General features: G+C 38.9%; 12 protein-coding genes and 1 long non-coding RNA gene across 36 annotated transcripts; 8 read left to right on the top strand and 5 right to left on the bottom strand.

The window, feature by feature from the left end:
- Nucleotides 1–340: 340 nt before the first annotated feature.
- Nucleotides 341–9360, bottom strand: LOC124404432 (serine/threonine-protein kinase Warts-like). Of its 2 annotated transcripts, none has more exons than XM_046878552.1 (6): nt 8712–9360; nt 8107–8542; nt 5156–5493; nt 2772–5055; nt 2003–2280; nt 341–1899 (listed from the first exon to the last, which is right to left on the bottom strand). In XM_046878552.1, the coding sequence occupies exons 3-6, from the start codon at nt 5432–5434 to the stop codon at nt 1468–1470; spliced, it is 3273 nt and encodes a 1090-aa protein (XP_046734508.1). In that variant the 5' UTR covers nt 5435–5493; nt 8107–8542; nt 8712–9360; the 3' UTR covers nt 341–1467. The 2 variants fall into 2 exon arrangements, with proteins under 2 accessions (XP_046734508.1, XP_046734516.1); XM_046878560.1 differs by having other exon boundaries at nt 8107–8312.
- Nucleotides 9361–10567: 1207 nt separating this feature from the next.
- LOC124405188 (nucleolar complex protein 2 homolog) lies at nt 10568–14362 on the top strand. The gene is made up of 11 exons (XM_046879883.1): nt 10568–10745; nt 10827–11080; nt 11262–11383; nt 11515–11627; nt 11722–11879; nt 12154–12378; nt 12464–12652; nt 12726–12845; nt 13187–13318; nt 13422–13637; nt 13738–14362. Exons 1-11 carry the CDS (start codon nt 10580–10582, stop codon nt 14269–14271), a joined length of 2229 nt encoding a protein of 742 aa, XP_046735839.1. The 5' UTR covers nt 10568–10579; the 3' UTR covers nt 14272–14362.
- A 536-nt stretch (nt 14363–14898) lies between these two features.
- LOC124404093 lies at nt 14899–26214 on the top strand. 7 transcript variants are annotated; one of them, XM_046878000.1, is made up of 10 exons: nt 14899–15036; nt 19889–20126; nt 20841–20925; nt 21446–21625; nt 21853–21899; nt 22088–22247; nt 22452–22555; nt 22718–22898; nt 23403–24608; nt 25440–26214. In XM_046878000.1, exons 2-10 carry the CDS (start codon nt 20124–20126, stop codon nt 25604–25606), a joined length of 2133 nt encoding a protein of 710 aa, XP_046733956.1. In that variant the 5' UTR covers nt 14899–15036; nt 19889–20123; the 3' UTR covers nt 25607–26214. The 7 variants fall into 7 exon arrangements, with proteins under 7 accessions (XP_046733956.1, XP_046733915.1, XP_046733965.1 ...); XM_046877959.1 differs by having other exon boundaries at nt 14910–15036; nt 19787–20126; XM_046877968.1 differs by having other exon boundaries at nt 14920–15007; nt 19787–20126.
- A 1252-nt stretch (nt 26215–27466) lies between these two features.
- Nucleotides 27467–36958, top strand: LOC124404600 (lysosomal alpha-mannosidase). 4 transcript variants are annotated; one of them, XM_046878898.1, is made up of 17 exons: nt 27467–27687; nt 28080–28182; nt 29432–29513; nt 29935–30120; nt 30781–30986; nt 31090–31226; nt 31999–32132; nt 32396–32609; nt 33078–33274; nt 33712–33923; nt 34320–34525; nt 34615–34837; nt 34961–35078; nt 35501–35777; nt 35892–36137; nt 36209–36358; nt 36661–36958. In XM_046878898.1, exons 1-17 carry the CDS (start codon nt 27532–27534, stop codon nt 36886–36888), a joined length of 3075 nt encoding a protein of 1024 aa, XP_046734854.1. In that variant the 5' UTR covers nt 27467–27531; the 3' UTR covers nt 36889–36958. The 4 variants fall into 4 exon arrangements, with proteins under 4 accessions (XP_046734854.1, XP_046734845.1, XP_046734873.1 ...); XM_046878889.1 differs by lacking the exon at nt 31999–32132 and adding an exon at nt 31627–31760 and having other exon boundaries at nt 36661–36957; XM_046878909.1 differs by lacking the exons at nt 28080–28182; nt 31999–32132 and adding an exon at nt 31627–31760 and having other exon boundaries at nt 27560–27687; nt 36661–36955.
- A 573-nt stretch (nt 36959–37531) lies between these two features.
- LOC124406743 lies at nt 37532–37924 on the top strand. Its single transcript, XM_046882316.1, has one exon. It carries the CDS (start codon nt 37532–37534, stop codon nt 37922–37924), a length of 393 nt encoding a protein of 130 aa, XP_046738272.1.
- A 99-nt stretch (nt 37925–38023) lies between these two features.
- Nucleotides 38024–41627, top strand: LOC124404671. Its single transcript, XM_046879007.1, has 4 exons — nt 38024–38813; nt 39191–39718; nt 39796–39870; nt 40815–41627. The coding sequence occupies exons 1-4, from the start codon at nt 38024–38026 to the stop codon at nt 41300–41302; spliced, it is 1881 nt and encodes a 626-aa protein (XP_046734963.1). The 3' UTR covers nt 41303–41627.
- On the bottom strand, nt 41493–57002 carry LOC124404683 (sialin-like). Its single transcript, XM_046879016.1, has 11 exons — nt 56848–57002; nt 56777–56807; nt 48529–48671; nt 47730–47860; nt 47282–47387; nt 46851–46935; nt 45075–45295; nt 44819–44965; nt 44577–44709; nt 43606–43847; nt 41493–43491 (listed from the first exon to the last, which is right to left on the bottom strand). Exons 1-11 carry the CDS (start codon nt 56986–56988, stop codon nt 43252–43254), a joined length of 1620 nt encoding a protein of 539 aa, XP_046734972.1. The 5' UTR covers nt 56989–57002; the 3' UTR covers nt 41493–43251.
- Nucleotides 57003–61932: 4930 nt separating this feature from the next.
- Nucleotides 61933–76561, top strand: LOC124404560. Of its 10 annotated transcripts, XM_046878831.1 has the most exons (14): nt 61933–62151; nt 63222–63267; nt 69453–69600; nt 69728–69935; nt 70076–70171; nt 70896–71133; nt 71256–71551; nt 71657–73304; nt 73405–73688; nt 74015–74132; nt 74295–74637; nt 74893–75133; nt 75268–76154; nt 76279–76561. In XM_046878831.1, exons 1-14 carry the CDS (start codon nt 62146–62148, stop codon nt 76448–76450), a joined length of 4731 nt encoding a protein of 1576 aa, XP_046734787.1. In that variant the 5' UTR covers nt 61933–62145; the 3' UTR covers nt 76451–76561. The 10 variants fall into 10 exon arrangements, with proteins under 10 accessions (XP_046734787.1, XP_046734795.1, XP_046734760.1 ...); XM_046878839.1 differs by lacking the exons at nt 61933–62151; nt 63222–63267 and adding an exon at nt 65079–65646 and having other exon boundaries at nt 75268–76158; nt 76279–76446; XM_046878804.1 differs by lacking the exons at nt 61933–62151; nt 63222–63267 and adding an exon at nt 65081–65646 and having other exon boundaries at nt 73441–73688.
- Nucleotides 76562–78684: 2123 nt separating this feature from the next.
- LOC124404612 (serine/arginine repetitive matrix protein 1-like) lies at nt 78685–86166 on the bottom strand. 2 transcript variants are annotated; one of them, XM_046878940.1, is made up of 8 exons: nt 85658–86160; nt 84579–84830; nt 84316–84448; nt 82184–84236; nt 81903–81961; nt 81624–81692; nt 81281–81399; nt 78685–79750 (listed from the first exon to the last, which is right to left on the bottom strand). In XM_046878940.1, exons 1-8 carry the CDS (start codon nt 85742–85744, stop codon nt 79745–79747), a joined length of 2778 nt encoding a protein of 925 aa, XP_046734896.1. In that variant the 5' UTR covers nt 85745–86160; the 3' UTR covers nt 78685–79744. The 2 variants fall into 2 exon arrangements, with proteins under 2 accessions (XP_046734896.1, XP_046734887.1); XM_046878931.1 differs by lacking the exon at nt 78685–79750 and having other exon boundaries at nt 81132–81399; nt 85658–86166.
- On the top strand, nt 80265–97688 carry LOC124404691. The gene is made up of 3 exons (XR_006929025.1): nt 80265–80400; nt 86060–86063; nt 97678–97688. It is a non-coding gene; the product is annotated as an uncharacterized LOC124404691 (long non-coding RNA).
- On the top strand, nt 88113–93181 carry LOC124404624 (E3 SUMO-protein ligase ZBED1). 3 transcript variants are annotated; one of them, XM_046878953.1, is made up of 5 exons: nt 88113–89788; nt 91630–92045; nt 92176–92327; nt 92414–92730; nt 92843–93181. In XM_046878953.1, the coding sequence occupies exons 1-5, from the start codon at nt 88505–88507 to the stop codon at nt 92879–92881; spliced, it is 2208 nt and encodes a 735-aa protein (XP_046734909.1). In that variant the 5' UTR covers nt 88113–88504; the 3' UTR covers nt 92882–93181. The 3 variants fall into 3 exon arrangements, with proteins under 3 accessions (XP_046734909.1, XP_046734926.1, XP_046734918.1); XM_046878970.1 differs by having other exon boundaries at nt 88114–89788; nt 92414–92746; XM_046878962.1 differs by having other exon boundaries at nt 88114–89788; nt 92414–92751.
- On the bottom strand, nt 93374–94993 carry LOC124404661 (transmembrane protein 138). The gene is given in 5 exon segments (XM_046878996.1): nt 93374–94098; nt 94316–94490; nt 94582–94654; nt 94752–94912; nt 94914–94993. Coding segments are annotated over 5 exon segments (543 nt in total). The 5' UTR covers nt 94941–94993; the 3' UTR covers nt 93374–93991.
- Nucleotides 95682–97272, bottom strand: LOC124404643 (protein NDUFAF4 homolog). 2 transcript variants are annotated; one of them, XM_046878988.1, is made up of 4 exons: nt 96982–97272; nt 96781–96869; nt 96477–96699; nt 95682–95899 (listed from the first exon to the last, which is right to left on the bottom strand). In XM_046878988.1, the coding sequence occupies exons 1-4, from the start codon at nt 97124–97126 to the stop codon at nt 95772–95774; spliced, it is 585 nt and encodes a 194-aa protein (XP_046734944.1). In that variant the 5' UTR covers nt 97127–97272; the 3' UTR covers nt 95682–95771. The 2 variants fall into 2 exon arrangements, with proteins under 2 accessions (XP_046734944.1, XP_046734937.1); XM_046878981.1 differs by having other exon boundaries at nt 96781–96872; nt 96982–97271.
- Nucleotides 97689–121896: the final 24208 nt, after the last annotated feature.

Below are 121896 nucleotides of genomic sequence, written 5' to 3'. Positions count from 1 at the left end.
GCAATTCAAAATTTATTAGAAATATTTAACATTTTAAAATTGTAAAACGGTTTTGGAATATTTAATCACTCTGTTGTTAATCATTCCAGACGAAAATTTTAGTACTTCATTTAATATTTTAAAAATATTAATTCAGATGGATAGAAATTTTCAATCATTTATTATATTTTACAATTCATTTTTCAATCGTAACACTTCCATTGTCAATGGGAGTAGAAAAATGAAAAACGAAGATAGAAAAATTATTCTGAGGTAAAAGTTTGAAAAGTTTACTGTTTCGTAGAATTTGGGTTTGATATAAATCTGACATCTCATGCACCAAAAATAAAAAAATAAAAATCTGTGGAAAAATGTTGATCCAACAATTGGAGCAGCACAGATAACAATAGGCAGGTTGCAGGACACTCAACAAATGTCTTCATGAATTTCGGATGCTACTAAAAATCTTTTAGGACAAGTATACAGGGTCACTTATCAGTTGCTGAATGCTGAAATCTTGAGCGAAAGAGGGCCGTTAATGTAGGCTTCCTATAAAATTTACAGTGTTAATATTAATACAGTATCTGAGAGGCGACTGATCCACTTCACATGGAATGACCTGATGCAAATAACATGGTTCAAGCACTGCACAGTGTTCCTACATTCAATAATTCCAGCAAAATGAATAAACATTTTGAACAATTTCGATTATTACCGATATTGATGTGGCCAAAGTCAGGTGAATGTGACGCCATTGTTTGCATTAAACTTTGGGTTGTATCAGTTTTAATAAGGCTTTACTCGTGAGTACACTTCTGCATATACCGGAAGGATTCGAGAAAATGATATACGTAATAATGTGTTGAAAGGTGTATAAAGAATATCGAATTCAGTTTCAATGTAAAACTGCATAATACGCAATAAACACGTTATATCGGTTTTCACAATCTATACAAAGAGAATATTAGATTAGCAGTAGGTACTGTCTACTTGATAAAAAAAAAGTAAATGTTAAATAAGACCATTATAGTTAGATATATGTATATGTATAAGCCATATTACACTAATAATCTGCAATATCACAGTACTTGCTGAAACGTACTAAACTTGTACTTTCCAATATGAAAGTCGATTCCAATGAAAGAAAATGGCAAGCAAAATATCTGCAAAACATATTTTATAGTAACATATTGCCCAACCATGAGACACTGTTATGTCTTCTTAACCATTCCCTAAACTTGACTTTTAGAAAGAAACACAAGTTCATTTATAAGTTAAATTTGCGTTCGAATTCGAAAAGCAATTTTCTTTCGCATTATTCTTCAGTCCGATTAACACTACGGAGGTAAAAATATAAGCTAAGGTACATACAAAATGACGCGCTGAGTGACTTATAAGTGAACAGATATCATTTTTTTTCGATAAAATTTGGACAATTTATCAGCGTAGAGGTAAGGGTTGCAGTCTCACCTTACACAAAGCCTAATGTCATACATATACAGGACCTTGATTGTCATTGTCGTCCAAACTAATTCGACTGGGATATGCAGGCCCCCCACCGTCATCAAAAAATCGTCTGAATGTGAATTCGAAAAATCCGTGAAACTGTTTCCCATTGTCCAACATTTCATCAGACTTGTTGGAGTCAGATGACTCGGAATTTCGCAATTTTTCAGGATCCACAGGATCAAAGTTACTTGTATCGGTAGGGTACTGAATGCGAGGTATGTGAGGTGCCACTTGACGGCGTAAGCCTTTGTCAAAATCAATGTTTGAAAAGAAAGGATGATTTTTCACCTCGTCAGCATTTTTTCCGAGGCGACGGTCGGCTCCCACGCAGAGTTTTAAAATTAAATCCATTCCCTCTGATGATAGATTTGCTTCTTTTGGGATATCCAGAGTAGTTTCCCAATTTATAACCTGAACAAAGTAGAATTTAGAGTAAATTTCATTTTCATACTTACAATAAGTGATCAATTTCGCACCAGCTTTCTCTATAGGTAAAAAAAATTATCTTACAAACCTTGTGTTGCGTTTCTGCTGGGCTATTTGCCAGAAATGGTGGATGGCCTACCAACATCTCATAAAGAATAACGCCCACACTCCACCAGTCGCACAGTTGCGTATATCCCGTACGTTGCAGCACTTCAGGGGCAATGTAATTTGGTGTACCAACCAGAGAATGTGCCAGGCATCGTTGATGTTCCCTTCGTCGCCGTCGTTCCAGTGGTTTTAGTTGATTACACCTGCACTCATTATTCCAATCGTCTGTTGGGTCCATTGAGTCCTGCTTGCCATGACCTGAAGGAATGCAAATTGATCTTCATATGACATATGTCCTCCTATAGACAAGCGGCAAATATTTCGTTTCGATAATTGCAAGTATTAAGCAGTATTGAAAATATAACAAATAATTTCAACAAGGTTGTGAAAATCAATAACTTGGTTAGGGATATCAAAATTTGAAGCAGTTTATAAATTACTTAAAACAACAGTGTGACCAATCGATACGTTGACTGAAAATACATAACAATAGTAACCCCTGAGTAAATTTTTGTGACGATCTGGTGATCTGGATGATCCTGGAGATAATTTTATTTTTCTACGCACACAGAAGATTCTTTGAGATATGATTGTGAATAAATTGGCCAATATAGAAAAATGTATTTGAACTGTGCGCCCCCCCCCCCTCCCCCCCCAATCTAATTGGGTTATACCGGTAACTGCCCTCAATCTTCCTCCATCAACAACTCAAAGAAAAAGTATCTGAGTCCAGAAGACAACTGTCGTACCATTTTGTTGATAATACTTGGAGTTGTGAGTCCAGCGGAAGCCTGTGCAGAGTCCAAAATCTGTAAGTTTTATATGGCCGTCCCGATCTATCAGAATATTGTCTGGTTTGATATCTCTATGAATAAATCCCATTTTATGTACACTTTCTACAGCACACGTTAACTCTGCTATATAGAATCTTGCCAGAGGCTCTTCGAATATCCCAAGCTTAATCAACAATGACATCAAATCCCCACCAGGTATGTAATCCATAACAAAATACAGATTATCCTTGTCTTGAAACGAATAGTACAACTTGACAACCCATTCATTATCAGCCTCGGCCAATATGTCACGTTCAGCTTTCACATGAGCTACTTGATTGCGATTCAGTACATCGGATTTTCGCAACGTTTTCATAGCATAGAACTGATTGGTATCAAGTTTTCTGACAAGCGTCACTTCTCCAAAGGCACCAACACCAATAGGCTTGATCTTCGTAAACATAGACTTATCCATTTTAGCTCTCTTAAGTCTGATGTAGTTTGATTCTTTTTGAGACAACATTTTTCGCATTTGACACTGTGCTTCAGCGCTCAGACCTATCTTGGCCATTTCCGTTTCTAATTGAAGACGCCGATACAGTCTTTGCTTGTGAGATTTTAGTACGTTCTCCACGTGTTGTTCCATAAAGAATTTAAATGCTTGCGGTGAATAGTTGCGTACTTTACAATCTCTTCGCTCCTCCTCTTTTTCTTTGCTCATATGCTTTCGCTCTGGTATAGGAGATTGGTGTTTAATTTTGTACGAGGGCAATGAAGGCCCGCTTTTGGCCCCGCTCCCATTGGGAAGAGAAGGATGATTATTGTTGTTGCGAGAAGAGACGGATGATGAGGCAGTCGGTGGAAGCGGCGGTGACTCTGTTGGATGTTGACAATTTTCTGCCGGAGAAAACTTTCGTTGAAGCGGAGGATGATGAGCAATGGGGGAAGATCGTGGTGCAGTCCCGCTTTCTACTGTTGAAATAGCAATTGAATCTTCGGTCACTGTACCATAGGGGGGTGGGGGCAGCGGATGATGCATTCCACGCTGGGCTGCCAGAGCCTGCATGGTTGTGGCGTAGCTTGGGGGCTCTGTTGTTGGCACGCCGATTGGAACTCCCACACTCATAGAACTAGCTGGTGTTGAACAAACGTTGTTAACAACAGGTGGATAGGCCGGAGGTGGCTGTTGGAGTTGTTTCTGCTGAATCGATGAAGCGTAGGAAGGAGGTGGAGGGGGCGTGTTCCCACTTGTCGTAGAAATTGGTTGCGGGGAAGTTGGCGCTATGGCTGTCTGCAGGACGGGTTTTTGTACTTGTGTACTTTTGACTGACTGCATAATGATGGGAGGCTGGGTTTTCGCCTGTCGGGCACCCCAAGCCTGCAGCGGGGTTGGTCTAGCCATAGAAGTTTGAGTGCTCGGTGGGATTGTCGACACTGTGATAGGGCTGGGTGATCCAGCTGATGTAGGCCCTGAATATATCCCTGAAGATGGGCTCTTGCGATAGTCTTGCTGAGATTGTGTCGGACTTTGACGATTTTGTATGGAAGCACTGTAAGACGGTGGTTGAACAGGTCCAGCTGAGGACGATGAAACTATGGGATATGGTGGAGGGGGTTCAACTTGAGAGCTGGTCGCGCTGTTCCCTGATTGGTAAATGCTGAGGGCTTGGATTTGCTGTGATAGTTGCTGTTGTACTTGAGGTCCGTTTTGAACTATCATTGGCTGACGACCACTCGAGCTGTTGTTTGTAGCTGCAACAGGGCTTGTGCCCCTCTGCGGCGTGTTTACAGATCCGGAAATAGAGGCAGAGTTTCCTGGCACAGCCGGAGGTGGACGAGACGGTACGACAGGTGCTGGGGACATTCGTTTTAGCATTTGTTGCATGTTGGTGGGTACATTGGACTGGTTGTAAGAAGCATGTGGGGGTGGGGGTGGTGGGGGTGTGGAGCTGCATCTCGGTGGGGGTGGCGGGGGTGGTTCTCTTTCGGTGAAATTGCTCGGCGAGTATTGTCTGCTTAGCTGAGGATGTGGACTAAGCTCCGTTAGCCGTGGACTGTCTGATCGAGAACTTCCTGCACCACTATCTAAAGCAGGACTGCAACGTTGTAGGCTGAGCTCACGTTCCAAGCTCGGTTTTCTTATAAGCTTGGTGTTCAGTTTGGCAAGTCCGTTAAGAGACTCTCCCTGAGCTTGCTTTAAAAACTCAATAGCTGCATCCAGCCGCCAGCCTGCTAACTTGAGTGCACGCAACCCTGTTTCCTACAGAGGAAAACGCACGGTTCAATGTCAATTTGCAGTGATCACAGATAATTAGTTATAGTAGTATAAGAGAGATGACAAATCTCGTAATTCTTGATACCTCTGAATAGCCCATAGCTAGCAGTTGGGCTAATGATTGCCGCTGATCAGGCTTGTCTGCTGTAGATCCCGAAGCAGCTGATAATCCACTGAGACCAGATGCCGAACTAACGCCACTTGTTGTTGAAAGTGTAGATATTGTGCTAGCGGCACTGGAACCCACCTCACCAGTGCCTCCAATATTAGCAAAAGGAAGCAAGGAATTGCGGATTTCAGCCAGTGCCTTCTGATGGTAACCAGAGCCTCGAGTGCTCGATTTGCTGACCGCAGGTGGATTCATAGTGGCCCATGCTAGGCCCACCAGGACCTAGCTTCGTTCCAACCCTGGCATGTGGAAACCTGAGTCATCAACCAAGTATGAAGTTTTTGTCCTGTTAGACAAGAAGTTGATAGATCTCAATGAAAATGATTGCAAGTTTATTTTATCAATTCGGTGAATAAGTATTGGAACGTTTTTAAAAAGCTTACACTGAATTTAACTAACAATGCATTTATTTATCAGATCGTCATATAGATAGGTGGGCTAATCTACTTAGAAACGGTGGTAGAACATATCCTGCGCAACCAAGAGCAAATCAAGCTTTGATAGCCCTTTTTGAGACACTTATAACTTCTAAACTAGGCACTTGTAATGTAAGGTAGGTATAAAATGCTATGACGGTAATGATAAGCGTCAAATAGTAATTATTATAGAGATGGTGATGTTTTTGAGATAAAAAGGTTGTTGGATAGATTTCATACACCAATTTTATTTGTGAGACTTTACCCATATGATAACAGCCTTCGTTAGATGCTAATGATTTATTTATTATTATGGTTTTTTTTATAATCAAAATTTAAGAAAGCTCCGAAAGGAAATTACACTACTATATGTTAGATATCTTGAAAACCAAGGACACCATTAATAGAGTGGACTTGGATCTTCACACCTGTGACGGATTAAAAAACAAACAGTTTGTTAAGGTTACTCGAAACGTTATTTCACTACTTCTGCAAGTCACTTACAAACCCATGCATTTAGGCAGAATGAGTAGGGAGATGATAAATGTTGAGTTAATTGAAATTTTTTTACCACTCCAGTTTCAGGGATTCGATGGTTCATGTCCATTCTATAACTCAAATAATGTAGGTGTGTTCCTCCTAACCACAGGAAACAAATCATTTATCAGAGCAATGCTCGAATGTTTAATATGGCCAAATTTCAGCTCTGTATTGAAATTTCATGCTTGAGGAACCGACTCAGCGTTTTAAGGTATAATAGTTATTTTGCTCAAGCACGTCTTTCTATTATTAAGAGTAGGACAAAAAAAAAACCATTTTGTCTCAAAGGACAGAGTTTTGTACTGTACACAATTCTGGTTGTACTTCGTGAGTTCCCAAGAATTCCCAATTTGTCGGAAAAAGCTTTTAGAAATTGATTCTCAGCCAAAAAGTTTTTAGGCTATTAAAATTGCAAACTCTTCTGGTTTTTGACAAAATTTAAATCGATTTTAACAAAGGTTAGAATTGTTTGTTTCATATGCTATATCGATGTCACTTTGCGAGGGAAAATGGTCGCAAATGTTCTTGTATCACTGCAATTAATGATTCGAAAATGTCAGGATTGTGTAAGACTTCGTTTTAGAAGATTACGACAATTTGAATCCTGTTTCAGTTGCCTTTTTTCTATGGCAAATAAAGTAGTCCATTTCAAGATAAAACCACATTATCTTTGTATATATACAGATGGTATAGTCCAAATGTGAATTGCTTTTGTGGTGTTCTCAAGACTGGAAAATAGTGAAAAGCTTTCAAATCGACATTGACTCTTTACCTCGCAACCACTTTTGCTCGATGGTATATTATGATAAGGTGGTTTGAATTACAATATGATTGACACAAAAGAATCATATAACATTAGGGATTTTCTCTCAAGTGTGTATTTTATGGAAGAAATGGAATAAAATTTCTAACCAATCATCCAATTGCACAGTAGAGTTAATGATTCTTGAACCTGTCACAAGTAATGACCAACATATGTAATACTCATGATATCCTTGAGTGTTATACACAATTGTTGCATACTTTCATATGCAACTTGCATTTGTAATTTCAGTCTAGTACAATTTTTAATCGTAAAAGCGATGAACATGGTAAATAAATCATAGCATCTGACAAGATGCCTGCTCTGAGGTGCTAAAATGTATGATCTAATTTCATAGTTTAAACCTGTTCAACAACCCAACAAAACAACACCTGCACGCATCTATGTGGAATCAAATAAAGTAATTACTATATGAGATCAAAGCTAAGAGGGTAATAGGACTTTCAACTGGTTATAGACATAACGCTATGGATATTCACATAGAGAGTGACTAAATACGAATCATGCTGAGGTTACACAAGAGTATGGTAAGATAAGGATATGCTTTACCTCTGTTATAGGACCGCTCGAATTTATATGAATTATTGTATTATGTTGTTATTCGAAACCAGAACACACACGTGAGGTATGAATCATGCCGCCGGTGCCTATCGCCCTCAGAGGTTTAGAATACGAGTGAAACGCTACTCTGTCAAAATTTAGGAAGTTTTAGTAGGAATGGTATATGACTCTTGTGTGACTCCAGCATGACTTGCATGCTCTCATTTTGTCATATGAACATTAACAGCTAAATATAAATAATACTTGTCAAACTTCCATTAGATTTACACTGGTGATACATCATGAATTAAATATCGAGTGATGAGCATTATACTCGTCGCAGGGATACAATCTGTAAACTTGATCATAAATTCTTACATACACACAAAATCCATAATGAAAATATATATTCCTTCCTGCGATGCTTTGGTCTTTGAACAAAGATTAGTACAATTCCTAACAGAAGTAATGACAATGATAATGATGCTGACGATGATGATGATGCTAATAAGAATAATGATAGTAGAGTTACTAATTATAATACTTACCAAACAAATAAGGCTAGCTAGTATTGTAATTCCTCAATGAAATCCTTCGCTGACATGGCAGTATTCAACACCAACAGTTTATCTTTCAGCACTGTTAATAGGCACAATGGTAAGAAAATCTTGTGTACCAGTTTCTTGATAATCACAGTACGTAGAATTTGGTACTTGAATTCACTTCACTGAACCAACTGTCAATGCCGTGCACTCTCGAAAACTTGAAAGGTTTAGGGTAAGAATCATTCGGAAGGTTGTAATTATTTGCAAAACTGGGTGCACCGAATAAAATCAATCTCCAATAGGAGTGGCAAGTTGCAGAGTGCACATCGTGCATACTATTCAAGCTATATGTATTGTTTAATTTTCCAGTTGAATTTAGTTTGAAAACTTTGAGGGGACATTATTTCACTGACGAGTACGAAGTGCTAATATTTTATTACTGAAACCGAACAAATTCAATGAATTGTATATAAAGACATACATACACCATACTACTGAATTTAAAGACTCAGTAATTCGCGAATTGATCGCCGGTAATCACTAATTGTTTATGCCGCTTGTTAGTAGCCGTTTGTGGATTGTTTTGTAAAATATATAAAACCTCTTACTCAAGAATATCTTGATATAAATTCCTTTAAATCGTGAGTGATGCCAGCTGAGGATGGAGAGCATATTCCGTAGTCACATTATAGTGGGGTTTATAGGCCATACCAGAAATTATTATAGAACGTTGGAGCAAGCACTTTACAACGAAGAAAATAATTGAAACTGGAAAAACTTGGTCGAAATCATAAGAGCGATAACAAAGAAAGATACAGCCGTAAATTACTAAAGTAGCTGGCAGCCATTTTGAAGTGCCACATTCCTTCACTGACTTGACAATCTTTTTCACAATTTCTAGTACGTATATACATACACAAATTGTATATCAGCATTCCGTATTACGAATATTCATTACAGCCGAAGTTGAGGTTATTTTTAACTATTTATAAGAATGATTGTTCAAAGGGCTTAACTCTATATTCAACAAATATGAAAGATTCATTGAACTGGCATCGATATCGGCGCTACTTTCGAATCATTCGAGACTGGTAAACTATTCCATTTAAATTCAACGGTTTTAATGGGTATCGGTTGTAAATCATAGATTTACACCTGCTCTGGATGAAATTATATTGTACGCATTGACAGACGAATCATGTTTACGAAAAATTGGTATCCAATTAACACCACGAAAGATAGAGCTGTATGGAGCCTAGTGGAGCCGAACTCCACAGGCGTTGACTTTACTATACGCTGATGGTAGAGATTACCAACTGGGTTACATCGCGTGACAGCTTTTGGCGCGCCTTCTTCGAGTCTGCTCGGGGGTAATTTCAGGTTTCTGCATTACCATCGCTCCTATCATGACTACCCGCTGCACTGAACCACACATCGTTGAGTGTGCGGTATTAGCTACACTTCCTAAACTTTTTGCTCCTTCGCTGAGGATACTATACTAGCACAAACAACCGAATTGACTGACGACAGCCAGCTGCAGGGGTAACACTATGCGAGTGACAGCCAGTGACAGCCCAGGGACTATTGGTACAAAAATTCCCTGCCATTACCAACTCAACTATCATTGTAAACCTCACGAGTAAAGCGGTAAATGTAGTGCACTGTCATTATCGCCGGACCCTTTTTCTCGATTCCAAAAGAATTTGGTTGAGCCGGTTGAGCCTATGTGTTGTCCGAGCAAGTTTTAGAGAACTTGCCCCGCCAGTCACCTGTTAGCCATTCGTTGCAAGTTCAGGGAAATTGAAAAAGAACGTTTGTTGCTGCCTAATAAAGGTAAAATACAAAACATTTCTTCCATAATTTCGATATTTCGTGATACCGGTTTACATGTACAGGAACGTATGCCTAGCATGAAGATGTTGAAGCACCAAATCTCATGCATTCGTTTGACAAGGTTATGTTGGCTTGTGCCTCGCTGATATCAAGTCCTCAGTTCTTGATCCTGTTAACGCAGTAAAAATAAAAGAACAAATCTGATCTTGAATATAATGTGTGATTTTCTCATATTTATTGTGAATAATATCCATTCCACGCACAAGAGTCTCTTAAAAAATACCCCGAGCATAGTAACGTGTCATGATTTCAATCTGATCGTGAGGTGAACAGACACCGGCACTAGTGTGAGCACGTGTTCGTGCGTGGTACTTAGGCAACAACAACATGAGAAAATTCCTGATCTCTTACAGTATTATGAAATATATCTAAAATCTCAACTTCCGATATTAATGGATACCTTTCGTGGAATGCCCAATCAGTTGCCCTCAAAGAGTATTTCCCAACCTCAATTTTGTTTGAGTGCATCTCAATTTTGGTCACATAACGTCACCAATAGTAATTGAACCAATATTTGAGCTTAAATATGATTTCAAGAAATAAGCTAGTATCAATTTACATTTATCTCTAGGTGAAAAGGTTCATGTTAGCAATGAAACTGAAACCAGCTGGTCCTCCAAATAAAAACAAAAGTCAGAAGAATCAGAGATCGAGAGTCAAAAGAGATTTTAGCAAAGTGAGCACCAATGACTTTTTTGGATTGAACTTTGATGATGAAAATAACGAGGAAAACGAGGATACGCCCAAAGGTACATTTTGTGAGAATTGATGTTTTTTGTTTAAATTTTGAAAGACAAGAACCACAGCCAAACATTTTCATGACTTTTTAGATCAGCTAGGTGTCGGTCAACGTAGCAACAGAAAAGCTAAAGACAACTATGAGAGCGACAGTGACAGCAGTGAAATTGACCCGATGGAACACAAAAAATCATTAATGAAGCTGAAAGATACTGATCCAGAGTTTTATAAATTTTTGGAACAGAATGACACAAACTTATTGGACTTTGAATTATCAGATGAGAATGAAGAGGACGATGAAGATGACGAGAACAGCTGTAGGCATGTTCCAAATGAAAATCTGGACGTACGGTATTTTCACTTATACATGATGTCTCAGTGGACATTGAACTTCCAAAGAAAGTTTCATCCACTGAAGGCACCTGAATCTTCCAGGAATTTTATATACTAATTGTATCAAATGCCTTGTTCTATTTTTAAGTATCTGTTAAGTGGTCTTTTGCGATATTGCAAGATTAAATTTCTAGATTGCCAGTGACGAAAGTGACTTCGAGGCTGAAGATGCTACGACAACCCAAGCTGTAGGACAAACCAAGAAAGTCACCTGGCAGTTGCTGAAAACTTGGCAAACTAACATCAAAACTGATCGGTATGCTAAAGAATCACCAACGGATATAGAAATATAGTTCCAACCAATTCGTGTTATACAGATATTCTCGATGAACATTTAACAACATCCAACTCAAGTTTACAATGTTTTCCAATCGTATGTGTCTCTAGTACATCGGCAACTATCAAGTGTCTTACAGAGGCGTTGCATGCTGCACTCCTCAGTATTACTAGCAGTCCAGAAGACTCTGTAAATCTGCCCTACAAAGTCGAGGGAAGTGCAAGTGGGTACAATTGAGAATTTCTCCAAAGCATATCTACTTATAAAAATTGCGATTTTTTTTAAAATTAATATATTGATAATGTTTTCTGCCACAGTATTCAATGGAATCGTACAATTATGCGTAATGGAACTTCCATTTGCTTTGAAGCAATTCCTAAACTTGACCGAAGATGCAAGATTTGAACCTCATAGAGCCAAGAAATTCGTCAAAGTGAAAAATGTGTTAAAACATTATTTGAGAGACTTGATCAGTGTAAGTACCAGGTACCTTATCTTTAAAGTAGTATTTCCATGAATGGATGTCTTAAAAAACCAGCCTATGTATCTTCAAATAGTGAAAAGTTGAAGTATGCAACTCGCATAATTTGCTTTCTTAGTTGAAAGTTTATAAATACACATACTGATAGCAGCACTGCCGAAAAAATAACGAAATCGATCCTGAATGCAAGAACCTTTTCGGTATCTTATGAAAGTTACCTGTAATCATGTCACCAAAGCTAATGACTTTTTATTTACTATCCCTTCAGATCTTGGAAAACGTCACATCGTCAGATATTTTAACGATTTTACTTAAACACGTTCATCAGATGTTACCCTACTTCCAATCATTTTCGATATTAATTAAGCATTTACTCAAGATCTTGTTAAAATTTTGGTCAACGAGTGAGGAAAGTGTTCGGGTCGTATCGTTCTTAAGTATATTACGTCTAGCCACCACACAAAAGAACATGCAGCTTGAAACACTCTATAAGGTAAAAGAATCAGTTATCTCCTTGCAAAATCTAGGTTTAGTAATACCTAGTAAATAAATACTTCATAAAACTTGGCATATTCCAGACAATGTATGTTAAATATGTGGAGAATGCAAAATTTGTATCCCCCTCTACATTGCCAGGCATAAATTTTACAAGGCGCTCCCTGGCTGAGATATACCTGTTGAACACAGATCTTTCGTACAAGCATGCGTTTCTTTATATTCGTCAACTAGCGATTCACTTGAGAAATGCTACAACTTTAAAACGGAAGGTAAAAGTAATGTTGTCAAGCATACCTGTAACACTTTTTTTTTATGTTGTTTCAATGTCAATTGGGTTTGCAGGAAAATTTTCAAACACTGTACAACTGGCAATTTACAAATTCCCTGCAATTATGGGCAGAATTGATTTCGATGTCTAAACCTCGATCTGGTTTGCGGGATTTATTATATCCTGTAGTGCAGGTAAGTTCTAATTATTTCATTTACGACTATTGCCCTACTTGCACTAGTCACCTGTTTACATATTCCTTTTATCATAACTATGAAGCTCTCACAATTTCTTTATTCAATCCAGGCACAGCCTTCCGCGTGTAGTTAATATCATATTGTTCTATTCTTGATTACAACTAGAAACTAAAGTAAACATACAATATCAAACTAAAAATATTGTTATCCCTACTAATATACTTATCTCCTAATTTACTACTGATTTTGCATCACCTTCCTGGATATCGTAGTACTAATCTGTAGTCGGATACACAAGCCGTACCAACAATTAATCACATAGTTCTCATTATTTGTAGATCATTATTGGGACTATGAAAGCGATACCAACTGCGCAGTATTACCCATTGAGATTTCACTGCATATCAATGCTGATAAAGTTATCGAAGAGCACTGGCACTTTTATTCCAGTACTGCCATACCTGTTAGAGGTACGACCACGAGGCTTATGCTAACAACGTAACAAATTATAGAAACCCTATTGTCTAGTCTGAACTGGGTTGTATTGACAGTAATTAATTCAAACCATTTCAGATACTAAACTCACATGACTTCAACAAAAGGCATAAACAAGTTTCAATGAAACCTGTATCCCTCACCTGTATTCTTAGGTCCTCAAAGTCTCAAATGCAAGAAAACGGGTATACTGACGTTGTGATGGATACTATCTGTGAATTGATTCTTGAGAACGCCACAAAGGACAGTCACTCCATAGCCTTTCCCGATATCTATGTGCCATGCATTGCCCAGGTATGGATTTTTAATTTTCATCTACATTCTCTGATGCAGCTTGTTATACTTAAGTAAGTCATTACTTAAACCGAAATATATGACTGTTGATTTATTTCAGTTGAAAAAATTCTTGAGTGTGTGCCGTGTAGCCAACTATTGCCGAAAAATTAAACAGCTCGTCGAGAAAATCCAAGAGAACGCTGCACACATTGAAAAATCAAGGGCTAGAATCATTGTAGACTTGAGTGATACAGCACAAATTCAAAATTGGGAAAATACCATAAAAACAGCGAGCACCCCTCTGTCACAATTCTATGAGTCATGGATTAAAGTTCATGAGTCTCGTAAACTAAAAACTCTAACACAGAATGACCAAATCGCAGAGTACAATTTGCCTACGCTGAAAAGATCTAAGAAGCAAAAAATTTCCGTTCCACAGGAACACGAGGAATCTGAGGAAGATATTCTCAGTAACAACGATCAATACTCAACGAACGGTGATTCTGCGAAAAAAATGAAAATGATTGCCACGAGTAAAAGTAAAAAACTAAAGGGACATCTAAGGAATGACAAAACCGAAGCTATTGATACGGTAATTTCCAATGAGGATACGGACATCGTTCGCAACATGACAATAAGTGACTGGGACTGAATAAATCTTTTCAGTGCTTCAGAATGCTTTTATATTCTTTGAATTGAAAAACTTATCAATAATAAATCCGTTGTAACTATTGTTATTCCGAGCCTATTGCATCATTATCGTTCATTTTAATTTTACAGCTTTTAGATCATGCGTGTATGTACAGATGAATAGTGTATATCATACTGCGGGATCATCTACAAACTTGAGCGAAAGCATAGAATGCATTTTTTTTCGGGAATTTTCAATATTATTATTGAATATCGTAAAGTAAATGATAGAGAAAGAAACAGAGAGAGAGAGAGAGTGAGATTGAGAGATTGAGAGATTGAGAAATAGAAACACCGATAGTAGTAAGAAGGAAGAGAAAGAGAAAGGTAGTATAAGTGTGCAGATCCAGGTACATAGTATAACATACGACCGTTTACATTATATTCGGTATAAATACACGCCACATACGCGCGCGTGCGTTCGCCATCGTAGGTGTGTGTGCGTGTGTGTATGTGTGAGAGGGAGAGCGTGCGCCGTGTCTACCTCTGTGTCCATACACACAATGATTATATACAATGAGGTATGTGTACATCTTCACATACACATTTGCATAGGTATCGAAATGACTCGAAGGTGTCGCTCTGCATCGTTCTGTGATGTTCTATTTCTGTAAAACGCGGCGTCCTGAGCAGCCGGGAAGTTGGAACGTACGCTCTACGCTATTATAAAGCAGTTCGTCGTGTAATATAGCCGATCGGTATAGTAATTGTGATAGTAATCGACATAGTAAGTGCGACGTTATCAAATTCAAAGTTATCTCTGTGCAAACTTCCAATCGCAGAATAAATTAATATTATAATAAACCGAATTTCAAATCAGCCGTTGGTTTTCGGAAATATTGCTTGTAGATGTATGATGTTACAAGAGTATCGCAACAACATCGTCAGACATCGAAATAGAGTGGCCCAGCTTTTCCGCCGTAGCAACCCAATTTTTGCATACAGTTTTTACATGCAACTTTGATATTATTAGCATATCCCAGCTACCACTGCCTAGCATAAGTATTGTTTTCTAAATGCGCTTCGTTCCTCTTTCTCAAACTGAAGTATCCAAACTTTGATAAGCCTCCGCATTTGTAAATTCAGGCTCGGTTCTGTGCGATAGTGCTTGAACCATTTCTATCGGTTACTTGTTTATAGAAATACATTCTCGAATTCGTGCAAAAATCTATGCTTGAATTCCCAGTAAATTAAGAAGGATTAAAACGCATTAAACCTATTCATTTCCAGGATTCGCCCATCCGAATTTTTCAAAAAAACTGATTACGTTATACGAAAATCAATCTGAATTTAACGTTTAATTGGTTTGAATATGTGTCCACGTATTTGATATCTTTCAGATTTTTTATATTTGAATGGTAATGGATTCGCCTGGAATTATCCAGGAAAAATTTAATTTTTACAGAAGGATCGAATAGGAATGAATAGAAATGAAATTGGGTAATAACGAGTGGATGCAATTGAGATTGGTGGTAATTCAAACCTAAAAATTAGAAAGAAAAAAAATCAAATGCGAAGACATATTGAAAATAACGAAAATGATTCGTTTCGATTGCTTTTCGCATCAGGTAATCAGTTTTCTTGTGAAATTTGGATTGGACGACATTAAAACGAATCTCGTTTACTTCGCATGTTTTAGAATCGAGTCGGTCTCGGCTAGGTACGAACAAACACTCCGTAGTGGTCGCATAAAACAGGAATAAAATTTATACGCAGAGACATGAAAGATAGGAGTCAAACGAGATGTATATAAGGCGGGTGCATACTATATGTATACATATGTACGTGCACGACATGAATTAATTGTACACATCTACTTAAGTACCTACAACCAACTGATTTTGCCGTTAGTTAAAATTCCAATGCGATGGGAATGTTCACCGGCATCATTATGCGTATGTTTTTAAATTTACGTAGGATTAGTTGCATTTCACATATCGGTTTCTTACCACCAAGTATCATATCAATAGCACAAACCGTAACGTCAGGGCAATTATTTCGTATATCCGCGAATATATGTTGTAATATATCTGCAGCGTGATTAAATTAGGGTTATAGAGCACGAAGGTAAAATTGCACGCAAAGTTTCAACCAATTCATTCCCATTACATTATCCGGTCCATCTGATAGCGTAAAGTTACATCACGTAGAGAACAAGTTGCGGACAGATTAAACGGAAACTTGTTAAAATTTCTGTAATAACAGATTTATTCTACTCGATCTTTTTACAGTACTTCTTTTAAATTCTAGAGGAAAAATGGGAGTATGTGATACAAAAAGAAATTGCCTAAAAAAAGCAACATCAAAAGTAATAATAATATCGGAATCTATGCACTGAAAGAAATCGAAGGACTGAAATACTATGACAATAACTTCTCAACAATAGAAAAAACTGAACTCATAGTATCACGTTATAGTTTTTTTGGGATGAATAAATCATTGCGCTCGCATCACGCGTATACATAGCAATGTGACAAGTATATTTTTCTCTGAATGTAATTTTATGCTGTTCAAATTGCACCTGAGATAAATAGAGATAGCTGACTGAGTTCGAATGAAATAATTAATGTTATCCGTTATCAGTTTGGTGTTGCCATTAAGGAAAGAATGTAAAAGCGCTTTCAACGCTCCCTCAGAGGATAACAAGACATTATAACTATCGGGATATTCGTTTAGTTATCGAATGTCCCTGCATATTTGATATACGTACACTAGAGGGAAAGATTCTTCGGGGTGCATAAAAAAAAAATTGTCAGAACAACGAAACAGGAACATTTTTTTGATCTAAAAATTTTGTTTTTGCTAATGCTTGTATATGTATTTGTAATTTGGGACAGATTTTTGGTACGATTATTACGATAAATGATCCATAGGCCTATTGCCGGAGTTTTGATCATACCAGTAATATTATTTTTTGAATGGACAGCTAGAGTAACCGTTGTAAACAATAAATTAAGTGCTGAAATACTTCATCCAACATGCATAACTTCGTTAATGTTGTCTTTGTTTACTCGTTATTTTTTCTTACATCTTTATTTGTTTGGTCATAAATTTTTTTGGGCGGTGGTCGTTCGCAAATTGAGTTTCGAATACAAATCGTAACACTCGGAACTCGTGAGCGGAACATACCCGATTTGATCAAGACTCTCATGTACTTGATAAGCACCCAGTTACCTCAGTTCTTGATCGGGGGTTGCAGTATCTGTACGGGCATATATTATTATGGCGGAAGATGGGTTTGAGCGACCCCGATTCCATCAACATCAAGTCTCTCTTCGTGTGGATGAAATCGGGGCTCCAGTGTTTGGGTTAGTGTGCGTCGACTTGGAAAAACACAGTCGTGGCGGCCGTCGAACTGTTTTATTAGCTGTCATATATTTTTGATGATCATATATATATACATATATATACCTACGTAGTTCGTTCGATCTTTCATTCGCTAGTTGATTGGTTCGTTGGTTTGTTGGTTCGTTGGTTCGTTGGTTCGTTCGTTCGTTCGTTCTTTCGTTCTATCGATGGTCCGGTATTACGTTACGGGTATATATTTAGCTTAGCTTTTACTAAGCGTCCCTCGCGACAGCTAGCCTCATACCCGTGCCAATTGGCAATGACAGGGTGCACGATACTACATGACGTGTGTGTGCCATAGCTATAATAGAGCGCGATTCACTGCCACATGCTCGCAGTTTTATGATTTGCGAACAACTGTCGCAAGAATGTATCCTTTTAGTGATCCAATACTGTCATCAGAGGTGCGCCATAGATGCGCCTGCAATATTATGCGATGTAGTAGTACGTGATAATGATGTGCTCATGTAGATAGTAAAGAACTTTGCAAAGTTCTTTCCACGCGATATACCTATACCACGCAATAACGTGGCAATAAATTCAATTATTCACGAGCCTTTTAACTCTAGAACGGTACACTGGGTGTGGCACACCCAGTACTTTTTCGCCACCAGGCGCAAAAAAGAAAAAACCATTCAATTGTTACGAATTCCTACAAAATGCAACATTATTCTACTTTTGTGCATTCCTAATCGTTCGACAGAAAATATTGCGTTGGACTTGTGAAGAAATCTTGATTGCAGCCGAAACCACTGTTTCTTGAAATCGACCCGGTGGCTTACACCCAAGTACTGCACTGTTGGTGATCGGCTGCGAAAGTGTACCTTTCTAGGTTTGAGATTCTGCACGGAACTAATATGTTTTTCAAATTGTAAATCCATGGATAAAGTGTCGTGGCCAAGTTCAGCTTCTCCCTAAATTATACCTAGTTACGTACTGCATTAGGCTTAAATTTTTAAATATTATTTTATAGAAAGTTACGTTCTGCGTGGTCGTATTGTAGGCCGTATAGAAATCGCATTGTAATTACCATCTAGTAGATTCGCGAAGCAGTCTAATTGGAGATGCCGCCATGCCGTGACCCTAGACAGGCTCGAACTCCGATTTCATCTCTAAATTTATGTAGTACACGACGGTACCCGATGTTGACAAAAGTGGGGTCGCCGAGGCTACGCTTTTCACGTGCACACCTGCACGCTTGTGCTAATTCCGTAACTGATCCACCGCCATGAGTTATATGTAATTATCAGGTTTTGGATTTGGAAACTTAACTTATACATAAAACCAGAGATTAGTTGATACTTTTCAAGCCCCCAAGTTTACCCTATTTCGAAAACATTGATGTAATCCTGGAGCGATACGTCAAGATAGGCCTAATTCTTTCATGTCAATGTCGGTTATAAAAAAAGTTATACAAAAAGTTCAATCAATAAATTGACCGTATGGGTCCTCCGTTTTTAGGCAACCGTGAAAGCCAGGAAAAAGCCGCGTTTCCCATTTCAAAACATACGTTTGCGTATTTCCAAATCCTACGTAGTTAAAATGATTGTTTCAATCCTATAACGAGTATAAAAATGACTTGTAGGTATAAAAAAAAAATCATTTAAACGACCAAGTAAAAATTTTTAAAGGATTTATATCTAAGTAACAGGGCATTTAATTATAATAAATTGAAAACGAATGGTCGTGTACTAGATCGTAGGGAAAATCGTTAACAATTCTGAAAATTATAAATTTTTTCCAAGTTTCAGCTATCACCGTTTAGTAACCGGAAGTCGAGAAATATTTTTAAAAATTGTGCGGAATCTCTGTTGAATAGCTAATTTTCTTTCCAAATTTCAAAGTATAAAATATACAGATACGGGCCCTTTCTACGGCAATTACACTACACTATCGCTTGAATATTATAGGCTGATCTTTTAATCAGGGTAGACTTCTCCCTACGTGAAATATCCGTCCTCGCGGTATAATAATACAACTCTGCCTGGCTCTGAATCGAAATTGGCCGGCAGGTGCCTGCACTCAGAAATTGCTAGGAAGATTACCAGTTTGCTTACAGGATTTTATTGTATGAAATCTAGAAGAACAGCTATGGACGAATATAAATGAAATTTTTTTACTTAATTTAGAATTTCCAGAATGTGCCCCTGAATTATTAATAACGATCGATAGACCACAATTCGTCTCTGATTTGCAATAGTTTGAAAAATGAACAGTTTGCATTTCTACAGAAACAATAATAAGAACAGAAATATTCTGAGCAAAGCCGCATATTTCACGGCAAACGTCAAAGATCCGGAATACAAGTGTATCAACTACACCTTGCGTGAGAATAATTGTTTGCAACGAAGCGTTTCAGCTGATAATGTTGTAATTCGTTCACGTGGTTTCAAACCATCAGACATACACGATCCAGCAAAAAGGCATTTTCTTGAGAATTTGACAACCAAAATACTCCACGTCGACATGGTAAGTAAGTCTCCTCTGATAGACCGATTAATATATCGCTCAAGAATACCGATTACTCTAGACCCATGAAGCGCACTGCGGAACCATTGGACATTGCCTTATTCCACTGTGTGTTTTGAATCGATTAAAATTTTTTGTCTCCAGCAATCGTAATAGATATTACTATGTTAGTAGCAACTATATAAATCAGTGCAGCAACGTCGTGTAAAATTCACTATTTATTGACCCATTTGCCAAGTTTATGCGGCGATAATTGGATGCTGTAACTTCATGTCCCTCATTTTGGCCTTCGCTTTCATATTTTGATCGCATTTGCTCACTTTATGCAATGTTTCGACACTAAGGCTTCATCTTTTGTATTTATTGTGTCGACCAAATTGACAAGTGGCCGTGTCTTTCTACTAACCCGCACTGCACATGGCACGTAAAAATTCTCTTTGCTGTCGATATCTGTGCCATATTCAGAAAAACGAATGACATCTTGACGAGCGTAATACTTCGATGTTTGTCAATGAACGCACATACATGTATTTTATAAACCTGGATACTACACAACTGATACTGTACTATGAACTATTTTTTCTTTCTCGTCCGTGTTCTATTCTTTTCTTCGTGTCGCTATATAGAGTGATCGATAATATAATGACGTTGATCCTGTAAATATTATACAATATACAATGTAAGACGGTTGATAGAAACCTGTATATTTTTCAGGACGGAGGTGAAACTAAAAGAATTGATTTACAAAAATTACTTACGCCTGCCAATGATTCGGACGAGTTATTTCACGCAAAGAACAGTAAGCTACAATTGATATGCATATTCTACTGCGTATACAATTAAGTATGTGGCATAATTACGAACTCTGCCGATCGATTCTCCTTGGATCATTGTTTTTTCTACCGCATGCGATCGTGTAGCACAATTGTATATTACAATGATAGGTACATACACACACACACACACACACAGACGTGTCAATTGAGGATGTCAATGAAACGAAACTTTGTTACGCAGGGCCCGATTTGAGGTTGAAGGCTAAAACTAAGCTTAGCCCAGCTACGCGGAAGTTCACAACGTCAAATCTACTGTCTAACTAAATGTAAAATGAAAAAAATAAAAAATGCAGGGTTATTATACAATTGCAGAATACCTGTACAGTATACATATACAGTATACATGTATACCACTATAAATTTGTAGTTTCTCATCTAACACGAATATAAGAATTGTGCGGGCATTTTATCATATGAATTGAAATGAGATTAAGCTATAGACCTATACGTATGTGCATAATAGCAGTCGATTATTCTTTCAAGAAAAAATGTATGCATCTTCATATTTCTACGCACCATCGCATCCAACGGTCGAGGATCAGGTGGAGCTGGCTAGGCGCATTTCTCATTCGCTAAGTGATGCAAAGAATATGAAGAGCAAAGGACAATCTATGTACGTTAACCGAAAGAAGCGATCCGTCAAATGGATTCACGATGGGAACGGTAAGCGATACGAGATGACAAAGCCTTTTATCTCTCAACTTACATCATCACTGATTACAGAGTACCATGTAAAAAGCAATATAATCCGATATATTCAGCACAAAAATTTGATCAAGATTAAGAGAAAATCTGAATCAGTTTTAATTTATGTTTGCTTTTATTTTTCAAGAGGGACACAGTTCAGCCACGAATACGTCGAAAGTATTTCAATAAATATTTCGTTGCAGGGGTTGAAAGTGGAGACGAGCCAGAATCGATCTCGATGATTTGCAAGGTAAGTACCAGATAATAATCCGACAGTTGTAACAATAATGATTTATTGATAAGAAGTCCAGGAACACCCGGGGCTAGGCTGCAAGATGGTACCGAAGCGTGCTGCTTACCACCTTCCCCCTGCAAGTTCTAAACTGAATACAAAACTCAAGTTCGTCGATTTAAGATTTATTGTTACCTATTGCATAGGACAAGATTCCACTCAAGTGCGTGATGAATCCGAACGGAAAGGTGCTGGATATCCACGGTATCCAGGCTCTCGGGGAAGAAGTAAATATCGAAGAAACCCCTTCACATCCGGAAAAGCTATTCGACATTGTTCGCGATCTTAACAATCAGAAGGGTCGCGGTGAGTATCTTCAGTTCGTTTGCGACATCTGCCGTACCCGACAATACCTACTGTTTGGATTAACAAAATTATTCACGCAACCATTATTATTATAATTATTATTGCTGTTGCTGTTGTTGTAGTTATTACTACTAATACTACTAATACTATTATTACCATTACTATTAATATTACTATAATAATAATTATTATTCACTGCTGCAGGTGCAGAAATCTTTGCGAAACGGAGGAAAAGGTCCGAGAAATGGGTGGTGGAGAAAGATCAATCTCAGACAATCACAGCACCTTTTACCCCAAAATTTAAACAGGTTCGTAGGTATCCTCCTCGCCATTTAAAAAACCCGCAATATGAAGATTCAAAAACATAAGAAGGCTCGCCCTATATCAATGACTCTACGCGCTCCTGAATTTCTAGTTAGATCTGCATTGAACAGAATGTACAATAACTGGTGATCAATGGTTGTTTGCAGGAAGCAGACGTTAAAGAGAACTCGGCTTTACCAATGTTGGACCCGTTGTTGATTCCCGGATCATTGGACAACACAGTTAAAGCGACCACAAACACGACGTGCCAACCGTTCTACAACCCTTTTACCCTGGATCTTTCGCTTTCTCCTGAAACTACGCTGGCCCCCGCGCGCGGTAAGTACGATAGGTGCAGTATAAATATAGAATGAGTGACGGTAGTGCCTGTAGCAGGCATGTGAAAACTTGAAATTCAGATATGATAACACCGTAAAATTTTTCAAAATTGACGCATTAACCTTAGCAACACACGCAATAACACTTACATCGCAGCTCAAACCAGCCGTTGTTAGGAATATTTTCACGCATTCGGTGTTTGTTATGTGGATGACCTGCTCGGGGCTTGTATTACATTGCATTGCATTGCAGTCAAGGCGTACTAGCCCAGTCAATGATAGAACTGAAAAAAACAATGCCTGAACACTCAATGTCCCATATTGTACCCATACCATAAGGTATACCCTTTATTCACAACTGTGGAGGACAATTTAATTGTTTTACAACTATTATTCCGATTCTTAAGAACAATATACATAGGTATGGGAGTGTACCGTCTCACCTTGGCATGTAGGTATACACTGGTATACCTACAATAATACGTGAATGCCATCACAATTTGAAACTTTTCAGGAAACCGTTACGTTCAATTCCAACGAGACGTAGGTAGTTACAACGGGACGAGACTCGAGGAAACTAAAAACATTCAGGTACACGCTATGGATAGCACTGAACTTAACACCGTAAATCGCCGAGAGAAGAAAGATACCGCAAAACCTAAAAAAAACTTTGCTATCAAACGGAAGACCGTCGAGCATCCTGCAGGGTTTAAAAATTCTCGTAGTCCTGCTAATCGGACCAAATATTTCTACGCATCCCGCGGTACCCCGTACCACGACTCATATAACGGTGAAATGATTTTCACCCCCGGGTTGAAGACCAATCCCCGCCAACACGTTGGTTACAAGGAATGTGGCATCAACAACATGAACAGTAAAAATAATACCGCTGATGGGCAATCTGGGAGGAACGAGTATGACCAATGCGAGAATGGTGCTAATAACGAGTACACACCGATACCGGTCAAACAATTGATCAAGGAATTTGAAAAGACCTGCCGACCTGTTATGCATTACAAACAGAACTGCCCGAACAAGATTGCTACGCAGATGGGTAACTTTGATAACGAAATGATATCCCGTTATTTCGAAGGTCGCACTTACGTTTCGACAATCAAGCGCAACGAAGATATTGAACGGCTCAGTCATTGGAATGAGACATGTCGACAAGATGGAAGTGTCAACGGGTGCATTCCGGTGATGAAGGAAGAAGAGTGGACATCAGATCAGAATTACGGCGACGACGCAGCCCCAGGTTCATATATTAACGTTAGTCCCGGGATTTCACTGAATGACAGTGTCTCCGAGAATTCTCGCCAACGGGGCTGGAGATTGAAATACATCGACGACGATGATACATCGACTACCGACGACAGTAGTAGTACCGATGCAAGTGAATCCACGACTCAATCGATCTGCACCTTCGAGGAGAACGAGGCGTACGAAAGACAGGGGGAACTTATTGTCTCAGAGTTTTGCGACAGCGGAAGCTGTTGCGTACGGGCAAACGGCCGGCCACAGAAGCCTTCGGACACAACGCCCGCGAGTCTGGTTCCAGCCGACACCAACGACAACCCTCTTGTTTTGGCAATGGTTGCCTCGGAGGAGGACATTTTGCAGACAATAAAACAACTTCGCCGCACGCCGGTACTGCAAAATCTAATACCCACCGGTGCATCCCCGGAACTATGCCCCTTTAGTGACATTTCACCGGATGTAGGCAAGTTGATGCACTATACGTTCTCGCGAATTCGCGGTAAATCACCCGATGTAAAAAATGTGTACCGAACCCTAAAGAAGGACTGGCCAATCACAGGGAATATTTGGAGACTCGCCAATTATAATGGAGGGGCAGTGGGCTGCTTTTCTTTTTCCACCGCAGAAGTTGTTATGCCAATTGAGTTCTTACGAAGATGCCAGTACAATCGGAATCCGGTAGCGAAGGGTATTGGCCAGTCCTTCGTTCAAGGATTCCTACCGAGCACCGACGTGTCGTTACATGTACCTAAATTGCGGAAAATAATGAGCTGGCTACCGCTTCTTGCTTTCTGCTTTGTGTCTCCTGCTTCACCTTTGCTGATTCCTGCTTTGATGTTTCACCCCATTTTATACGTTTACGTATGTACGAGCTGATGATTTTCTTAACAAATGCCTCTACTCTAACGTGCCTATGTATGTACCTACGACTTCGGACTATCATCCATTACCTGGTATGATTCATGATGTTATCTGAAAAATGTGAGTGTTATATTTGATTGGCTTGATCGTTAATGACTACTCGTCTAATGGAGAACACTTAGTTAGATTTGTCGGAAATCAGCATGATATTGATTATACAATTTTTACCGACGAATTTCTCTTTTCTATTTGTTTTCAAACCTTCGGTTTCCAGTCACTGTTTTCCAAACTCCTTCCTATTACTGTAAATGCAGTATTATCATACGTAGGGATACTATGTATATGCATACTTTACGATATGGATAGACATACGCTGCAAGTGTTGAATATTTACATGATAATGGTAAATTGGAAGATGTCTGAATTGTTACAGGAGATAATGCCCACGAAAATACTGAATATCGAGGACCGAAATTGAACAGTTACCAGCGATTGTCAAACTACAACACCGCCCCACGAGGCTGGGATCAAGCGCACACGTATTACAGACCAATAACTTTTGGTAGGCCTCAAGAATCGATTGTATATTCAGATTTTTAGCAATGCGAATATTATCCGTCGATCTCGACATAACCGGTTTGGTACATTAAGCCCACGATATAGTACAGAAATACGTTTCTCCTTCCTTCTGTAAGCATTATACTACAACGGCATGCCAATCACTCCGTTTTCTTTGGGCTTAACCAAACCGGCTGTGTTTGCACAACCGACTCATCGACAACTTCCACCTCATCAGCAAGACTGCGACTTTACTCGCAGAAAAATCACTTATAAAAAATATTTATCAATTATGTATACATATGCGAGACCTGAGTTTCAAATGCATAATTTTAATTGGATTATTTTCCCTAACAACGTTAATCGTCTATTCTGCCACTGACACAGTTACGTACATGAGAAATATACTACGTGCAAGGTCGTACAAAATTGCATAACGTTAAAAAAACTCTACATTTACAGATATAGACTTACGATTTCTATTTGCTTTGTTCACTAATCACCTATTGTACACTATATACATTTTATGCATAATTATAAGTGAAGATGTTTATCGTTATGCCTTTGCCAGTGTTATCCCAATGCATTTTCATCTGTTATACACACATCCATATTATATGTATAATGTGATCTAAAAGCAAATAATTTGGATATTTCATTCTTTCCTTTCACACTTCCTGAAACACTTTATAGTTTTTAAGTTCTTTGGCTTCTTTTGGATTTTTGTTTCGTCGTTTTTGAGAAACGCTAGGATTAAGTTTGGCAGTACATGTGCCGCCGGTTTTCTGAAAAAAGAAACTGTTGCGACTAATCTGAGGACCTTGAAATCGACAGTTAAAAAATTGCAGCAAAATTATTGTATTTACGACTGAGTCAATCCGATCATCTTTTAATGGTGTTTGCTGAATGCCTGAAATCATAATCTAGGGTCATGTCTATACGCGATAATTGAAGAAAATATAAGTATGTATTTGAATATTTTCAATTCCACGTTTAGCGGTAAGTATAAAAACCTTACAGACTTTACCGTCAGTAAACAAGGTTAAATAGGTTGTATTCACTGATAGAGAATAAAAATTTTATACGTCCATCCACCGGATGCCCGACGTCAGAAAGATCAGGTCACCGCCGGTTATCTATAAAATGATGATTGATATCAGAAGTAACAACATTCAGTTTGTATGATTGATAATATATGTGTCTGCAGTAAGGATATCGGCAGGGGAAAACTGCCTCAGCCCTGTATTCGCATCTCAAGTGACGCCTCTTCGCCAAAATTGTAATTTTACGCAGTCCTATTAATGAAAATTATTCATCTGACTTCATTTTACACTTACTCAACATTGTAACTACTATATGTACAGGTGGACCTATTGATCTTGGAAATTCTACAGTGTAAGTATTCCGTTCTGAGGTTGTTTATTTATTACATGAAACTGAACCGGGTGAGAAATGAATATAAGGCCAGACTAACGAAACGCGTGGTAACTTGAAAATCTGGTTGTTTCCAATATAGGAGAACCGGGGTAGGTTGATAACGTGTATAAATCTGTGTGCGTAAGTCCGTTTCCAGGCCATCCCGTACGATAACCTTTCAAGAGATAAGGACTTGTCGTTGTCATGCGAAATCGACGTAAGGTGCTTGTATTGGCCGTATAGAAAAGACATTGTCGTTATACATAATATGACGAGTGACTTTACCTTGTACGTACAATACGCGTTTGTCATAACAGAGGGGGAAAAGTCACGCAGCGCTAGCCGCGGGATATGGTATGTTTGTGTACACCACGGTTCATATACTTTATACACGAATCCGTGTATGATGTGTGCGTGCTTATGTGTTTGACACGTAGTTGTGGACTTGGCGCGGGTGTATTGGAGAAACGCCGAGAGCTTAAGTATCGGTGGGCCAGACGCCGGACTCGGTCATCTTGCTTAGTCCCTTCCTGTCGAGCAGGGATCGCTGCATGGCAGCCACGTCGAGGATGTCAAAGATGCCGCTTTACGTTCCACAATTCTTATTGTTATTCGCTTTCCTGTTTTATTGGGTTGGAAAAGAATGTGGCGCAACACCGTTAAATAATTTTGAATCACGAGAAAGTTCGAAGACCTGTGGCTATCAAGTGAGTAACTGCGTCTTTCGATCGTGTTGTATATTATTTGCTATCTTTAGTATATCGTATAATTTCAACATAGACCGGACATAGATATATATATATATTTATAACGGACGTAGACTGGCCGTTGAAAAATTTCAAATGACGACAAACTTTGAAGACTTGTGGTTATCAAGTGACTAACTTCGAGTTTTGATTTTGTAGTATTTTATTTGCTATCATTCATATATCATGTAATTTGAACACTGACTGGATGTAGGTACATATACGAAAGGAATTCGTGGACTTGATCAACGTTACAGCAAATCATAAAACAATAGTAGCACGGTTTAGGATTTATCTAGTGAATTATGTATTATGTTACCGCCAATCATATGCATAATGACATCGAATTACAGGCTTGTCCAAAACTCAGCCAACACAAATTAAATATTCATTTGATTCCGCACACCCATGACGATGTTGGCTGGTTAAAAACAGTCGATCAGTATTACTGGGGTGGTGAGTATTTCATTTGCTGTCACCTATACTACAAATACATTGTATAACGTACATACATCATCCAATCGTTTATTGCCTAGTTTTAAATTTTCTCAAGCCTGAAAAATCAAAACGTTTTCGATTGACAATAAGTCTGACACGTTGCACTGATTGTCACACAATTATAATTACATTGTATACTCTAAGAATAGGCTGATTACTGCAATTGTGCGAACCATATTTACACGTACGATGTATGTTAATTTATGCAATATCACAGACAGACTTTGGACTCGCGTTAGGGAATCATGCACGACATCTTAGGGCGGGCCTTAATTTGGGTTCGAAGAAGTTTTTCTCGATACGAGTGCTCAAAACATTATTGCCTGAAATTTTAACCCCCTTTGTCACTGGGCATCCGGTCCACCACCAAGCGCATATTTTCTCCATCAGTCATTGATTCTCAGTTATACGAACAAACATTTTTTGTGAGAGACGAAATTTTCATCCTCGCGAAATCCTAGTCGTTTATTGAAAAGTACAATTTGCGACTAGAAAGTTTATTCTTCTCGTGGTTTAAGTACAATTTTTCTATGGGATACATATCGTAAGCCGAAAACAATGTTGCGTTGCGTTTGTATTTTCAATCGAAAAAATTTGAGGTTCGTAATAAGAAAAATTTAGTTTCTTGAAAGAATTTTTTTTCCGGTATTTGAGAATGAGTCCTTAATGGGACGGATCCAAGCTGGATGATGTGTAAGTTTCCATCGATGCAGGGCGTTGAAATTTTAGACAGTTTTTAGTAGGTGTCACGACGAAAACTTTCCCTAACCCAGATCAAGGACCACCCTAACGATGCATGCATAGTTGCGTATAATTAAGTGCGATCATCTACGGAATGTTTAAAAATTTATATTTGTATAATATTAAATACAATTAGAACCAATTTGATTACGTATGATATACAGACTAAAATACGTATTTGATATTAAATGCCCGAGGGTGACTATCGCAGGATAATTTGATAGTCAAGTTGACGACTCTTCGTTTCGCAATATCGAAGATATGCAGTCGACTTTGCATAAAACAAATGAAACTTTTAAACACCACATAGAGGAAAAGCAGCTAATATGTAAATTGGGTCCAAAGTTTCGACAAGAGTGTCTCACAGGGATTTTTACACAAAAGCAATGTTCTACGAGTTACATATTAACCGTACGGAATATTAGACTGATCAAGGCATTTCTAATAATACACATTAATTTTTGAGGTCGTCCCTTGATTGCAAAAGCTGGAGTCCAATACATTCTAGACAGCGTGATCCACGAACTACTTGAAGATCCAAACAGAAGGTAATCTGCATAAAGTTAATCAATTAATATTGTAGGTACTGCACGTACGTAGTATGTACGTACGATATTTGGAGTTTATCGTCTGTGCTAAATTTAGAGAAGTGTAGAATCCTGCGGGAGTTGAATGCGTGTAATTGGCCGCACGCGGCAAGTAGACTTTAATTCTGGAGCAATGTAGCGGTACATCTAAGAAATAATGACTTGTCACTTATTGCATATGTCAACGCCACTGTAGATATATGGTATTCCCAACTGATTTATATCCTACCTATACAACACTCTCAATTGTGGAAACATCGCGAGACTTGGTGGTTAAAGAATTTCAAGGTGGCGGTGAAACCTACTGCAAAAATTATTGACACATCGCTATTTCAATAATCTTAATTTTATAGTTTTGATCTAAAAGTAAAGAAATGTCAAGGTTTATTTACGTGGAGACCGCCTATCTGTGGAAGTGGTGGTCGTATCAAAATGACCGAGTTAAGACCGATGTTCGGAGGCTCATTGACGAAGGTCGGCTGGAAATAATAAGCGGGGCATGGAGCATGAATGACGAGGCGGTCACTCATTATCAATCAATCATCGATCAGTTCACCTGGGGGTTCAGGTATGTCATATTCATCTGAGCTGCACGTTATGAATGTACGCGCATGGATTTTTATTCGTTGCTAAACGCGAAACCCGAGTTAGAGCCAGCCGTTTATTATGCAGGCACCGAATAAAACGGCTGCACCAGTTGCAATCGTGTTCAGAAACAAATAAATATCCCCGTATAGTTACCAACGACACATACATTCGGCAGATTCTCAGCGACGATAAACGAGTATTGCTCTAGAATTAACAATGGAAGAATTTGCACTTATAAAGGTGCAAAGTTTAGATATTCACGTGTTAATTCTAGAGGTAAAATGCTTTCAAGCGTTTCCAAGCACGTGGTAAAGAAATATTTTTTTCTAGAAAAGACCGCAAAGCCGATATATTTCAACCTATTATCACTGATGAGATTTCAGTCGAGATTATTCTCATCATCAATGCGCATCCGTGATTTAGATTCTCCTTCAAGTGACTTCATATTGTGTGGCTATACATATAATATACATCATACTAACCCAAAACAGTTGTTACGGATACAGAAACTGGTATTCAATAATTACTTATTAAGCACAATATATATATATATTTCGCCTCAACGCCAGGTCAGAACTAACAGCACCGTTTTTTCGCAACCGCTCAATACAATTACCTGTTCTTCCCGTTCTCGCCATAGGCGTCTTAATGACACATTCGGATCGTGTGCACGCCCCCACGTTGGATGGCAAATAGATCCCTTTGGTCACTCGAGGGAGCAGGCCTCATTATTCGCTCAGATGGGCTTCGACGGTCTCTTCTTCGGTAGACTGGATTATCAGGATAAGAGAAATCGCATGGATAAGAAAACAGCCGAAATGATTTGGAAAGGGAGTGACAGTTTGGGTATGCGGATGCAATTCAGATAACTTATTTTTAAACAATTTCCTTTCACCCTTATCGTTAGCCATGCCAATTAACAATCACAGCGGACAATATTTTCTTGTAGGAAAGAAGGCTGATCTGTTCACGAGCGTCCTATTCAACACTTACAGTCCTCCGCCTGGGTTTTGTTTCGACATACTCTGTGCAGACGAGCCAATCGTTGATGATCCTGAAAGTCCCGACTACAATGTTGACCGTAGGGTAACAATCACGATTATCTATACTTAAATTATACAAACGCCAGTGGTAATCTCTTCATGTATTTCACTCTAATGATCATTCATCGGCGTTTGTTGGCCTACTCGTGCCACCTATATATACATACTCTTTCCTCCCTTTCTGCCCCTCTTAGAAAATTGTCGAAACAATGGAACAACAAGTCCATGTTAAGTTTGAATGCCAACTATAGATTTGCACCCGGTAAAATTAGTCTTATTATTCGATTTTGTTGACTATTTTTATGATCTGACAAATATTTGTATACATCGCATAGTAACCCAATGTAAAGACTTGAAAAGTTATCAACAGTTTCGCCACCTGTTTTCACTTCATACACTCCGTAATCGCGTTCGATCAACTAAATTCTAACGTTCGTTGCCAGATTTCGTCGCTTGTCGAGTACGCCACGATGCAGTCTAAATATTACCGAACGAATAATGTCATATTGACGATGGGAGGAGATTTCACGTATCAAGTTGCGGAAACGTGGTACAAAAACTTGGACAAACTGCTGAGGTACTCTACTTACTGATTGAATCTAATTTTAGCTCCTAGAATTTTTCCGGAAACTGAATCTAGGCAGCCTAGTACGTCATTACTAAAATGTTAGTTGAAATCATTCTTTGGAGGGATTTCTATGAAGGATCGTGATAGATACCACAGAGGGGGTAGGCAGGAGTGGATGGGAAGGGGGGAAAGCGATGTGTAATACAAACGATATGGTGAGCAATGTATAATATAGACAACTTGGCAGGTGGCGCAGTTACTGGTTTTTGCAGAAACGCAACAAAGTTTTTATCGAACAAATAACATTATCATGACTATGGGGGATGATTTCAATTATCAAAGTGCAGAACTGTGGTTCAAAAATTTGGATAAATTAATCAGGTAAAATATAGATATAAATGTAGCCACGTATGTACAGTATACACTGATTGAATTACATTTCTACTTATTTCTTGGTGAGATGACATTTTACGAACCGTATTGTTCCAAATCCATTTCGCTATTTATGCCTATACCGTCAAATCAGTTGATGGAGATTTGTTTCTTTTCCTTTTGCTTGGGAAATAAAGTCTATTGAAATGATTAGACGACGATTAATTAAAGCTTATAATATAATCATAAATCAAGTGAACCATTATTATCAGATACACAAACGACCGCCACGGAAGTACAGTAAATGTGTTTTACTCGACACCATCCTGTTACTTGAAAGCCGTCAACGAGCTGGCCCTTTCTTGGCCAACCAAGTCTGATGACTTCTTTCCTTACGCCAGCGACCCCCACACCTACTGGTCAGGATATTACAGTTCGAGGCCAACAATAAAATTTTACGAGAGAATGGGAAACAATTACCTCCAGGTACGTCAACCTATCCATATCAGCTGGTATTCAAGGCTGGTCGAATGTTTCAGTGAGTGCTTAATTCATAACAGAAAATGGAGAATTTTATCAAATCTAGATTGAAAATAGAAAAATTTACAATCTGAACTAGAAATTGATCATTAAATGAAAAATTAGTTTACTTTCAAATAGTACAATGAACTAGACATAGTTAACAGCTCTTATAGAGTATGAGCAACTTGGCGCGGAACTATCTTGATGGTAAGTTATCTTGAAACCTTCGGCTTCCGGAACGTATGTATTTTTTATAGCGTTGTCTTGCTTTTGTAAAATTTTACACAGCGCAACATACAAATGTAACGTATAAACTGAAATACACTGTCCAAATGTCGTTCAACTTGAGTTGTGTGGCTTCTTCGTTATGATCCTCGGCGATTCAGATCTAGCTGATACAAATTCATAGCTATGCAATTTAAAAATTTGCAGATATCGAAGCAGCTTTCAGCATTGACTAATATATCGTCGTCGGAAACTTACCTGAATCCGTTTCGTGAAGCGATGGGTGTACTTCAACACCATGATGCGATTACTGGAACCGAAAAGCAGCAGGTTGCTGAGGATTACGCGAGAATTTTATCCAAAGCTATGAAGGGCGGAGAACGGATTTTATCAGATGCACTTGGGTAAGTACACCGATGACACACCCGAGTCACAGGCAGACTTTGTGGGAAACTAATTAGTATATTATCCAACATGGGCGTAAACGGAGGTTGCGTCCTCGGGCCTCCCCCGTCTGCAGCTAAAACCTATACCATACATAACGTATACGTATGGATACATTTCTTTGGCACAAGGTGAACACGGAACGCCTGTAAGTCGAGATAAAAACGGCGTCTGGGTCTATCTACATGCCGCAGAAGAGTTGGTCAGCACTCGTACCGTGTATAAGTGTATCCTGCGCGATAGAAATTAGCTTGTGCAGTATCGGAAGATCTCAAATTAATCGATATACTTGCGTTCAGCGATTTGCAACGTTACACCTGATAATTACAGTTACCTATGGGTATGGTATCACGTATGACTGAGATTGAATGAAGTACAGTTGAGACCTCTTTTGCAGAAACTTGATTTCAAAAAGGAACCAAAGCAGATCTCGCGAGGGTGCAGAAGTTCATTTCTACACCTGTTACCAACTAAACATCAGCTCTTGCCCGTACACGGAAGAAAATGAAAACTTTGTCCTGACTCTGTACAATCCGCAAAGTAGAGTGGTTTCGAGCTTTGTTCGCATTCCCGTAACAGGCAATTCATACGTCGTTCGAGACTTCACTGGTAAATATGACGGATGACGATCGTTAAATCATCGGTTGCGTAGAAATGCCGAATACAAAAGTAGCTGCCAATGGTATGTTATCGAAGCACGTGAAAGAGCTGTTCATAAATGAGCACTATGCGTTACATAAAGATTGCCGCAAAGTTCCAACTCATCGGTCGGACAACAATATTTCTGGAGAATGTACGAAAAACGGGTAATCAGAACTCCGTTGTCGTCTGATGCTCTTAATACAATGCCTTGTACTATTTGTATGTGGTTCGCTAATATGCCTTTGGACGACTATTTTTTTAATCAATATTTGCCGGACATAAACAAATGTAACTATTTGCACGTTTACCAGAATGTATGTAAAAGAAGCCATAATTTATATGTCCGTTTTGCGTTTGAATTAGGTGCTAATCTTGCCACACAAATTATTCCAATACCACCTGAAGTCCTGGCAATTCCCGGCAGAGAGAGTTCAGCGGTCAACGAATTAGTTTTTCGTGCCAAAAATATCCAAGCTCTCGGTTATCAAGCTTACTACGTCACTAGAGGTAACAAGACTGTTGAACCCGTACGCAGCGAAAGCTTGTCCGAAGCGACGATACAAAATGAGGTTCGTTCCAGTGCTAATCGTTCACAAATTGTATGCGACACTGTTATTAGTTAAGAAATTTGTTATATGTTCTCTCTCTTGCTACTCAGTTCTTCAACGTCTCAATGACCGATGACGGAAGCACGTGTGCTCTGCGAAAAATCAAGTCGGGTGTTACAAACATGAGAATCACCCAATCCTTCCACTATTACGAAAGCAGCCAAGGCAATAATGAGGAATTCGTAACTCGCTCCTCCGGAGCATACATATTCAGGCCCAAAGACGCTACCCCCAAGAATCTAACAAATGTTGGCAGCAACCAGACTTATAAGGGTAAAACAGTATCCTAAATATAGAATTACATCAATGAAAACTAAAGATAAACAAATAAAACAAATGAATTGTCCTTTAGGATTGTGTTTTATAGCATGTATGAGCTGCTTCTTTTATTCGCAGGTCCACTCGTTCAGGAAATACATGTGAAGATTAACGAATGGGTCAGTCAGATTGTCAGGCTTTACACAGGTGAAGATTATATAGAGTATGATTGGCTAGTCGGTCCAATCCCCGTCGAGTGAGTACCAGCTTACAGTGTAGCTTGCGTGTCGCCACATTCTTTATAATTGTAGAACATAGCGATAATATATGTACTTTGGAAACATGCTATTACGCAATTTACAAGTACTTTCCAAGTACTATTTAATAGTTACGTCCATCGCGATCGTATTCACCAACCAATAAATGACGTTATTTTTTCCAAATTCCGTAACTTATTCGACTTGACCAGATTTCCAGGGTTTCTAGTCAATCTTTTGAGTTATCTCTAAATTTTACGCGTATATCTACTTGGTGTACAACTCTGCAGCTATATTGGCTTCAATCTCGATAAATAAAAATCAAATGCTTTATAACCCGTTCATACATAGTACGTGATTATCGACCATTTGGATTCCATATAATTATGGTACCATTAATGATATTTGCTTCCTTTTGTAGTGATAAAGTTGGCAAGGAAATCATAACAAGTTACACTAGCAACCTGGCCACGGAAAATGTGTTTTATACCGACAGCAACGGTCGCGAAATGTTAAGACGCGAGAAAAACTTCCGGCCTACTTGGACGTTGCAGCTCGCCGAACCTGTTGCGGGTAACTATTACCCCATCACCGCCAAAGTCACTATCAAGGACAGAATAAATAAGTTAAGAATGAGCGTCCTGAACGACCGAGCCCAGGGTGGCTCCAGTCTCAACGACGGCCAAGTGGAATTGATGGTAAATACTATGTGCACAGAATAAGTTTGGATGTCTTCAATATAGTTCCGTAGGTTGGGTATATTTAATGTACGTATAAGTATAATACCTGCTATACACGCGGTGATCCTACAGCTACATCGTAGGATATTGCATGATGATGCTTTCGGCGTTGGTGAAGCTTTGAACGAGATAGCCTACGGCAAGGGACTGGTCGTACGTGGCCGGCACCAAATCATAACGGGGACCAATTCGGTCCGTAGCTCAACTATCTTAATGGAAAAGCAGATGGCCTGGAATTTATTGAATCCTCCGTGCATCCTCATATCCCCGGCGGCCGGTCGAACTTTTGAGGAATGGCGTCATCATTATCGAATGCAGGCGAGTCTGTTTCTACGTTGACAATCTGCGAACATCGCATCGAAACTCCATATTATGTTATTATCTTTTAGGGATCTGGCCTTACAAAGCAGCTACCCCCGAATGTGCGTATTTTGAGCCTGGAGCCATGGAAAGATGGTGGACTACTCTTCAGGCTTGAGCACATGTTTGAAATTGGTGAAGACACAAGATACTCTCACCCAGTGGAAATCAATATCAAGGTCAGCTATAATACAACATAAACAGGGAACGCTCCTTGAAGGCGCCCAGTCCGAGCCACGCGTTGACCGCCGTTATAACTAACACATGCACAACTTTTACCTGAGTCAAGCCCAGCAGACAAATCCTGCGAACGAAAACTTGTGCATGTGTTCGCACTGGCGGTCACCTCATGTGTGGCTCGAACCGGGCGGTTTCAAGAGACGTTCCGTGTATTTCGGGCGACATCGCTGTCACACCTGGTTAGTATACTCCCAGAGCGCTAGCGTATGCCGATAATGTCAACTCTTTTCACGTTTCACAGGATCTTTTCCTTCCCTTCACGGTAAAGAATGCGCGGGAAACAACGTTGGGAGGTAATCAGTGGTTGAACGAGTCAGAGCGTCTAAGGTGGGTAAGTGATTCGAACGAAGTACACCGTGAACGGGAAAATGTGAGAGATGCCGATGCAGGATCGATACACGTCAGCGACGAAGCTATCAACATTCTTCTGCATCCGATGGAGATTCGTACTTTTGTCATTGAAATTTAGATCAATTAATTGATTTGATATTGGTTTGCGTATGCCCAGCACATCTGTGGTGTAAATCGTGTACATATATGTATATATGTATATATAACGAAGGAAAGTTAACGATATATGTACCCAATATCTATTAAATATTGTTTCTATAAATAAATAAATCGCAATTATACAATACATACATATTTGCATTTATTGCTGTTCCATATCGTCTATACATATATACACGTGTAAACTTGCGAATCGTTACACGGTCGCATGTCAATATTGTACCTACTTCAGAGAGGATGTTCAAATCATCCAGGTGACATTTTTTCACATCAAAGGAAGAATAATTTTGTAAATCAATTCCTAATGCAATTAACCACTTTGATCATTTTAAGACAGTGAACGGCCTAAGAAGGGCCGACTAGCCATTTATTGTAGGCAAAGGTAAATAAGCCTTCTTTCCCAATTTAACCCCACTGTGCTGCATCGGACTTACGAAGTGACTCTCTGAAGCTATTATTATGGTATACAACGCAAATGACAAAAAATGGTCGAATCGTAGTTAGGATTATGCTATGCCATGGCCAGTAAAATTTCCAGTTGCTAGATAATTATACCTATTGGCGGATAGCGAAAGTCTAAATCGAATTCACGTAAGATCCAGATGCAGGAAGGAACGGTGAAAGCAGATGAAGAGTCATGGACGCAAACGTTGATAACCATAACCCCCCAAGAAGATGCTGGGATTCGCACAATAACTGAAACAACATTGATATCGGGGGCGAGCGACACTCCCCTAGTCTTGGGCGTCGACAATGTGATGATCAGACGCAATGTGCAGCTCAAAACGATGAGACGGGACTTATTGATAACTATTGCAGAGTTAGAGAAACGGATAAGTTGCAGCGATGTGGAATGTCAAACTTACCTTCGGGGTGTACCCAAAGTCGAATTGCCGTCCCAGTATAAAGATGAAGCAACGCAGACAATGTATTTGGGAAGAATATGTCCACACGATCACAATTTCGAGGATATCGCAAGTAATCACATATTATAATAATCTCCAGCTGTGTTGTAATAAAACCAATAATGTACTACAAATGATCAAAACCTGCCAAAGATGGGAATTACTTGAAGGTTCAATGTTGCAGGAATAATGAACGACCGAATCATACCTGTAGCAGAGAAAATAACCGAAATTATACAGACTGTTATGAAATTCGATCCGAATACGTCGAATGTCCGCGTTATTGACCGCTTAACTAAGGGAGTCACGGCGCAAGATTTGCTGGAAGATCACAACGTAGTGGAAAGCGCGAAAGCGGACGCCTATGTCACGGACATTCTTTACCACATAATGAACAGAGTATTCTGGCTCTCTGATCCCGGCTGTAGTTTTCCCGGAGTTAAACTCAAGCACAAAGAGATACAAACTTATATCAAATACTATAACGATCTTGGAAAGATTGTTCTCGATGCAGACACGCAAACCATTCTGACCTGCGAGCCAAGGCAATCCAACACAAGTCTACTTACCGAGTGGACGGCAATAAAATCGTTTCTGCGCGATATCATTGAGGAATGCTTGGAAAACGGTATTCGTCCACTGGTCACGGCGGACTTGATACTGAACGAGGTGGTCGAAAGATGCGCTGGTCAAATCCGTTTACCGTACAGGGATGAAATGGTACAGACATTGGCATCGTGCCAAGTACTCGAGGGCACGAACGACGAGATACTTAGAAAGCTACGGCTCGATGTCATTGTCGATACCTTCGAATCGTCGGTAATAGTATTATCAGTCGTTGGGGTTCTCTTGTGTAACACTTACTTTGAAATACACCAAAAAGCCCCTACCGTTGCCGCTGATATCATAGGCCGTCTGCTAAAGAAGTCGGTGTTTGTAGCTGAAAAAGTTGCAGCGATCCGCCAAGAAGGGGCATCACGTTAGTTTCATGCCCACTATTACTCATTACTGTATTAATTCTTGGATAGGGACCATTGCTATGAAGATTTTCTACAATCTGCCAGTGTTACCACCGTGACAACGAGCTTGTAGATCTCAAAAACTAGGCTCCGATAAAACTAACTTGTCTTAAAAAAATCATTTCCAAATAAAATCCGGTGAACACGCCGTCTCTGGTGAAAACTTTAACATATTCAAGGGGGCCGAGGGGTGAGAGGGGGGGGGGGGGGGGGTTACCAGAAAACTTGACGTGTTCTGTTTACAGTCTTTCGCTGCCCCTTCGCACAGAAATTCCGCGGAGAAACCAGTTCAAAGTTGACTCGGTCTCATATCGTGCAACTAATTTTTATACCACAGGTAAACCAATGGATGATATACTTGGCGCGAGAACCCGACGACTGAGAGATTTATTGGAGAACAAAGCCGTGGCATCGTTCAGCACAAGTACACAAACCGGATTGGCTGGTGTGCCAGACCTAGTAGAATTGAATGAACCTAAAAAAACAATTTGCTCGACTTGCGTAAGGCGCTCAGAGTGTTCCGTTTGCGTGGCTAATGTTGATAAAGAATGGAATGGTCCACCTGGAGTCAGGAGGGAAGAAATTCATGGGAAGATACTCAGGACCCAAGATATTTTAATCGCGTACAACCCCTGTTACGTGATGGCAACACCATCCAAAACCAGCGAAAATCAGCCTTCCGTTACACTATCAAGTCAATTTCACACAGTGGCCATATCAGCTGCATCCAAAAGAACGCAACTCCTCTTAGAAGCCAACCTTCGAGCTTGCACTTCATCCTCGACGTCTAGCTCAATTCTGGACAAACCAGAAACCCAGAGACGAAAATCCAACTGCATTCAACCATCGAATACGAAACTGGCAGGTAGGTTGATCCCTCGATACTTAGAACAGAAAACCCGTGAATGATCAGTTTCATGGATGACAATAATCATTCGCCAGCTGCAGATTCGTTGGAAGAATGGGCAAGAATGGTGCACGGCTTTACATTTACTCCTGATGCGTGGTCGGTGTGCGGTAAGATATTTGAAGGGCAGTACACTTATACACCCGCCGAGTATTATGGTGTAGAATTTTTTGGCATTCTATGTAATCAGATACGTATTATGAGTATAATGCAATAGAAAGTGTTATTCAAGAACAAAGTAGGAAACACCGTGCTGAAATGCCTGTATAAAAAATGTGCAGTCCATGGTGTAAATGTAAAATTATACCCGAAATTTTGGGTGAATATTATAGTGTACATTAGGGTGTTCGTCATTTCCCAAGTTGGTTTTATTTTTGCTGCCGCCCCCTAAAGTTTTAGTTTTTGCCCTAAAAAAAAAATATCACACCAAAAAAAGCTTCTAATTTTTATTTTAAACCACAATCCCACAATCATGTTACATTTCCCATTTAAACAACATGAGATTTTTGCAGTTTTTGGAATTAATTTTTTTATCTTTGGAACAAATATCAGTACAGCAATGATTGATGGATATTCCTGTGGGAAATTATGACAAAACTTAAAAAACTATGAAATTTACCATGAACGATAATTCGACCTCGAATAACTTTTAAAGGAGTACATTTATCGCAAAATTATAACAGACCTCTTTTTTAGAGCGTTCAATTTCCTACAGGAATATGTATCGATCATTGCTGTACTGATATTTGTTCTAAAGATAAAAAATTAATTCTAAAAAGTACAAAAATCCCATGTTATTTAAATGAGGGATATAACATGATTGTGGCAGATTTAACTTGAAAATTAAGAGCTTTATATTATTTTTTAGGGCAAAAGCGAAAACTTCAGGGGGCGGCAGCAAGAAAACAACCAACTTGGGAAATAATGGACACCTTAATGTACATACTGCACCAATACTGTACATACATCGTAATAATGTACGTTCGAATTTTTAGGCGTTATTGTGGTTTTATTTCCTGTCTGAGAATTCCAACTTTCTGCCCTCACGTAGTAGGTTCAAACAGTTGTGGCAGCGGCACCGTCATAAACCCGTACCCAATTTCGGCGACGCAAATCTCTGGAATACAATATAAAGAGGACCGTACAAGGAGTGGATGCAACTTGCCCATACAATCTGTAAAGGCTTTGCGTATTCTAAAAAATATTTTCAACCGAAATCAAGAATCATGCAGCGACTGTACCTGCGAACGCCAGATGAATCGTGACAGACCCACTGTGAAGAGGGGGCAAGGGAGCAGAGGAATGACAAGTACCGCACTGGCAGCTGACGTAATCTGTAGCAAATCATCCGGGATAACCAAGGAGGAGAGCAAGGATGGAGCAAAGTGGAATGGGGGCATGAGTAATTCACTGCATAGGGTTCAAACTGTCAAGCTCAGCGAGCGTAAGTCGAGAGAATTGGACTCTGGTAAAAAGCTGTACAGTAAGAGCCTCGAGGTTGTTCCGATTATCCATTTGTCGAGTCGAAAAAATAAAAGCTAGTCAATAACTAAAACCTGGGTTGTATCACCCGTGTACCATTTTTACTATTCTTTGTTTTTTTCAAAAAGTAAATATCACTTATTCAATTAAAATATAGGTAGTTCGATGTCATACCATTTTTTGAGTCGTTGAAAGCAGCAACAAAAGCGTAATGCAATGAAATGGAAATTAGTTTTTCTCACGGTCCAAGTGTTCTTAAAAAATAATTATTATTGTAACAATGGTTTGATCGAAAATCACATTCAATTGCGTTCTCATACAGTTGAAGCGTCGACAACCGCTCTATAATAATAGATATTTGAAATGATACATAATAATTATAAAATAAAGTAAGACGCAAAACCTAATTGTTATTAGGAATAAATGCCTAGTATATTCCACAAAGGATATTCACAAAAGGATCCTTCTCCCCATCCAGCGGTTGTTTAAATATATTGCCTCACAATCGAAGCTCTAACGATTGAATGATCTACTGATTGACAGTTTCAATATATATGGAATGGCACGTACTGGTTGCATCTAGCATGCACGAAATTACGCATCGGTGTGCAAGGCTATACCAAAGAGCAGGAACCTCTGATCGGCCGAATCTCAAGTGAAGCAGGTTTTGAAAATTATTAAGCACCAAGTAGCTAGAGTAGGACACAAGCGTTTTCAAAATTCGGCAGCTTGTACCATGTATTCGTACATACAGCTGTTGCCTTGACACTTGCTCGAATTGCGGACCGACGGTCCAATGAGGTGGTAATACATTATATGGCATATTTTAAGCTACGTTTTGAAGTAGAATTAATACTCTTTAGAATCGACTCCGTGCTCGCTAGTATCAGTAATATTTCGTCTTCCTTTGATTCTTGATCATTTGGTCATTCTCTTTCTCTCCGATTAAGTAAAAAAATATAAGTAAGGAGCGCGACCAGCATTTTAGTTGTAGCTCGCGCTTCTGTCTGGCACGTATTTATCTATTAATCTATTATATGGTACATCTGACTAATTATCCATGTACTTGTATAGCAGCTTGGTCGGGAATATCATGTAACACCTACACGTATCCACGTATTAGAACGTACTTGCACAGCCGAAAACATATGCGTTTCTAGCTGCCATCAGTACACAGTACTGGAATATATCAACGACATAATCAATCTACGCCGGTCAGATTTGACAATTCGTCAGAGAAGGTGTGTACGGTACAGTTTCTCCATTCGGTTCAAGGAGGGCAGTTAGGTCAAAGAAAGTGACGCAATATCAAAAATAACTTTGGATATTAAGAATATAGAGTTATGAGAAGCAGCTCACTAACAAGCACGCTAAGAAAAAAAACAATAGTAGTTTTACCATTAAGAATTAAAGATCGTGCATGGTTTCTCGTAATTCAACAACATTTACTGTCTGCCGGAACCGAATTGACAAAGTGTAGTGTGTATCGAGACTCTGACGGCGAGAAATGTTAGAATGTACTGCGCGTGTGCAAATTTTATATCTTCAATTTCTCCTCAGTGCATTTTTACAGTATTGGAAAAAGCACTGCATCCCCTAGCATATTTAAGCTGGTTACATATATCGCCATACGTCATACGACGTACAGTGGTTCTGATTGTACTATAAAACCTTATCCAAAAACGTACGAGAATACAAAATTCACACGTACATGATACACCCTATAATTTCCCATCGTTACGAATTCACCATGTATACACGTAAATAAATATAAAAATCTAAGGAGAATAGGTGGTCGGTCCACCGACAATATAATTGAGAAAAAATATCCACGTAAGCGACACAAGTGTCGCGCAGACGCTTGCGAACTACTCCGGATAAGAACGTCAGCATGTGTATTCGCTTGCAAGTAGGCGAATGCTGAACTGACGTACAATTAGAACAATCCTTATTGAGAGACGAGGTGATTAGTGGGACCACTTATATTTTTTTTACGTCCTAATAAGGGACTAAAGACGGGAGTTCTCTTCCTCTTCCTCATCGGACATGACTTGAGCCTCTTTGTTGCCATTTGTCATTTTCTTCTCTTCATCGGGGATGGTAGAAATAGCTTCTTCAACTCCTCCTTTGTTATTCATGTCGTTCCACGGCTGAATATCCGCCGAGCCAAAGAGCCAAAACAAGACGGTTGCGGATGTAAATACGATTGCGGAAATCCAAAACATGGGACGCCACGCTTCCACGGTGTTCTGAATCGATTGAAATAAATACAATTATTGCTTATATGCTCGCGTACAAGCATGAAACTGGACGCCGTAATCGCTGCTAGTCGAAACTCGTATTAAATACACGTTTGTACGTACACGCTTATTGGTTAAAACGCCGACAACAGCGGGAATAATGAACCCGGTAAAGCTGCCGAACGTGTTCATTACACCATAAAGAGATCCCGCGTAGTTGGGTGCCAGATCTTGGTGATTTTGGAGACTTGTCTGGCAGGCGGCGCCGTTGAAAGCCAAGGCCAGTACCATCATTATAATTGCCCAGATTTTGTCATATCCCGCGTATGTCATACCAAGTAAACACAAAGCTGGGGCCATGTGAGCTGCATAGACAAGAGAAATAGACAACTTTTTCAAACCCAGCCATGCAATCAATAGCCGTAATTTAGTCTCTAGAGGAAGAACCGTGATAAACGGACCAATTAAATATCTCAGAAATGAGAAGAACTGCAGCTAAAGGATTCAAGTGATGGCTTCATGATTTTAAGACTAACAGACCTTGCGATTATTGATTTCATCATCACCTAGCAAAGGCTCGACAGAATTGGATGTGTCTGAACCGGGGGTTGTAATTCAATGAAAAATTTTATTCCCCTCAAAATCATGAAACTGCATTCTAAAAAAAATTTTCTGCAACTATTCTAGGTTCCCAGATATTCACTTGGTACGTTTGAAATGAGACACTATGTGTATACCAACGTTTTATACCTTACTACACGGGGATTAAAGTACATTTATTTCGTCACTTCTGATGAGGACGAGAAGAGCTAGGTACATTGAAGTGAAAAATTACTTGAAAATTTCCAAGTAAATACTGAAAAAATCGTTATAAAAAAATCATGAAAAAATATCGCAATCTCCCTCATGAATCTGTGAAATTCTTTCCACGTGAAAAATTTTCAACAAAGTGAACACGAAATTCTTGTGCGTGGACTGATATCGAGGCCAGGAGTGGCCAAATAAAATTCCAAATTCCGACGGCAAGCTACACGTGCGAAGTAAACGTAGGTATATACAAAATAAAGGACTGGTAGGTACGTTTAATAGATTACAGGAAATCATGAAAATCTTGCGCAACCACACGACCGTCAAGTACTTTTTTCTCCGTAAGTAGTCTCCGGCAGCGGCAAATAAGACACCAGCCCCGAGTCTGGCAATGTAAGGCAGTCCGGTCGTAATGCCACCCTTAAAATCAAATCCTCTTAAGTTACCAACATTCCATTCGAACAAATTTTCATGTGAACGTGACTGTTTGCGTGACCGCTTGACAAGTCATATTACATATTATACTCACGGATTTCATGTCAAAGTCAAGAACCCCGAGCGTATACATTGGCCCGTTTGTGGCTATGAAGTAGATTCCCCACATGTTAGCAAAGTGGGCCCAAAGTAAGACCAAGAATGGAAGCGACGTGATGATAGCGACAACAGGAGGCTTTACCTGCGAATTGGATTAATCGAGAATTACATAATTCGAGCTAAAGCTTTCATCAGTCTGTATACACTATACAGGTATATTAGGTATAATCTGTATCATTATTCCTGCATACTTTTTGCTTGTTGACGCTAGTTCCAATTTGTTTCTTAATAAATTCCTTTTCTCGTTCTGTGATATTCGGATGCCCGTCGGGTGTGTCATGTATCAGGTATACCCAGAGGGCAAAAAATACGAGAATGAGTCCGCTGGTCACGTAATACGCAGCTGCCCATCCATAAGCTTCAATCACTAGACCGCAAAGAGTAAACGTGACTACGGTACCGAAAGGTCCACCTGCGGAGAAGCGAATGATACCTACTTGTAACATGAAAGAGAAGACACGGCAGCGTCGATTACATTCAGAAATGTAACGCAAATTCCGCACCATTACGTAGAGATCTTTTACGTAACTGTTTCATCGGAGTATTAAATTGATGAGCATCAATATGCACTGTTGCGTAGGCGCACAGCCTGTACTCGTACGCAGTTTGCCTCTTCAGTTTCTTGTTAGTCATAGCCTAAATTACAAGACGGGACTTCATATCAAAAATAATTCCCTGCCTTCCTACCTATAAGATAAATTTTTTCTAAACTATTACATACTACCATGAGAGTTGTAAAAACAAATGTTAATATTCTCCGGGTATTAAAAAATATAACAAAGAATGTATTTTCCAACCGATGTTACAGACAAAATTGATACTATGCTTGTCCGTCAGCTCTGGGTCTGCTGTTTTTTTATTGTAGAATTTCTCACTCGTAATTGCGATTTTCTCAAAAAAATTCAACAACTACGTGAAGAAATTACTCAGCGGCGTAATAACACGAGAATCGTGAGTTATATTTCCAATATGACATCGATAATTCGACATCACCCATGATGCTTCGTTTCACCGTAAACAACAAAACCGAATAGATGAGCTTACATCATTCTTACCGAAAGAATCTCCGGACAGATCAGTTCGATGATTTGTAAAATCTATTTTCCCGTCCATCAACAGTAAAACACCCATCGAACATCGTTGCAGATAGTTCACGCACGATAAAGATAAACGTCACAGCTATGAAGCCCAACTTTGCTGGGCAAAAAAGGCAAAAAATAGCTATTTATGTGGCATATCCGTAAACCGCCTGTTTTTTTTTGGCAAGGATAAAGATTTCAGGACGAGCTGAAGGTAAGCCGGAAGCGAGTACTGAAATTATCCGAGCCAAAAAAATAGTTTACGGGCATGCCACATACAATATTGTTTACGGTATGGGCATTGAAAAGCAAAACGAAGAGTGAGGGTATGTCACGATCTGTTCGACGAAGCTACTTTATTCGGCAGTTTGGGATGCGCACTTCGAACTGCGCATCAAAACTGCGGGATAAAAACTTTATTCCGCGACTTTGTTCGCTACCGTATAAAGCGTCACTTTACGGAACGAAAACTGCCACAAAAAGTGGACTTTTCAATTCCCATGCCGTAAAGAAAATATTTTCAGGCGAAAATGACGCGAAAATGTCGTTGCGGGAAGGGCTATGACTGTTACGGTGTTGCTTCTCGTTAGTTCTTTTGTGGTTGCCCGACGGTCCGTTATTTGTAGGGATTCGCTCTACCGACTTTGTGTAACAACAAAAGTATAAGTACCTACTGTAGTTTTCAATTAGATTTAATACCCGTGTACTTTTCATCGCCGGATGGATATAGCTGTGAGGTTGATGGAATCATTTATACGCTCACTGAAATGTCAATAACTGCAGAATCCTACGACTGGATATTTTTTGCTCGAAAATTCCTCGACGTGTAGAATTGATTTGGGGGTAACCGAAACCTGTTACAAGTTTACAAAATGCGTACATAATTACCTTGCATAGCCCATACGAACATTCCCTTCTCACTGGGTGGCACCCATCTGGCAATCATGGCGTGTAGAGCCGGGTAAACAGCACTCTGTGGGCAAGGGGTAAGACTTTAGATCGCTGGCTGGACATGAAACGTAGACTGTGTAAGGCCTAGAGCTCGAAGTAGCGGCATATCTCTTTCTTAATACATATACATATGTTATACATACTGGGCTTAAACGTGAAAAAAAGCGACCTCTGCGCCTACAGATAGGCAACCGGAGTTACAATTTTCCATCTCACGCGCGAAATTGTAGCGCCCCGTTGTCGTTCTGTAGGCGCCGAGGTGGCTTTTTTCCATATTTAATCCCAGTATTATGTATGTATGCATGCAGATGTATTGGACATGTCTATTGAGATAAATCTACATATCTGGACATCTATCATAAACCAACCCCGAAGAATCCCATCAGGAACCGCAGGACGATAACGAACATGTAGTGAACACTAGATGCCCATGGCATGAGCAGGTTCAGTAGTGCAGGAATTAGAGTCGCCAATCTGCCGAACCAACAATATACGCTTACAATTTGTACATGTATAAAAGTAAAGTTTCATCAAATTTCTGGTCTTCAAATTTTTTATATATTACATTATATACACCCTGATTATGAATTCAAAGAGGGTAATTACCACCACTATCTTCGAATCGACTGACAGTTTTTTATACAACGTCAACTATACGAATAACTTTTTTTAATTCATTATACATTTCTTCTATGTTATATAATTTCCGTTGCACAGATAATTAATTTTAAATCTTCGGAATGATGAATAAATTTCACTCAATAACACATGTAATGTATGAATGCTTAACCAATAGGATGAACATTTCAGACTTACGCGACAACCTTGGTACCTCCAAATTTTTCTGCTAACATACCGGCTGGAATACTAGACAGTACTACGCCGCAGTGGTAAGCCATTAGTACAGCTCCCTGAACGTGTGCGTTCCAGTCATATCGCTCACCATGCTAAAGAGAGGATTCATTTATGACCACATATTCCATCATTTTCGTAATAAGTATCAGATGGCTGATTCGTAATATAAGTCTATTGAGTGTTAATGTAGTGTAGTGCGACCAGTGATGTTATTTTATATCCCGTATCCGAAAATGTTCGGGCCCCACGGGTCTTTCATTTTAATAGATGATATCATTATTAATGGATTATTAACTCTTCGTGGTCAGTGTTATTTTTTGTCCCATATGAAATATATTGATTTCTGGGGTCGTATCGACCCCAAGTGACCGCGGAGGGTTAATTACATAGTAGGAAATTTCTTCTGCGCAATACCAAAAGTTTGTTATAAAAATTCTTGATTTACTGCTAATGATACTAAAAAAATACTTGATACATACGTTAAAGTGAGCGAGCTCATCTTGTCGTTAGATATTTGAATAATGAAAGGTCCTGGGATTAAAATAGTTAGCAGCTGGTTTTGTACAGAATGAATGCATGCTGTGATCGCAATAATTAACAAATATTACATGGCTATGAATTTTTGTCGAAAATTAGTGTGAGACCCGGTATACATTGTTCGAAGTTGAACTTTCGATGAAGTACACAATTATAAAATTTCAGAGCGCGATATTCATCAATAACTATTCATCAATAACTATTATAAATAAAAAAGACTCACATCCTTTATGATTGTCCCGTTTTTTTTTTCTGTGGGAATGACCATGGCAACGATGGTAATGGAAATGTTTGTCCGTATAAAGTAAGAAAACATACAAGCAAGAAACATCATGGCTCCGAGGATGCCTCGGCGAGGGATCTTCTCTGTAAATAAATGATAATACAACGATTTCTTTAGATTCCTGGTCATGTTCAATTATTGCAGGGTACATAGCTATAAATAGTGTAATGGAATGAACGTACAAGTTGCTTGCAAAACCTAACGATCATACAGTATACCCCATCCAACGCGGGTTGAAAAAGAAAAATGATCACAGGGGTTTTTACGGGATTTCATGTTGATGTATGTACTAAGGTTTCGATCGATGAAGCTTCACCGAAAACTCAAGTTGTTACCTACACTGAGTTACGGTAAATCGAAAGATGACTGTAGGTCAGTTCAATATTTAGCCTCAAGTTGACTTACAAACGATTGAATATTTATACTATACCCCTCATCAAGAACGGTGGAATGAAGTTCACGACGTTGACTTAACTAACCGTAAGCATTGAAATAAAAATCACTATTTCGCAACTTCGTAATTATTTTAGAGATGAATTTGCGTAATCTGAGTGTTTTATAATATCTACTGTATTATGGTTTTACTGAATTTGTGGCAATTCTTAAGTTGCGAAATAACGAGTAATTCTACAAACGCAGCGTTATGATAACGTTATACGAACTTCAACCTTACTATCAAGAGAATGGTACAGTCAGCCTTACCGACCGCGTTGAAATGTTACTTATTTTTACTAGCATCAAACCTGACATGCAGTACTGATGCGAGAATACCGAAGCCAGTGCAATTCTACATTCAATGCCGAATACAAATGTCCGAAAAAAGTTTTGTTGTACCCGACGATAATGCCAAGATATTCCGATATAGTTCAATTGCCACTTATAACAGGTAGACATCTCCTAGACTTACTTTGGCATTGCATGTAGACGTCGCGCTGACTGCCGCATTCTCGCATCAGTGCTGCATGTAGATTTTGATAGTCAGAATAGGTAACATTTTACCCGGTATTCGTTAGAGACTGACTATAGCATCCTCTAGATGGACACATCAGTAAAACTGTACAACTTTTCAATCAGTTTCAAATTTGAACTCACAATCAAGCTTCGACCATTTATTTTTAATCAGCTTTAAACAATCATGTTCCATACTGGTCTGTTTGTGATATTATTTTCCAAAAAAATCAAAGTGACCTTTTTCGAAGAACTCTTTGCAAGAGAATTCTTATCTTAAATCTTTTTTAAATTCCATGGTTATCGAAGGAGTGTAGGAAAAGGAAGTTGCTATGCAAATTACAATACAAACCACTTTTTTTGTGAAGTTTTATTTTGACTTTCAACTTTAAGCAAATCGAGAAATTATAGTCGCATTGGTGTGTCCCGTGAAGAATGTGTTATCGGAACTTCACGATAGCGATGAATTGAGTTTTCGATCAAGATTGATTAATCGAGATTTCAAAACTTTGCGGTTTCCCTCGAAATTCCCGAACAAATACTATTTAAAACTTGTTGGATAAATAAGCAAGAATCGTGCGTGGGAAAGAAGCTCCAACGGCGAAAGTTCAATAGTTTTTACGACAGTTCATATCGCTACAGAAATCAGCAACTAATGTATAATTGAACAGTTTCAGCGAAAATAATATTGTACAAAACGACCAATAGTAAAAATTCATCTATACGTTTTTCAACGGGTATGGCAAATATAATGTATAACTGATTGTGAGATTAATACTGAAGTAAATCTTTTCCAATCATTGATTCTCGATTTACGATTTCAAATGACTTTATAGTTATCCTTTCATCATTAAATTTGTAGCGTAACTAACTAATTCACCCAAATTTTGGTCAAATATTCAGGTTATAAGATTGCACTTCCTTATAACGGTACTATTACTAAAATTTAACTGCAACCTGTATACAAAGGTATACCATTTACAGCCGAATTATTACCTTTTGAAGAAAAAAAAATGTATGCAGGGAGTAATATAACTGATCCTTCAATTCTCGTGGAGAGTACGTGTGCATGTGCAATTAAAAGTGCAGCGTATACTATGTACTTGATAACTTATGTACGAAACTTCGGGTCGAAACGCACGCCCCGCATCGAGAACATATTACATTATGTCAGTATATCTTCGTATCATGGTGGGTTACAACATGTAATTAAAGAAGTATCTTCTTCAGTATTCAAGCGCTGAAGTTATACAATCACTTGTTACGTCGCGCGTGTTGACATTGCCGCGAGAGTTGACCTTTTATTTAAAATAATGATGGCTGTTCAGATAATCTACACATACTTCTACATGATATATGTGCAGTTGAACTCTTCATGTGCTGCCCGTCTACATATATCTGTATAATGTATGATACAATTATACAGGGCGTTTCATTTTAATCGCCCCAGACCGATCACTCCGAGACTAAGCAAGTTACGGAAAAATGTTTCCTATAAAATATTTAGTTTTCGAAGGAGGAAAAAATATGAGAGTGTCAGATTTTTAATAAGTGGAGACGCAAAGGTCAAGTGAAGGTCGAATTGGTTTTTTTTTCTCAAATGAAACAGTATATTTTTTCCATCAGCATTTGAATAGGCATCAATTAAAAATGGCGCAATTTATTTTGTATTTTTTGGTAGCAAATAAATGAAATACGATACAAACATTCCTATTGCCCTTCATCCAACCTCATACACTCCATGTAGAGAACTATTCTGACAACATCCGGTATTAGAATACTTGAGTCCCCGAGTATTTCCATAGAACTGACGAGTTACCGGTATCTTGTTCCGTAGCAACTTGACAGGCTTGTTTCTCATCACCGGTCGAGATTAGGTGATGAGTATGTACTGTTTCGTACTTTTAGACCCAGAATTTAATGTCCTTTCGAATGCCGATGGTAACAATATAGGTACTGTTTTATTAAAAAAAACAATTTTTTAAAACGAAGTCGACCTTCACTTTATCTTGGCGCCTCCACTTGCAGAAAATATGATAGTCTCACCTTCTTTTTCGCCTCGAACCCTAAATATTTTGCGGCAAAAATTTTTTCTTATCTTCCTTAGCTTTGGTGTAATCGGCCTGAGGCGATTAAAATAATACAACCTGTACAGTCGAGTTTGACCATCTCTATGCTAGATGGTCATACACGGTTCATCCGCGTAGCAATTAATACTTGATGCCCTACATTAGTTTGCGTTGAGACAATTACATTGTACACCGTTGATACGTTGTTGCAGGATGATTATTCGTGCAGCTGCAACATGATACGATACAATTCGACAGATAAAATCTGACTTATATTATAGCCTTGGAAATGCTGGGATGGCAACATGCTATTTTCAAATACGTCAAAGGAACTCCAATTACAGGGAGCATCTGTATATAGGGAATGACGATTGACTATCTACATATCAATACATACAAGCGTTGTGCTGTGTTGGCGAAGTTCAGATGATTCGCTCGGGTTAGCACGTGCAGTCATCATAATGGTAAGTGTGAATTGAATTATATTGTATCACCCAGGTGTTTTATCACTGGCTCTATGACTTTCATTAGAATTTCATGGACCAGTAAACCAAACATCAATGCCGTTCAATTGAAACCCTTTTCCTTTGCCAGAAATACCTCCGCCATACAAACACACGACGCTTTGCTCGTACTGGTGAACAACGACGGCAACGAAGTGATAGATTATAATTATACATCCGTCGACCGATGTGTCATGTAGATATAAGCGTAACAGTCATATTTGCATACCCTATGGAAGATTGTTAGCACGGTTACAATTGTTCGTGAGCGATAGCTACAATCGGTATCATAGGAATGTTGAAACAACAGTTATGCTCGTTCAACTTGGAATTATTTCACATCATCTTAGTTTGTTATATTTTGTGTTTCATTCATGTCTTACGTTATTTTACGGCAGTTGTGTCCGCTACTTTAGACACATTTTTACGAGGAAAAACAGATTCTGTCCGGAACGGTTAGACAGCGAGAATTTCTATAGGTTCGATTCTACATGCCACAGTATGCCACTACCAGTGTATGCCTACGGTTTCGTTTTTACATTCGCCGCTTCTACATGAGTAGGTTATATTTTTTCTGTAAAAATTGAAAGTTTAAAAAAAAATGTCTTATTGTTAATTTTAATTCGTTCCTGAACGCGATATCCGCTATTGAGCGAGAGAGAGCACTCATTTAATTTCCCCAACATATATTTTTGCTCCCCCGTCACTCATCTGATGTTTCTCAATATTTCATCTTTATGTTTTAAAAATCCCTGCGCATTCAAATAGATTACTCTGCTCCTATCTCTGCTCAAACTTAATCCTAATTGTTAAACATTATTACATTCAATTCTATCTTTCTGTTGTTCTACTTTCTTAAGACTGCCAGGTAGGACGGCTGCGTTATTCGATCGCACTCGATGTTCTTCAATGAACGAATGACCCTTTATAGAACGCAGTTTACCTATAAGGCACAACCTTTAGGGATAATGTATGGAACCTTTGCCGCGAGCGGTGCAGGATCTTTTCCATAATCGTCAATCTGTAGAAATGAATCCGTACAGGAACGAACCTATCCTACTCGAATATTTGAGGCCGCCGAATGTGCAAAACAACTTGGATAGAACTGTTCACTTGTAAAACTGATACCTATACCCTCTTCGAGTTAAGGATTCAAGGTATGGTCAACTTCGTATTTCTCTTTGGTGGATACAAAACCTTGCAAACAAACTATCATAATCTAACAAGTTTTTACATATTTCATACCTGCATTTTATGTATGCGATAGCATATACCTTGCGAATTGTAATTACAACATTAGTATTTTTTCGGCTTGGTCGAAATCCGTTCAGTAAGTGTGATTATCTAACTCTGTGGGCTCAGATTAGGAATTACCGATACCATTTTGATATATCGACGATTTAAAAAACCATCAATCATTAGTCCATATCCCAGTGTAAACAGACATATTAGGTGTACGATCATTCGAGCACATTAATAATAGACAATATCATCAGGCTATATCCATATACATGAAGAAAAGTTATAGTTTTTCTTGAAAGAATTGCGAAAAGTGTTAGAAGAAACGTAATTGATGGTGCAAGTACGTACAAGGAACCTCCATACGAACTAGTAGTATACGGAAGAATAATATATTCAGTCAAGGCATTGTTTGGACAGTAACGTTACGCACAGCGGGGCTTAGTTGGCATTATATATAACGCCTAATCGTAAGTCTGACCAATTGCAGTGTCTTATGTAAGCACGTTTCGTTGAGACCTGCATCTGCGTTTGTAAGTAAGGCGCGATTGAGTTCCCAAAATAAACACGTATGGCGTTTATATACTGAATTACGTGTAATACAACGGCTATAGAAAATTTGATCACAAGGACCACGAGATGGAACCTTATGTTATCTCATAATACTCGTTGTTGCATCCTCGAAAAACGAATCTACTAGATAGTTGGAACGAAAATGGTCATTGATTATCGAAAATTTTTATTTTATTGATAAACGATCACTGAATAGTTCATGAGCGCAACTTTTCATATCATTATAATTTCAAATGTGAAAATATTATCATGAACATTCATTCTTCCAAGGGTTGCATTATATTTATAGCATAACTTGAGAAACCTATAAAGCTAGAAACAACATCTTCAAATGTAATACAGAAATTTTTCAGAATTTCTCTTGATACATTCTCAGTGTACATGCAATATTGTTTGAAACGTAAACGACACTGGTCTCTTTTTCTTCCTAGGACCGACATACCGGTATACAGATATTCAAGACTAATAGTTCATTTTGTAACAAGGGAATAATCGACTTTATTCATGTGTTATATATAGGACTTTATTCCTGACTCAACTCTGGCCACATCTATTGACTCAAAAAGTGGGAATCACTCATGCACAGAAGCTAAGCGTTCTATGTCGACCGCAGCACAAGCGGGTGGTGCCCTTTTTGAGCAGTTTGTATTTTTTGTTTACGTTTTCCTCATTGTGGTCACATTACCTAGATAAGTTAGGTAATCGGTGGGTAATGCACGTTGTATACCTATATGATACTATTACGATTCAAGTGTGACTACTCGCTACGTATTGACTTCTGATGAAAAGAAGAGAAGAGTAAATCTAAACACCGAATACAAGTAGTACATGGAAGTAGCCCGGCGGGAGTCAAAGCGCGGGAGCGGGTCCTGGCCCACAGGCCGTGGTTGGGGTGCAAGGGCGAAACCGCCACTGGAGGGTTGGGGGGAGCTCCCACACTCAAGAATATTCTTTTTTCATCATCATTATCACCGTCATCGTTATCATCATCAAATGTCACATACCAAGAGCTAAGACGTTACACATTAATTTGTAATATACTCTATCATACTTCCATTTTGCGGGAAAAACGAGATTATCAGATTAGAAGAAGTAGACTTTTTTCCCGTTAGATATGGAAAGAAAGTTAAGCGGGAAAAATATTCCACTTTCGTTCCGTTTTTCAGATCAAAAAAGTTAACTTTATGGTTGAGTCGGGAGTTAAATATTAGACATGGAATAACGCGTAAACTTACTTCGTGGCCCTATACTGTCTCGCCGCAACTCATACGATTGGTACATTTTTACATATAAAGAGATATATATAACTTCCTTACGCTTTCCAAACAGTCACTGGAATTGACTTATTTCTCAAATTCGATGAAAATGTGCACTTTTTAATTAGATATTTGCAATATAATCACGAGAGTAATCCAATAGAGGCAGACGTATATAAAACTTAATATAAACATCCCAAGGCACTTTTTTGAATACTAAAAATATTTATATACGATTCTTATCGTTTCTATTTGCGTAGAACTATCCGGGCTCGTTTGACGTAATATATTATCGGATTAAAATAATTGTTTAGCTTATGATTGTTATAAATTCGCTGGCACTAGTATAGGCGCGCATGAGCTTGAAGGATTTTAGACGTCATACTTGTTCGGATAATATCATTGAATTTCGATGTCGGTTTGACTAGGGACTTTGAAATTTAAATTAGGCCGGTATTCGTATTCATTACTGATTTTCAAGACGGTCTCAAGACAGCTCGCTAGACTTGTCTTGTAGGTGTAGGGCCTTTCTAAGGACAATCTCGGAATTAAAAGACGCAAAGGCCTTAATTGTTCCTGTGATATTTTATCGGCGATGAAGATACATAGCTAGTTTTGCATTAGAAGGTGCTTCCTCATTGGTTCATACTGATTTGTCTCTTTTTCCTTCTACGACCATTCTATCCCGATTCCCCACCCTTCATCTCACATTATCTCGCTTACAATCAGACCTGATAAGGCTCAGAGAATTCTATTCTAGGTTTCCACTGCACCAGCCTGCAGTGCTCGTGACGCTTGTTACTTTCCCTTGATTTTAACAGTTACACTATGTGTTTCGCCTAAGCCGTATACAAAATTATCCATATACCTACAAGTATGACAGATTCTAATTACTGTATGTATGTACCAGCATTGTGAGCACAGTGGGTTTCTTCAATAGTTTACAGGTATTGCTGTTGGATAAGGGCTAGGTAAACCATTGCCAGTGCAGTAAGACTATCACTATGGCAGTAAGTCGAATCATCACTATGTTGCTCTTTTTTTACCCGATTCTCAATCACACTTCCCAAGATCAAGGGCTTTGCATCGCCCTAAACTACCCCCTATATCACGGACGTGCAATTACGGTTTGGTTTCACTGGATATAGTGTGCGCCATAAAGTTGTGATCTGCCTTGCCATTACATGGCATTACGATGGTTACACTATACCCTGACCGTGCTTAGTGATGGCCAGAGAATGGAAATATAGGGAAAATCAGTGAAATGATGTATGAATCGGTAATTCGGTCGGCAATGACAATTAGTCATTGTGAAATAGGCGTACAGTAAAATTTCATGCGTGCAGTAGATGGGATGATGCAACGTGGATCTTGGCGCGCCGCATTAATTACATAGTGCGAGCATTGATGCTACAATCACACTGGAGGCTAAGGTCAACTGTTGCTACAGAGAGAACGATCGGGACACTTCCCGGCTGTGATCGCAAATATTGATAAACATATAATTGCAAACAAAGAAACTTGTATTCTTTCAAACAACCATACATTGTATGGCACATACTATACGTGATTTGTTAGAAAACAGCTTTATAGGACTCACCCCTTAATATTTGTGCAAGCGACATTTCTGGTCGACTCGTATAATCACTTGAACTTTATTCAAAAAACCAGCCTGCACAAACAGCTTCGACGTCGCTGAAGCCGGTATTTCCACGTTTGCAACAATTCCCGCCAACCACGACGTCCCGATACTTCCGTGTCACTGATTAAACTGAACTGAACTTGCGACGCGAAATAATGTTCATCGCGCATGGCGCATCCTCTACGCGGCAACAACGCTTGCCAGCCCCCTCTCTACATCTGGCATTCCCTCCCAGGTGACATTCTGTCGTAAGTTCGTGATGTGACCGTCATGTGCGCGCATGCATGACCCTGCCGCATAGACTTCCGGCAGCCCACTATCTGTGTCTGTTTTCGCAGTTGCAGGAAGCTTGCGAATGTTGATCAGTGATGTATTGCCTTCCGACAGGTGCCTGCCGCTGCGGCAGGGATGGAAATGGCGCGAAAAGAGTCGACTTTTGTTTGACTTTAGAATCGACTTGGAATTTTTTAATTTTCGAAGTCGATTAATCACTGCTAAAAGTCGACTTTTCGACTCTCAAGTCGACTTTTTAACAACTCATTATTTCTTTATTGTTAATAAGCAATTTATTTATCATTTATACATTTTATTTAAACAAATCACACACAAGTATTGTTCTTATTAATTTTATAAAATATATTTATTCTATATAAAAATTGCACGTAGTATGCCACCAAGAATAAGTTTGTAGTATTTACATTGAGCATAAGTGAGACATTAAAATAAATATTTAATATTAATAAAACATTAAAATATCAGCTTAGAATTTCAATAAATTATCCATGAGACATAAAAATATAAAAAATATGTAATTTAAATATTCCAAATATCTTCACTAACTGAGTATAGAAAAAAATATGAAAAAGTCGATTCATGAAAACGGTACAACCTATACTACCATCATATGGTGTCGTATAAAAAAAGTCGAAGTCAGCGGGTGAGAATCGATTTTAATCGACTTGAGACAGGTTCAACTCGATTCCAAAAAGTCGATTATTTTTATAAAAAGATCGATTCTTGACCGAAATCAGAGTCGACTTTCCTATCCCTACTGCCGCAGAACATGCATGATTCATGTATTGCTTCGCCAGGTTCGGCTTGGCGTTGTGTGAGGTCTGTAAAAGCCTTTCGTTTTAGTTTAATCATCGTAAAAGCTGTCAATAATGTGGAAGATTATATAAATTAATATGAAATAAAAAAAATATCAAATTTACACAGACGATATAAAGGAATTCGACAATATACGACTGTTGATAGCAACTATTAATAGACTATTGACAGTATAAGGTCAAAAATTTCCGTAAATCACAAATAAAAAAAAACGGTTGAGTGGTTGTATGAAACCACGATGAAAGTGAAACTTTTCTTCGGATCGTACCACGGTCTTATACACAGGTCTTGCAACTGTGAATCTCGACGTGGTCCTCTTGACGTGCCAAGCCGCTAGGGTCGCTGCGATCGAGGGATACCCGGTGCGACAAAGATAACGATAGTCACGCATGCGCTTTACACGAGCGTTGAATTCAAACCGTGGCGTAGAATAATAGAACGGTCACCGTGAATGATAAAGTTCAAGAATTGTAGAGGTTATGTTTATACATCCCTCGATCGCAACGCCACCTGGATATTGCTTCAATAGTGGAGTCACTGCCTCCTATTGAGCTTCTTGCCTAGTTGCAAGACCTGTGTAGAAGACCGTGGATCGTACGCATGCAACTGAAAATTTTCGTCAAGATTTACCACTCCGCGCTCCGACCACTTTACCCCCACTCTACGGCCGCCCGTCCGCTCCGACCACTTTACCCCCACTCTGCGGCCGCCCGTCCGCTCCGACCACTTTACCCCCACTCTACGGCCGCCCGTCCGCTCCGACCACTTTACCCCCACTCTACGGCCGCCCGTCCGCTCCGACCACTTTACCCCCACTCTGCGGCCGCCCGTCCGCTCCGACCACTTTACCCCCACTCTACGGCCGCCCGTCCGCTCCGACCACTTTACCTCCACTCTGCGGCCGCCCGTCACGCGTTACGTGACGCGATAGTCGGACGAAAAAATGTGTGGCGATCTTGTGGCGATGTAATAAAAGTTTCACTTTAATAAATACATACGTTCTCGTAAAGTACGTGGGAAGAATAATATCGTAAGAAAAATATAACTTATGAAAGCTTACCAAATATTGCAAAAATAAGGATATAACTACCCACATGGACATGAAAAAGCAGTCGAATCTCTATAAACGCATCTGATTTCACGAAAAATAACTTCAAAACTGTACTTACCGCATAAAATAATATCAGGTGATGTATGTAATATGTGGTGTATATGCATCCTCAGGGGGTAAGAACCACGGACATGCACTCAGTCACGAGTTTCCCGCCAAATTTGTCGCACCAAATATGGTTCGCATATATATATAGGGTGCGTTCTGAAATTAGCTCTCAGTGCTGTCAACAATCTTTTATCTCTTTTGTGCCGGCGGGTTTGTGGGTCGCTTTGCCTCTGTCCTAGGGAGTTTTTAGCGCTGTCAGCTGATTTCAGAATGCACCCATAACATATATGTGGAAGCCTGAAAACGTGCAAGTTTTCGGTTCGGGCTGCAGCACGACATCTTGCGTAGAATTACAGCAATCCTGTCGTCTATATACTGTAGCGAGTGACATCAGACAGACCCGTATAGTTTATCTGCAAGATCACCTCTTCTGCAGAAACATGCATCTTGCATGATCGGATGCTACATGAAACGCTACCCTGGGCTGGTATCTGCTATTCTGCTGGTAGCATTCTATCGGAAGTTCGTGATGTGACCGTCACATGCGCGCACGCATGACTCTGCTGGCAGCCCGCTATCTGTGTGTTTCTCACGGTCTTACATACAGGTCCTGCAACGAACGTGGTGGGGGGTGGTCAGTTCCCGTCCGAAACAAAAGCACAACTTGTGGCCACAAAAGCAGCGCTACGATTTATTCATAAGCTCAATATTATTATTATTTGGCGAATATAACCTTACTTTGTAATGTTACGCACATGAAGTAAGACGAGTAAGACCGTGCCTATGAATAACTGACAGCGCTGCGTAGTGGCCAGTAGTGGCACAAAAAATTTGGACAATAACGCGGCTACCCCCACCACTCAAATTTCAGTTCGTTGCAGGACCCTGTATGTAAGACCGTGCTTCAGACAGCTGTTCCACGCATGCGTAGAAACCAGTAGAAAGAGACAGCCTTTCACCCCCGAGCAGGCTCTCTCTGCTCTCTCTCCGGAACCTCCACCACCGCAGTGAGCGTTCTAGTATTATTATGTTTCAGTGGTTTTGACCTGAATATAACGTGATACCAAACCGTGAGTTAGATGTTAAAATATTGAGTCTCATCTCGCTGGGTTAGGCTAGGTTCACATGGATGCGGTGCCATGGAACGCGGTCGAGCGGTAACCAATCAAAATGCTTGAAATCTAGTGAACAATATATTTCATGCATTTTGTTTAGTTACCGCGTTACCGCCCATCCGAGCCGCAGCACCAGTGTGAACTTAGCCTTAGTCGTTACCGGAGTCAACATCATTTCTCATTTCCACGGAAATCATTTCTCACCGCTAAACCGCGGGAGGTCAGAATTCACTGTACTCCGGCATACCTGAAGCCCTCAAATGAACTATAAGGGCCAGTTAACGTGCAATGGACAAGCCAAGGCCGGCAACTTGACTTCACTGAGGGTGTAGAATTAGCAAGGATGGCGGGGGGGGGGGGGGGGGGGGTAAAGTCGTTGTAAAATCTGGTTTCTTTCTCGATTTTTCCGATTTTGCTTTAGTCACTCCAATATTCGGAAATTTGTATGACTATGCAATTTTTATTGCAACCAATTCATTTAAAATCTATTCTAGGGAATTCTAGTTGCGAGCAAACTACCGTAGCAGGTAATTTTTACATGAATAAAAGTCACGTTAAGGGTGTGGAATTTCCACATAATCGGCAATCCGAGTGTGGAGTTCCTTCACACAAGCCCCATGAAAGTTGCCGGCTATGGACCAGGCAATGATCGTCATCCTCGTAGAACCAACTCAAACTGTGAAATGTTTTTGTTGGCTAGTAAGAAAATGTGGGATTTTTGGTAAATCGCTATTTGGAGACATATTTAGAGCTTAGCAAGTATACGAAAACAGTTTCCGTTCGGAGTGAATTTGGAACTTGAAATATTTTCTTGAGTATTAATTAGAAAAATCCAAAACAGGAAACTCCTGATTTTTAAAAGACTACGGTTTTTTGTAAAAAATTTCGACTTTGTACTTTGTTTATTTCAAGTTCTCTGTACGCGCTGAAAAATTATCACTACTTTTTTCAAATTATTTCAGCAAAAAGTTCATGCCTTTTAGACTGAACTCGGTCCTGTAATGAAATTCGTACAAGATTCACTACACTGATAGCGGAGTGATCTCTGAAATTCGCAACAAAAAAAGCACAATCTTTAAAAAAATTTAAATCTAGTGTTTCTTATCCACTTTTAATTGCCACCAGATTGTTTTGCATGTCATTTTTAAACTTTTTTATTCATAATTTGTTTGTATTACCTACATTTTGTTGAGTTATCCTGGATTGAAACTCGGACGGTGTCGACTTTCCAACTATAATATCATTGACTGTTACCTTATAAGCGTCTTTGAATAAGAATCTATAAATGATTACTCAAAGTTTAAACCGGTTCTGAGAGAGTGAGGGTTTTGGCCATGACAATTACACGTGGAATGCTCCATAGGTATACATACACCCCTGGCTGTAGCCAAGCGAATGTTCGCAAAGCTATTTGGTCGAAGGTTGAAGGGTAGGTGTTCCAGGATGCAAAACAACGGTTTAGTCAAAACCAAGACTAAATTGAGAAAGAATTGCTTCAGATATAATTACGGTTTAAATTTATCACGGAATGTTTTTCAAAACGGCAAAACGATAACAAGAGCCAGTCTTCTACGAACTAAGATGAACAGAAGACGTGATTGCATTACGTTTTATCTAAAGGGTTGGTTCAACAAAAGGAAAAATGAGCCGCGCATCACAGTTGTAGAACAAGAACTGCGATGAGCATGCGCGCCCCGTACCTACATAGGGCTGTTGCAAGTTGGGAGGGGCTGTTTCCAGTGATTCAGAATGCATCCCCGAATCCACTTGTTCACAAGGTTCACGTAATCATGTACTTTCCAGATCCGTAATAAAACTGCAGTATATTTTTTTACACTGATACCTCCTTCCCGCATGAATCGATCAACGGTGTGAAATGTGATGACTCCGAGGAGCATATTGAAAGGAATATTGATGCCTAAGACCACCCACAATCCACAATTATGAGTGTAAGTACTTCATCGATACTGTTACTGCTGTAAATTTATAGTAGAGAAGTAATGGAATGAATTTGCGATAGACGTAAGTATACGTATTTACCCTTTCACCTCAAGGCTCATGTTTCTCAGTTACACACATGAGGTATTCCAAACCGTACGGAGTTTTATAGTGATACACTTGCATCAACCCTTTTCGGTTTCGTTTGCAAGACTATATCCCATATACCCTAACAGATATCAGCGATATTTCAGCACTCCTTCATGCCATCAAGTTACGCTTTCATGCTTCCCGACAAGTACCATTGCATTTTGTAGCCTCCTACCATTCAGATCAATTTCTCTCATATAGCACTTGCAAAAAACAATCCATTAGAAATGCCCTATGCAGATAATAAAAAATGCCATCATGTAAATTTTATTGTGTAATTTATATTATGATCTAGTGAAGGGCAACTTATTTGTTTTTGCAATTGTTTGTCCGCTCATGCACAGCTCTGCTGACTTGCCTCTTATATTTATAACATAGACTGCAAGTCTACGGTTTTAACTATTGCTTCGCCGAACAATGTCGCAACCATGAAAAAAGTAGTATCATGTTGAAGCACTACAATCGTTTGGTAATGGAATCTCAAAAATAGCTAAACCTTCGCACTATAATTAAACGTATATAAGCTATAGAAGAAATCTTGCATCCAATTTCAAATCATCTTACCTATGATCGATACGCATGGTACTATTTCGTTCTACAGCAATGAAGTGCCAGTGTACCGATACCAGTATAATTGTCGCATGTGAAAACCTGTATTCCAAATCAATCTTTTCTTCAGTGGAGATGCAAAATATATTCATAACATAATATAATATATATTGTTATTTCTCAAAATAATAATATATACGTATGTACATACTAAAGTCCTCCTTTCCAATCGGTTCATCGTTTATCAAACGATGAGAAATTTCTAAAATATGTTGCCAAATATACTTATACCATTCTAATAGTTGAAATTTATAGCGGTTGCCCATAATAATACATTATCACATTGACTTGTGATGAAATATATTTAATACTTTCGTTCCAGGTTCCCGTAACTGATGTGATTCGAGGATCAGGTGATAGGGTCGGGGGTAAGCTGTACTACGTTATTGGCCATATACTATAGTATAACTATCCGCGGTGATGAATTACCCAGTTGGCACCGTCAAGGAATATGGAGGTACCTAGAAAAATATTAATGTCCTGCGCCTGGTTCTAACAGTTTGCAGGGTGATCTAACATTCAACGGCTTATAATAAAATCAAACGAAAATATTTTTCCGAAAATTCGTATGCTGTAATAGTCCTACGCTGAAGCTATCGTGGTGAATAATAGTCAGAGCCAATGAATTCCATTGTTGTTGCTGTTATTATTATTATCACTATTTGTATATAATAAATTGTTCAATGTTGAATCACCCGAAACTCTTAGCATCAACCGTAAAAATACAAACTTTCTTTTCGTATCTCAATATTCTTTGGTGTCATTGTATATCTTGTTCAGACAGTGGCCTTGTTACGAGCGGCGATCAAATATGTTTGTAATTATGAAATTCTAACATACCTTACCACCCGTAGCTAGGCTACAGCTAGTATATTAAATTGGCAGCTAAACGTGCCTGTAATTTGTTGCAGCATTTTCTGAAATTCGGCAAATATTTATTCATGATGCTGCAAATTTTACTCGAAACTAGCTTCAATCTCATAACGTAATATCGAGTCTTGGGCTAATTAACAATCAGAACGCCTGTGACAGTTGTGACGCAACGCAATGAAAAAAATTCATTTACAATATTATGCATTCATGAAACTACAGAACAAGATGGCGCACTGTACCGCCAAATATGAAATTACGATATTACAATTTGAAAGACGTGTGTGAATTGTATGAGTAACAGGCGTACGCCAATCTCAGGTATAATATATTGTGATGCCAATAATGCAACATCGTATTTATATTTGAACTAAACTTAAAAAACTGATCGTCCATGTCGTTACCGGTAGACCATATCATATGCTCAGCATGTGTGCATATACTGCGGAGTAAACAATTTCCCACAATAGAGTCACGAAACACCCTGTGAATCAAACAATTAAGGTCCCTTCTAAATTCCGATAATCTCGTTCGAGCCGTACTTTGCGGGTATTAAGCCTTGAATGCGGATGAAACGCAAAAAAGGTATAAAACGTTAATCGTAATAAGTTTCCGAAAACTTGATAATCATCGAAAATCATGGGAATCTGAGTGTGTTGGCTCGTATATAACTACTTATTCCATGTGCCGCATACGACTTCGAAAATTTTATGATTTTCGTCGGCGAGCGCGGGCGGAAAAACACTACTACATATACAATCGCCACCACTGCCGCCGCACGAGCATAAGGACGCTGTAACGCGCAACGAGTATACAGGCTCTATTTCTTGCCCGAGAGTATTATTAATAGAGATTAAACCGTGCATCGTCGTGATGCCATGTCGTGCTGTCGGGTCGTGTGCAGACGAACTCCCGCGCCGCTGTGCCATCGCGATTCAGTCTGACTCAGAGAGTAGCCCGCAGTACCTACTAATATTGCGTTATCGCATTCATCGCCGTCGTACACAAGCGGACAGTATTACATACAGCCCGGCCGTATCCTATTGCCTTCACTATATATATATATATATATATCTATATACTCTGGTCTAATCTATGACTATATTTGCCGTACGCGAGTGCAAGTGTTAATTACCGATTTTCGCAACTAGAGCAGGGAACGGACCACACCCGTAGGAGTAAAACAATAATAGAATACGACATACTAAGTTAATGTAAAAAATTCACGGATCTCAAGATTGTGTTCTGAAACTTGATCAAGAGTTGGATTCTCATATTTTATAAAAATTCAACGTGTTGGTTAATACCTTTCGCAAATCTTGACAAAAAATTGTTTACCTACGCGTCCCCTGAAACGGGCAGTTGAGTCTCATTTCTGAGCTGTCTAACGTATGTACTATACATATAGGCGTACGTATAATGTGTGCAACAATTCGCGAGGTATAATAATAGCAAGAACAGCAATTAAATCATCCACTGTTATTAAAGTCAAAACATTAGCAATTATTATTACTGAGTAATACAATTATGCTGTCTGTGTTGTGTCGCCCAAATCACATATTATGTATCCGTAGGGTGGTGCGTACATTGTAGAAGTAGTACGTGTGAGCAAAATCGGAATTTCGTGGAAAGATAGATAAGTGACAATAATGCTGTAGCAATAAGACATTGCAAAGTGTGTAAACAAATGATGCTAGTGCTTCTTTTGTGCGTCATAATGAAGATAGCAGAGTTTTCAGTTGGGCGCAGCGAACTAGCGCTGTCCAAGCCCGTGCGCCCGGTTCGATCAGCTTCGCCGTCAGGCAATAAACGAAAGCGACGTCATCGCCCATATAACCGGAAGCTGAGCGAGAAATGTGACTGTATTTTACAGAAACGTAAGCTAATCTACATTTCCTTGAATATAACACACAATTTGATATCTATTATAGCTACACACGAGTAACACATGTAGTCGTATATAGTACCTTCAAAATGAAATGGTTAAGAATGATTCTTTTTCTGTATTTTGATAAGGAAAATCGACTATAGAGAATTTTCCAATTCAAGTTATCTCGAATGATAATCCGTGAAGTATGTCGTAGTAATTCTGTATCTAAGGACAATGAGCTCCGTTCAAAAAGGTGGTGTTTTGTGTAAAGATAAATATATATTTACATGGCTATAGTTTAGCGCAATATTTCCCACGAATCAGTTGGCGTAACTATACAGAATTTTACAGTAAATGCTTGTATCAGTTGCGCACCCATGGAGCAGTAGGAGTGGCAAATTATCAGAAATTGGTAGATAACAAATCCTTCCACCAAGTAAACCCACTCCAAAGTCAGGGGCGGTGAATACTTAAATGTACTTACATTAAAAACGCACGAATTGAATCCATAAATGCCTGAGTACAATTTACTCCTCGTTTCCGTCCCGGCGCTGTGGGGAGGATGTGACTTTTGTTAGTGTTGATATACACGTATGACAGGAAATCTGCCTGATCGACGGTAAGGTAGGAACCAGCTAAATATCGAGCTTCTATTGCCTATGGGCAGCATTATGCTCTGCATAGCATTGAATGTCGAAGGATAATGGAAGAAATTTAGTTTGTAATTTCAGAACGTATACGAAATATTCCAGATTTAGGCATTCCCTGTCTATGGTGAACATGAGAGGAACGTTTGAATGTTCGCAAATTTTATTAGATAATCACTTGAAAATATTATTTTCCATAAGGGCCGAAGAAATCAAATTTTCTGAGGTATGACAATAAATTCCAGTAAGATCTGGAAACGGGATCAAAGATCAGAGACACGCTTTTTTCTGTAGAATATACCAATATTCGTTTGCACATACCGTTCTCACACAGGATATTGTCGGTTATCTCTTCTAAATTCAATTTTTCAACATTAATTTTATACCCATAGACGAAGAAATTATAAGCTATACTAATGAGACGTTTTTGCAGATGGTAGAACGGAGGGAAACCTCAACCATCTTAATGCAGAAAAATTAGACCTTTCACACGTACTTAAATATCCAGACACAAGAAATATCAATTCTTATAAGTTTAACAGATTCGCATAGAAGCCCAGAAATACCTAGATTAACGAATATTTATTTTATTATTATTTGACGAAATAGACATCATTTGACGACTGAATTTGAATCTTTCAACCAGATAATACATGTGTAAAGAAACATATAGGTATGGCGCGATGTATTTTCAACACATAGTGTGGAGTCAATCGTCCTCATGATTCCAGATATATATACTTGTAGTAGTGCCGCAAAACCCAGATAAATGACACTGATCGTCGTATGCATATACGGGGACGCTAGCATACACCGATTGCACGCACGCTTATAGTGCATGTGCATGTAATCAGCTTTTTTGAGAAACATTTTATTGCATTTTGAGAAGGAACATTTAGTACCTTGACAATGAGAGTTGCATCTTTCACTTTCTCACAGATAATCTTTAGATTTATAAAAAATATGTTGTATGCTGAAGCTATTTTTTCGAACCGTTTCAAAATTTTTCATGACCGTTAAAGTTTGGCTTCTTCAACGCCAAGTTTGTCCGGAACATAATTATTAAAGTCTGAATAATCAGTAATTAAGTACGGATTGCCACAATTTGTATCAACTATTTCAGAGAGTGTGATTTCTGAGCTGCTACTGCCATAACTACTGACTTCTGACGTATGAAGTGTTCCTTTAAAATCAGTGGCGAGGGTGCGAAGGTAACGGCAGTGCTCTGTACTTACCAACTGGCTCATGAGACTACAGCAGAGTCGGTGGTGGTAGACATTTTTCGTACCCATACACCTTGTGCAGATTCTCGCCTGGCTACGATGAGCTTCAATTGATTTTCTTTGGTTGACTGCTTATATCCATTTATAATCAATGGCCATGGGCATAGCTATTAATGTGAGTCACGCTATTGCGTTCAAAAAAATCCAAAAAAGAACGGTGGTCACGTGACGTCAGGCAAGTTATCGAGTTGCTAGAAAGCAAGAGTAAAAAGAATATGACATGGATGGGATAGAACTCTGGCGTGAAGTGAAATGGCACATCACTGTGGATTTCACAATCAGTTGTTTTTATGTTTCGCTCAAGCGTAGCGACAGGGAGTAAACCTAATATTACTCCTGCATAGGGAACTTTCCGCTTCTTGTCATATTTGGTGCTTCTTATTCGCTGTCACACAGAGCGTAAATGCAGCGGACTCGGGCGACTCTAATCAAACAGTAGCAAGTTACGGCAAAGTCTCCATTGTACCCATACAAGGTCCAATAGAAAGTCAATTGCTGATTGGCTGTTACTTGTCACGCGTCGGGCTGTTCCTCTGGATTTACGATATCTTATGGTTGTGGAATATGGACAATGGATTTTTGTGTCAAGTTCAGAAGCCGTAAGGAGATTGCAGAAGTGTGCAGAAGCCGTAGCGTCGTCTCGTCATGGCTTCTGCATTCTACTTATGGCTTGTGGAATTCTGTATGTTCTGTGGCTCTGGAAGTCAACGGCGTCGCGAGTGGCCTCTCGTCGGAGTGGCGGAATCATCGACCAACTCTCGCCTTTCGTATCATTTGTAACGTTGTAAAAGGAGTAGGAAATTTTTCAAAATGTGATACAATGCGCGATACTGCCAAATACTCGCATTGTATGTGTCCCATGATAAACGCATGATTCTTATTCGTAAAATAGTGCGAATAGTCAAATCTGCGAATCAGGGGTAAGAAGTGACATCAATTTGTGTATGTAATATAGGTATACATACATATTTATATCTACAGACGTTGTCTTTGACACATTTTGTGCGTAAAATGAATCTTTACTAAGACATTTGATTTGGTTTTTATTTTCTGAAGAGGATATTGGTCCAAAGAGAAAAAAACAAGCGTAACATGTGCTCTGAGTTGATATCGACAGTCTTGCCGAAGATGGTGCCTCATCGCGTCCGCGTGCGCTTATAACACAATGATATATACGTGCGTAGTAAATCGATCTGCATTGTCACGTAGAGAGGTTAGTATATTCATCGCATACGCCTTTAGATTCCGTTACAGTTGTATCCAATTGACCAACCAGAAAACAGGTTTGTATGAAAGGAATTACAGGCTTCATGACCGGTGAATAAAGTTCGCAATAAGGGTTCAGTCCACGTTCCAGTAGAATGTGGGGCTCAGATAGCAAGGGGATAGGAGATTCCCTGCAAGTGTTTCGCAATAGTATAATGTAGAATGGGCTCATGCTAACCTTTTATGAGAAACCAATGTGATTCCATTGGGATCATTTTACCTTGCAAATAGACACTGTACATACATAATTGTGTAGCTTCTGAGGCGTTCAACTGAGACTAGTCATCTGTACGCAGCCACCAATACAATTATCATTTATAAACGAAACTGGCAATTCCACGTTTTCACTCACGTCGATAATGGCATGAATAGGACTATAAATACTTAATCCTGCGGTCACCTACTGTTTGTCAATTTTCAGTGACTACAACTAATTGCTTTCGTATTGAAGAAAATGCACAATACCGCAACATCTTACTATGACTAGCATGCCAGGTGCTTTACTTTACAAATTCCATGCAAATAGAATCATTCTAGCGTGCGAATAGGTACAGTAAAAAGTAATGGAACTTATTATTCTCATATCAGATATAGATGTATATTTAACTTTGTCAAAGGTGGGTCAGGGGATGCTGTCATGGATGAACCACATACACCTGGATCTGACTGCAATTCCAACCCATCCATGGATCCGTCGTCTCAAGATCTCATAACTTCAGAGTTCGTACACGACAACATGGATTATCAATGGTTCGCCGATTGTGGGTAAAGTATACATAGCATCTATATGTAATGTGTGTGTGCAATAGCATTACCATTCAGACTGTATGCAAGGTCAATTTTGTTGCATATTTCAAGATAAATTGAAAGATAAATTAGAATCATAATTTAGTTACAGGGACACAGGGCTGCATGTACACTCGAGTGTGTTGTCCTCGCTATCTGCTTCATATACTTGTGACGACCTGAGATATGATGCCGAGTGTCGATACCTTGATGCAAATTTTGCTGAAATTGATATGGAAAGTTTCCGGACTGCAGACATCCACTCTTTGCTCACTCTTCCCGTAATATGTACCGATCCTGTGCAGCACTCAGAGGTGAGACAATCAGTAGTATTCAATATTGTTCATTTTCGCAATTGCGATTTTGACTGTATGTGTCAAAATCAATTACTTGTATAAACAATGGTTTCTGCGTAGATATACAATGTGTTGTTTTATTTTTATTGCTGTACCAGTCAAACTATCAAAGGGAAAGATATGCCAGCATGTCTGGCTCTATGATGGAAAAACTTGACTTTGATTCTCCCATCAGCCCCCATACTAGCAGCCAGGTAGGATTTGAAGACCTGACCGCTTATAAGCATGTATGATACATGTGCATGCTAGTATTTTGAAGATGTGGCCTACTTAACTTATTGTTCGAACATGTGACATCTTGTGCCTTCTCCTTCTCCTCTACCCCACTCTTTGTTACTATGAATGAGTCTTTTATACGAAAAGTCTGAAGAAATATTGCCAATTTTTAAGTCAAAGCTGTTAACTGAAAGTGGAAGGAATTATGGTGGGTCTGCCATTCTCCGCCATTCCCTAACTCCCAAATAGCGTTACGCATGATTCACCATTGCTATTAAAGTTCAGACAACAAATGTCGTTCTTCTTACAGGGCATAGTTTTAGAAAATCGTTGAAACGATCTATTTATTCTTACATTGTGTCTAATTTAATGTGTATTATTATTACAACTTTATTCTTGGGAGATACCTCTGCACGACGATGTAAACTTACCTGAATCATCTTACTTAGCTAAGAAAGAGAAATCAGGTTATTTAATTGTTTCACATAGAATACATGTAAATTTATCTGCTTGTGCTGTGGCAATGCACAAATTCACAAGGTTATCAGTATTCAAACGTAGTATAAGTATTGCCTCTTCATTTATGTACTTCTTATTTGAGGAAATAGTAACAGAGAGCCCTGATGGTAGGTGCACAATATTTGTATACTCTGCATTTCTAACTGGAAGTTAAAGTTCATTGCACAAAATTTTATTCCCAAGGGAGAAGATTCTGCGTGTTCGACAACAGATACCATGTCCATATGCAAGTCGTCACTACTCTTCTCTCCTGTCAAGGAGACACCTGTTCTGCCACCAGGTGGCAGCTACAGCGTCGACTCCCTGGACTGTGAAGACGTTTTACTGACGTGCCAAGCACACAACAAAATTAACTACACAATTGCTTTTGAGGGGAGTATGACTATGTATTCCGATGGTTCGCAAGACTTTGAAAATCAAGGTGATGTTCAATTGAATATTAATTATCCGACTTGATGATTTTTAGGTGAAAATGGAATTTATAGTGTAAAGTAACTGAAGTGGCTAATCTGCTCATCACATATGATGTTTCTTGTCTTACAGAAAAACAAAATATTCGTCAAATCCCAGATTTCTATTATGACAAAAAGTTGAACTTGAAAAATATGTTGGGCTTGTCAATGGCAAAATCAGACTCTAAAGTCTACACCACTTGGAGTAACTTAAAACATGGATCAGCAAATAATGTTATGACTCGTCATCCATCTGGCAACAATAATACAATGCCCAATTTTCTTCAAGAAAACGGACACCTGAATTTAAATTTGAATAAAAAAAGTCTGAGTCTACCAGACCTAACGCAAACTAGAGAGCTGAGCCGGTATCCTCTTAACTTTTCCGTACGTACTCTGAACCTTTATAATTTGAATGGAGCCCATAAAACCTATTGCAATAACCTACTCGCTCCAATTTTTGATGTATGGTGGATTTCTACATATTTCTAGGTTGATTCTGCCGAATCAAATCATCACGTGGGCAATTTGCAAAGTTCAGGGTCAATCAATCGTTCGATCAATGAAGATAGTTCTGAGAGCATAGACCACATTTCGACAAAAAAGAAGCTTCAAAATTTGAGCCTTGTGAAACGTTTCATGAAGCAAAAAAGTATGAGTGCGGAGGGCATGAGTATGACACTCGATCAATCGGGCTCAGCTAGCGACAGTGGTTGGCCAACAAGTAACAGTGAAAGTGGCAGTGGTAGCGGAACTCGTACTCAAATACATCAGCGTAATATCAATAATACCTGTAATAATTTGACTTTGGAAAATGATTTTTCTATAAATTGGGTAAAGTCTGACTATTACAATAATAAAGGAACAGAGCATACTTTTGCTGGTGAAGATTCTGACAATATTGTAAGGAAGCAATCCCCGTTGTTGGAGGAATTTGAAGGAGAATTACAGTCCTCTGCATCTGTTGAAGAATTGTCAGAGAGCATTTCGAAAATTGAATCTATGGACGGCAGTGGGTGCGAAAAACACGAAAATTCGTTTTTGGAAGATGCTGTGACGCAATCAAATACAGAACAGATAAACTTTGCCATTAAGAATTTGCCACTTTCAAAAACCACTGGAACACAGGTTTTCACTCAAGTCGAGGACAACAGCGTCCAAACATCATTAATCTATTTTACCAATGACAAAAATTACCCATCGATTTGTGAAACTACCATTGCAAAAAAGCCGGCTTATATTATTTACCCAAATTACACTCTACCAGACTTGTCGTTTTTGCAACTTGGCCAGGGTAAATTTGACAAAGTCACGTTAAGACCTCAGTGTTTCGACAGGGATCGCAGTAGATGGAGAAAGTACAACAAGTCCGGCAGGCCATTCTCCTGCAATGACCTCGACGCCTTGAAGCAGCGTGGATTCTCACATATCAAAGATTGGGAATCCCTGACATTTCTATTACCTGCGGAATATAAAAGAATTCTCCACGACGTTCCCGAAGCCTCAAAGCATATCAAGCTAGCGGAGGAAACAAAAAAACCACTATTCTGTTTATCTCCGCAAATGCGGCACCGTGCTCGTACTATCGATGAGGTTACTCCTGATAATATTTCCTCTGCCAGTAGTATAGGCACTCAACCATCTTCAGGTTATAGAGGATCCTCAACAATTTTAACAGATTCATTGATCAATCAGCAAGGTGTACCAAATAATAGCAATCCCCTCTATTTATATCGGTATGACAGTGCCAGTTCCGAAGCAAGCCTGACGTCCCAAGATGCAAAGCATTACAGGCCCTCCTGTAAACCAAAGATTAACGCACCAGTCCTGCCTAAACGGTCCATTTCACTGCCTCACGGAGACCGCGAAACTCATTGCAACACAAAAGCACCGCCTCGGCCTCCCCTTCCCAGAGGAATTTTGAGAAAAAACAAACTCTCTAATAACAAGAGATATAGCATGTTCGAGATGGGAGGTCTCAAAGAGGTCGGAAATCAACAAGTCACACCTGAAACAAATAAAAGGATGTCTCTGCAAGAACCTTACTATCTCAACAACGATCATCAGTCACAGCAAATTCGCAGATTGATTGATTCTGAAAAAGATGTTGATGAAGTAGAAGAGCGCCTGTATTATGCAGGTTTGGAAAATATTATGTTAACACTTTGTACCTGTAATAAATAAATTCCTGCCGATGCTCTGTTCATGACACGAATCTTTGTTTTTTTTTTTTTATTTAGAGAGATTGAAAGAATCTGAAAATCGTATCAATTCAGAACTGTATCCAACTGAATGCAGCGATGAAATTATCCAGTTGGAAGATTTTCTAAGGCGCAGTGGGTTTTCTTCACAAAGTAGCGACGGCGATAGCGAAGACCAAGACGTAAGACTCAGGTCCTATGTCAGACAATTCTTACGACTAAATATGAATAAAGATTTAGTAAAAAATGTTGAGATGATGGAATCTCAGAAAAAAACTGTGAGCTTTGCAGTACAACAAAGAAAAGAATTTCTTGAAAATAAGGTGAGAGGATGCTTCTGTTACTGCATAGTTTATGTGTGGAAACTTTCATGAGAGATTGCCCATGCTATTTCTTTTATGCATCTAACTTTCGTATAAGTGAGGGATATAGTCTCTTGTAACAAGGTACATGTCTAATTAATTTCAGTATTTTTTTCTCATATGGGTCGTTGAAGTGGTTTAAGTTTAAGATTGTGAATTGACTTAAATTTTTTCCCTCTAAACTCTATCCACCTCAAATTGCTTACTTCTTCATAAGATAATATAACATTTCGAAAATGAAAAAAACATATATTAATATCTATCATGCCTAACACATTTAATTTCAGGGTTGCACTCTTAGTTTCATAGCAAATAAGCAGTCACTGGAGGAAGGGAGGACATCTATTGCCGAGTCTCCCAGTGGCAGCAGTGAATTGAAACCTTTCAATATGAATGGAAAAAGTGGTAAGTCGCATTTCATAACTTTATAGATTCAGTTTTCTTACAGTGTGACATTTTTTTAACAATAACTATAGCTTATTCACCTGTATGTGCAACATACAATCTGTACCATTCTGTGTACTGTAACTGAATAATGTAAGTGAAATCTGTTGTTTTCTTTGATAGATATGCTCAAGTCTGTCAACAAGTCGGTGGGTTTAATATTAAACTACTGGCGTATAGAAACAGTCAAGGATGAACAGGTTCAAGATAATAGAAACGAGTGCGCCCAGCTCTGTCTGAGTAACTTGTGCCCTGCTCTATATGCTATCATGTGCAACGGTTTGCGGCCAAATATTAATTCATCTTTCGGACCTTTAGCTAATAGTGTTTGGCAAGTAGTTGAGGCATCTTCTCAGCAAGGACCATTGACTAAAACCCTCAACGAATTGGTACAAAAGATAAATGGTGAAGACTTTATCACCGAAGGAATGCTTAAGTTCCACGCATTTGTGTTTGGCCTGCTAAAGTAAGTAGAAAAACTGGACTGATTGTATCAATTTTTACAAAAGTCTGCCTTCGGTAAATTGAAACATCATAATATTCTCATTCGAAACGTCCGAGGTGTTTGCCAAACCGAATATTCTTGCTTTTACTATAGTACATTGGGCTCCAGTAAAATTGCAATGTGAATTTGTTAATATTATGTGTGCACGCAGAAGTACATCAGTGTGCGATCATAGTTTTTCTGTCAAAGTTAATAGCATATCTTTTTTTCGATCAGTTTAAGGGCACTGGATGCTTGGTTCGCATATTTGTGCACAAGGGAATCTATCCTACGAAAGCACTACTCCAGAAATAGTTTATTTGTTAGTTCTCTCGCTTGCGTTAATGCCCGAGAAATGGTGGATGCACTTTTGGACATTCTTCAACCTCTTGCACTGTGCCCGTTCCAACTGGATATGCTGTATCAGTATCGTCAACTTCACAACAGCTTGGGGTACATGAACAATCATGCGACAAACGTAGGTCCCTCTTTTCATTCATTGGTTATAGTTCAAAAATCGTGCAGAAATATCAATGGGGTAGAAGGCCGGAACTCATCGTATGAATATTATAATTAGTAACTAAAATTCACAACTGTGTTTCATACTTGCAGGCTACTGTAGGCCTGAAATCCATTGATTCAACAGAAGTAAGAGGTCCCAGTAAACGAGAATTTTTCAACAATATTGGTAGTCCTGTCAAGGTAAGGCCACGATCCTGTGTAGATTATGCAAAAGGGGGAGATATGCAAGGTATCCTGCATGAGGCTGACTTGAACAACACTATTAAAAAACGTTGGAGTAATCTTCCATCTGGTTCAAAATTGATCCAAGCATTTGACAAGCTAACTCTAGAAGACTCTGAAGATTATACCGATAGCCTTGAACATTCGCCGTTGAAGGTGGGGGCTCTTGAAAACGTTTCAGCCAAAACTAAATCTCCAGCAATTTCTACTGGTAAAGTTGAAAATGAGGAAATTTTATCCTGTGGTATCAAATTCAAAAAACTGCAGGAAAAGTGGGAGCTCATGATTGGAAAAGACGAAAATAAAGAGCAACTTGTCACCCGATCACCCGAATCTCCAGCCCGAACGCCAACCAATTCGGGAAAATCAAAAATTCCCCGACTGCTGCCTTCCCCTACCAAACAGGTTATTAACGTGCTTACTCCCATTCCAAAAAGTGCGAAATCAGCGACAACTGGTATACCTTTGTTGAAAAAATCTCCTGCTATTGGACAAAAAACCGTGAATAAACAGTTCAGTGAAATCCGTAAAGATTCAGCAGGTGGTCGAACCAGTCGTTTTGACCAGGACACAGGTGGCATTCCACGAACTCATTTTGCAAGGCCGAGTTCTTTACCATACAAGCCGCCACATGGTGGTGGTACCAAAGAAAAATATTCAACATCCCCTCATAGACGAGCTGCATCTACCTCGTTGCCAAGACCTACAACGGTGATACGAAATGCTAAAATAGGAACGACAAAACCATCTCTCAAGTGGGTAACAATGCACGATTTCAATTAGTCATAATGCCAAAGTTCCTGATTATTTACACCAGTTTCCTATAATGTTTGTCATTATTTTCGTACTCACAGTTTTTGTTTTGTACATCCGTTTCAGAGAAGTCAAGACACTCACCCATAGGTTACCATCAGACAATGGTCATCTTTCATTCAGCGAAGGTGAAAAGCTAACTGTTATTCTTGAAGTAGATAACAAGTGGTTACTTTGTTCAAGAGGTGAACACAAAGGTTTGGTTCCAAGATCGTGCGTGCATGCTTTACAAACCTGACGCACTCCTGTTACGGATAACTCGAAAAACTGAATCTGTCTGGGATCACCACGTAGCGGCAATGCTTGAAAATATCCATAATAATAAACATGATATGTACAGTGTATTAAATATGAAACGTAGGAAAGCTTTTTGCAAAGTAATACTCTATATTATTTACTTGTTAGTCTATTAATATTAGGAAAATTAAAGTCGTTGTGGCTTCATTTCTATTACACCTCGTAATGAATGTTATTGAATAACATTATGAACTATTTGAGACTAGTAAGTTGATAGACATTTTGATGTACTGCTAGTCATAGATTTTTAAACCAGATTGTATTTAATTTTGTGAAAATATTTGTTTATAACCACGTTGTAAATACATAACACACATATTATAGAATACCTATAAATATACAATATACACGTATACAGTAATTATGATTAATAAGTAATAACTTATCTAATAATGCATACGCTAATTATAACTGTGATCATAGTGGATAGGCAAATGACTTTATTCTTAAGGAAATGCGATGAATCTTTGCTTCAAATCTTGTCCTATCGTGTTTTCCTTGATGATCATTCATTCAGGCAACCCCTTATAAACTGAATAGTTTCAATCAACTATTCTCTCTTTGGTTTAGTGATTTTACTTCGCGATGTGTATCCTATTCGATTGGTTGATTATAGCTTGAAGGTATCGTGTTTTTTTTACTTACTTTATGTATAAATCGATAAAAAATAATGACACAAGTATCCAAATACATTCATAATCTAATAAACTTTATTATCACCTATTTTGTTTTCGGACTTTTTTAACCAGATGCACTGCTTTGAGTTTGTAGACTGGCGGATTCTTTTCCAAAACTTTCATTGGTCTGTATTATTACGGACTCCATTTGCGCATTACCTGCACAATTGCGAAACTAGGCAGTATCGGGTGGCAATCTATAAAGTGTCATATTCTCTGCAATGCGGGTGAAAACTTTATTGGTTTAAAGTTTGTTTTGCACAAGTTTTTCACTTGACCTTGCCTTTGCAGGTACATGGACTTGAGACACATCTTCCTGAAAAATCTCAAGCGCTGCTTTTCAAAACTGGATGAAGAACTAACGCAAAATTAAATGAAAAAATATTTTATTTATTCTCTGAAATAAGAGGTTTAATTATTTACAATTATGCTTGTGGTGTGTGGTGTCACTGTTACTTGAGTGACATGTTGAACCTATCATTAATAACAATTACTCGTAAAATTTGATTACAGTTAAATACATTATATTTACGCGCTGTGAACATTTCTGTATCAAGTAATCAATGATCTTTAACAGTAAAAGAAATATAGCAGTTGCTAGAGACTATTGTAATGTCATAGTTAACTATACGCAATAAAACTTTTTGAGCGAATTATCAATCAAAGAGCAGTTTTACGTTCTAGTACTATGAAATACTTTTTTTTGTACTTTGCGACAAGAAAGAAAACGTGTAAACTATACTGTTGTTGCATAAAGGATCCCATGCACCACGGATGCAAAGTCTTTTCATACCTTACATGTTTGCAATATTTGTCCTGGGCTCGCTTTACAAATTTACGCTTAGCATAGAAAGACCTACTTTACTTCTTTGATGTGCAATCTACTATTGGTCGGAAGTATACACTGACTCATTTATCATTTCTAAAAAATGGAATGAGAATCTCATAGCTGTTACTTATGCCGCGTCTAATGTATGAAATCATTAACAACAGCTGCGAATCTTTGAACTAATCAATTTCTAGCTAAAAAAACAAAAACAACGCCGTTTCGAAAAGTTCAACAGGTAAGTAATTTGCGTGATATTCGCACTCAAAGATATTTGCGTTTACCAACGAGAGGCATCTTTTGGCTCGAGCATGGCTAACACAGTGCACCTATTCGCAAACGTCATTTGTTATTGGTAAACAATAGCTTAAAAACTACTCGTACCTCAAACTTACTGAGAAGGATCGTAATTTCGATTTTTTATTAAAGGACCCAACCTATACTAGGACTTATCAGTATCTCAATCCTGCAAAGCAAGATTAATCACCCATTGTTGTCACCAATGAATTCAAATATTAATATGCATACTGTTGTCCAAATAGTTTCGGTCGATATAAGCAAGCTCACTTCTACAGGTACAAATAGTGATTGACAGAGGAAATTTCGACTAGTGCCAATGTGAAAACTACTAATACATCATTTAGGCAGTTCGAATCCCAATAACTTACGGTATAAAACAGAGTTGTTGGCTAATTTATTATAATCAACGCGCATGAGACAATATGTATCGTAATGAAGTGCAAGTGCTATATACAATTGATGATTTGATGGAAATGTTGAAATGGCATGTAGAAAACTTCTTTTTTTTTTTGACAACCTTCAAAAGCTGTACTAAACTTGGTTCGGAACATTTGGAAACATCGCTGTGAAGATGGTTTTCCCTATGTGTAACTGCTACTACGATACAATAAATCTCTAGTGTTACTAACACAGATATCATTCTATAGAATATACAGTAATAAATCCCATTAAGCAAAAACTTAGCGTGTTCGAGACAGGCTTACTTTCTTACCTCGTTTTGCATAAACTAGGCGCATTTAAAAAAATAACCAATCAGAGTAAACTTATCTTATTATGAGATCGAGTACAAAATTTTTCTCTTAAAAATATTTTTGTTGTCCACACTCGCAAGGGAACTGATATCAAACAAACTCAACCAAATAGGGTTTGTAATCGTATATCTCACAGGTTTGATCATTATCGACTATAAAGAATGGCTTGTTTGCATAAATTCTTGAATTCTTGCAATAAATATTTTATTAATGTAATTATCTACAGGGTTAATCAATGTAAACAAATTTTTTCTAAATTTCAATTCTAATTGAAACATTCACTTGATTTTTACAACGTCCTTAATTTAGTCAGATTCGTTCAGGTTCACAAACTTCATTTTGAATATCATTACATCATTATTTATTTAATGGTCGAGTGATGTGAATTATTTATACATCTCTTGCGACAGCAAATAGCTGTACTTGATCATCAGTATAAGCAATACAGAGTAAGAATAAATAACTAAATACAACAGATGTAAGTCACTAAAACTCTGCTATTGTCATTAATTTTTCTTTCCGCACACTCCAGTAACTGGATGTTAAATTTACAGTTTCAACTGGTTACATAATGCAATATTTGCTGAACTTATTCCTCTAAGGCTGATAACATAATGAGGTAAGGTGAACAGCTACTCTTTCTTCGTATAAAAATACGATTGGGCGATCGTTCGTTAAGATTATTCCTAAACAAAAAAGATACATCACATTTATTTCTAACCATGTTCTTAGATCTAACTTGCGGGACTGTAAGTTTAGAGGGTTCAAATATTATGTTACCAATATTGTACACAATAATCCCCAGACACTTTCAGACTTAAATCACACAAGTTTCTTGCCAGTCATACACAAGTTATACAAGATAAATATGCATATGTCTGTATACATTTCCAAGTTGAGAATATATGTAGGTAGCAAAAACGTGTTGCAAGATTTTCATTTTCTACCCTAGCAGCGGTCAAGGAATTATCTTTGTCTAGAACAAAGTGGATTGTATTTTCATCAACCGTTTAACTTCTTTTTTACTCCAAGCTATGCTGTTTGAAACCAACGAATATACAAATTTGTCATTTAATTTAATAAACTAATGGTTGAAATTCGCAACCGTTGATTTATGTTGCACATTCTTGTCTAGGAAACTTACACCAAAATGATTGTACAATTAGTAACATCGATACTAAATACGCGTCTGTACCTAACATAAGTGAAGTTTGTAAAATCCTGTAAATAACAATATTAGCTTGACCTATTTTGGACAGACATGATTCAAACATATACTGTATACATTAACTATACAAATAGATGTATTGAATGCACAACATAATCAAGGGGTCACGTTACTGTGACACGCGCCGAAACAGGCTAATTTTCAGAGATTAATTTTGGAAAACTAATGATGCAATATTAATAATTTTTTTACATCACCCCATTTACAGGTTGAGGCATATCCAAAAATTTGTTATTGGAAAGTAAATACCATGTGATAAAGATACGCATCCGAGGGCCTTTCAATGGTTTTTGTACACAGTTGATCGGTGTACATGATATTGCAAGTATCGGTGGTCTACCACAAAAAAATCCTTACTAACTACATTGTATTAGCTTTCTTCTTCCTTTTTCGTGACAAGTCAAAAGTTTCTGAAGATTCTTCGACGTTTTCGGTTCATGAATATGATGTATTATTATTAATGACTGTTGAACAAAAAATGATAACGACAAACTTGTTTGTCACCGGAAAATGACTTTTCCTTCGAATATGTATACTAAATCTCAAGTAGTGTACAGCTCAAGATATCGTGTTCACCATTTTGAGAAAAACGCATTCAAAGTTTGAACACTAATTTCTTGAGCGAAAACTTTTTTGAACACACTCCTTGACGTGTACATGAGTTAATGAACTGATGAGTTATCAAGAAATTATTAATATGGCACCAGTAGTTTTTCCAAAATTAATTTCTGAAGATTAACTTATTTTGACACTCGCCACAACAGTGGGGAAAACCCTCGAAGCAATTCAATTTCCCTAGATCAAGAAAATCTTTATTATACTTTCTCTAAGCAGACACCGAAAAGTGTGTTACGTAAAAACTGTGGTATAAAAAAACCATTCGGAATTGACGTCTGTGGATGTATATACATTCATTCAATTGCGATACTATGTAATGTTATCATAAATATTCTACATCTATTGAAGATACATTAGCTGTGTGTTTTACCTTGCGACTTTGTCTCTTAGAATTCTTGCGTGATATCTTGGATTCTCTAGTATCCTGCCCCAATTTGTTCAGACCTAATCTGAAGCGGATGGGAACCTTTGAATCAACAGTTGACTCATCTGGAAGACCAACCAAATATCTGTTACAGCTTCATAATGGTGTAATGAATTTTTGTCACAATTTTCAAGTAGAAACATATTACCAGTAGCATAAGATGGAAAAGCTTCATCTGCTAGACATATTACTTGTTTTTTCAAAAATTATCATGAAAGAGATAAAAAGTATCATAAAAGAAAATTAATAGTTGGAAATTTATGGTTTCTCCATGTAGTGAATTACACACCTTCGGTCTCACGAAACTCTGTTGCTGGTCTGTGAAGCACAGTTACTCGCCTCACTTCGTTTTGATTTGCTGTTGAGTATAATGACAATTAGTACGCTATATTGAAGGTAAATCTAGGTCACCTACACAGCCGACATCGATTGAACAATATCCATCTTTAATACTTTTTCTAATACTGGGGAACTTTGAAATTTCTTCATACTTGGCAGGAATCAATAACTTCATCATTGGCTGTAGATGTTTCAAGTATATTAAACGTGTTACCTTTCAACTACTCACGTTTATCATCACCTTTGACTAGTTGTTTTCGAATACTCTTGGCGTTACTCTTCACAACTCTGGAAGAACAAAATCACAACGTCAAACATTTCGAAAGTTTTACAAATATACTATAAAAAAATTGGTTTATTTCCTAAGTGTGTTGCAAACTATGCACAATTTGCTCCAACATAACTAACCCATTTTATTAAAAAACATAATGATATAAATGTACAAAGCTAGTTTGTGGCAAGTACTTAACATCCACCATAATTAGTATAATACTCAAGGTGAGAACTCACTCACGAACCACGCCCTTGAATGCAGATTGAACAAGTCGAACTGATTGCTGATGGAGCGGTCCAGTTCTATTCAATCTTTCTGCTCGTCTCCTGCTTAGCTCGGTTCGCAAATCTCCCTCTTCTTCCTCAACGATAAGGTCTTCAAAAACTGTCTCTGAATTTTCAGCAGGAACATCATTGGTGACTTCCTTACGTTTCTTACACTTTTTTTCCTTTCCAATACGCTCGGAGAGTGGCAACTCACCCTTTGTTTTGTGGACCTGATACAGTTCCTTATCTTTCTTTTTTTTCTTTTTCACAGGCTTATCTCGTTCCAACTTTACAGGCTCTACTTCACTACACACGTTTACAGTACTGGCCATACTTGCTGCAGGTGAATCCTCAACTGGTTCTTCTAAATCTTCAATCTCAAAGTCAACACCCAGGTACAGGTCATTCTCTATTGTTTCGCAGACACCATCACTCAACTTGTGTGGAGTACGTGTATTGGTTGTACTGATTTGGGTCTCAGGCGGGAGATCTGATCTCTTCTTTCTACATTCTTTCCTACTCAGTTTAATTTTTTTGTTCTCGTTGATAGGATCTATTGGTTTGATTGACTCAAATTTTCTCCGTCTAGCTTCCAGTACGGGATCGTTAACAATGCCATCTGTGCTCTTCCCTGTATCTATAAGGGCAACCTTTTCATAAGACTCATCTTTTTGTTTTGGCCTACCTTTGACGAGATCGACCGGTGAGGCCTTACCTCTGGATGATGGCGATAGCCCTCTTTTTGAGAGCGGACTCTGGCGATTGCACGGAGTGATAGATCGTGGTTTTATCTTCCTTGGCAGTTCTTTGGGGGACCTTCTTCTCCGTGGGGAGAGCCGAGGTGAATTTCGAGGAGAGGACCATGGCGACCTACGTGGTGATACTCCAGGTGACTTGGATGGAGGGGACATTCTTCGATGTGGTGAAAAACGTGGTGATTTTACTCTCGGCGATAATCGTCTTGGTGAAAGTCTTGGCGATGTTCGAGGGGTTTTCAATCTCGGAGACATTCGCCGTGGCGACATTTTAGGTGACCTAGGTCGTGGTGACAAGCGACGAGGTGACAACCGTGGCGATCTGAGCCGAGGGGAGAGTTTTGGAGACCTTGGTCTTGGTGAGAACTTCCGAGGCGACAATCCACTCAAAGGTGATCTTCGCGGAGATGACCTGGGGGATCTAGAACGTGGCAGACGCAGCGATAGTCCAGGTGATCGTGATCGGCAACGTGGAGGCGTCTTCGGTGACTTAGGGTGTGGAGACAACCTGGGTGATGATCTCGGCGGTGTTCTTCTCAGAGGTGACCTTCTGGGCGATCTTCTGGGTGAGAGTCTAGGTGACAATCTAGGTCTTGGCGAGAAACGGGATGGAGATTTCCTGGGAGATCTGAATCGCAAATCTCTTCCGCCATCACTCTGGAGTTTTTTCGTTAGTCTGGACGGAGATCTCCTCGGTGAACGTCTAGGTGATTTTTTCCTAGACCGTGGTTTTGGGGACAACGATCCACGCTTGTGCGTAGGCCAGCTCGCAATGTAAGGAGACATAGGTCTTGGTTCGTTTTTTAGTACACTGGAAATTGAAGAGTGTACCAACGGACTACTACTCCTGTTTGTCCTCCTTAGTTCTAATTTCGATTTAGCCTGTTGCTTTTTACTCACCTCCTCGTTTCTTGCACTCCTGCTCTCTATTTTTGGATGCATTTTCTCTATCATATCAGCCTTGTCTATACTCATTTCTTTTTCCATTTCATCCATCAGACGTTCTAAGCTATCTTCTTCTTCCAGATCCGCCATCAGAAGCACGTCATCGTCATCTTCCTCTTTTTCATCAGTCTCACTTTGTTGTGGACTTTCACTGTGTGTGCTTAAATTGTCTGCATCACCGAGCTCATTGCAATCTTTAACGACCCCTCTATCCTTCCTTGGATCTACTATGAGTTTGACCGAGGTACTGCCTGTGCGATCTGCGTCATCGTCCTCGTCTGAACAACTGGCATTATCCTTATATCTACAGAACTTTGATTCATCTGTAACAGAAATTGAAATATTATCTCAATTGACTGACAGTTTTTGAAAGTAGAGATTGTTCATTTCCATAACCCTTACCGGATGTCTGATTTTGCACAGTTGACCCTATATCCTGTGGCTTTCTAAAAGGCTCTGTTGACAACAAAATGTCTTCTTCGACCGGTACTATGGCTATAAGGTTTGGGTTTCGGTGCTTTTGGAAGTATAGACTCTGAAACCATAATGCGACAGCACACGATTATACAATATTTCCGTTTATATTCATTGAATATTGAGGCCTATCATTCAAAGACGAGACTCAATTTTTTCCCAAGTATTTTAACACTAGAGTGTGTGCTTACCCCATTCTGTCTTGCTAATTGAGGTTGGCAGTAGGTCAGTCTATTTGGTCGTTGCCCTTTATAAAATGTACAAGGTTGTGCAATTTGTTGAGTATTTATTTTAGTGCGTGACCGAAGTTGCAGGCTTGGTTTGAGATTATTCTTTGTACGTAACGACTGAAGAGCAGCCATCCGCAGTGCTTCTAAGTCTTCATCGTCATCATCGTTTTCACCCTTGTCGTTGGAATGTGTTTTATTTGAGGCAAGAATCATCTGTAAATATAAACATTTGAGCGATAGAAGTAACCAATAACTATGTATGTATAAATTTTGACGTACACGTGAAATTTTGTAACACGTGCAATGGTACGAGTCATTAGACCTTTCCCTTAATTATAATAGATTGTGAACTATGGTAGGAAAAGTGTTCATATTATACTTCCGCTTCGGGTCAAGTGTAAAAAAAATTTTTTACATATTATTACTAAAAGAACCTGACTCTGGACGACCATGTTGTAACGGATCTACTTTAGGAATACCCAAATCAATTATAACGGATTATCCTGAAGGTATTCCCAGACTATATACCGATACATGCCAAAAACAGTAATTTTATCAAATTCTGATCATCCAAACAATCATAGTTTTCCAAAATACACTTGTCATCCCATTGATAAATGAAATAGATTCAATTGCTGTTACAGAACTTGCGGGGAATTCCTTCATAACAAAATAATAATTGAAACTTCTCATTATCTCTCCAACATGGAAAATCTCAATTGTGCATCAGACACTGTGTTGTAGAGCTTGATACTTTCATGGGCTGAGATGAAGGATGAAACGTAGAAGAAAGAATCGTCAAGCATGCTATACTCAGGTATGAAAAAATCCTCTCTCTGAAGCGAAATGTACGAATTTTATTTTGGAAAAAGATTTTTCGATGTGCCGTGAAAACAGCAATTGACAGAAATAAGTAGGGTACCATTCATGAAAACATGAGAAATCATCGAGGGGCTATAAACCAAAAGCATTCGAGATTCATAAAATGCCGTTGTCCATCCAATATTTAAATGATAAACATTCGGTTTGTTTTCTCGTACCTTCTGGCGATAATCCATATTTTGCGGAGCACAACTCCGAAAAACCGCAAGATTTTCCAGTTGAACACCACGGTTCGACGCACACATTAATCTTGTAACATTAATAACTCTTTGAACAATATGATCGCATTCTCAATGATTCAACTTTTAGGATTTCATTATTTCAAATAAATATTTTTAATCCTTCAGCGATTCCTAATTTGTGAGTATACCACGAACTGATACAATGTTGCTTACTTCGTTGCGGCTACCCCCTAGTACAACACAATGTCAACGTTATGCATACTGTCATGCAATATACATATATCGTACAAGTTACGAATAACTACGGATGATTACGATACAACATTCCACTTATTCGGCATAGAGACTACATGTACGGAGGAATAATAATACGCAGAGTCCAGTAAGTGCGGCCATTTGCGTTAAACCGGATACCATCGAGCGTTGACTGAATGAAGATTGCTAAACACAGCCAGCCACGGTTATCATTTTGAGGCCATGAGGGTAACGGTAGTGCTCCACACTTGCCGACTCGCTTATGAGAGTTACTTACTATAGACTCATTGAGATAGACTGCGCGGTTGAACTCCATATACTGAGACCCGCATTAATTTGATTTTTTTTTTAAATTGTTTGTTCCTCGTTTGTTGGTGTTTGACAGTGAGTTCCTGGCGCATGACAGTCAATAGTTATTCATAAACCAAAATCGGCTAAGGAAGGCATGTGATCTTATTGTTGTATGTTGAGATCGAATTGACTTCTAATTGTGCGGAATCGTTTGTTGGACGTGTGATGGTGTTTAGTAACGCTCTTTCTACCTTGAAGGCACTTGAAGGTGCCTATAAAGTCACGTTATACACCTCGAAACGGCGATCCAAAACTCCTATACCGCTCAAGCGATCAGGATGAAACTTGGGCTATTCATGCCTAGTTTGGAAAAAAAGTGGAGGGACGTTTTACTTTTCGAAAATTTTGAAAAAAATTTTACAGATTGGTTATCGCTTACCGGAATTGAGAAAATTTTCACAGTTACACCAAAAGGACCGAACTATCCGGTATGATGTCACTCGACGCTGATAAGACACACACTTTGAGCTTAGTCCCATAAGATTTTATGGTAAAATGATGGAATGGCAGCCGATCTGGTTTTCGACATTCTTCAGTCAGAGTTTTTGATTACGAAGTACACTGACATGTCATTTTGACGACATTACACGCATGCCGGTAGTGCGCGCGTGTAATGTCAGTAAAAAATTGACGGCATGCGTGTAATGTCGGTAAAAAATTACCGGCTTGCGTGTAAGGTAGTGATTCTGCTCTTGTCATTACAAATTATCGTTCTACAAGTCACAGCGGTAAAAGATGCTGTGGAGTTGCTGTGTCAAATTGCGCCGTTAACCGACCTGGCTCTCTTAAAAAGTACATACATCGTAATTTTGTTTGTTTTGTATGTTTCGATTATAAAATGTAACGGACGTTTTTGAACCCCGATTGATAACACGTATTTTGGATTTCAAGGTTATTTTTAAATTTGACTCATTTTATTCTGTATCGGTAACATATTCATTTATTGAACTTGTTAACAAATAAAATTGAGGAACTATTAAACCTTAAGCAAATCTACATTAAATAGGTTAGGTGCTGTTTTTACCACCTATTACTTACTACTAGATCGCAGCGCCTCGTGATCGGTTTCGGAAACATACCCTCCTCGATTAAAGGACTTACCCCAACCACGGGCGTTTCCGGACCTATGCATACAACCCATAAAGACCTATAAAGATAGACTGCGCAGTCCTCGCACCAAGGTGAAGCCCTACTAAAAAGAGAAAGCAACAACCTGAGTCCGATCTCTCTGTTGGCCATGGAAGGGAAAGCAATAAAGCAAGTGGGGAGTTATACTTGCATAAGCTAAATGTTTCCCCTACCAAGTCACTGATTATACTGTGAGTTCGGACACCCGCTGCTGCTTTCGCTTTCTAATCAGGGCTTCAGCTTTCTACCTCTATAAAGTATCGTTCACAATCGTTTCTATATAGAAATATGTGCATGTGGCACCTGCAGCACCAACGCTGAAGTTGGTTTTAGGTAGGCTCAGTTTGATCACAAATATTGTTAGCCGTTGACAGTGCTTCTCGCTACGTCAGTTGTGGCGTCAATGTGAACTTTCGCTATTCGAAGTCTTAGCGCTAAGAATCAAAATATTGCACTTTAGTCATCCACGAGCCATGTAATCATAAAGATCTAAATTCTTCATGGTTGTTTTTAACAAATTGGATTCTCATTCTATATTTCAAATACATCTCATGTGACTCAATTATTTAACTAGACTCTAATTCTTCAGTATACTTCATGCAGTTCCCCGTTCGCTAGCGCTCCCATACGGCCGAAACAGGAACAGAGCTCGGTTCAGACAGAGATAGTTTAGTTCTGTCCAGTTCTCTCCCTTCTCCGGGCCATCGTTCCATGTGGTTCCATGCGAACATCGCGGATCTCGGAGCGCTCTGTACAAAGTCGATAGCATCGCTTTCGTGACGTTGGTCGATAGCTGTGCGGGCATCGTTCTTTTCAGCGAGAAATTGAAGTTCGATATCAATAAAATAATTCATGAAGAGTTGATTTGAGATATCGGAAAATTCGCGGTAAATTTGTTATTCGTGTCATACCCATGGTACAACAAGGCGTTGGGAAGTTGGCATAAGGAGATCGTTTAATTCGAAATTATGCAACGGGAGTCGTCCATTTTGGTGATCTATGAGAAATAAACGACGCTATAAATAGAGTAAACAGTCTATATCATATCAGGGAGAGCATTGCTAGCATTATGTATCCAAATACATAACCATGGAAAATAAACAAATAATAGCGTCCAACAGTAGTAAGTCACCTGGAGTAGTAGACGATAAGAATGAAATGCAAATGGTCCTTGCTAAGATGATGGAAGAGAAGCATACTTACACATACAAGAAGCTGGTTGTACCGATGTCCATGCGTAGCATCTACTGGAAGTTCTTTGGTTTTCCAGCTACGGACGATGGCGATATTTTAACTAAAGTAAAAATCGTTTGCATCCTTTGCAAGACGCAAATTGCATATAACCGTAACACTAGTAATTTGCGAATGCACCTTCAAAACAAGCATGCTCAAGAGCTGATGGATCTGGAAGCAACTAATCCTCCTCGTCGGCAAACTCTTTCTCAAGAAACCAAAGAGCGACGAGCTCAAAAAAGAATGCTCAAAGCTGGTCTGACTAACACTCAACATATTTATACAACGACAGCAGACGGTACCGTACAAATAGACGGAGACATACAATTTGTCACGGATCCAAATATTAGTCTTTCAAATATGGAGGAAGATATTGGTATGAGCCAGCCATTGCGGGTCATGATCAAAGGTGGAACCGGGATGGGAAATAGTGGTCAAAATGTTGCATTCCTTATGCCAGAGGAGAACCAGATCCAACAGTCTAGTATTGATGGTAAGACCGTATCGGATGCGATTGCTGAATTCATCATAATGGATCTGCAACTGCCAGAAGTCGTTGAAGGCAGAGGATTCCAAAGGCTTATAGCAACCCTCCGTTCTCCTTGTGAAATTCCTAGTAAAAACAAATTAGAAGATGAAATCATACCTAAGGTATATGATACATTCAGAGAATCCGTCGCTACCAATTTGTCTTGTGTTAGCGGCGAGTTTGGCCTCGTAATTGAAGAATGGAGATCATTTTCAGGAGAAAGTTTTGCAACTGTGTCAATTTTTTACCAAAATATGGGAGAGCCATCACTGGAGTGCAAAGTCTTGACGACTTTGCACATACCTGTAGAATGGGGTGAAACTCAATGGGGAACTGCTGTGGATTCATTATTACTGAATTGGGATCTGAGAGTAGATCGTGTCACAGCTGTAGTTGTGGGAACTTCCAGAGCTGAATTATTGGCAGCTCTGTCCACTCGGGGTTTAGCCTTAGTCCCATGCTTGCTTCATACCCTGCAAGTATGTGCTCAGGCTTGCTTTGAGAATGCGGAGGTTGCAGCAATTCTAACTAAATGCAGAACTGCGATTGGGGCTATAGTCAGTCATCCGGCTGCCTCTGCTGCTTTGCTTATGCAGGAACAAATATTAGAGGTACAATGGTTACATTTCTATTGTTATAGTCACTTCTCAGCCATATTATAGAAACTCACTAGTGTAATGAAAATTTTCTATTTTTGCCAGGTTTAAACAATGTCCACATCGCTAGCACTTGAATTTCTCGATGCATAGCTAACATTTTCAGCATGTCTAGTGCATTACTATTTGTTGTTCTACATTTGCTGATATAGTCTTGACCATTTGAAATTTTATTTTACAAATTTGAGAGTTCATCATATGGGTGTATAGCATACCTTGAAATCTTAGAAAACTGGTCAGTCGGAAATTTTTTTAGATCTGACTGGTAATCTCTTTCTACAGAACAAATAGCAGTTTACCATTCTTCAAAGAAAATATTATCACAAAAAATATTCCACATATTCTTAAACTGCATGCAAATACCCCATAATTATGCACATTATGTTGTGCAACTTTTATTTTAAGTCATCTACCTGACGATTTATTTTGTGTTGTAAGGTAAGTATACCACTTATTGACCCTGTCCTAATTATTGACCTTTTTTGGTTGTATCTGTGTGATTTTTATTTCTAAAGTTACCAAAAAATAAATTTGTATGTTCATCTCTCTAGCAATTAGTTTGAGTCATCAATATATTCAGGATTTGTGCCGTAAATTTATAATTTTTGCAAATAAAAGGGTCAATAATTGGTACACTTACCTTACACAGTCAAATTCGAATTATTCAAACATATTTTTTTTTTTTTTTTTCAATGCACAAAAATTCTCGTAGAATTAAGGGGCCTCACCAGTGTGACACTTTCAAAAATCGAATTTTTTTTTTTGGCTCATTCGATAGTTTATATCTTCAAGAATATCCTGTGAAAGCGGCAAGGTCGTATCTTGAATAGTTTTTGAATGACAGCGTTCTAAAGAGCGACCGCTCGCAGGTATAAGCCGCTCCACTTGCCTATTTTAAACGCGTTTTTCTCGAAACGACATTTTTCAAAATTGCTGACATCATAACTCAAAGAGAAATTGACCGATCGACTTCAAGATGAAACTGAGTATTTTTGAGTATATTTACTGTACAATGACGTACGATCTTTTTGATTGGTTGAAAATTGTCAATTTGGCATTAAAAAAACGACCATTTTCTTACTCTAAAACACGACACTTTTTTCAGAACTACGCCATTTTGTTAATTTTTGATATTTTTCAAAAATCTTAGGTCATTGTATAGGAAATACCTTCAACTTCAATGACCTTTTTGAATTTTTTTGTTTGAGCTACTCATTCGGCTGGAATCATGTCAGCAGTTGGGGAACTTTTTTTTTTGGCACCTCCGAAGACAGCAAATAACTCCGTTATTTTTCAATATTTTTATTAAAAAAAAACCTAAAATATACCTGGAAATATACTTTATTATTTCCAAAAAAATTCAAAACATTCTATCGAGTACTTTCTTTTAAAAAAATTCCTGAAAATCGCCTAATTTTTCATGGGTTACACTGGTAAGGCCCCTTAAGCATATGATAGAATGTTCGACTTCAATTTCAACCATTATAAACAAATTTTAGTAAACTTGAGATTTTTTATGATCCCAAGGATGGAGGTATGTTTTACAGCTCGAAAGTAACTGCAGCTAGCCAAACACTTGAAAATTAATCCACATTGTATTATAAATAAAATTTTCAGCTACTATTTTGTGTTAAAGAACATTGGGAACTGTTAAGAACCTTTGGAATAGTTAAAGTATCTTGCATTGCAAAAATTTATACCAACCCTATTATTTTCAATTTTTACATTGAGACCTTGTCCACCAGAAATGTGGAATTAGACTGCAGACTCTTACCAATATTTCAATGTACTTATAGCTCGAAGAGAATGCAATGGTCATGGATTATCCACCAGTATGGACGTCAACGTATCAAATGCTGGAGCAGATGGCGCTACGGAGAAACATAGTTGCATCACTGCTTGATGGAATGGAAGGGATTGACCAGGAGATTGTTAGTCTTTCAAACGAACAGTGGAAAATAGTTGAGGATCTTGTTGCAGTCCTTGAGCCCTTCAAAGTAACGATCATGACTCTGAGCGAAGAAAAAATGCCACTTATTTCACTATTAAAACCTTTGCTGTGGCAGCTCGTTTCCTCGCACTTGAAAGTCAAAGATTCAGACAGTGAGACTGCTCGCTCTTTCAAGGAATCTTTATCCGATATGCTGTGTGATCGATATTCTGACCCCAGTGTTACATTACTCCTTCAAACAGCCACCACATTAGATCCACGGTAAATGCTTATTAATAAACTACTGCTTGCCCCAATTATCTTCAGCTTCAGGAACTATTCCAACTTTGAACATAGAAAACTTCTGCAAATGATTTGACATTACAACAAATTTTCAATTTGAATTGGATAGATTCAAACAGTTGCCGTATGCTACCGAAGAAGATAAAAATATGGTAGCTGGACCAATCAAAGAGATGCTGACTAAATTAATAGAAGAGGAGGGTGGGGAACAAAGTACCAAAATCGAAGAGGAACCTTCTAGTAAAAAAAATCGACTCTCTGGTATGTGAACTGAGAGACCCTGTATTCTTGAAAATTTCGATTACCCAAATTTGGCGAACATTGTTACTGAAATTTGTAACCTATAGGCATGGAACTCTTACTCGGTGGGTTGTGTGCAACAAAAACTGGCATGCCAGCAGAAGAGAAGGCGGACCTGGAATTGGTCCAATATCAATCTGAGGCAACGGCCCCTCTCGATTACTGCCCTCTGCAATGGTGGGCTAAAATAACAGCAAAATGTCCAAATCTCGGCCGTCTAGCTCGTAGATACAATTGCGTTCCTGCTTGCTGTGCGCCGCCTGCCCGTATACCTGCCGATATGCAGGTTCTTTATGATACAAGAAGAGCAGCTCTACCTCCACATTTGGCTGACAAACTGCTTTTTTTGCACAGCAATCATAACGTCTGAAAATATTTCCATAAGGTATACAACTGTTGCCACAAAATTTTTGATAATATATTAACTGTAAAGTAAGTATAAGTTGATGGAATGAAAAATTCATTTGTTCCTACAGGGAAATGAGGACAAGATCGAAGCAGATATTCAAAAATAATTTCGTTCGCTATACACGCGAAACTGCCGTTTTCTGCTGTAAATTTGTACATTGGTTTCTTGAATCAGTAGATAGAGGTAAGTGTTATCTCGAGACATTGATGAATATGTCTACCAGAATCAAAATATCAAAATAGACTTGACATTTCTAATAAACATGTATAGAGTAATGGAAAAAAAAGTAAACAAATATTCTAACAGAATATATTCATTTCAAAGTATGGTAGGCAGTTTACATTATTTCGTTATTAATCATACCAATAAGACCCAGAATTTACGAAATTTTTATCACTAGGAATTTTAATATTATGTGTACATCGTTGAATGTGAATTATATGGATATATTTCTTATTCATATAACTCATTAATTGAATGATGTAAAGAGCTCGACATGTAAAGAAAACAATTAAATGTTAGCATATCTTAAGCATGTACTCCTTGCCAGTTGTGAAATTGTATATAAAACAGAAATAATCTATTTTTATGTGCAGAACAATTTTGAGCGGAACTGGAAATTTCGTTTTAAGAAAATTAAAAGAACATTGTGGTTACAAATATGTCAGCACATTAGACGCATCGTTGTATAAGAACTTTTATACAGAGTGGCTGTAATAATGTACGTTTTTGCCCAAATACATGTTACAAATTGTATGTACTTGAAATTTCAACGAAAATTCCTACAAAAAGAAGTTGGGTAATCGAAAACTTGCGAGTTGCTATAACTTTTTAATAAATGCGTAAATCATTGCTATAACCATAGTTTACTTTTCTCTGCACAGACCAATTGAAAGGGTTTTCATCCTCTTGGTACTTTTTAAATTGATTCTTATGATTAACCCAGAAGTATATTTCACTTTCATAATTAATCAACGCCTATGGTAACGTTTAATGTTGGTTATTGACTGAAGTTTGTATTCATATTAGCATATATTATCCTTTCGAATTGCTTCCAATTGGAGCGAATTGCGCATTTTTCATATCTTGTGTTTGAGATTACTTTACTTATCCGAGAACCTATATTTACATCTTCATTTTATTCAATAATGTATGAAGTTCAAAAAAGCTTAAAGTTATGTTAATATATTCTTGATGTGCTTATTCAAACGACAAATCAGGGAAGACTCAATTGGTTTTGTTCCCAGCTGGAGGTTTCGTACAATCGTGGATCGCTGATCCTCAATGTTGCTCTTTTGTAGAAGTAATAATAAATAACTGCAACTGCGTGGTGTATTTATGTGAGATTATATTTAATAATGGAGGAGACATGTGTCGATAGCAACAGCTATGGAATAAGTAAGTAAAAATTGTCACACTGGTTTATGGAAATTACTTGATTTTTTAATCCTAATGTTATTATATTTGCCTTGAATTTGCTTTAAAAAAAAAAAAAAAAAAAAAAAAGCAAGAATTTCTAGTTCTTTAGTTAGTGACTCACCTATTCTGTGTATAGCATACGTGATATGAAAACCTTTATTCCAATGGTGAATTTGTGGAGAGGTCCATTGGTAAGTCATATGCCAAGAATGCAATGCAATACTAAGAACAATATAAGTCACACAAAGCATTATCGCTAAGCGAAATCTTGAATAGAGTAGATGTATGAGTCCAACCTGCGAGTAATAAGAACGAAAGCAATGGATTGAAAATTCATCATTTATGAGTGACGTATGCGTGATAATGTGCATAATACTGTAGACTCACCCGAAATATGTATGTAGAGAAAAAGCTACCTAGAAGTATGGTCAGTGACACCATTGAACATAAATCCTGAGTTCTGCAACAGAGGAGAAAAAAGTGTGTTTTTCATTGTACAAACAACTCAAAACACAGGGAAGACTCAAGTTTTGGGCATATATAGTGTGTATACTTGCATGTAAAGAATGAGCATATCGACTTGCTGATTTGGGCACAATATAACAAATGCATTTACACTAGCGTCGTACAGCAAAATTATGTATTGTAGTATAAATAGTATCGTATATTGTCTTGCCCAAGAGGAACTCATCTTAGTATGTGTAGATAATTGATCCATGTGAAAACGATTTATGTCTTATCTCCATTCAGCTCAACATCTGTTGTGATATTTTATGCGGTTGTCATGGCAATAGTAGGCTTCCACACTCATTCTACCTATCTCACTGACCTCATTGTGGTTTGGGACACAAACTTGAAAGTGTCTATATCTGGAACAGATCGATAGCTTAGTCATGAAAGCTTAAATTATTGCAATTTAGAGTTCTTTTTTTTTCACTCAAACTATTCAATCTTTTGGGTGCGTTTTATGAGTTTGTTATTACTATTTTATTGGAACAAAAACAGAGCTTGTCTAAGATTAGCAGGAAACAATTTTAGGCATTTCGGAAATATTTAGTATTCTCCATCTCTTTGCAAAGCAAATGTTACAATAAATCTCTTTTGAACATTATTAGTCTTATACTGTTCTACCCGAATGAAAATAGATTCACAATCAGTGCAATACATTTACCAGTGTGATGGATTAACAATGGTGTGCCTGGGGATAATTTCAATCTTTTTCACGTTTAGTAAGATTGTAACGCATATTACCTGCATAGTTACAAAACAATGTAAATTCTTCGTCATCTTTGCTCAGTCATAAAAACATTTGTGTCATTCGTCTTTATACACATTTAATCAACGTATCAACATGCATTAATCAAGACTTGGAAAGTGACTGAAATGACATTAGCTCCATTCGTGTTGCAATGAGGGTAATGTGACTCGAAAGTTAGCTTTGTAACTATTCTTCAATAACCGTATTAGGATCAAGTATGACTAAATTGAAAAACAACTTTTGTATTTTATTGAATAATCTTATGTAGGAGTATTCCTAACAATTTTACAAGCATTTACTAATAGTACCATGCATATAACTATGTCAGATGCTTTGGATTATTCCAATCTTTCATCTTTTCACGCAAAGAAGGTCGCAGTGGTTTTTCTTTGGGCTCCTTTTCAGGGATGTATATTTTAAACGTCCTGAAGTATTTCAATATATTACCTGTAAAATAATCATTATTAATAATCTACCAAAAACACACAGGTACGTTGGGCAGAACAGGGGCTTTACTGGTGATTGGATTGCAAAAATAAACTGTAGTGATAAAGTTCAATATTAATTTCAGAGTCGCTAGGCAAAGCAGAGGTGCATGAATGTACAGTCCAATGAAGCCTCATTACTATAGAGCTATCGCGAGATTATTTATTACAGCAACGGCAAACCCATTCTTCTGCAACTTGAGACAGAGTTGGAACGTATGACCAAATGCACTATGTGATACAACCAGTTGAAATATCCCTGTGCGAGTATAGTCTTTTGTGATGGAAAGAGCAGGTTTTTGAGTATCTATGCATAAAAATTAGCTGTTGCAAAATGCAAGAAAAAGTTTCTTTTTAACGTTTAACATGTATGAAAATTCAAACAGCCTAAGAAAACTGTTGTACGTATTGAACTGATGACAAGAAATTTCGATTGTTGATACATTCCGAATAGTGTGTTCGCAAACGTGCTCCAATCATAACCCTCTAGATATTTTAAGTTTTCCTAGGAAAAGTTGTTGGTGATAAATTGACTATACTTGTAGATTCGAGACTGAGTTTATACTCAGCCGCTATTTCAGCCGCAGTGTGTTTCATCGGCTTTTCATTATGATCTGTTATGAATTTGACAGCTTGGCGCAGAGTACATTTCCCTATCGTAACTTCAGATGGTTCAAAAACGCCAAACTCCAAGTCATCTTGGATAGTTCTGCACTGGGGAAGAGGCCGATCCAGATTTTTCACATGAAGTTTCTCTGTCATCTGTAATTTCCGGGTCTAATGTAACAGAACACTAGACTCATCTATAATGGATTATGTAACTATTGAAATGATACGTGTTACCTCTGTTGCGTGAGATACAAGGTAGACATTTTTCAGATGATGATCAAGCTTTGCATCTTTCATGTTATGTTTTTTCAGGAAATCGGAGTCTGCTGTAAATTTAATAAATGCCGATCATACAAGTACTTGGCAATAGTAACAGCAAGAATTAGAAATTCATATTCAATGAGTTGATACTTGCAAGGCGCTGCGAAAACTTGCCTTCACTCATTATTGCAGATTGTCTTGCAGATGGTTTGTGGCGAGGTGCGGGAGTTGGTTTTTCTTTCGAAATAACTTTGTGAGCACGGTTCTCGACATTGAACCTTTGTAATTGGCGTGACAGCATTGACATTCCCTTCCCCATTTGGCTACCTACTTAATATCGATTACCCCGATAGTAACAGGAATTTAGCATAAAAACGGGATTGTTTGTGACGTTAATGATATGATGAATTCGCTCTAAGCGGATAAATAACCCCGATCCACATTGGCTGCAAGAGATTCTTTAAGGTTAGAGTTGAGTTCACGTTGGCTCGCGTTTCATCGATGCGAAAGCCATTGAAGTCACTCAAAATAATAATTATAGACTTGTGAACGGTGCCTTTATCCGCCGTGGCGATGCCAATGAATGAGCACCATATACTTAAGTATCATTTACAATTGAATTAGCGCTGCGGTAGTGCAGTGCAGAAGTGGGAAATACGAATACCATGCGAGTGTTCACAATCGATTAGTGTAGTGGTAAACCGCTTATTGTGAATGCTCCTTAGAGCATATAGTAGATGGAGGGAGCCTGTCCTATCCTGGCCCATAAGTGGCGATGTTACCAAGGATAGATATAGTAGCATGAGAACCTATCTCTCTCTTACAAAATGTGATTAGTCAGTTCAAATCAGCCACGTGACTACGTCAGAGCTGTACCAAGCAGTACGGTAAGGGTGTAGTGCCCGATGTGCTCATGTAGTGAGGCCTTAGAGCTATAAGAATGAAGCAAGAAGCATTCCAAAGCGTGCACTATTAATGAAACATTGACAATCGCGTTAGTAACCAAATTTCAGAATGGTTCTGAAATGCATAGTTTGTAAAATTCTCAATTTTCAATGATATTAAGTTTTGTATGAACACAAGTACTGGAAATATATTTATTCTGAGTACTTAGTGTCAAGTTAAAGTAAAGTGTGGTACTAAGTTAAGTGTACAGTTTAATAAGCTATTGTCAAAGTGCCATTATATGAATAAAACTATTATTCTTTTGTCACAGTTAATGCATTAGGACATCAATGATTTCTTTAAACCCAAAAATTCAATCCAAATCCTAAATTCGGAAAGCAAGTTTTCTTTCGAAAGAAAATTATCCTTTTTTGTTACAATTGTGATCAATTCTTCAGTGTAAATATGTTATGTATATTACATTGAAATGTACATAACATATTAATTAACATATAAACATATTGTTATGTATATTACATTGAAATGTACATAACATATTATATAAGATATACAATAATAATAAATTTCATAAAAAAATTTAGTTAGGTGCCTATCATTGACGCGGGTATTAAATTTACCACGCTACGCTCCTGGTTTAGAAAAAGACAGGTTCTCAAGCTACTCATTCCCTCTCTGTCGTCACACTTTTCGGCCAGAAGGCTCCTTCCATCTACTATATGCTCCAAGGAATGCTCGCATAGTATTGGAATTTCCGAACTCCTGCATTGAACTGCCACTGCACTGAGTCGATTGTGAAATAATTCTTTATGCCTGATCCATACGCCAGGTTTAACGCGGTAGGTTTAGTCAAGTACAGTCTAAAGTTGTGTAGATGTAGTTAGTCGCGCGGGGGTTAAACTCATTTCAGGGTACTGTATTTTGCAAAGAAAACCGAGGGGTTCGGCGGTTACATAACATCGCCAATTTGCCGTGTTGCAAGATATACACACGTTCCATCATATTTTGCTATCCGGATGAATAAATTTTCACAAATTTCTATTGTCTGGTCGTACGAATAGACGAAAATTATTTCGCCGCTAGCAGGTAGACTAGCTGCGGCCATTCTACAACACTGTCTTTGTCCAATGATGACGTCATAACCACAACTTTGCAATTTTGTATTTTAATAAATCAGAAGCAGGGATTTACTACTAAACAATTGTAACAAGAAATTAATGCCCTGCAAACGATTCTCTTTCGATACATGACGGGATTTATTAAAAATATTGAACTTTATAAACGATTGTTGGCTAGATACATTGGGAGCTTTCCAGCAACGACACGAGTGACACAGAGCGACAAGATGTCGAACACGGCGCTTTCCAACAACGACACAGAACGACACAGTCGGACACAGCTGTGGAGCATGGTTGATCACTGCGTCGGTCGGACATCGGTCCGTTTTAAAAAAACAATCGCTTAGGTGAATATTTAACTAATGTTATGAAACTCACCGCTATGTCGCATCCGAAATTGCAATTTTACGCAATTATTGTTTATTTTTATTTTTCAGATGCAATGATACAATCTACACGCGTTTCACAAATGTTTATTTTCTTTTATTTTCCTGGAGCGCTCAGTGTTCTTAGATTTTTCGTATAATGCATGAGCGAACTCTAGTGACTGAGTTGAGAACCTCAAAGCATTCCAACAGACTGCTAAATTATTTTGCGCACGATAAGTTCCTGGTAAACTTCTCTGGGTGATCCAGGAGTTGCGCAAATCCGCGTCATGGTATGTATGGTAGTATATAATATTGTGTAATAGTTTATACGGCTCTAATACTCCATGTTTGCGAATAGTGTTAATATTAAGCCTTATGTAATGATGGTTAGTTACCCGTAGTGTTGAAAATAATGAAGTTGATATGGATGAAATTTGGAGAAAACGAGAGAGCTTAATTGCTGGGGTCAGTCATTTCCCTCCCCAAGAATAACAAAAATAATAATGATAGTAATAATAATTACGAGTATGATTTTTATACAGAATTCGATTGATTTTTTTAATTTGTCAAGGAAAAAACCTATCTTTTTAATGGAAAGAACAATTTTTCACTTGAAGTAAGCTTATTTGTATTCACAGAAAAAACTCGGACCGCCCACATGTGAACGATCGCACTAAGCGCTCGGCTAATTCGCCTCGGTTGAAAGCATCGTAACGTTGTCGAATTTTTTTCTCGTAAACGGCTGAGAGTTGCATCGTGTCACTTCACTACGTCGCACTTCTGATGAAGTACTAAATAAGGAACAAGACTCTTCCGAATCCGGTTCCCAGCTCTGGCGGTCTTCCCTTGTCGGTCAAATTTAATTTTGGAAATAATATTGTTCGATTTCCTTAACTATTAAAGAATAATCTGAGGCATTTCAGAGCTCTCACAACCAGAGGACAGAGACGTGAAAAAAATATCGTGGCCATGGTATACAACCAGATACCTCAAGCTATACGTGAAAAATGCGTGAATGCATACAAAAACGACGTGAGACGATGGTTTATTCAGCAAGGGAGAAATTACTACAAATCAATGACGAACAATTGACCACAATGAGGATGAAAACTCGGAACTAAAGCAAACCACTGGAAAATGAACTATGGATAAAACAGAAAAGAGGAGAGGACACACTAACGGAAGAACCATTGAAAGCATAAGAAAACAAGGATCACCAAAACCACCCTCGCCACAGACAAGCATGTAAATGCTCATGTGGAGAGGATAAACTACATCGAAAGCATAACAAAACGATAACGAATGGAAAAGACTGAAAAAGATGTATACATACACGAACAAATACACAAACACGCATACTCAAAAAACTGAACACTGAACATATCTACACAGAATAATGTAATAATAAACTTGACCTAACTTACACAAAAAATGGCACAAACACGCATACCCAAAAAACTGAACACTGAACATATGTACACAGAATGATGTAACAATAAACTTGAACTTAAACTTATCCCGTTTTGATTTTCCCATTTTTTTTGTTCGATTTCCGTATTCATCGCATTTCATATCCAGTTTAATGCGCCATTGGTCGTAAAAGCTGTTCAACAATTAGCGAATTGTATGATAATAGGTGAGGGATTACTAAAATTTTTTTCGGGCAAAATGAGGAAATTTTATTTCAGCCAAATGCGATGACACGAAGTGTCTTTTCGCACTACACAGTGAAACTTCACAGGATATCAAAAGATTGAAGTGTTCGTACCATTTTCGAGGCATGCTCAACTTAAGTGACAAATGTTAGGGTGAGATTGAGTTATACCCTTGTTATACCATTGTTAGAATATCAATGAGTGACCGTATTCTATAACTATCCAAAAGCACAACGTATACAAGAGGTATGACCTACGCTGCCGGTTTCTCTAAACCTTCAGAAATTGTGTTGACGAACAATTCCATTCATATACAAATTAGGGTGTCTCGAAAACTTGTTCGCACACTCTAATTTTTTCCGAAATATTCGTAACCAGCAAACTTTTGGCACATTCATAAATGTAGATGGTTTTCAACAGAATTATGTGGCGAGTCCTAGACATTTGGGGTTTTTCGAAGAATCAATCAGTTCCGCATTTTTAGACAGTATTGGACGCGTATTTTCCGCATCGATTCCTTGAACGGCATGAAAGAATCGTAGAGCACTCGTGATGTGCTCAACCTGAGTCAACTTTCTTACTGGTCCCGAAGTTTTCGAAATTGACCACGCAGTTAGCGCGTTGACTTGATGCTTTTTGGTTCTGAGATAGAGCACGACATTTGTAAACAAGAGTTCATCGCGCAGCGATGCCTATCTGAAAAGTGCTGCGATAAATTCTTTGAGGCACTATTCCGACGTAAATTTGCGAAAGGAATCGATTGAGCGCAAACCCAATACGCTGCAAGCAATGCATCTAAAGTTGCAGCCTAAAAACTAAAGATTTTCATCGTCATTTCTCTGCTGTTTGTCCGACACTCTCTTTCATGTGTTTTTTGAATTCCTGGGGGTCGAATTACTCTAGGAATAGTCGTACGATTCAATTCCGAGACGAGAAATTTTAGGCTCCGAGAATGAGCCAAAGGGTAAGGCTTACCCCTTTGGATTTTTGGCGAAAATTTCGACGATTCTGACAAATGCTGCGATGAATTCTCCGAGGCACTATTTCGACGTAATTTTGGGAAAGGAATCGATTAAGCGCAGTTTCAATACGCTGCGAGCAACGCATCAAAAGTTACAGCCGAAAAACTGAAGATTTTTATCGGCATTTCTATGCTATTGGTCCGACGCTCTTTTCCATGTGATTTTTGAGTTTCTGGGGGTCGAATTACTCTAGAGATGGTCGTACGAATCGATTCCGAAACGAGAAATTTTCGTCTCCGAAAATAAGCAAAAAAGTAAGGCTTACCCCTTTGAATTTCTGGTGAAAATTTCGACGATTCTAAAAAGTGCTGCGATTAATTCTTTAAGGCACTGACCCGACGTAATTTTGAGAGAGAAATCGATTGAGCGCAGTCCCAATACGCTGCGAGCAACGCATCAAAAGTTACAGCCGAAAAACTAGAGAATTTTCATCGTCATTTCTCTGCTGTTGGTCCGACGCTCTAATCATGTGTTTTTTAAGTTCCTGGGGGTCGAATTATTCTAGAGATGGTCGTGCGAATCAATTCCGAGACAAGGAATTTTCGGCGCCGAAAATGAGCAAAAAAGTGAGGCTTACCCCTTTGGATTTTTGGTGAAAATTTCGACGATTCTGAAAAGTGCTGCGACTAATTTTTGAAGGTACTATTCCGAAGTAATTTTGCGAGAGAAATCGATTGAGCGCAGTCCCAATACGCTGCAAGCAACGCATCAATAGTTACAGCCAGAAAACTGAAGACTTTCATCGTCATTTCTCTGCTGTTGGTCCGACGCTCTTTTCCATGTGTTTTTTGAGTTCCTAAGGGTCGAATTACTCTAGAGATGATCGTACGAATCGATTCCGAGACGAGAAATTTTCGTCTCCGAAAATGAGCAAAAAAGTAAGGCTTACCCCTTTGAATTTCTGGTGAAAATTTCGACGACTCTGAAAAGTGTTGCAATTAATTCTTTAGGGCACTATTCCGACGTAATTTTGCGAGAGAAATCGATTGAGCGCAGTCCCAATACGCTGCGAGCAACGGATCAAAAGTTACAGCCAAAAAACTGAAGATTTCCATCGACATTTCTCTGCTGTTGGTCCTACGCTTTTTTTAATGTGTTTTTTCAGTTTCTGAGGTTCCAATTAGCCAAGAAACGGTCATACAAATCAATTCGAAAACCAGAAATTTTCGGCTCCAAAAATCGCAAAAAAAGTAAGGCTAACCCCTTTGGATTTTTGGCGAAAATTTCGACGACTCTGAAAAGTGCTGCAATTAATTCTTTGGGGCATCATTCCGACGTAACTTTGCGAGAGAAATCGATTGAGCGCAGTCCCAATACGCTGCGAGCAACGGATCGAAAGTTACAGCCAAAAAACTGAAGATTTTCATCGTCATTTCTCTGCTGTTGGTCCTACGCTTTTTTTAATGTGGTTTTTGAGTTCCTGGGGTTCCAATAAGCCTAGAAACGGTCAGACAAATCAACTCGAGAACCAGAAATTTCGGGCTCTAAAAATCGCAAAAAAAGTAAGGCTAACCCCTTTGGATTTTTGGCGAAAATTTCGACGACTCTGCAAAAGTGTTGCAATTATTTCTTCAGGGCACTATTCCGACGTAATTTTGCGAGAGAAAACGATTGAGGGCAGTCCCAATACGCTGCGAGCAACGGATCAAAAGTTACAGCCAAAAAACTGAAGATTTTCATCGTCATTTCTCTGCTGCTGGTCCTACGCTTTTTTTAATGTGTTTTTTGAGTTCCTGGGGTTCCAATTAGCCAAGAAACGGTCATACAAATCAATTCGAGAACCAGAAATTTTCGGCCCCAAAAATCGCAAAAAAAGTAAGGCTAACCCCTTTGGATTTTTGGCGAAAATTTCGACGACTCTGAAAAGTGTTGCAATTGATTCTTGAGGGCACTATTCCGACGTAATTTTGCGAAAGAAATCGATTGAGCGCAGTCCCAATACGCTGCGAGCAACGGATCAGAAGTTACAGCCAAAAAACTGAAGATTTTCATCGTCATTTCTGTGCTGTTGGTCCTACGCTTTTTTTAATGTGTTTTTCGAGTTCCTGAGGTTCGAATTAGCCACGAAACGGTCATACAAATCAACTCGAGAACCAGGAATTTTCGGCTCCGAAAATCGCAAAAAAAGTAAGGCTAACCCCTTTGGATTTTTGGCAAAAATTTCGACGACTCTGAAAAGTGTTGCAATTAATTCTTAAGGGCACTATTCCGACGTAATTTTGCGAGAGAAATCGATTGAGCGCAGTCCCAATACGCTGCGAGCAACGGATCAAAAGTTACAGCCAAAAAACTGAAGATTTTCATCATTTCTCTGCTGTTGGTCCTACGCTTTTTTTAATGTGTTTTTTGAGTTCCTGGGGTTCCAATTAGCCTAGAAACGGTCATACAAATCAATTCGAGAACCAGAAATTTTCGGCTCCAAAAATCGCGAAAAAAGTAAGGCTAACCCCTTTGGATTTTTGGCGAAAATTTCGACGACTCTGAAAAGTGCTGCAATTAATTCTTTGGGGAATCATTCCGAGGCAATTTTGCGAGAGGAATCGATTGAGCGCAGTCCCAATACGCTGCGAGCAACGGATCAGAAGTTACAGCCAAAAAACTGAAGATTTTCATCGTCATTTCTGTGCTGTTGGTCCTACGCTTTTTTTAATGTGTTTTTCGAGTTCCTGAGGTTCGAATTAGCCACGAAACGGTCATACAAATCAACTCGAGAACCAGGAATTTTCGGCTCCAAAAATCGCAAAAAAAGTAAGGCTAACCCCTTTGGATTTTTGGCAAAAATTTCGACGACTCTGAAAAGTGTTGCAATTAATTCTTAAGGGCACTATTCCGACGTAATTTTGCGAGAGAAATCGATTGAGCGCAGTCCCAATACGCTGCGAGCAACGGATCAAAAGTTACAGCCAAAAAACTGAAGATTTTCATCATTTCTCTGCTGTTGGTCCTACGCTTTTTTTAATGTGTTTTTTGAGTTCCTCGGGTTCCAATTAGCCTAGAAACGGTCATACAAATCAATTCGAGAACCAGAAATTTTCGGCTCCAAAAATCGCGAAAAAAGTAAGGCTAACCCCTTTGGATTTTTGGCGAAAATTTCGACGACTCTGAAAAGTGCTGCAATTAATTCTTTGGGGAATCATTCCGAGGCAATTTTGCGAGAGGAATCGATTGAGCGCAGTCCCAATACGCTGCGAGCAACGGATCGAAAGTTACAGCCAAAAAACTGAAGATTTTCATCGTCATTTCTGTGCTGTTGGTCCTACGCTTTTTTAAATGTGTTTTTCGAGTTCCTGGGGTTCCAATTAGCCACGAAACGGTCATACAAAATGATTCGAGAACCAGAAATTTTCGGCTCCAAAAATCGCAAAAAAAGTAAGGCTAACCCCGTTGGATTTTTGGCGAAAATTCCGACGACTCTGAGAAGTGTTGCAAATAACTCTTGAGGGCACTATTCCGACGTAATTTTGCGAGAGAAATCGATTGAGCGCAGTCCCGATACGCTGCGATCAACGGATCAAAAGTTACAGCCAAAAAACTGAAGATTTTCATCGTCATTTCTCTGCTGTTGATCCTACGCTTTTTTTAATGTGTTTTTTGAGTTCCTGGGGTTCCAATTAGCCACGAAACGGTCATACAATTCAATTCGAGAACCAGAAATTTTCGGCTCCAAAAATCGCAAAAAAAGTAAGGCTAACCCCTTTGGATTTTTGGCGAAAATTTCGACGACTCTGAAAAGTGTTGCAATTAATTCTTTAGGGCACTATTCCGACGTAATTTTGCGAGAGAAATCGATTAAGCGCAGTCCCAATACGCTGCGAGCAACGGATCAAAAGTTACAGTCAAAAAACTGAAGATTTTCATCGTCATTTCTCTGCTGTTGGTCCTACGCTTTTTTCAATGTGTTTTTTGAGTTCCTGAGGTTCGAATTAGCCACGAAACGGTCATACAAATCAACTCGAGAACCAGGAATTTTCGGCTCCAAAAATCGCAAAAAAAGTAAGGCTAACCCCTTTGGATTTTTGGCGAAAATTTCGACGACTCTGAGAAGTGTTGCAATTGATTCTTGAGGGCACTATTCCGACGTAATTTTGCGAGAGAAATCGATTGAGCGCAGTCCCAATACGCTGCGAGCAACGGTTCAAGAGTTACAGCCAAAAAACCGAAGATTTTCATCGACATTTCTCTGCTGTTGGTCCTACGCTTTTTTTAATGTGTTTTTCGAGTTCCTGAGGTTCGAATTAGCCACGAAACGGTCATACAAATCAACTCGAGGACCAGGAATTTTCGGCTCCAAAAATCGCAAAAAAAGTAAGGCTAACCCCTTTGGATTTTTGGCGAAAATTTCGACGACTCTGAAAAGTGTTGCAATTAATTCTTAAGGGCACTATTCCGACGTAATTTTGCGAGAGAAATCGATTGAGCGCAGTCCCAATACGCTGCGAGCAACGGATCAAAAGTTACAGCCAAAAAACTGAAGATTTTCATCATTTCTCTGCTGTTGGTCCTACGCTTTTTTTAATGTGTTTTTTGAGTTCCTGGGGTTCCAATTAGCCAAGAAACGGTCATACAAATCAATTCGAGAACCAGAAATTTTCGGCTCCAAAAATCGCAAAAAAAGTAAGGCTAACCCCTTTGGATTTTTGGCGAAAATTTCGACGACTCTGAAAAGTGTTGCAATTAATTCTTTAGGGCACTATTCCGACGTAATTTTGCGAGAGAAATCGATTGAGCGCAGTCCCAATACGCTGCGAGCAACGGATCAAAAGTTACAGCCAAAAAACTGAAGATTTTCATCGTCATTTCTGTGCTGTTGGTCCTACGCTTTTTTAAATGTGTTTTTCGAGTTCCTGGGGTTCCAATTAGCCACGAAACGGTCATACAAATCAATTCGAGAACCAGAAATTTTTGGCTCCAAAAATCGCAAAAAAAGTAAGGCTAAAACCTTTGGATTTTTGGCGAAAATTTCGACGACTCTGAGAAGTGTTGCAATTAATTCTTTAGGGCACTATTCCGACGTAATTTTGCGAGAGAAATCGATTGAGCGCAGTCCCAATACGCTGCGAGCAACGGATCAAAAGTTACAGCCAAAAAACTGAAGATTTCCATCGACATTTCTCTGCTGTTGGTCCTACGCTTTTTTTAATGTGTTTTTTCAGTTTCTGAGGTTCCAATTAGCCAAGAAACGGTCATACAAATCAATTCGAGAACCAGAAATTTTCGGCTCTAAAAATCGCAAAAAAAGTAAGGCTAACCCCTTTGGATTTTTGGCGAAAATTTCGACGACTCTGCAAAAGTGTTGCAATTATTTCTTCAGGGCACTATTCCGACGTAATTTTGCGAGAGAAAACGATTGAGGGCAGTCCCAATACGCTGCGAGCAACGGATCAAAAGTTACAGCCAAAAAACTGAAGATTTTCATCGTCATTTCTCTGCTGCTGGTCCTACGCTTTTTTTAATGTGTTTTTTGAGTTCCTGGGGTTCCAATTGGCCTAGAAACGGTCATACAAATCAATTCGAGAACCAGAAATTTTCGGCCCCAAAAATCGCAAAAAAAGTAAGGCTAACCCCTTTGGATTTTTGGCGAAAATTTCGACGACTCTGAAAAGTGTTGCAATTGATTCTTGAGGGCACTATTCCGACGTAATTTCGCGAAAGAAATCGATTGAGCGCAGTCCCAATACGCTGCGAGCAACGGATCAAAAGTTACAGCCAAAAAACTGAAGATTTTCATCGTCATTTCTGTGCTGTTGGTCCTACGCTTTTTTTAATGTGTTTTTCGAGTTCCTGAGGTTCGAATTAGCCACGAAACGGTCATACAAATCAACTCGAGAACCAGGAATTTTCGGCTCCAAAAATCGCAAAAAAAGTAAGGCTAACCCCTTTGGATTTTTGGCAAAAATTTCGACGACTCTGAAAAGTGTTGCAATTAATTCTTAAGGGCACTATTCCGACGTAATTTTGCGAGAGAAATCGATTGAGCGCAGTCCCAATACGCTGCGAGCAACGGATCAAAAGTTACAGCCAAAAAACTGAAGATTTTCATCATTTCCCTGCTGTTGGTCCTACGCTTTTTTTAATGTGTTTTTTGAGTTCCTGGGGTTCCAATTAGCCTAGAAACGGTCATACAAATCAATTCGAGAACCAGAAATTTTCGGCTCCAAAAATCGCGAAAAAAGTAAGGCTAACCCCTTTGGATTTTTGGCGAAAATTTCGACGACTCTGAAAAGTGCTGCAATTAATTCTTTGGGGAATCATTCCGAGGCAATTTTGCGAGAGGAATCGATTGAGCGCAGTCCCAATACGCTGCGAGCAACGGATCAAAAGTTACAGCCAAAAAACTGAAGATTTTCATCGTCATTTCTCTGCTGTTGGTCCTACGCTTTTTTTAATGTGGTTTTTGAGTTCCTGGGGTTCCAATAAGCCTAGAAACGGTCAGACAAATCAACTCGAGAACCAGAAATTTCGGGCTCTAAAAATCGCAAAAAAAGTAAGGCTAACCCCTTTGGATTTTTGGCGAAAATTTCGACGACTCTGCAAAAGTGTTGCAATTATTTCTTCAGGGCACTATTCCGACGTAATTTTGCGAGAGAAAACGATTGAGGGCAGTCCCAATACGCTGCGAGCAACGGATCAAAAGTTACAGCCAAAAAACTGAAGATTTTCATCGTCATTTCTCTGCTGCTGGTCCTACGCTTTTTTTAATGTGTTTTTTGAGTTCCTGGGGTTCCAATTAGCCGAGAAACGGTCATACAAATCAATTCGAGAACCAGAAATTTTCAGCCCCAAAAATCGCAAAAAAAGTAAGGCTAACCCCTTTGGATTTTTGGCGAAAATTTCGACGACTCTGAAAAGTGTTGCAATTGATTCTTGAGGGCACTATTCCGACGTAATTTTGCGAAAGAAATCGATTGAGCGCAGTCCCAATACGCTGCGAGCAACGGATCAGAAGTTACAGCCAAAAAACTGAAGATTTTCATCGTCATTTCTGTGCTGTTGGTCCTACGCTTTTTTTAATGTGTTTTTCGAGTTCCTGAGGTTCGAATTAGCCACGAAACGGTCATACAAATCAACTCGAGAACCAGGAATTTTCGGCTCCAAAAATCGCAAAAAAAGTAAGGCTAACCCCTTTGGATTTTTGGCAAAAATTTCGACGACTCTGAAAAGTGTTGCAATTAATTCTTAAGGGCACTATTCCGACGTAATTTTGCGAGAGAAATCGATCGAGCGCAGTCCCAATACGCTGCGAGCAACGGATCAAAAGTTACAGCCAAAAAACTGAAGATTTTCATCATTTCTCTGCTGTTGGTCCTACGCTTTTTTTAATGTGTTTTTTGAGTTCCTGGGGTTCCAATTAGCCTAGAAACGGTCATACAAATCAATTCGAGAACCAGAAATTTTCGGCTCCAAAAATCGCGAAAAAAGTAAGGCTAACCCCTTTGGATTTTTGGCGAAAATTTCGACGACTCTGAAAAGTGCTGCAATTAATTCTTTGGGGAATCATTCCGAGGCAATTTTGCGAGAGGAATCGATTGAGCGCAGTCCCAATACGCTGCGAGCAACGGATCGAAAGTTACAGCCAAAAAACTGAAGATTTTCATCGTCATTTCTGTGCTGTTGGTCCTACGCTTTTTTAAATGTGTTTTTCGAGTTCCTGGGGTTCCAATTAGCCACGAAACGGTCATACAAAATGATTCGAGAACCAGAAATTTTCGGCTCCAAAAATCGCAAAAAAAGTAAGGCTAACCCCGTTGGATTTTTGGCGAAAATTCCGACGACTCTGAGAAGTGTTGCAAATAACTCTTGAGGGCACTATTCCGACGTAATTTTGCGAGAGAAATCGATTGAGCGCAGTCCCGATACGCTGCGATCAACGGATCAAAAGTTACAGCCAAAAAACTGAAGATTTTCGTCGTCATTTCTCTGCTGTTGATCCTACGCTTTTTTTAATGTGTTTTTTGAGTTCCTGGGGTTCCAATTAGCCACGAAACGGTCATACAATTCAATTCGAGAACCAGAAATTTTCGGCTCCAAAAATCGCAAAAAAAGTAAGGCTAACCCCTTTGGATTTTTGGCGAAAATTTCGACGACTCTGAAAAGTGTTGCAATTAATTCTTTAGGGCACTATTCCGACGTAATTTTGCGAGAGAAATCGATTAAGCGCAGTCCCAATACGCTGCGAGCAACGGATCAAAAGTTACAGTCAAAAAACTGAAGATTTTCATCGTCATTTCTCTGCTGTTGGTCCTACGCTTTTTTCAATGTGTTTTTTGAGTTCCTGAGGTTCGAATTAGCCACGAAACGGTCATACAAATCAACTCGAGAACCAGGAATTTTCGGCTCCAAAAATCGCAAAAAAAGTAAGGCTAACCCCTTTGGATTTTTGGCGAAAATTTCGACGACTCTGAGAAGTGTTGCAATTGATTCTTGAGGGCACTATTCCGACGTAATTTTGCGAGAGAAATCGATTGAGCGCAGTCCCAATACGCTGCGAGCAACGGTTCAAGAGTTACAGCCAAAAAACCGAAGATTTTCATCGACATTTCTCTGCTGTTGGTCCTACGCTTTTTTTAATGTGTTTTTCGAGTTCCTGAGGTTCGAATTAGCCACGAAACGGTCATACAAATCAACTCGAGGACCAGGAATTTTCGGCTCCAAAAATCGCAAAAAAAGTAAGGCTAACCCCTTTGGATTTTTGGCGAAAATTTCGACGACTCTGGAAAGTGTTGCAATTAATTCTTAAGGGCACTATTCCGACGAAATTTTGCGAGAGAAATCGATTGAGCGCAGTCCCAATACGCTGCGAGCAACGGATCAAAAGTTACAGCCAAAAAACTGAAGATTTTCATCATTTCTCTGCTGTTGGTCCTACGCTTTTTTTAATGTGTTTTTTGAGTTCCTGGGGTTCCAATTAGCCAAGAAACGGTCATACAAATCAATTCGAGAACCAGAAATTTTCGGCTCCAAAAATCGCAAAAAAAGTAAGGCTAACCCCTTTGGATTTTTGGCGAAAATTTCGACGACTCTGAAAAGTGTTGCAATTAATTCTTTAGGGCACTATTCCGACGTAATTTTGCGAGAGAAATCGATTGAGCGCAGTCCCAATACGCTGCGAGCAACGGATCAAAAGTTACAGCCAAAAAACAGAAGATTTCCGTCGTCATTTCTCTGCTGTTGGTCCTACGCTTTTTTTAATGTGTTTTTTGAGTTCCTGGGGTTCCAATTAGCCACGAAACGGTCATACAAATCAATTCGAGGACCAGAACTTTTCGGCTCCAAAAATCGCAAAAAAAGTAAGGCTAACCCCTTTGGATTTTCGGCGAAAATTTCGACGACTCTGAGAAGTGTTGCAATTAATTCTTTAGGGCACTATTCCGACGTAATTTAGCTAGAGAAATCGATTGAGCGCAGTCTTGATACGCTGCGAGCAACGGATCAAAAGTTACAGCCAAAAAACTGAAGATTTTTATCGTCATTTCTCTGCTGTTGGTCTTACGCTTTTTTTAATGTGTTTTTCGAGTACCTGGGGTTCCAATTAGCCAAGAAACGGTCATACAAATCAAAACGAGAACCAGAAACTTTCGGCTCCAAAAATCGCAAAAAAAGGAAGGCTAACCCCTTTGGATTTTTGGCGAAAATTTCGACGACTCTGAAAAGTGCTGCAATTAATTCTTTGGGGAATCATTCCTAGGCAATTTTGCGAGAGAAATCGATTGAGCGCAGTCACGATACGCTGCGATCAACATATCAAAAGTGACAGCCAAAAAACTGAAGATTTTCATCGTCATTTCTCTGCTGTTGGTCCTACGCTTTTTTTAATGTGTTTTTCGAGTTCCTGGTGTTCCAATTAGCCACGAAACGGTCATACAAAATGATTCGAGAACCAGAAATTTTCGGCTCCAAAAATCGCAAAAAAAGTAAGGCTAACCCCTTTGGATTTTCGACGAAAATTCCGACGACTCTGAAAAGTGTTGCAAATAACTCTTGAGAGCACTATTCCGACGTAATTTTGCGAGAGAAATCGATTGAGCGCAGTCCCGGTACGCTGCGATCAACGGATCAAAAGTTACAGCCGAAAAACTGAAGATTTTCATCGTCATTTCTCTGCTGTTGATCCTACGCTTTTTTTAATGTGTTTTTTGAGTTCCTGGGGTTCCGATTAGCCACGAAACGGTCATACAATTCAATTCGAGAACCAGAGATTTTCGGCTTCAAAAATCGCAAAAAAAGTCAGGCTAACCCCTTTGGATTTTTGGCGACAATTTCGACGACTCTGAAAAGTGTTGCAATTAATTCTTTAGGGCACTATTCCGACGTAATTTTGCGAGAGAAATCGATTGAGCGCAGTCCCAATACGCTGCGAGCATCGGATCAAAAGTTACAGCCAGAAAACTGAAGATTTTCATCGTCATTTCTGTGCTGTTGGTCCTACGCTTTTTTAAATGTGTTTTTCGAGTTCCTGGGGTTCCAATTAGCCACGAAACGGTCATACAAATCAATTCGAGAACCAGAAATTTTTGGCTCTAAAAATCGCAAAAAAAGTAAGGCTAACCCCTTTGGATTTTCGGCGAAAATTTCGACGACTCTGAGAAGTGTTGCAATTAATTCTTTAGGGCACTATTCCGACGTAATTTTGCGAGAGAAATCGATTGAGCGCAGTCCCAATACGCTGCGAGCAACGGATCAAAAGTTACAGCCAAAAAACTGAAGATTTCCATCGACATTTCTCTGCTGTTGGTCCTACGCTTTTTTTAATGTGTTTTTTCAGTTTCTGAGGTTCCAATTAGCCAAGAAACGGTCATACAAATCAATTCGAGAACCAGAAATTTTCGGCTCCAAAAATCGCAAAAAAAGTAAGGCTAACCCCTTTGGATTTTTGGCGAAAATTTCGACGACTCTGAAAAGTGCTGCAATTAATTCTTTGGGGCATCATTCCGACGTAACTTTGCGAGAGAAATCGATTGAGCGCAGTCCCCATACGCTGCGAGCAACGGATCGAAAGTTACAGCCAAAAAACTGAAGATTTTCATCGTCATTTCTCTGCTGTTGGTCCTACGCTTTTTTTAATGTGGTTTTTGAGTTCCTGGGGTTCCAAAAAGCCTAGAAACGGTCAGACAAATCAACTCGAGAACCAGAAATTTCGGGCTCTAAAAATCGCAAAAAAAGTAAGGCTAACCCCTTTGGATTTTTGGCGAAAATTTCGACGACTCTGCAAAAGTGTTGCAATTATTTCTTCAGGGCACTATTCCGACGTAATTTTGCGAGAGAAAACGATTGAGGGCAGTCCCAATACGCTGCGAGCAACGGATCAAAAGTTACAGCCAAAAAACTGAAGATTTTCATCGTCATTTCTCTGCTGCTGGTCCTACGCTTTTTTTAATGTGTTTTTTGAGTTCCTGGGGTTCCAATTGGCCAAGAAACGGTCATACAAATCAATTCGAGAACCAGAAATTTTCGGCCCCAAAAATCGCAAAAAAAGTAAGGCTAACCCCTTTGGATTTTTGGCGAAAATTTCGACGACTCTGAAAAGTGTTGCAATTGATTCTTGAGGGCACTATTCCGACGTAATTTCGCGAAAGAAATCGATTGAGCGCAGTCCCAATACGCTGCGAGCAACGGATCAGAAGTTACAGCCAAAAAACTGAAGATTTTCATCGTCATTTCTGTGCTGTTGGTCCTACGCTTTTTTTAATGTGTTTTTTGAGTTCCTGGGGTTCCAATGAGCCAAGAAACGGTCATACAAATCAATTCGAGAACCAGAAATTTTCGGCCCCAAAAATCGCAAAAAAAGTAAGGCTAACCCCTTTGGATTTTCGGCGAAAATTTCGACGACTCTGAAAAGTGTTGCAATTGATTCTTGAGGGCACTATTCCGACGTAATTTTGCGAAAGAAATCGATTGAGCGCAGTCCCAATACGCTGCGAGCAACGGATCAGAAGTTACAGCCAAAAAACTGAAGATTTTCATCGTCATTTCTGTGCTGTTGGTCCTACGCTTTTTTTAATGTGTTTTTCGAGTTCCTGAGGTTCGAATTAGCCACGAAACGGTCATACAAATCAACTCGAGAACCAGGAATTTTCGGCTCCAAAAATCGCAAAAAAAGTAAGGCTAACCCCTTTGGATTTTTGGCAAAAATTTCGACGACTCTGAAAAGTGTTGCAATTAATTCTTAAGGGCACTATTCCGACGTAATTTTGCGAGAGAAATCGATTGAGCGCAGTCCCAATACGCTGCGAGCAACGGATCAAAAGTTACAGCCAAAAAACTGAAGATTTTCATCATTTCTCTGCTGTTGGTCCTACGCTTTTTTTAATGTGTTTTTTGAGTTCCTCGGGTTCCAATTAGCCTAGAAACGGTCATACAAATCAATTCGAGAACCAGAAATTTTCGGCTCCAAAAATCGCGAAAAAAGTAAGGCTAACCCCTTTGGATTTTTAGCGAAAATTTCGACGACTCTGAAAAGTGCTGCAATTAATTCTTTGGGGAATCATTCCGAGGCAATTTTGCGAGAGGAATCGATTGAGCGCAGTCCCAATACGCTGCGAGCAACGGATCGAAAGTTACAGCCAAAAAACTGAAGATTTTCATCGTCATTTCTGTGCTGTTGGTCCTACGCTTTTTCAAATGTGTTTTTCGGGTTCCTGGGGTTCGAATTAGCCACGAAACGGTCATACAAATCAACTCGAGGACCAGGAATTTTCGGCTCCAAAAATCGCAAAAAAAGTAAGGCTAACCCCTTTGGATTTTTGGCGAAAATTTCGACGACTCTGAAAAGTGTTGCAATTAATTCTTAAGGGCACTATTCCGACGTAATTTTGCGAGAGAAATCGATTGAGCGCAGTCCCAATACGCTGCGAGCAACGGATCAAAAGTTACAGCCAAAAAACTGAAGATTTTCATCGTCATTTCTCTGCTGTTGGTCCTACGCTTTTTTTAATGTGGTTTTTGAGTTCCTGGGGTTCCAAAAAGCCTAGAAACGGTCAGACAAATCAACTCGAGAACCAGAAATTTCGGGCTCTAAAAATCGCAAAAAAAGTAAGGCTAACCCCTTTGGATTTTTGGCGAAAATTTCGACGACTCTGAAAAGTGTTGCAATTAATTCTTAAGGGCACTATTCCGACGTAATTTTGCGAGAGAAATCGATTGAGCGCAGTCCCAATACGCTGCGAGCAACGGATCAAAAGTTACAGCCAAAAAACTGAAGATTTTCATCATTTCTCTGCTGTTGGTCCTACGCTTTTTTTAATGTGTTTTTTGAGTTCCTGGGGTTCCAATTAGCCAAGAAACGGTCATACAAATCAATTCGAGAACCAGAAATTTTCGGCTCCAAAAATCGCAAAAAAAGTAAGGCTAACCCCTTTGGATTTTTGGCGAAAATTTCGACGACTCTGAAAAGTGTTGCAATTAATTCTTTAGGGCACTATTCCGACGTAATTTTGCGAGAGAAATCGATTGAGCGCAGTCCCAATACGCTGCGAGCAACGGATCAAAAGTTACAGCCAAAAAACAGAAGATTTCCGTCGTCATTTCTCTGCTGTTGGTCCTACGCTTTTTTTAATGTGTTTTTTGAGTTCCTGGGGTTCCAATTAGCCACGAAACGGTCATACAAATCAATTCGAGGACCAGAACTTTTCGGCTCCAAAAATCGCAAAAAAAGTAAGGCTAACCCCTTTGGATTTTCGGCGAAAATTTCGACGACTCTGAGAAGTGTTGCAATTAATTCTTTAGGGCACTATTCCGACGTAATTTAGCTAGAGAAATCGATTGAGCGCAGTCTTGATACGCTGCGAGCAACGGATCAAAAGTTACAGCCAAAAAACTGAAGATTTTCATCGTCATTTCTCTGCTGTTGGTCTTACGCTTTTTTTAATGTGTTTTTCGAGTACCTGGGGTTCCAATTAGCCAAGAAACGGTCATACAAATCAAAACGAGAACCAGAAACTTTCGGCTCCAAAAATCGCAAAAAAAGGAAGGCTAACCCCTTTGGATTTTTGGCGAAAATTTCGACGACTCTGAAAAGTGCTGCAATTAATTCTTTGGGGAATCATTCCGAGGCAATTTTGCGAGAGAAATCGATTGAGCGCAGTCACGATACGCTGCGATCAACATATCAAAAGTTACAGCCAAAAAACTGAAGATTTTCATCGTCATTTCTCTGCTGTTGGTCCTACGCTTTTTTTAATGTGTTTTTCGAGTTCCTGGTGTTCCAATTAGCCACGAAACGGTCATACAAAATGATTCGAGAACCAGAAATTTTCGGCTCCAAAAATCGCAAAAAAAGTAAGGCTAACCCCTTTGGATTTTCGACGAAAATTCCGACGACTCTGAAAAGTGTTGCAAATAACTCTTGAGAGCACTATTCCGACGTAATTTTGCGAGAGAAATCGATTGAGCGCAGTCCCGATACGCTGCGATCAACGGATCAAAAGTTACAGCCGAAAAACTGAAGATTTTCATCGTCATTTCTCTGCTGTTGATCCTACGCTTTTTTTAATGTGTTTTTTGAGTTCCTGGGGTTCCGATTAGCCACGAAACGGTCATACAATTCAATTCGAGAACCAGAGATTTTCGGCTTCAAAAATCGCAAAAAAAGTCAGGCTAACCCCTTTGGATTTTTGGCGACAATTTCGACGACTCTGAAAAGTGTTGCAATTAATTCTTTAGGGCACTATTCCGACGTAATTTTGCGAGAGAAATCGATTGAGCGCAGTCCCAATACGCTGCGAGCAACGGATCAAAAGTTACAGCCAAAAAACTGAAGATTTTCATCGTCATTTCTGTGCTGTTGGTCCTACGCTTTTTTAAATGTGTTTTTCGAGTTCCTGGGGTTCCAATTAGCCACGAAACGGTCATACAAATCAATTCGAGAACCAGAAATTTTTGGCTCCAAAAATCGCAAAAAAAGTAAGGCTAACCCCTTTGGATTTTCGGCGAAAATTTCGACGACTCTGAGAAGTGTTGCAATTAATTCTTTAGGTTACTATTCCGACGTAATTTTGCGAGAGAAATCGATTGAGCGCAGTCCCAATACGCTGCGAGCAACGGATCAAAAGTTACAGCCAAAAAACTGAAGATTTCCATCGACATTTCTCTGCTGTTGGTCCTACGCTTTTTTTAATGTGTTTTTTCAGTTTCTGAGGTTCCAATTAGCCAAGAAACGGTCATACAAATCAATTCGAGAACCAGAAATTTTCGGCTCCAAAAATCGCAAAAAAAGTAAGGCTAACCCCTTTGGATTTTTGGCGAAAATTTCGACGACTCTGAAAAGTGCTGCAATTATTTCTTTGGGGCATCATTCCGACGTAACTTTGCGAGAGAAATCGATTGAGCGCAGTCCCCATACGCTGCGAGCAACGGATCGAAAGTTACAGCCAAAAAACTGAAGATTTTCATCGTCATTTCTCTGCTGTTGGTCCTACGCTTTTTTTAATGTGGTTTTTGAGTTCCTGGGGTTCCAAAAAGCCTAGAAACGGTCAGACAAATCAACTCGAGAACCAGAAATTTCGGGCTCTAAAAATCGCAAAAAAAGTAAGGCTAACCCCTTTGGATTTTTGGCGAAAATTTCGACGACTCTGCAAAAGTGTAGCAATTATTTCTTCAGGGCACTATTCCGACGTAATTTTGCGAGAGAAAACGATTGAGGGCAGTCCCAATACGCTGCGAGCAACGGATCAAAAGTTACAGCCAAAAAACTGAAGATTTTCATCGTCATTTCTCTGCTGCTGGTCCTACGCTTTTTTTAATGTGTTTTTTGAGTTCCTGGGGTTCCAATTGGCCAAGAAACGGTCATACAAATCAATTCGAGAACCAGAAATTTCCGGCCCCAAAAATCGCAAAAAAAGTAAGGCTAACCCCTTTGGATTTTTGGCGAAAATTTCGACGACTCTGAAAAGTGTTGCAATTGATTCTTGAGGGCACTATTCCGACGTAATTTCGCGAAAGAAATCGATTGAGCGCAGTCCCAATACGCTGCGAGCAACGGATCAGAAGTTACAGCCAAAAAACTGAAGATTTTCATCGTCATTTCTGTGCTGTTGGTCCTACGCTTTTTTTAATGTGTTTTTTGAGTTCCTGGGGTTCCAATTAGCCAAGAAACGGTCATACAAATCAATTCGAGAACCAGAAATTTTCGGCCCCAAAAATCGCAAAAAAAGTAAGGCTAACCCCTTTGGATTTTCGGCGAAAATTTCGACGACTCTGAAAAGTGTTGCAATTGATTCTTGAGGGCACTATTCCGACGTAATTTTGCGAAAGAAATCGATTGAGCGCAGTCCCAATACGCTGCGAGCAACGGATCAGAAGTTACAGCCAAAAAACTGAAGATTTTCATCGTCATTTCTGTGCTGTTGGTCCTACGCTTTTTTTAATGTGTTTTTCGAGTTCCTGAGGTTCGAATTAGCCACGAAACGGTCATACAAATCAACTCGAGAACCAGGAATTTTCGGCTCCAAAAATCGCAAAAAAAGTAAGGCTAACCCCTTTGGATTTTTGGCAAAAATTTCGACGACTCTGAAAAGTGTTGCAATTAATTCTTAAGGGCACTATTCCGACGTAATTTTGCGAGAGAAATCGATTGAGCGCAGTCCCAATACGCTGCGAGCAACGGATCAAAAGTTACAGCCAAAAAACTGAAGATTTTCATCATTTCTCTGCTGTTGGTCCTACGCTTTTTTTAATGTGTTTTTTGAGTTCCTCGGGTTCCAATTAGCCTAGAAACGGTCATACAAATCAATTCGAGAACCAGAAATTTTCGGCTCCAAAAATCGCGAAAAAAGTAAGGCTAACCCCTTTGGATTTTTAGCGAAAATTTCGACGACTCTGAAAAGTGCTGCAATTAATTCTTTGGGGAATCATTCCGAGGCAATTTTGCGAGAGGAATCGATTGAGCGCAGTCCCAATACGCTGCGAGCAACGGATCGAAAGTTACAGCCAAAAAACTGAAGATTTTCATCGTCATTTCTGTGCTGTTGGTCCTACGCTTTTTCAAATGTGTTTTTCGGGTTCCTGGGGTTCCAATTAGCCACGAAACGGTCATACAAAATGATTCGAGAACCAGAAATTTTCGGCTCCAAAAATCGCAAAAAAAGTAAGGCTAACCCCGTTGGATTTTTGGCGAAAATTCCGACGACTCTGAGAAGTGTTGCAAATAACTCTTGAGGGCACTATTCCGACGTAATTTTGCGAGAGAAATCGATTGAGCGCAGTCCCGATACGCTGCGATCAACGGATCAAAAGTTACAGCCAAAAAACTGAAGATTTTCATCGTCATTTCTCTGCTGTTGATCCCACGCTTTTTTTAATGTGTTTTTTGAGTTCCTGGGGTTCCAATTAGCCACGAAACGGTCATACAATTCAATTCGAGAACCAGAAATTTTCGGCTCCAACAATCGCAAAAAAAGTAAGGCTAACCCCTTTGGATTTTTGGCGAAAATTTCGACGACTCTGAAAAGTGTTGCAATTAATTCTTTAGGGCACTATTCCGACGTAATTTTGCGAGAGAAATCGATTAAGCGCAGTCCCAATACGCTGCGAGCAACGGATCAAAAGTTACAGTCAAAAAACTGAAGATTTTCATCGTCATTTCTCTGCTGTTGGTCCTACGCTTTTTTCAATGTGTTTTTTGAGTTCCTGAGGTTTGAATTAGCCACGAAACGGTCATACAAATCAACTCGAGAACCAGGAATTTTCGGCTCCAAAAATCGCAAAAAAAGTAAGGCTAACCCCTTTGGATTTTTGGCGAAAATTTCGACGACTCTGAGAAGTGTTGCAATTGATTCTTGAGGGCACCATTCCGACGTAATTTTGCGAGAGAAATCGATTGAGCGCAGTCCCAATACGCTGCGAGCAACGGTTCAAGAGTTACAGCCAAAAAACCGAAGATTTTCATCGACATTTCTCTGCTGTTGGTCCTACGCTTTTTTTAATGTGTTTTTTGAGTTCCTCGGGTTCCAATTAGCCTAGAAACGGTCATACAAATCAATTCGAGAACCAGAAATTTTCGGCTCCAAAAATCGCGAAAAAAGTAAGGCTAACCCCTTTGGATTTTTAGCGAAAATTTCGACGACTCTGAAAAGTGCTGCAATTAATTCTTTGGGGAATCATTCCGAGGCAATTTTGCGAGAGGAATCGATTGAGCGCAGTCCCAATACGCTGCGAGCAACGGATCGAAAGTTACAGCCAAAAAACTGAAGATTTTCATCGTCATTTCTGTGCTGTTGGTCCTACGCTTTTTCAAATGTGTTTTTCGGGTTCCTGGGGTTCGAATTAGCCACGAAACGGTCATACAAATCAACTCGAGGACCAGGAATTTTCGGCTCCAAAAATCGCAAAAAAAGTAAGGCTAACCCCTTTGGATTTTTGGCGAAAATTTCGACGACTCTGAAAAGTGTTGCAATTAATTCTTAAGGGCACTATTCCGACGTAATTTTGCGAGAGAAATCGATTGAGCGCAGTCCCAATACGCTGCGAGCAACGGATCAAAAGTTACAGCCAAAAAACTGAAGATTTTCATCGTCATTTCTCTGCTGTTGGTCCTACGCTTTTTTTAATGTGGTTTTTGAGTTCCTGGGGTTCCAAAAAGCCTAGAAACGGTCAGACAAATCAACTCGAGAACCAGAAATTTCGGGCTCTAAAAATCGCAAAAAAAGTAAGGCTAACCCCTTTGGATTTTTGGCGAAAATTTCGACGACTCTGAAAAGTGTTGCAATTAATTCTTAAGGGCACTATTCCGACGTAATTTTGCGAGAGAAATCGATTGAGCGCAGTCCCAATACGCTGCGAGCAACGGATCAAAAGTTACAGCCAAAAAACTGAAGATTTTCATCATTTCTCTGCTGTTGGTCCTACGCTTTTTTTAATGTGTTTTTTGAGTTCCTGGGGTTCCAATTAGCCAAGAAACGGTCATACAAATCAATTCGAGAACCAGAAATTTTCGGCTCCAAAAATCGCAAAAAAAGTAAGGCTAACCCCTTTGGATTTTTGGCGAAAATTTCGACGACTCTGAAAAGTGTTGCAATTAATTCTTTAGGGCACTATTCCGACGTAATTTTGCGAGAGAAATCGATTGAGCGCAGTCCCAATACGCTGCGAGCAACGGATCAAAAGTTACAGCCAAAAAACAGAAGATTTCCGTCGTCATTTCTCTGCTGTTGGTCCTACGCTTTTTTTAATGTGTTTTTTGAGTTCCTGGGGTTCCAATTAGCCACGAAACGGTCATACAAATCAATTCGAGGACCAGAACTTTTCGGCTCCAAAAATCGCAAAAAAAGTAAGGCTAACCCCTTTGGATTTTCGGCGAAAATTTCGACGACTCTGAGAAGTGTTGCAATTAATTCTTTAGGGCACTATTCCGACGTAATTTAGCTAGAGAAATCGATTGAGCGCAGTCTTGATACGCTGCGAGCAACGGATCAAAAGTTACAGCCAAAAAACTGAAGATTTTCATCGTCATTTCTCTGCTGTTGGTCTTACGCTTTTTTTAATGTGTTTTTCGAGTACCTGGGGTTCCAATTAGCCAAGAAACGGTCATACAAATCAAAACGAGAACCAGAAACTTTCGGCTCCAAAAATCGCAAAAAAAGGAAGGCTAACCCCTTTGGATTTTTGGCGAAAATTTCGACGACTCTGAAAAGTGCTGCAATTAATTCTTTGGGGAATCATTCCGAGGCAATTTTGCGAGAGAAATCGATTGAGCGCAGTCACGATACGCTGCGATCAACATATCAAAAGTTACAGCCAAAAAACTGAAGATTTTCATCGTCATTTCTCTGCTGTTGGTCCTACGCTTTTTTTAATGTGTTTTTCGAGTTCCTGGTGTTCCAATTAGCCACGAAACGGTCATACAAAATGATTCGAGAACCAGAAATTTTCGGCTCCAAAAATCGCAAAAAAAGTAAGGCTAACCCCTTTGGATTTTCGACGAAAATTCCGACGACTCTGAAAAGTGTTGCAAATAACTCTTGAGAGCACTATTCCGACGTAATTTTGCGAGAGAAATCGATTGAGCGCAGTCCCGATACGCTGCGATCAA

The sequence above is a fragment of the Diprion similis genome, chromosome 1, assembly GCF_021155765.1.
Source record: "Diprion similis isolate iyDipSimi1 chromosome 1, iyDipSimi1.1, whole genome shotgun sequence".
NCBI lineage: Eukaryota > Metazoa > Arthropoda > Insecta > Hymenoptera > Diprionidae > Diprion > Diprion similis.
Note: the sequence above shows the minus strand (reverse complement) of the source record. Positions and strands in the feature narration are given on the sequence as shown.

Coding starts and splice junctions, on each gene's coding strand:
- LOC124404432 (XM_046878552.1), bottom strand. CDS start 5,434: ATGAATCCACCTGCGGTCAGCAAATCGAGCACTCGAGGCTCTGGTTAC. Junction 5,056..5,155: donor TAGCTATGGGCTATTCAGAG/GTATCAAGAATT, acceptor TTTCCTCTGTAG/GAAACAGGGTTGCGTGCACT. Junction 1,900..2,002: donor CAGCAGAAACGCAACACAAG/GTTTGTAAGATA, acceptor TACTTTGTTCAG/GTTATAAATTGGGAAACTAC.
- LOC124405188 (XM_046879883.1), top strand. CDS start 10,580: ATGTTAGCAATGAAACTGAAACCAGCTGGTCCTCCAAATAAAAACAAA. Junction 11,081..11,261: donor TTCCAAATGAAAATCTGGAC/GTACGGTATTTT, acceptor TTAAATTTCTAG/ATTGCCAGTGACGAAAGTGA. Junction 12,846..13,186: donor TATTATATCCTGTAGTGCAG/GTAAGTTCTAAT, acceptor CATTATTTGTAG/ATCATTATTGGGACTATGAA.
- LOC124404093 (XM_046877959.1), top strand. CDS start 19,866: ATGAACAGTTTGCATTTCTACAGAAACAATAATAAGAACAGAAATATT. Junction 20,926..21,445: donor GTTATTTCACGCAAAGAACA/GTAAGCTACAAT, acceptor TATTCTTTCAAG/AAAAAATGTATGCATCTTCA. Junction 22,248..22,451: donor TAACAATCAGAAGGGTCGCG/GTGAGTATCTTC, acceptor TCACTGCTGCAG/GTGCAGAAATCTTTGCGAAA.
- LOC124404600 (XM_046878898.1), top strand. CDS start 27,532: ATGGCAGCCACGTCGAGGATGTCAAAGATGCCGCTTTACGTTCCACAA. Junction 28,183..29,431: donor CGATCAGTATTACTGGGGTG/GTGAGTATTTCA, acceptor TTAATTTTTGAG/GTCGTCCCTTGATTGCAAAA. Junction 33,275..33,711: donor ATTTTATCAGATGCACTTGG/GTAAGTACACCG, acceptor CCTCTTTTGCAG/AAACTTGATTTCAAAAAGGA.
- LOC124406743 (XM_046882316.1), top strand. CDS start 37,532: ATGCAGGAAGGAACGGTGAAAGCAGATGAAGAGTCATGGACGCAAACG.
- LOC124404671 (XM_046879007.1), top strand. CDS start 38,024: ATGAACGACCGAATCATACCTGTAGCAGAGAAAATAACCGAAATTATA. Junction 38,814..39,190: donor CCGCCAAGAAGGGGCATCAC/GTTAGTTTCATG, acceptor TTTATACCACAG/GTAAACCAATGGATGATATA. Junction 39,871..40,814: donor TGATGCGTGGTCGGTGTGCG/GTAAGATATTTG, acceptor CTCACGTAGTAG/GTTCAAACAGTTGTGGCAGC.
- LOC124404683 (XM_046879016.1), bottom strand. CDS start 56,988: ATGCGCGATGAACATTATTTCGCGTCGCAAGTTCAGTTCAGTTTAATC. Junction 45,296..46,850: donor GTTCGTATGGGCTATGCAAG/GTAATTATGTAC, acceptor GCTTCTCCGCAG/GTGGACCTTTCGGTACCGTA. Junction 43,848..44,576: donor CAAGATTTTCATGATTTCCT/GTAATCTATTAA, acceptor TTGTCTATGCAG/CTCACATGGCCCCAGCTTTG.
- LOC124404560 (XM_046878794.1), top strand. CDS start 65,457: ATGATGCTAGTGCTTCTTTTGTGCGTCATAATGAAGATAGCAGAGTTT. Junction 65,647..69,452: donor TGACTGTATTTTACAGAAAC/GTAAGCTAATCT, acceptor ACTTTGTCAAAG/GTGGGTCAGGGGATGCTGTC. Junction 69,601..69,727: donor CAATGGTTCGCCGATTGTGG/GTAAAGTATACA, acceptor ATCATAATTTAG/TTACAGGGACACAGGGCTGC.
- LOC124404612 (XM_046878931.1), bottom strand. CDS start 85,744: ATGTGTGCGTCGAACCGTGGTGTTCAACTGGAAAATCTTGCGGTTTTT. Junction 84,449..84,578: donor AATTAGCAAGACAGAATGGG/GTAAGCACACAC, acceptor TTATGGTTTCAG/AGTCTATACTTCCAAAAGCA. Junction 84,237..84,315: donor TGTGCAAAATCAGACATCCG/GTAAGGGTTATG, acceptor TTTCTGTTACAG/ATGAATCAAAGTTCTGTAGA.
- LOC124404624 (XM_046878953.1), top strand. CDS start 88,505: ATGGAAAATAAACAAATAATAGCGTCCAACAGTAGTAAGTCACCTGGA. Junction 89,789..91,629: donor TGCAGGAACAAATATTAGAG/GTACAATGGTTA, acceptor ATGTACTTATAG/CTCGAAGAGAATGCAATGGT. Junction 92,328..92,413: donor TAAAAAAAATCGACTCTCTG/GTATGTGAACTG, acceptor TGTAACCTATAG/GCATGGAACTCTTACTCGGT.
- LOC124404643 (XM_046878981.1), bottom strand. CDS start 97,126: ATGGGGAAGGGAATGTCAATGCTGTCACGCCAATTACAAAGGTTCAAT. Junction 96,873..96,981: donor ATCTGCAATAATGAGTGAAG/GCAAGTTTTCGC, acceptor TTAAATTTACAG/CAGACTCCGATTTCCTGAAA. Junction 95,900..96,476: donor ACTCAGTCTCGAATCTACAA/GTATAGTCAATT, acceptor ATTATTTTACAG/GTAATATATTGAAATACTTC.